This window comes from Saccopteryx bilineata, chromosome X (genome assembly GCF_036850765.1).
Source record: "Saccopteryx bilineata isolate mSacBil1 chromosome X, mSacBil1_pri_phased_curated, whole genome shotgun sequence".
NCBI lineage: Eukaryota > Metazoa > Chordata > Mammalia > Chiroptera > Emballonuridae > Saccopteryx > Saccopteryx bilineata.
In genome coordinates, this window is record NC_089502.1 from 99,713,980 (window position 1) to 99,853,824 (window position 139,845).

At 47.7% G+C, this 139,845-nt stretch overlaps 7 protein-coding genes and 1 non-coding gene across 14 annotated transcripts; 1 reads left to right on the plus strand and 7 right to left on the minus strand.

Annotated features, from left to right (window-relative positions):
* Positions 1–9,918: 9,918 nt before the first annotated feature.
* Positions 9,919–16,034, minus strand: TIMM17B (translocase of inner mitochondrial membrane 17B). The gene is made up of 6 exons (XM_066249623.1): positions 15,924–16,034; positions 14,956–15,055; positions 11,526–11,589; positions 10,596–10,724; positions 10,402–10,512; positions 9,919–10,297 (listed from the first exon to the last, which is right to left on the minus strand). Exons 1-6 carry the CDS (start codon positions 15,947–15,949, stop codon positions 10,209–10,211), a joined length of 519 nt encoding a protein of 172 aa, XP_066105720.1. The 5' UTR covers positions 15,950–16,034; the 3' UTR covers positions 9,919–10,208.
* Positions 16,035–16,121: 87 nt separating this feature from the next.
* Positions 16,122–20,646, plus strand: PQBP1 (polyglutamine binding protein 1). Of its 4 annotated transcripts, none has more exons than XM_066249621.1 (7): positions 16,122–16,271; positions 16,691–16,775; positions 19,098–19,209; positions 19,422–19,534; positions 19,733–20,005; positions 20,224–20,287; positions 20,447–20,646. In XM_066249621.1, the coding sequence occupies exons 2-7, from the start codon at positions 16,709–16,711 to the stop codon at positions 20,601–20,603; spliced, it is 786 nt and encodes a 261-aa protein (XP_066105718.1). In that variant the 5' UTR covers positions 16,122–16,271; positions 16,691–16,708; the 3' UTR covers positions 20,604–20,646. The 4 variants fall into 4 exon arrangements, with proteins under 4 accessions (XP_066105718.1, XP_066105716.1, XP_066105717.1 ...); XM_066249619.1 differs by having other exon boundaries at positions 16,137–16,310; XM_066249620.1 differs by lacking the exon at positions 16,122–16,271 and adding an exon at positions 16,413–16,565.
* Positions 20,647–20,704: 58 nt separating this feature from the next.
* Positions 20,705–29,290, minus strand: SLC35A2 (solute carrier family 35 member A2). Of its 2 annotated transcripts, none has more exons than XM_066249769.1 (5): positions 29,176–29,290; positions 27,514–27,696; positions 24,032–24,183; positions 22,381–22,527; positions 20,705–21,018 (listed from the first exon to the last, which is right to left on the minus strand). In XM_066249769.1, the coding sequence occupies exons 1-5, from the start codon at positions 29,264–29,266 to the stop codon at positions 20,908–20,910; spliced, it is 684 nt and encodes a 227-aa protein (XP_066105866.1). In that variant the 5' UTR covers positions 29,267–29,290; the 3' UTR covers positions 20,705–20,907. The 2 variants fall into 2 exon arrangements, with proteins under 2 accessions (XP_066105866.1, XP_066105865.1); XM_066249768.1 differs by having other exon boundaries at positions 22,381–23,117.
* A 1,222-nt stretch (positions 29,291–30,512) lies between these two features.
* On the minus strand, positions 30,513–35,349 carry PIM2 (Pim-2 proto-oncogene, serine/threonine kinase). The gene is made up of 6 exons (XM_066250093.1): positions 35,096–35,349; positions 34,853–34,962; positions 34,096–34,146; positions 32,327–32,699; positions 31,700–31,876; positions 30,513–31,602 (listed from the first exon to the last, which is right to left on the minus strand). Exons 1-6 carry the CDS (start codon positions 35,154–35,156, stop codon positions 31,439–31,441), a joined length of 936 nt encoding a protein of 311 aa, XP_066106190.1. The 5' UTR covers positions 35,157–35,349; the 3' UTR covers positions 30,513–31,438.
* Positions 35,350–38,222: 2,873 nt separating this feature from the next.
* On the minus strand, positions 38,223–70,390 carry OTUD5 (OTU deubiquitinase 5). 2 transcript variants are annotated; one of them, XM_066248948.1, is made up of 9 exons: positions 69,040–70,390; positions 56,313–56,406; positions 46,827–46,891; positions 46,583–46,739; positions 46,337–46,485; positions 41,580–41,783; positions 39,816–40,005; positions 39,613–39,726; positions 38,223–39,310 (listed from the first exon to the last, which is right to left on the minus strand). In XM_066248948.1, the coding sequence occupies exons 1-9, from the start codon at positions 69,631–69,633 to the stop codon at positions 39,186–39,188; spliced, it is 1,692 nt and encodes a 563-aa protein (XP_066105045.1). In that variant the 5' UTR covers positions 69,634–70,390; the 3' UTR covers positions 38,223–39,185. The 2 variants fall into 2 exon arrangements, with proteins under 2 accessions (XP_066105045.1, XP_066105046.1); XM_066248949.1 differs by having other exon boundaries at positions 38,223–39,307; positions 69,040–70,388.
* Positions 70,391–73,838: 3,448 nt separating this feature from the next.
* Positions 73,839–83,746, minus strand: KCND1 (potassium voltage-gated channel subfamily D member 1). Its single transcript, XM_066250155.1, has 7 exons — positions 83,732–83,746; positions 81,187–83,600; positions 78,957–79,119; positions 78,775–78,858; positions 78,589–78,687; positions 78,070–78,320; positions 73,839–75,247 (listed from the first exon to the last, which is right to left on the minus strand). Exons 2-7 carry the CDS (start codon positions 82,305–82,307, stop codon positions 75,016–75,018), a joined length of 1,950 nt encoding a protein of 649 aa, XP_066106252.1. The 5' UTR covers positions 82,308–83,600; positions 83,732–83,746; the 3' UTR covers positions 73,839–75,015.
* Positions 83,747–84,675: 929 nt separating this feature from the next.
* GRIPAP1 (GRIP1 associated protein 1) lies at positions 84,676–109,979 on the minus strand. 2 transcript variants are annotated; one of them, XM_066249345.1, is made up of 26 exons: positions 109,916–109,979; positions 107,803–107,869; positions 107,601–107,662; positions 105,266–105,292; positions 104,355–104,462; positions 101,076–101,226; positions 100,096–100,280; positions 99,856–99,903; positions 98,912–98,943; positions 98,760–98,807; positions 98,534–98,633; positions 97,906–97,983; positions 97,619–97,711; positions 96,372–96,506; positions 94,807–94,902; positions 94,327–94,539; positions 94,086–94,199; positions 92,878–92,955; positions 92,684–92,779; positions 92,504–92,560; positions 92,302–92,401; positions 89,661–89,791; positions 88,012–88,134; positions 87,794–87,887; positions 86,861–87,015; positions 84,676–85,981 (listed from the first exon to the last, which is right to left on the minus strand). In XM_066249345.1, exons 1-26 carry the CDS (start codon positions 109,955–109,957, stop codon positions 85,889–85,891), a joined length of 2,526 nt encoding a protein of 841 aa, XP_066105442.1. In that variant the 5' UTR covers positions 109,958–109,979; the 3' UTR covers positions 84,676–85,888. The 2 variants fall into 2 exon arrangements, with proteins under 2 accessions (XP_066105442.1, XP_066105443.1); XM_066249346.1 differs by lacking the exon at positions 104,355–104,462.
* A 16,769-nt stretch (positions 109,980–126,748) lies between these two features.
* On the minus strand, positions 126,749–126,855 carry LOC136317935 (U6 spliceosomal RNA). The gene has a single exon (XR_010727925.1). It is a non-coding gene; the product is annotated as a U6 spliceosomal RNA (small nuclear RNA).
* Between the last annotated feature and the right edge of the window lie 12,990 nt (positions 126,856–139,845).

Consider the following 139,845-nt stretch of genomic DNA (forward strand, 5'->3'; position numbering starts at 1 on the left):
CTTAGGTCACCAGTTCAAAACCCTGGGCACATACGAGAAACAACTACTATAAGCTGATGTTTCCACTCCTTCCCCCACCCCCTTTCTCTCTCTCACATTCTAAAATTAATAAAATCTTTTTTAAAAACTCATTTAGCCTGACCTGTGGTGACACAGTGGATAAAGTGTCAACCTAGAATGCTGAGGTTGCTGATTTGAAACCCTGGGCTTGCCTGGTCAAGGCATCAGGGTACATATGGGAGTTGATGCTACCTACTCCACCTCCCTCTCTAAAATGAATAAATAAAATCTAAAAAAAAAGCTTATTTTAAACAAGTATCATACTGTACATAGCAGTCTTCAACTTTCTTTCTTCTGTCTTAATATGGTAGCTTTGAGAATTAGCCATGTTGATACATGTGGCTGTAGTACATATTGAACTCATTAGTGAGATATGATACACATACAGAAAAGTACATGCAGAAGGGGACAGTCTGCTGGCCTGTGGTGGCGCAGTGAGTAAAGTGTTGACCTGGAATGCTGAGGTCATCAGTTCAAAACCCTGGGCTTGTCCAGTCAAGGCACATACGGGAAGCAACTACTGCGAGTTGATGCTTCCTGCTCCTCCCCGCTCTATCTTAAAAGAAAAAAAAAAAAAAAGAACAACAAGAAGAGTACAGTCTGATAAATGTCCACAAACTGAATACATAAGTAACCAGCTACCAGATCAAGAAACAGAATGTGACCTGCACCTCACCTCATGGGCCTTCCTTGTGTCCTCTTCCAGTCACTGTCCCCCACAGAGTAACCACCACCCTGACATATAACAGTATGGTTTAATTTAGGCTGAATTTTAAACTTTGTATAAAAACAATCATATGGTATGCATTCTATTATGTATAGCAGCTTCTTTTGCCAATGCTGGGAGATTCATCCATGTTACATATATAGAATTATAATTGTTCATTTTCATGGTAAGTCAGATCCTGAGGGTTTTTTTTTAAAAAAAAAAATCATTTATTGATTTGAGAGAGATCAATTTGCTGTTCCACTTATCTATGTATTTGTTAGTTGACTCATGTATGTGCCCTGACCAGGGATCAAACCTTGGCACATCGGGACAATGCTGTAACCAATTGAGCTACCTGGCCAGGGTCCAGAACCTGAGGTTTTACCCTATGCACAAGCCACAAGTTAGCCTGCCACGCTTTTACACACACACACACATACACAAAACACAAGACCTGTGTGTCAGAAAAACAGACCATTTATTATTCACATCAAAAAGCAGCAGCCGCCTGATCTGTGGTGGCGCAGTGGATAAAGCGTCGACCTGGAAATGCTGAGGTCGCCGGTTCGAAACCCTGGGCTTGCCTGGTCAAGGCACATATGGGAGTTGATGCTTCCTGCTCCTCCCCCACTTCTCTCTCTCTGTCTCTCTTCTCTCTCTCCTCTCTAAAAATGAATAAATAAAAAAATTTAAGACTGGTGGAAAAAAAAAAAAAAAGCAGCAGCCAAAGCAATACCTTGCCTTGGTTCCTCATGCCCCAGTTCACATGAGACCAGCTGTTTCCCTGCCGTGCAGTGGGTTGCACTACAGGAGAGGAACCTGAAATGAGGAGACTGAACTTTTTTTTTTTTTTGTATTTTTCTGAAGCTGGAAACGGGGAGAGACAGTCAGACAGACTCCCGCATGCGCTCGACCGGGATCCACCCGGCACGCCCACCAGGGGGCGATGCTCTGCCCCTGCGGGGCGTCGCTCTGCCGCAACCAGAGCCACTCTAGCGCCTGGGGCAGAGGCCACAGAGCCATCCCCAGCGCCCGGGCCATCTTTGCTCCAATGGAGCCTTGGCTGCGGGAGGGGAAGAGAGAGACAGAGAGGAAGGAGGGGAGGGGGTGGAGAAGCAAATGGGCGCTTCTCCTATGTGCCCTGGCCGGGAATTGAACCTGGGTCCCCCGGACGCCAGGCCGACGCTCTACCGCTGAGCCAACCGACCAGGGCCGAGGAGACTGAACTTTTATGAAACTGCTGACACATCTGGCTGGCCTCCCACCACAGGTGAAGATTACCTGAAATGTAAACAATCTCTTGGTTGTAGGGGGAGGAGCACTTCTAGGTTTATTATCTTAAATTGTCTCTAAATTTCTCCAGACACTATCTCTAACTTCCAATACCGTTTTTTTTTTTTTTTTTTTTTTTTTGCCCAGAAGGCCTGGCCCACGCAGGAACATAAGAAATTCACGGAGACTTGCTTCCAACACATTGCTCTGTAGTATTCCATTGTGTGAATTCACCACAATTTGTTCATCCATTTTTTGGCTAATGTGCATTTTGGTAGTTTTCAATTTGGGGCTGTTATAAAGAAAACTGCTATAAACATTCTTGTACATATTTGGTTAATATTTGTACACATTTCTGTTAGGTATATACCTAGAGATGGTATCACTGGGTGATAAATGTATATACATGCAGCTCTAGTAGATACTGCCAAATAATTTTCCAAAATGATTATTGTCCCCATTACCCTCCCCTAAACTGTGAACAAGACACCTTGTTTCTAGAATTCCTTAGCAACATTTGGTGTTATCAGATTTAAATTTTTTGCCCATCTGATTGATATGAAATAGTATTTTGTTGTCTTAATACACAGCTCCCTGACTTACTATAAGTATATTTTCATATATTATTGGCTATGTGGATTTCCTCTTTTGTAAAAAAAAAAAAAAAGTCCTCATCCTTTGCTTGTTTTCTATTGGGTTGCTTATCTTTTTCTTATTGTTTTGTAGGAGCTCTTTATATACTGTGGTTATTCATTCTTTGTCAATTTTATGTGTTTTTTTTTAAAGATTTTATTTGACTGATTTGAGAGAAAGAAGGGGGTAAAAGCAGGAGGCATCAACTCAGTAGTTGCTTCTTGTATGTGCCTTGACCTGGCAAGTCTGGGGTTTCAAACCAGCAACCTCAGCATCCCAGGTCAATACTTTATCCACTGCGCCACCACAGGCCAGGCAATTTTATGTGTTTTTAAGCTCTGTTTTTTGGGGTAGTTATGCCTGTATGATGATCTAGGCAGGTAGGCCTCCTGAAACCATCAAGCTCCCATTATGGCTATGGAGAGTGAGAAATATTTCCTATTGCCCTGGGGACACAGATTTAACCAAGAGAGAGGGTTAGATCTAGAGGTACCCTGTACCCAGTTTGAGTGATAAAGCAGGAACTTAAGGTGTGGGTCAGCACCTGAGGACCACAGGGGTCCTGGCACGTTTCAGATGATGCCTGTGGGAAGAAAGAACCTTCAAGGGCAGCCCATCTCCCCATGTTCTCTCTACGTCCCCAGAAGTTATATTCCCGCCTGGGGAAAATGAGGGCTGTGTCCAAACAGGCTTCCTGAAATTATTAAGGAAATGGGGTCCAGTGGAGCAGGTTCTAAAGGAACTGTGATTTCCTTTTGTAGAAGAAAAACACATGTTCAACCTGACCTGTGGTGGCGCAGTGGATAAAGCGTCGACCTGGAAATGCGGAGTTCGCCGGTTCGAAACCCTGGGCTTGCCTGGTCAGGGCACATATGGGAGTTGATGCTTCCTGCTCCTCCCCCCTTCTCTCTCTCTGTCTCTCTCCCTTTCTGTCTCTCTCTCTCCTCTCTAAAAATGAATAAATAAAATTAAAAAAAATAGTTAAAAAAAAAAAAAGAAAAACACATGTTCATTACTTCACTGAAATTTAAAAAGTCCTCTTTGGGCCTGACCAGATGGCGGTGCAGTAGATAGAGTGTTGGCCTGGGATGCTGAGGACCCAGGTTTGAAAGCCTTAGGTCATTGGCTTGAGCACGGGTTCACCAGCTTGAGTGCGGGCTTATCGGCCTTGAGCACAAGCTTGCTAGCATGAGTGTCGGGGCGTTGGCTTGAGTGCAGGATCATCGACATAATCCCATGGTCGCTGGTTTGAGCCTGAAGGTCGCTGGCTTGAAGCCCAAGGTCACTAGCTTGAGCAAGGAGTCACTGGCTCAGCTAAAGACCCCTGGTCAAGGCACATAGGAGAACGCAATCAATGAACAACTAAGGAGCCACAACTACAAGTTGATGTTTTTCATCTCCCCACCCTCTCTTTCTCAGGAAAAAATAAATTGTGGCTAGGGCTTATAAAAACCTTCCAGCCTGACCAGGCAGTGGTGCAGTGGATAGAGCGTCGAACTGGGATGCAAAGGACCCAGGTTCCAGAACCTGAGGTTGCCAGCTTGAGGGCGGGCTCATCTGGTGTGAGCAAAGCTCACCAACTTGGACCCAAGGTCGCTGGCTTGAGCAAGGGGTTACTCGGTCTGCTGAAGGCCCGCGGTCAAGGCATATATGAGAAAGCAATCAATGAACAACTAAGGTGTCACAACGAAAAACTGATGATTGATGCTTCTCATCTCTCTCCATTCCTGTCTGTCTGTCCCTATCTATCCCTCTCTCTGACTCTGTCTCTGTCCCTGTAAAAGAAACAAAAACAAAAACCTTCCAATGATAAATGACAACTGTAATCATGACTAATAATGTGTTGTCCTGGAAATTATGTTGCAAATAGCATCTCTGAACCTTTAAACACTATGAATAAGGATATCAAGCCCAGTGTTGTTACTTTCAGGCAGTATAACTGTGGGCAAGTTGCTTTCCTCCTATGTGTAATGAGGGTAACAAAAGCAAGATTTCTCTGTCACCTCAGTAGTGATCATTGCACTTGTGGTGGTAGGGCACACAATACAATACAGATGACTTATTATATAGAATTGTACACCGGAAACCTATATAATTTTTAAAATTTTTATTTATTTATTCACTTTTTTAGAGAAGAGAGAGAGAAGGGGGGAGGAGCAGGAAGCATCAACTCCCATATGTGCCTTGACCAGGCAAGTCCAGGGTTTCAAACCGGCGACCTCAGCGTAACCTATATACTTGTATCAACCAATGTCATCCCAAGAAATTCAACAAAGAAAGAAGTGAGCCTGACCTGTGGTGGTGCAGTAGATAAAAGTGTTGGTCTGTAACGCTGAGGTTGCTGGTTTTAAACCCTGGGTTGTGGGTCAAGGTACATGTGAGAGGCAACTGTGAGTTGATGCTTCCCACTCCCCCACCTTTCTTTCTCCCTGTCTCCTCTCTCTAAAATCAATAAATAAAATCTTTTTTAAAATTACTTTTTAAGACTTTATTTATTTATATTTGTATTTTTCCAAAATGAGAAGTAGGCGGTGGGGTGGGGGTGCAGTATGCAGACTCCCGCATGTGCCCAACTGGGATGCACCGGGGCCCATGCTCAGCCCATCTGGGGCGTTGCTCCACTGCAATCTGAGCCATTCTAGCACCTGAGGCGGAGGCCATGGAACCATCCTCAATGCCTGGGGCCAACTTTGCTCCAATGGAGCCTTGACTGCAGGAGGGGAATTAGAGATAGAAAGGAGAGGGGGAAGGGTGGAAAAGCAGATGGGCGCTTCTCCTGTGTGCCCTGGCCAGGAATCAAACCCGGGACCTCCACAGGTCGGGCTGACGCTCTACTGCTGAGCCAACTGACCAGGGCAAGACTTTATTCATTTTAGAGAGGAAATGGGGTGTGTGTGGAGGAGCAGGAAGCATCAAAGCATCAACTCCCATATGTGCCTTGACTGGCAAGCCCAGGGTTTTGAACTGGCGACCTTAGCATTCCAGGTCGATGCTTTATCCACTGCGCCACCACGGGTCAGTTTCTAACATCTTTTAAAAAAATAAAGAAAAAGTGATTATTGCATATCCTTTCTCTTCCACATGATTTCAGGCAGTCTGGCTAGGGCTGGGGATATACATTTAGAGATCTGTGCCCTAATGTTGGGAAATGGAAACCATTTCAATCAAGAAGCCCATTTAAAGCCCTGGCTGGATAGCTCAGTTGGTTGGAGCATCATCCTGAAGTGCAGAGGTTGCCAGTTCAATCCCCGGTCAGGGCACAAACGGGCACAGATCAATATTTCTGTTTGTCTGTCTGTCTGTCTCTCTCCCTTCCTCTTTCTCTAAAATCAATAAAATATTTTAAAAAATCAAACAAGAAATATATATATCCCCAGAGGCGGTGGCTTCCTACTCACCTCAATGATGGATGGTTGGGGTAGGGACATCAGAGCTGTCCTGCTCAGTCAGGCCCTGTTTTTTACCTGCCACTAAGAGGACAGAGGACATAAGAACACTCAGACCAGCAACTCACAGACTCAGGGTAAGGTGTGTGCACCCAACTCTCTTGTCTCTTACTTTTTCTCTCCGTCTCTGGGCTCACTTCTCTTTTTCAGTTGTCTTTTTCTGACACTATCTACCTCTGAACTTTTTTGTCTTTCTGACTCTCTCAATCTAGATCTCTATCTCTTCATTTTCTTTTTTCAAAAGATTTTATGTATTGATTTTAGAGAGAATTGGGGGGGGGCAGGAAGTATCAACTCATAGGCGTTGTTTCTCAGATGTACTCCGACCAGACAAGTGCAGAGTTTCGAACCAGCAACCTCAGCGTTCCAGGTCCACATTCTATCAGCTGCGCCACCACAGGTCAGCCTGTCTCCTCACTTTCATTCTCTTTGACTTTACTTGTTGCACTGCCTTTTCTCTTTCTTGATGTATCTCTTTCTCTGCATCTCTGTCTCTCCTTTGATTTCTCGTTAACTCTGACTTTTCTTTCTCTTGGTATCTTTGTTTCTTTCTGCCTGTCTTTCATTTCCCCACGTCTCTCTCCCATCCTCTTAGGGTCTCTGCCTGAGGAAGTGGATAGGGTGATTCCCCCACTTCACTGTCTACGTTGGACCCTCTGTTTTTCCCTGATTCTCTCCACCTCTGTAACCCACCCAATATCCCCCCCCCCACCATGCAGACTGGTGGATGGTAAACCCAGAGGCCACAGGGTGTGAAAGCCACCAGCGGGGAGATCAAAGGGGAAAAATGGTGAAGAAAGACTGAGTCAAGACAGAAGGTGATGAGGCCAGGAGGAAGGAAGAACCTAAGGGAGAGGAGCTGAAATCCTAATTGGAAACAGATGGAATTAAATTAGAGATGAGAGAGAGAGCGAGAGCGAGAAGAAGGCAAGGCTGACCAGGCAGTGGTGCAGTGGATAGTGTCGGACTGGGACATGGAGGACCCAGGTTCGAAACCCCAAGGTTGCTGGCTTGAGTGCAGGCTCATCCAGCTTGAGCCCAAAGGTCACTGGTTTGAGCCCAAGGCCGCTGGCTTGAGCAAGGGGTCACTTGGTCTGCTGTAGCCCCAGGGTCAAGGCACATATGAGAAGCAGTCAATGAACAACTAAGGTGCTGCAACAAAGAATCGATGCTTCTCATCTCTCTCCCTTCCTGTCTGTCCATCCCTATCTCTCTGTCTTTGTCACAAAATTAAAGAGAGAGAGAGAGAGAGAGAGAGAAAGAGAGAGGGAGAGAGAGAGAAGGCAAGAGTGCAGGGTGGTGTCTACCTCTGAGGCCCCTCGGCTAGAGGAAGTTAGAGGTAGACGGCCTGAGGAGGCCTGGCCTAATAGCCTCCTGGAGGTCCAGTCCCTCCATCCAGCCTACAGCCCTGCAATGCCATTTCGCCTTCACTGACCCTCACACAGTCTGTCTCTGCCCTTTCTCTTGTCTCTTTTATCTCTTGTATGTCTCTCTTTGCCGGCATCTCTTTGTGTGTTTCCATTGGTGTCTCTACCTCCCTATACGTATGTCTGTTTTTATTTCTCTCTTCGTTTATGCCTCACTCCCGCCCTCTCCTGTTCTCTGCAGTCCTTGGAAATCACCAGGGGCCTGAGCCCATATCCCCTTCTTTTGGGAAGTGAAACGGGCCAACCATCTGGTCAGGGGGCGGGGCCTAAGGACCTGGGTGCGTCCGAGGAGACCCCAGCTTTGACCAGGAGCTGGGAGATGCCTGGGACTCCAGGCTCCCACCAAGCCCCACCGTAGTCCCATGTCCCTCTCCATTTCTCATCATACGCCCAGAGCCTCCGGTTCTAAACCCGGTAGTGGTCCTGCCCTCCTCCCCGCTCCCCAACCAGCATCCCAAAGAGCCAATGAGAAAGGCCTTGCACGTCCTCATAAAACGCTCCACTGCTCCACGGGTTCAGCCGCCTTCCAAACCTGGGACTCCCAGTGAACCAGATCCCAGGGGTGGGAGAGGAAGGCGGAGCACCTGGGATTTGGACCTAAATGAATGGACAGGGCCTGAAGATGCAGAGGGCTAGAGGTTGAGAAACTGCACATCGAAGAGACTTAACATCCGAGCTAAATTTTGAGATACAGTAGGGGCTGGGCCTCAGAGGAGCCTGGGTCAATATATAAAGGAGGTAGGCTCTGCAGGAATCTTAGAGGGCAGGGCTGGAAGATAAGAAGGGGGTGCAGCCTTAAGACACTGGGGTCTGTGGGAACCACAGCAGCTTGTGGGTGGGTGGGTGGGTGGGGTGGGGGGTTGGCACCTGAGTTCCTGGAAGGAAAAGGCTCAGAAAAGCTAATGGAATGATGTTCCATAGGGTCAGGGTGGGGTCTGGAAATGCAGGGGGTATGTGGCCTGGAGCTGAGGAAGAGGGAAGGCCAAAGGAAACGGTCCAGAAATACAAAGGCCACTCACTGCCTTGGCTACCCCGGGTCTGACGTGGGCCTGTTCTGCACAGACCTGCCCGTGGAGCTGCGAGTTTGAACCTGGGCCCTGCTGAGCCCAGGAGGGCTGTCTACAGTGCCCTCTACGCTCACTCTGCCCCGCCAGGGTCTTCACTGACATGGCTGGACTCTGCCTTGCACGGAATCAAACAGGTAGTGTTGCAGTTGTTACCTCTGAGGACCACCAGGCCCCCGCTGAAGCCTTGGGAGGCCCTGGGACACCACATTCCCACCCCTGGGGGTGGCCGTATGAGCGGGCATTTCCACCACCGCGGCTTGGGCAAAAGGGACAGCTTTTATGTTTCCCATGAGCATGGGAGTGCTTGCGCCCCAGTCAAGATAATGTCTGCCTCACCCATGCAGGGGTTTACCCTGAAGTGTTTGGGGCTGATGCCCATCCAGAAAAATCTCTCTCCCATAACATCCCTGTCCCAAAATGAAAACCTATTTCTGTTTATTTCAGGGGTCTCAAACTCAACTCAGCATGTGGGCTGCAGAGCAAGATCACAGCCGTTCGGCGGGCCGCACTAGGTCTACAAAAGGCAACTGTTACGCAACACTTTTCTCACTGCAGTTGAAAACAAAAAAAAAAATCAGTACAAGCACAATCGTACATGCAGTTTACTCAGTGTCACAAAACGACCAGAAACTGTAGTTCGCATCACAACTGCTGTTAACTAAGCTAATATCTAGCTAGGATGCTAGAGAAATGAAAAATACAAGTAGGCCCCTAGGCTTACTTAATTTTATCCAAAATATTTTGAACTTCGTGGATTAGTCTGCCGGCCGCACAAAATTGTGCGGCGGGCCACGAGTTTGAGACCCCTGGTTTATTTTGTGGCTTCCCTTAACGAATACTGACAACACTGGGCACGGCACGGCAGAAGTTATCTCTGGTGCAGAAAAGACTGATGCAGGGCGCCTTCGTCAAGGAAGCCAGGACTCCCTGACCCTTACTTCTTCCCAGGACCATCTTTACACCAACGGGGTGAGTTCACTGTGAGGTCAGATTTCCCAGCCTTGGCAATGGGGGCCGAGGGGAGGGGTCAGGGGTGCAACATCCAGAACTGCCCCCTTCACTCCAGCAATCCTTGTGTCCCCTCACTTCTTTCCCAAGCCTATTCTTCTATGTCCTTAGGGCTCAGCACTTGGCCCCCTGACATGCTTATTCATGTACCTATCAACATCTTGACTCATCCCCCCTCCTGCTCATTCATCCCACAAACACCCTCTAAGATCCACTCTCTGTGGGACTCCAAATCCTACTAGGGCTTCCTCGTACCTTGAGGGGCTCCCGCAGGTAGCTTAACAAGTACATACATAGGCATTTCAAAACTGGCTTTAAATAATCATCAGGGCGCCAGGGTAAGGGGCTGGGGTGAGAACTTGTGACATATTGAGTGTGGGGCTGGGGTGCCCTGAGAGAAGGGGACCCATCCATCAGGGCAGCTGGGGCACCCCGCCCCCACCCTGGGACAAGGGAACAGAGAGAGGGGAGGCCCTCCCTGGAGGGTCCCAGGGCCAACTGGGAGCCAGCCCTCCCTTCGAGGTAGATCATCGGGGAGGGAATCGAGGAGGAGCTCCCACAATGGTGGTGACAGGCAGTCACTTCCTCAGTGGTACTGCTGATAGCTGGGATAGCCCGAGGCCGGGGTGCCATCCTTAGAGGGAAGCTGGCTGGGGTCCTCCAGGTACGGGGGTGCTGGAGAAGGGAGAATCAAATAGAGGGGAGGGGTGAGCAGTGAGCAGAGGAGGCTAGGCAGAGCGTCTCCCACCTCTCCCTGACCAGCTCCACCGGATACTCACCATTGCGGAACTGTTGGGCGGTGTAGCGAGTGAGGAGAATGCCAACACCCTCGATAAGGGCCAACAGGATGCCCCCCATCATTGCCGAGCCCACCATGGCCAATGGGCCACCTGGAGGAACAGGAGGCAGGGAGGGCGGTGAGGGCTGGCACAACAGGGTGGAAGAGGCTGAGGGCAGAGCTAGGGGCACTTACTGCGGGCAGCCAGAACAGCCCCGGTCAACGCCCCACTGGTGATGGAGTTCCAGGGGTCCTCCTTGCCCCGCAGGCGCACCAGGCCACAGTCAATGGTGGAGAACAGGCCCCCCCACACTGCAAAGCTACCTGCAGGGAGAGAGAGGCCTAATTAGTGTTCCTGGGGAACCCCAAGAACCCACAGCTTAGGGAATGGGGACTTCCAAGGGCTGAATGCTCTGGTGAAGAAAGGGGAGAATAACCCAGATGCAAAGATAGACATTAAACTTATGGGATATTCCCCACATCTGCCCCTAAGGTAGCTACTTCTTCAAGCTGTCTCTAATTGCAATCAACATTCCCTTCTTCATAGGGAGGGAATAACTGTTTACAAGCACATTTACCTTCTATATGGTTCTTAACAGAGCAACTTTGATCTTCATAAACCACAGAGAGTTGGAATTCTGATCTTGGTTTCAGTAAGGAAACAGGTTAGGAAAGCCAGTTAACAGTATGATAGTTAAAATGTTTACTGAGGCCTTATCATATCCCAGGACCTGATATAGGTACTGAGGGTTATTTGACTTCTAAATTAAAAAAAAAAAATTAAATTAGCTATTATTAAAGTGCTTAGCAGGGAAACCAACGCTTAGTAAATACTATGTAAATTATATAAATTTCAAAATGACTGGGTTGGTCATCCCATGTTACAGATGGGGTTCAGAGAGGTTAAATCACCATCCCAAGGTCACGTTATAAAGGAAGAGCCAGGGTCTGGACTTAAACTCCAGAACTCACCCATATTAAATAGTTGATAAACATTACTCCCTCAAGGAATTCCCAGGTAGAGCTGGGGCTCAAATGTGAACCTTCAACTTGAAGACTAGACCTAAAGCAACAACCACCACCAACTTTGCCACCACATCTCCTATGTCTCACCAAGCCTCTCACCTCCAATCTGAGGGGCTCGGATCCTCATGGCGTTGACACTACCTCTCAATCGGTGCCGAATTCCCTGGGGAAAGGGAGGAGGAGAGTCAGAGCAGGGCTGAGGCCACTGGCAAACAGGGTTTTAATTTTATTTTTTAAAATTTTTATTCAATTAGCCTGACCAGGCGGTGGCGCAGTGGATAGAGCGTCAGACAGGGATGCTGAGGACCCAGGTTCGAGACCCCAAGGTCGCCAGCTTGAGTGCGGGCTCATCTGGTTTGAGCAAAAGCTCACCAGCTTGGACCCAAGGTCTCTGGCTCGAGCAAGGGGTTACTCGGTCTGCTGAAGGCCCACAGTCAAGGTACATATGAGAAAGCAATCAATGAACAACTAAGGTGCTGCAATACGCAACAAAAAACTAATGATTGATGCTTCTCATCTCTCCGTTCCTGTCTGTCTATCCCTCTCTCTGACTCTCTCTCTGTCTCTGTAAAATAAATAAATAAATTAATTAATTAAATTAAAAATTTTATTGAATTTATTGGGGTGACATTGGTTAATATTATACAGGTTTCGGGTGCACAATTCTACAACACATCATCTGTATGTTGTATTGTGTGTTTACCACCCCAAGTCCAAATAGCGTTTTTAGCTTTTCAGAGAAGGAAAGGGGTGGGAATGCCGTCAGGGCTATGGAGGGGTAGAGGTGTGGAAAAGCAGCCAAGAACTAGGGGGCTGGGGAGTACCCCAACACAAGTATTCTCAAAGCTGGGTTGAGAAGTTCTCATCTATCCATCCATCCAGTCAATGATTACTGCGCACCTATGTGTCAGGCACCCTGCTGTACGTAGGGATAGAGCGGTGAACAAGGTAGCCCTGGACCCTGCCCTCTCATAGCTCACATTACAGTGGGACAGACAGATCCTGAGCAAGGGTACAGATAAGCAGGACAGCTTCATACAACAATATGTACCCTAGAGGAAATACGATAAACCCTCTAAGGAAGGGGCATTTGTTCTGAGACCTTAAGGATGAGAGGGAGAAACTTGGGTAAGAGTTACAGGAGTTGAGGGGAGGGGTGAGGAGAGATACATAAATTGCAGAGACCTTGGCAAATGTATGGCATTCAAAGTGTGACATCTGATGAGATCTCCAGGAGGGGTTTGTCAGAGAAAGAGTCAATTCACTATGTTAAATTAAAAACGTTTCCTTAACTTTTTTTAAAAAATATTTATTTTTATTTTATTTATTCATTTTAGAAAGGAGAGAGAGAGAGAAACAGAGAGAGAGAAGGGGGAGGAGCAGGAAGCATCAACTCCCATATGTGCCTTGACCAGGCAAGCCCAGGGCTTTGAACCAGCGACCTCAGCATTTCCAGATTGACGCTTTATCCACTGCGCCACCACAGGTCAGGCATCCTTAGCTTTTTTTAATCTTCTTTTAAAGTCTTTTAAATTTTATTTATTGATTTTAGAGAGGGGGAGGGGGAGAGGAGGAAGGGGAGAGGGAGAGAGAAGGAGAGAGATGGAGGGGGAGAGAGGGAGGAGAGGAAGAGGGAGAGAGAGGGAGGGAGAGAGGGAGAGAGGTAGAAAGGGAGAGGGAAAGGCAGGGGAGGAATAGGAAAAATCCATTCATAGTGGTTGTTTCTTGCATGTGCCTTGACCCGGCAAGCCCAGGGTTTCGAACTGGTGACTTCAGGGTTCCAGGTTGATGTTCTAACCATTGCACCACCACAGGTCAGGCAAAGACATTTCCTTAACTTTAAGGTTGTCTTCTCTCTACAAGTTAAATTCCTGTCATTTTCCTCTATCCAGGCTTCTGACCCAAAATCTGCCTCTAGGTAAAATCTGTCTGGCTCTGCATACACACATAGAATTTGGTGATGTGGATGAAAAAAGTGCTCTATAGCCTGACTGGTGGTGGTGCAGTGGAGAGAACACTGACCTGGAACACTGAGGCCCCTGGTTCAAAATCCCAAAGTTGTGGGCTTCAGCATGGGCTCATCTGGCCTGAGCGTGAGATTAACATGATCCCGTGGTCACTGGCTTGAAGTCCAAGGTTGCAGGTTTGAGCAAAGGGTCAGTGGCTTGGCTGGAGCCCTCCCTCCAATGCACATATGAGAAGCAATCAATGAACATTTTTTTTGGTATTTTTCTGAAGTGAGAAGCGAGGAGAAAGAGAGACAGACTCCTGCATGTGCTTGACCGGGATCCACCCTGTACTCCATGAGAAGGCCATGGAGCCATCCTCAGTGCCCGGGCCAACTTTGCTCCAATGGAGCCTTGGCTTCGGGAGGGGAAGAGACAGAGAGAGAGCAAGGAGAGGGGGAAGGGTGGGGAAGCGGATGGGTGCTTCTCCTGTGTGTCCTGGCTGGGAATTGAACTCAAGACTTCCACACGCTGGGCCGACACTCTACCACTGAGCCAACCGGCCAGGGCCAATCAATGAACAATTAAAGTGATCCGCCTGACCCGTGGTGGCGCAGTGGATAAAGCGTCGACCTGGAAATGCGGAGGTCGCCGGTTCGAAACCCTGGGCTTGCCTGGTCAAGGCACATATGGGAGTTGATGCTTCCAGCTCCTTCCCCCTTCTCTCTCTCTCTCTCTCTCTCTCTCTCTCTCCTCTCTCTCTCTGTCTCTCCCTCTCCTCTCTAAAATGAATAAATTAAAAAGAAAAAATTAAAAAAAAAAGTGATCCAACTACAAGTTGATGTTTCTCAGCCTCTCACTTAAAAAAAAAAGTGCTCTGTAATAAAAATCTAACTGAAAGTAATCACACAAGGTGATCTGATCTTAAATTCTTAACCTGAGGCCTGCAACTTCCCTAGTAAAAGGTTATCTTTGCCTTAAGCAAGTTCTGTTCATTGTTTCTGTGCATCTAAATTAACACACCTTTGAAAGATCTCATTTTCAGACCCCTCAGAAGGCTAACCACCCTCAAGAGAGCACATAATTTTAACTGTCCTGTAATCCATACAGATTTCCACACCTTTCTTTCTCCCACATTCATGTAATCTTCCCTACAATCATTCCTTAATTCCAAACGCATAAAACTGCAAACTGTTATTCTGGGAAGCATTTTTCTCTGTTGAGATCTTACTTCCAGGCACATCCTCTCTCTATTTGGCTCAAATAAACTCTCAATTTGTCTACAGGTTTGGATATTCTTATGTCAACATCGATGACTGTTTTCACAGCAAGGTACTTCCACAGAGAAGCTCCATTTGGGTTTGAGGTGAGGGAGAGAGGTCATGTGAGGTGAGGGACAGAGGTCATGTTTGCAGTTCCCCAAAACCCCAGATCCTGGAGTCAGGCCTGGCACAGAGTAGGCAAGCCAGCTCCAGAACGATGAAGGGCATGCATGTAACAGGCAGCTCCAAGCCATTTTCAGAGTAGTATCCCATGCTGGCAGGGCAGGACCCCTGCACCACCCAGGGAAGGCCAGGACTCACGACAGGGGCATTGCGAAAGCCCTTGATGGCCTGGAAGACTCCGCCACCGATGACACCCATAGTGAAGGCTCCACCGCAATCATCCACAATTCGCCATGGGCTGCAAGTGTAAAGGGGAGGATGGGGTTAATGTGAGCCCTCCCCCTATGGCCTATGCCATACCACATGGACTCTTGCCAACTAGGAGAAACCAAGTCACCCTAACGGGAAGTAGCATTTCAGATGAGATTATTTCCCCTCTCATTTAAGCAAGAAATAGTGCACTACAAAAAGAAAAAGATTAGTCTTTGCCCTCTCCACCCCTTCCTTTTCCAGCTAACCAAGGAATCAGTTAACCGCTTTAGTACTATCAAAAATGATATGAATTGGTATGTGCCAAGAGTTGGCACGTTTAGATAATCACTACATAAGTGATAAGTAGCTAGTATTGTTTTGAAGCAAGACAGTTCGCACTCCTTTTATAACCATGAGCTGGTCCAACCAAGCTCCGCCCCCTCCCTCTCTTCTAACCGCACACAACTGGGAAAAACCAAGAGCCGGCCGTGGGGAGGACAGAGCACCACCTCCTTGTTCATAATGGGTTCACCCAGGCCCCGCCCCCTGTCACTAAAGGAACCTGGGAAAAACCACGCGTGGTATTCCAGGGGATTTCCGCTCAACACCGCGCCACCCCTCGACAGGAATGGATTCGACCAGCGTGTCCCTTTTCATTAACAAAGACGGGCTGGGAGATACGGAGTCAGGGGAAACGTGGAATGGTTCGTCCTGTACCGCACCTTCTCCAGGCACATAGTTGTGACTCCTCTTAACGGAGCCGGAGTGGGAGGAACAAGTGGAGGGGAGCAGACAACTAAGCCTCTCTGGAGTCTGGGCCGTGGCTCTATGGGGCCAGAGCTTCCCCCGCCCACCTCCCACAACTGGCAGTGGTGCTGCAGGGACAGTCCCGAGGCCTGTGCCCATCGCCGTACCAGGGCTCCCGAGCGTACTCCTCCATGGCGCCGGCGTCTAGCGGCGCAGTTCGGCTAAGCCCTAGCTGGGCCACACCCCCACTGGAACCGCACACAGAGCGCCCACCTATCCCACGGCCAGGATTCAGTTGCTGCGTCTAACGTCAGGCCAACGGTGCACTCTCATTGGCTATCCAGGTTGTGTCATCTATTTTGCAGCCTGAGCGTGACCAGTTACTTCAAGTTTTGGGGAGAGAGGAGTTTTTTTGAGCTTCGGAAGGAAAGAGTTGTATGGTTCTGGGAATTCTAGCAGCGACCACAGCGAGGCGGCGAGTCTGACAGCCTTCCACTGCGCGCGTGATTCTATTGGTAATGTCGAGGAGCGTGTATTGTTTCGAACTGAAGGAGGTACTCCACTGTGCACCCCCATTCTAAGTCTTTGGTTCCTCCCACCCGGCAGTCTTTGGGGGCATTGGGTGAGCCCATTTTGGGGACGTGGGGGAGCTGCATTCGACGTTTTAGGCAGTGGGTGGAGTCTGGGCCTGGGAGAGAAACTGGGTTGTGGAGCGCCTGTTTTGGCGAGGGTTGGTGAGAGTTTTGGTGATATTCCCACCTACCTCTTCCACTTTTGAGCACAACTTTCGTCTTCCCAGCTACATACAGGTACAGGTGAGGTGGTGGGGGTCCAGATGAGCACGTGCTGGGTGGGGGTGGGGGGCGCTTGGTTACAGGATCCAGATTCAAATTTTTATCTGAGCTGGTTTTTTAGTCTGTCCATCCATCCGTAGGTCTACCTGCTACTCGCTATGCCGCTGCCTGTTGCGCTGCAGACACGCTTGGCCAAGAGAGGCATCCTCAAACATCTGGAGCCTGGTGAGAGCTAAGAGCAGATGGGCCTACCTCGTGCTAGACTTGACAGGCACTTTGTTGTTGATACTGCCACTTGATACAGAGCATGGACCTACTGTGTACCAAGACGTGGAGTGGCAGGCATTTTATTATTAACCATATGGATTCCTGACACCCATTCCTACTGGGTACCAAGCATGGGTTGGGGGAGGGGCCCAGGGATATAGGGTTTCATCCTTAATATTGACAGCTGATACCTATTTGGGCCTACTGTATACCGGATTCAGCCCATCCATCAATCCATGGATGTGATTTTGAAGTATCTAATAGGATAGCTGTCATCCACTGCAGTGTCCTGTGCACGAAGGACAGTGGCAGGATGCTGATACTGTGTTCTTTACCATACTGTTAGATAACATTTTTTTTTTCAGACCTGTGCCAGGCACTATGCTGGTGATATGTACATTATTGTTCACCATATCAGTACCTAACATGTATTTTGGTTGTACTGTACTAAGTGCCTGGATACACATAATGGTTTAATATAGTATAAAATAATAATAGGACCCAGGTTCGAAACCCTGAGGTCATTGGCTTGAGGGTGGGCTCACCCGCTTGAGCATGGGCTTGCTGGCTCCGCTGTGGCCCTGTGGTCAAGGCACTTATGAGAAAGCAATCAATGAACAACTAAGGTGCGGCAACGAAGAGTTGATGTTTCTCATCTCTCCCTGTCTGTCCCTCTCTGTCTCTCTCACTAAAATAATAATATAGTAATAATAATAAATGGGATCCTTATTTAGGCCTACTATGCTGGTAGCTGCTAATATTTACAGTTTAGTATCAGATAGCATCTATTTGGGGCTATAATGTGCCAGGCACTGGAAGATATTTTATTTTCACCTTGTTGATAAGTGACATTTATTACAAGCCTGATGGGTACCAGTTATAGATGTTATGGTTAATAATACTGATAACAGTCATTGATATTTATGTTGCCTACTAGTTGCCAGGTCCTGTGTACCTAATTTTTCTTTCTGCTGGTATATTTCTTATTAACAATACTGATGATTATAGCTGACATCTCTATTGGGTCTACATTATGCTGTTACTGACATATACATTTCATTGTTAGTTATAGGTCTACCGAGGGCCTGGTACAGAGCTGACAATACACACTCTTTTTTTTTTTTTTTTTTTTTTTTTTTTGTATTTTTCTGAAGCTGGGAACGGGGAGAGACAGTCAGACAGACTCCCGCATGCGCCTGACTGGGATCCACCCGGCACACCCACCAGGGGCGATGCTCTGCCCCTCCGGGGCATCGCTCTGCCATGACCAGAGCCACTCTAGCGCCTGGGGCAGAGGCCAAGGAGCCATCCCCAGCACCCGGGCCATCTTTGCTCCAATGGAGCCTTGGCTGCGGGAGGGGGAGAGAGAGACAGAGAGGAAGGAGGGGGGGGTGGAGAAGCAAATGGGCGCTTCTCCTATGTGCCCTGGCCGGGAATCAAACCCGGGTTCCCCGCACGCCAGGCCGACGCTCTACCGCTGAGCCAACCGGCCAGGGCAATACACACACTTTTTTTAGCGAGACACAGACAGGAGAGAGAAGCATCAGCTTGTTACAGCACTTTAGTCATTCGTTGATTGCTTCTCATACATGCCTTGAGCAGGGAGATCTAGTTGAGCCGATGACCCCGTACTTGAGCTGGTGAGCCTGCACTAAAGCTGGATGAGCTACACTTAAGCCGGTGACCTCAGAGTTCCAAACCTGGGACTTCAGTGTAGCAGGTCGATGCTCTATCCACTGTACCACCACTGGTCAGGCCACACCTTTTTTATTCTACTCATACTGACAACTGTATCCATAGGCTTCAGGAACTGAATGGATCCAGAGCAATGTTTGGGTAAATCACTTGCTATCCAAATTCTTGCTACTCAAACTAGTCAAGTAGCTCTCCCTGTTTGCCAATCTTGGGAGCTGAATATATTTGGACATTTTCAGATAAATCTCTTGTTTAAATTCATTTTATCCAAGTAGATTTTGGCACTGTGCTGTTACATATTCCCTGAACTCAGGCACTGAATGAATATGGATAAATGCCTATGTAAATTCCAAAACCAAATAGGCTTAGGTAACAGTATCTTAACAGAACAGATTTAGGTACTTGTTTTGGTAAGTTCGCTATTTAGATACTAGTGCTTGGAATGTGAGCGAGATGCGCCTTGGCTGGTGAGACCAGGCACACACACATCCACACGTGTCCCAGGGAATGTGCGCGTCTCTCTAGGCCCAAACTATAGGATGAGATCCCCTGATCTTTACTCTTCTCCTCTGCCTGTCCTGGCAGAACCAGAGGAAGAGATCATTGCCGAGGACTATGATGATGATCCCGTGGACTATGAGGCCACTCGATTGGAGGGCCTGCCACCGAGCTGGTACAAGGTGTTTGACCCTTCCTGGTAAGCATGGGGATCTGGAGGGCGAGGAGAAGCCGACTTCTGACTTAAACCTTCCTGTGCTATTCCTGGCCTTGGGGAAACAGGGGACACAAGGGAAGATATCTAGGCGTCCTGATATGGGTTAGGTATAGGCAGAGATTGGGGAGCAACTGAGGCTTCCAGGAGAGGACATCCGTACTGACACTGCTTTCCTTCTGGTCACTGCCCCACAGCGGGCTCCCTTACTACTGGAATGTGGACACAGACCTCGTGTCCTGGCTCTCCCCACATGACTCGAACTCCATTGTTACCAAATCTGCGAAGAAGCTCAGGAGCAGCAATGCAGGTGAGTTGGCACGTCCAAGGGTGCCTCAAGTTTTAGCAGTTCTCAGAACGGGTTCAATAAATGAGAGTGGATCCGGGAGGGGCAGGTGATACAGTCAGTAGTCAGCCTCAGCCCCAGGTAAGAGAGGCTGTCACAGGCAAAGGCTACTGGGTCCTGAGGTCGGAGGAGGAAGTTACTTCAAGGCTTTTGTGTCCCCAGATGTTGAGGAGAAGTTGGACCGCAGCCATGAGAAATCGGACCGCAGCCATGAGAAGGCCGAGCGGAACCATGAGAAGGCCGACCGGGCCCATGAGAAGGCTGACCGGAGCCATGAGAAGGCCGACAGAGACCGAGAGCGTGGCTACGACAAGGTGGACAGAGAGAGAGAGCGAGACCGCGACCGTGGCTATGACAAGGTGGACAGAGAAGAAGGCAAAGAACGCCGCCACCATCGCCGCGAGGAGCTGGCTCCCTACCCCAAGAGCAAGAAGGGTGAGCTGAGCAGGGCCAGGCTGGGGTGAGGCAGCACGGCCCGGCGTGCACCATGGACAGCAGCTCTCACTCCCTTCAGGCTAATGCCTGAATTCGCGGCCTGGGAGGAGCTGCCATGGCAGCTGTGGGCTTCATTTCTTCTTGAGGTGGGGGAGCTCCGTGATCAGAGGCCCCTTGTGCCTCCGTTGAAGACCTTGCTCTGCCATCTCCTTCCACAGTTGCAGCCCGAAAAGATGAAGAGTTAGACCCCATGGACCCCAGCTCATACTCAGATGCACCCCGGTAAGTGATACCCCTGCATGAGCCCTGCTCTTTCCTGACTCACTGGACCTGTGACCATTCCTTTTTGCGTATCTTCTCCCTCTACTTGTCAGCTGGTTGTTTGGGAGGGGGATGCTGCGACATCCCCCATTCCTAACCCGACTGACCTGTCACCCCCAGGGGCACATGGTCAACAGGACTCCCCAAGCGGAACGAGGCTAAGACGGGTGCAGACACAACAGCAGCTGGGCCCCTCTTCCAGCAGCGCCCCTACCCATCCCCAGGGGCTGTGCTCCGGGCCAACGCTGAGGCCTCTCGAACCAAGCAGCAGGACTGAACTCTTGCTGGTTTTTAATAAAAGCTTTTCAGTGGATCGTGCCCACCAGGCCAGAGTGCTGTCTTTCCTTGCATTTTTGAGGCTTTCCAACCAAAGGCAGCAAGATGCAAAACAGTTTATTTGTTAAAAACTCCCCTAAAAAACGACTGTGGGCATGGCGGGGAGATGTGGGTAGCAGGGGCTAGAGGCTAGAGGCTGAGGTGGGTCCTGTCCAGGCCCTCCTTACCAGTGAGTTTAGTCGTGTCAGCCCTGTGTGGGGGTAAGGCTGGTGGGGATGGGGGTTGGTGTCTGCCTCCTCCCACCTCTAACACTGATCTGAATTTAGCCCTGGCTGGCCCAGGGCATGAAGGGAGATCGATGCCAGGCCAGTGTCTTCAATCCCAGCGGCTATGAACCCTTCACCTTGGTGAGCAACCTGTGGTGGAAATGGGGAGGAAAGAAAAACAGAAAGCTGGGGTGGGCTGGCAGGCAGGTGTGGGTGGGCTGGCAGGCAGGTGTCCTGAGAAAGCGAGGGTGACAGAAGCGAGGTTGGTAATCCTGGGGTTAGTAACAGAGCCCCTGTGTAGAAAGCAGGTCCCTTGGTCAGAAAGCTACACGTGGACTAAATAAATACAACATCTTTATTTGGCATTTAGGTATCCTGACATTTGTTCATTACAGTTCCTTAGAAAACAAATGAAAAAAATCAGAACAAGTTAATCAAAAATAAAAATTCAACTGCCCTATTTACACATAGCAAAGACAGCCCAGGCATCTCCCATGCACACGTACACACACCCACACAGACAGACAGACACACGCACACCTCTGGGAGATGGTTAGGGGTTAATAAGCTTTGAAGAGTGCATGGGGCAGGTTCCATTATTTCATCAACTTTAAAATACCCCCTCTCAGGAAGTAAGGGTGCCTCATTCAGCCAGTGGGGTACCAAGTGTAGTTGGCAGCTTTATTTTCTCTCTCAGGATGTCCAGAAAATAACCCTGCATCTGGCAACCGAGTTCTTAGCTTCAATGAGATTCAGCCACCACTTCAAGGACCTCCCTGCTTGTTCAACACCCTGGATAAATTATCTGATTACACACATCCCCAAACCACTAAACACCAAATCGTCACTGTTTCTGAACCAGGCTGATCTCAGCTCTCACCCTTTCCCCCCCTGGGTGCTCACAAGAGTCCCATTTTCAGGGGTCTCGGTGTCAGGGTAGCTTCCTGAAGGCCAGAAAAAGACAGCTGCTAATGTGGTCCAGTGTGGTTTGGTTGTAAGGGGAAAGGCCTGGAGCTATGGGAAATTGAACCCCACAGGTAGGCCTCAGTCATTACTAAAAAGCTGCAGGACTTCTGTCCAATTTGTCCGTAACAAAGGTGGAAGGGTTGCTGGGAGGCATTCTCCCAGGCATGAGACAGGACGCCTGTGGCTGAGGTAGGGGGCAGGCAGAGAAAAAGGCCTTAAATGACAATACCCCCAACCTGATCCTCAAAGGGGTTAGACTGGGGCAGAGGCGGTAGCTCTAAAAACCCCTCTATAGGCGTGGGTGGTCATCAGACAAGTTGTCATGTAACACCTGCCCAGCCCCACACCTGTCCGAAGGGTTCATGTAATGACTGCTCAGCTCCACACCCCTCCAGAAGTCTCAGTGACCTGGGAGAAAGGACTTTCAACCCCAGAGGAGCTAGGCCCCAGTGGCACCTTGGGTCCTGCACATGCCCAACACCCTCCACCCTGTCCCCCTCCCCGTCTCCCCGCACCACTGCCAGCCCTCACTTCACCAGCACTGACTTTGGCAGAAAGGGCTCCGTGCTGAGGTCTCCACGGTGGGAAGACAGCTGTGGTGGTGGTGGCTGCCCAGGAGGTTGCTGGTGAGTGCAGGGCCCGGAGGCAGAGTTGGAAGTGGAAGCTATGGCTTTGGCTGTACCCCGGGGAAGGCTGTAGAGGTAGACGGCGCCGATGACCAGCCCAGCGCCAAGGGCAAATAACGGGTCCACGTGGAAGCCAAAGAGGCGGATGGAGGCAACAGTGGACAGCACAATGGACAGGGAGGTGGCAAAGCCCTTGAGGATGTTGTCAGCGTACTTGACAACAACAGCCACCAGTAACCCGCCAAAGGCCTGGTTGAGCACCACACCCCAGACAGCAGGCGTGTACCCGAAAAAGAAGCCACGGTGGGCCACAGCGGTGCCCTCAGCCCACCAGAGCCCCACCAGGCCCAGTGCCGTGCCAAAGAGGCCCAGCTGCAGGTTGCGTAGCCACACGGAGCCTGAGCTGCCTTTGAGGATCTTCTCAAAGTAGACACCTGCAAAGCCAGAGGAGAGACAGGAGGCCACAACAGCTGCTAGGCCCACCCCAGGGTTCTGATCCAGTGGCCGTGGGCCCCCACCACCGGCTTGCTGTGCCTGGACAATGGCGACACCCGTGAAGAGGAGCAGCAGGGAGGCCCACTGCAGCCGGGAAAGGCTGCGGTTCAGCATGAGCACGGAGAACAGGGCTGTAGTCAGGATCTTCAGCTGGTACGTCACCTGTGAGTGGCATGTGGAAGGCACCGAGGGTTGCCACTGACCCCAAACATGTGCACAGGGGGACACCACCCACTACGGGCTCCCAGGTACAATGGGGGAACAAGGTAGGGTAGAGGACAATAAAAACAGCAAAAATCTCCAGCCACTGGCCATTGACTGAGATGTAGCTAAATAGCTGTGTAGTACCTCCTAGGAGGAGGCCGACTATGCAAGGAAGTCCCGGGCCACACCCAAGCCCACATCCCGACCTCATTTCCTGGCTGTGTGATGACGGAGAGAGCACTTGTCCTGTCTGAGTCCTGACATTATCTGCTGTAAAATATGACAGGTGTATATCAAGCACCTTACCTCACACAGTAGGTAATGAATGAATGATAGACATCATGATGAGAGAGATCTTGATCAATACTTGTTTATACAAATGAGCCAGCCACACAGAATCAGCAAACTATGTGCTGAGTGTGGGTCTAAGCACTTCATATGAATTCTTTCATTTAACCCTAATGTATGAAATGCACACTACTGTAATGTCTAATTTGAAGATGAGAAATCTAAGGAATAGGGATGTTAAGTGATTCACCCAGTATCATATATCACACAGCTGGAAACTAGCAGAACTTGGATTTGAACCCAGACAGCCTGGCCCCACACTCCAGGCTCTTAACCATGTTCGTAAGGCTGCCCGCAGACACCCTAAAGCCAACCAAGGGCTCTTCCCAGGCATTACAATTTAATCATCCCAGCATCCCAGTGAGGAGCTATTACCACTTCCATTCCCATTCCTGACTCTCACAGATGAGGAAATAGAGGTCAAGGAATTCAAAGGATATCACAAAGTTGATACAGCCCCTGCTCTCTGTAGCCCCACCCCACCCCAGCCAGTTCCTCTGGGGCCCTGCTGGGCTTGGGCTCACCTGGAAAGTGGCAGCTGGTAGGTTGGAGATGGCAACATACTGGAGGTTATTCTGCAAGGTGTAGATGAGAGAGGGCACTGCGAGCTTGAATGTGTCCACGTACTGCACCAGGACCGCCTCGTGGAGGAAGAGGACCAGGTGCTTCACGTTACCTTGGTGGGTGGAGGAGAGCCCTTTTTAGCACTGACTACCAAAGGCAGGGATCCTCTGAGGCCTGGGCCTGGGCCTGGGCCTGTGTCTCCCCAACCCACTCTGACTCCCTGAGGGCTAGAGTAAGGTCTGTGCTCTCCATTTCCCTAGACTTGAAGTACACCTCAAGTAGGCCTTTAGGATACTCATTGGAATAAACACAGAAGTCCATTAACATTGGACTTAACACCGTATCTGAGAATCACAGACCAACATCTCACGCATCTCAGAGCCTACCTCCCTGGCACAGAATTCCAGGACAAGCACTCAATACACATTTATATAATGAACGAATCAGCATTAACTAAGATCTTGTGAAGCAGAAGCCCAAGGAGTGTAGGTAGAAGACTGTTTACCAAACAGGGGAAGTTTTAGACCCCACTCGTAGACTTAACCTCGCTTCTTGCTGGTCTGCAAGCTGCCTGAGGGGCCATCTCCCACTTGGCTGCATCTTTCTGTCAGCCCTATACACACCAAGCGGTTGCCCCTGCCACGTGGAAATATGCAGGCTTGACTATTAAGCAAAGAGTCTTGCTGGGACCTGCTCCAGTCAAGAGAATCCTTTCCTATATAATAAGGCCTTTGCAAAGCTCACCCCACTTTTTTTTTTTTTTTTTTTAACTTTTTTATTTTTTTAATTTTATTTATTCATTTTAGAAAGGAGAGAGAGAGGGAGAGAGAGAGAGAAACAGAGAGAGAGAAGGGAGGGGAGCAGGAAGCATCAACTCCCACATGTGCCTTGACCAGGGAAGCCCAGGGTTTCGAACCGGCGACCTCAGCATTTCCAGGTTAACACTTTATCCACTGCGCCACCACAGGTCAGGCCCCACTTTTTTCACAGTTCAGCGTCGCTCCTCGGGAAAAATCCAACCACTGTACAAGACTGTCGCAGGAACTGGTGATGCTTGCTCACATACACTAACTATCCTTGCATTTCATGGCATTAATCCCAGGGGTAATTATCAATGTCTAGCCCCTTACCCAAACTTCCTGGGCCCAGGTGTTTGACGTTCAAAAATTTCCAGGTGTTAGAAAGGTAACTTGGTATTTATACAATATATTTCACATAACACATCCCACATCATAATCCAGCACATTCATATTCCCATCAAATGAGCAAAATAAAAACACAAATATATAAATAGCCCCACATCAGGTCATGCCAAGTTTTACCACCAAACTAACTCAGGAAAAAAGGAAAATGGGTGTGTGTGAAATTGTAGGTAAGAGATGAAAGCCTGTGATTTAAGTATGCAGCTATTTGTTTCTCCCCATCTAAAGTATCAGCCCTGCGAGGGCTAGATGCACTCTCTACTGCTAACACGTCCACCTCCACAGCAAAAGCAGGGCCTGCTGTGCAGTGTTTACTGGAAGTATCTCAGAATAAATTCAGAACAGAGTAGGTAGGTCCCTAAACTGCTGCCTCCCAGAGCCCTGGAGCTAATGGATGGGTAATAATGTCTCATTCGCCTGACCTGTGGTGGCGCAGTGGATAAAGCCTTGACCTGGAAATGCTGAGGTCGCCAGTTCGAAACCCTGGGCTTGCCTGATTAAGGCATATATGGAGTTGATGCTTCCAGCTCCTCTCTCTCTCTCTCTCTCTCTCTCTCTCTCTCTCTCTCTCTCTCTCTCTCTCCCGCTCTCTCTCCTCTCTAAAATGAATAAAAAAAATTAAAAAAAAGAATGTCTCATTCATTGTAAGTGCCCAGGACATAGCCACGTGCAAGGCCTTTATAGAGAAACAACTGGGCTACATTTTAAAGAAGAAGGCCTTCAGGAGGTGTTTAAATTAGTAGATAAGCCCAACTTACAGGAAATACAAGAGAGAGAATGACACTATAGGGAGGCAGTCAGCAAAATCCAGGTTACCCGCCTGACCTGTGGTGGCGCAGTGGATAAAGCGTTGACCTGGAACACTGAGGTCACTGGTTCAAAACCCTGGGCTTGCCTGGTCAAGGCATATATGGGAAGTGATGCTTCCTGCTCCTCCCCCCTTTCTCTCTCTCTCTCTAATTCTCTCTCCTCTCTAAAATAAATAAATAAATAAATAAATAAATAAAATTTAAAATCCAGGTTACCCAAAGCCTACAAGACAAATGACCTGATTTCTTCAACAAATTAACTAGAGAGAAAAAAAAAGCTGGAGGAAAACCTAGAGGTTAACAAACTCAGAAGACATTAAACCAATTACAAATCAGATACTGATATAAACTTGATTCAAACACTCATAGATACAGGGAACAGACTGACAGCTGTTTGAGGGGAGGGGAGGAGGGAGGGGGTTAGGTGAAAAAGGGGAAGGGACTGAACGAGGTGGGGGAAAGAAAAGAAACCTCATAGAAAACAGTATGTTGATTACCAGAGGGAAAGGAGTGTGGGGGAGGTAGGAGAGTAATGGGGGGATAAATGGTGATAGAAGGAAACTTAATTTGGGGTGGTGAACACAATACAATTTACAGACGATAGATTATTGAATTGTACCCCTGAAACCTATATAATTTTGTTAACCAATGTCACTCTAATAAATTCAATTAAAAAAACTTGATTCAAACAATTTTTTTTTGAGGTAGACAGGAACATGGAGCTGCTCATAAATGTGCCCTGACCAGGGAATTGAACCAGCAACCTCCACACTCCAGGACTATACTCCTACCGACCAAGCTACCTGGCCAGGGCGATTCAAACAAACTCGTTTGTATCAATTAGCCTATAGTAAAATTGGTTTCATTTTGTTTGAAGTCGCTGAACCTATTGATGACATTGGATGAGAACTTACTGTACTTTAACATAATAAGGTCGGGGGTAGGTAGGCAGACACATAGATTGGCAGTGAGTGGATAATCACTGATGCTGTTTAATAGCAGAGTGACTATGATTTGATAATTGTTGAATCTGGGTGATGGGTACATGGATATTTCACTATTTTATCATTTTCTCTGATTTTGTGTTTGCAATTCTCCCAAATAAAAAGTTAAAGAGAAATAAATAAATCATCACGTAAGGGTCACCTGCTACTTATGGGCACAGGCTGGCTCACTTGTACAATTCCCTCAAGCCAGCTCCTGTGGGGGGGGGTATAAAAGCATGGATGCAGCACTTATAGCTGGAGGAACAAGGCAGCTTAGTTGCACTTACATACTCCCCACACAGTTTCACAGACACAGAGCTACTCCCCAGCAAACCCTCCATGTGAGTACAGGTGTGTACACAGACAGACAGACACACACAGACACACACACACACACACAGAGTCCTACCCACCAACTCCAGTGCAGCCCCTCCCTGGCTCATACCCCTCTTCTGTGCGAAGAGCAGCAGCAGGCAGGTGAGACCTTTGAGCACCTCAGCCATGACCACAGCAGTAGTGGCAAAGAAGCGGTCCCCAGGCAGCGTGCGGGTGTAGCGGATACTGAGGATGAGGGAGGCATTCTGGACCACCAGCACAGCCAGGGATATGTATTTGAGGCGCCGGTGAGCTGTGGGGAATGGAAGGAGCAGGGGGAAGAACGGGTCAGAAATTGCTTGGGGCATAGCCACGCCACCATCCTCCTCCCTCCTTTCTCAACCAGGATCCTCCTAGCTACCACTGCTTCCTCCTCCCTCTGCCTGCCCATTCTAACCCAATGAGGGCCTGACTCTTCCTGCTTCCCCAGCCTCAAACAGGAAGCAACAGAAATGTACAAGTGGGCAGGGCCCCACACCCGGAATCCTTCCTGAAGTTCCAGAAAATGGCTGGGAAAAGCCCAGTACACCCCACCCTTCCCCTGAGAAGCTACTCCCCCAGAAAATATACCAACTACATTCTCAACATTTATTGAGTGATTACTGTGTGCCTATCAATGGGCTAAGGGATTTATACGGATTACCTTAACAGACTCCAAAGGAACTACAAAATTTCCCATTCATAAATGAGAAAACCAAAGATTTATATGAAATGTTGCTTCTACTTAATGAGGGGTTTCTGATGTAAAGAATGATACCCGAATACAGGGAATGAGACCACTGTATAAAGCATCCTAAGAAACAGTCTTCCTCCCATCTAAGGAATTATTTCATTCCTTCACACTCAGAATAATCTCTCCAATCCTTTTCCCTGTGAGGACTGATTCCTTCTGACCCAAAATGATCTAACAAATAAATTCCCACACTGCCCCAAGGATTGAACCCCATATAATCAACGGGTACTTCACCAAGAATGACTTGGTTCCTTCAATGATATAAGGAAATTATTTCCCTATACTCCATATGGTCTAGTCCCTCCAACCAGCGCATCCACCTACCTTTAGACAGGGAATTATTCCTTGTTTCACTCACACAATGAACAATCCTGTCTGTAAGGAAGAGCCAGGTACCCTCAAAACGTCCTTTCTCTGCCATATAAGTAAGGACCCCTAATCCAACATATAATAAACTCTACCTCCATTAGAAGGGGACCTCTAGAAAGGTCTGCTCCCCATATAATAAAGGATATCCCCATCCTCAAAATGGACTCTAACTCACATAAAGACCCGCCCCAACCTAACTTACAATAACCTCTGTCTCTCTACAAGGAAAAACCCACCACCCTCAGAATAGCCTCTCCCTTCTATAAGGAAGAACTCTTTCACCCTCAAAATACTCTCATCCTTCTATAAAGAAAAATTCTACCCTCGGAATGGTCTCTCCCTTCCATAAGGACGGACCCCACACACACTCAGTGGTCTTAGCCCCCCCCCAAGAGGAAATATCCCCTTAAACTCAAAACAGTCTCTACTCTCTACGTAGGGAAGGAACCCCCCATCACCCTCAGAACTGGTCTCTTCCCTCCCCCATCCACTCATCCCCACCATACACACATAGGTCGGTCCATACGGGATGCTCCCGCACGGTTCAGTAAGGAACCTTACTGACACCCCCCCCCCCCGAGATCCTGCCCCCTGCCCCGCTGCCGACCGCTCGACCACAACCTGTCTCACCCGCACTCACGGTACCAGGCTCCAACAACCCCGCGGAGACCGCCCCTGGCCCGGCCACCGCGGTGGAACCAGCAGACCCAACCGCTGCCATGTTGGCATCTGCCTGGCCCGTCCCCTCGGCAACAGCAGGCCACTTCCGTGTTCGTCATTTCCGCTTCCGGGCCGCCAGGGTGAGGCGGGACAATGAAAAGGCTAGCCAGAGCAGTGGCTTTTCTTGTCTGCTTCTGAACACCAAATTTTAAGACGCTTCGGGACTTCCAAATTCCATCGGGATATGTAGACCAGGCGCAAAGCTGAGTCAGCTTCCTGCCAATTCTGTACAGCCTCTTCGGGCCATCCCGGTACTAGACCCGCCCTCTTCATTGATTGTTTCCCAGACCGTCCGCCTATCCCGTCTCCTTGTATCATTCGTTCAGTTGCCCCGCTTCTACCTGGGCTCTTTATTGGCACGGTTTTCTCATGGCACCACCCTTTTTCCATCAAAACTAGGTCTTTCCCAGTAGGACTCAAGTTCCGCCCCCCCCCTCCTTGCGAGGCCCCGCCCATGAAGAGCATGCGAGATTTTGGGAGGGAAATAAGACTGAGGCAGGGCAAGTGCGGGTCCTGCAGGTAAGTTGCAGATAAAATCAAAGCAATTTAGGATATACAAGTGAAAAGGCACAGGGAGTTGAGACTGAGAGGACAAGATAGCAATTGCGACAAGAGAACTGAGACATGGACTGGTAAGCCAGCAGGTGAGAGGCTTACAAGTTAGCTTGTTGAAAGCAGAGCAAGAGGGTATGGCTGAAGTTGGGACAAGTGAAACCAAGATAAAAAATAGGGAAGGTAAATCAAGAATTCAGTTATGAGGGGTGAGCAGTTAGGGAGACAAAGGAGATGTGAAAAGGTAAGGGCAAAACAGGTGACACACTCTGGTTATTACAAAGCAAGGAAGGGCTGGGAAGACTTCATACCCAAACCTAGCCTCACCCTTGCCAGTGCCCTAAAAGGGCTGTTCTCCCATGGGGAAAGGATTTACACTTCCTCTCTAGGGTAAGGGGAAAGGAGCATTTTTCTGCCCCAGGAACATGCCATCTTTAATTAGGGATGTATCCCAAACATCTTCAATGTCCATCTCTGGTGGAGCCCTTCTGTGTATATTGGTCATTACCTCAAAGCTCAGGAGGGGGTGCTGTCAAGTTTTCCTTTTTGGATCTACTTAAATGACTCTCTAGATCTTTAGGATGGCACCACAAACTGAGGCTTCTTGAGGGCAGGTGAGATCCAGTCCTTCTCCCTCTTGGCTCAGCATGCAGTAGATGCTCCACAAATGCCTCACTGCAACCACAACTGACCAGTCACTTGTGATTCTACTTTATTAAATAGTGGGTTTCCACACATGGCTTTTTAAATAATCCAGGCAGATGGAGAAGGGAGAAGATGACAAAGTTGGAGCTCCCTTCCTCCCAATACATAAGTATTTACATTTCAGCAACTGGACAATCCTGGCTCAGGAGGAGGCAGCGAGAATCCAAAAAAGGTGGAAGGGGAGGCCCCAGGAGAACAACGAGACTTACTTTTATTTCCCCCACCCCATCCCCCCCCCAAAAACCATCCACCCCATCCTAGTGGACTCTGGTGGTGTCCATCGCCCATTCCTTCCCAAATCTTGGAAGCAGGGTTTCTCCTCACCAGAATAAGAGCACTTGGAATAACAGAGTAGGGTCCCTTCACCAAAACCAAAACCAAAACCAAACAAACAAAAAAGCCCTGGGATAACAATAGGGCATTACCTCTCCCAGAATAAACAACCCTGGGCTGAGGTAGGCAAGCAGCTTGACTGAATATGGAACCCTAGGGTAGAAGAAAAGAGTCCCTTTACTAAAATAAGAGCTGCTAGGGTATTGAAAGAGAGCACCCTTGCCCAAATTAGAGCATTTTAAACTAAGTTTGTGTGGTGGTAGCAGGCAGGAGGTGCCAGTGTAAGGGTTGTTAACACATCAGAATAAGAGTCCTGGGGCTCAGAATGGAATTAACTTCAAATAAACATCCTTAGCAAAATGAGAAGCAAGGAAGTCCCCCCTCCAGAATAAAGAAACCGTAAATTCTGGGAGGAAGTTTCCTTAACAGGATTGGGATGGGGACTGGGCAGATTTGGCTTATGTTTTCTGATCCCGATCCCCAATCTCTGACCCTAGTAACACTGGATTTTTAATGACCTGTAAAACCAAGTCAACAGATATCCTTCTATCCCTGTGGCATGGCTGTGGGATGGCTATCCCAACTAGGGCAGCAGGGGCCAAGCCAAAGGGGTAGGATCCCCTTTAGGGGTATCGGGGGGTGCATCCTCGGCTGGTGTCTGCATCCAGGGATCCAGCAGGATCTCCTCCAGTGAGGGTCGGGCAGAAGGTTTGGGGGCCAGGCACCGGCGGATTAGAGCACAACAGTCTGCAGGTCAGAAACACACAGGAAATTAGCAGTTAGTTGTGGGCACCAGTTCCTGGAAGGTATGACTCTACTGGGCTAGGGTCAGTGAGGGCCTCACCTGGGGATACATGGGCAGGGAAGTGGAGCTCAGCCTCCAAAATCTCTTGGTCCCTCTCGAAAGGAATGTCCCCGCACACCATGTCATAGAGAAGAACACCCAGTGACCAGACAGTGGCCGGGAGTGCATGATACTGGTGACGAGAGATCCACTCCGGGGGGCTGTACACCCTTGTCCCTGCACACAAGCCAGAGGGTTAGACCACTGATAATGCCCTTCTGCCACCCCACCCTCCCCATAAGGATGGTCCTGTCACAACAATAGGAGCTCTTTAAATATAACAGTAGGGTTTCATTACAATAAGAGCAGTTATGAGAGCATAGCCCCCCCCCCTCACAGAACAAAAGCATTTAAAAGTAACAGCAGGCTACCCTTACCAGAAAACATTCAGGAAATAGGATTCCCTCACCAGAGTAAGAGCCCCAAACAAGGTCAAGGTACTGTGAGAAAACAGACTTTCACAGAGAGGACAAGGCATGAGAGCCCTCAATATTAAAAATGACCCTTATAAAGGTGCAATATAGATCAAAGTTACAGGACACCCCAGCACTGGAGATCAAAGGTCAAGAGTCCATAAAAATAAAAGGTAAAAAAAATTCTCCCCATTGAGATTTAGAGAAGCCTTACCATCAAAGTCAGTGTAGGGTTCATCATGAAGCAAGGCGCCAGAACCAAAATCAATGAGTTTGATACAGACTCTGCGGAGATCTATCAGAATGTTCTCATCCTTGATGTCACGATGGACAACTCCACGGGCATGGCAGTGCCGAACGGCTGCCACTACTTGGGCAAAGAGGCAGCGGCTTCGACCTTCACCCAATGGGCCCTGTTCTGTGATGTAGTCAAAGAGATCCTGGGCAGGCAAAGGCCGCTCAAGGACCAGCATGAAGCCCTCTGGTGTCTCAAACCAGTCAAGCAGGCGGATCACACCAGGGTGTCCACCACCTGCACCCACCTTCCATAGCAGTGCTACTTCCAGTGGGCATGTGACCGAGTCCGGCTGTCAGGGGAAAATAAGAAAGGAACAGTCATTAGGCCAGTAGCTCTGAGGCCGACTTCTTGTGTGAACTTAAAGCAGAGCCTCTCGGCCTCCTGACTATTTGGCCTTTAGCAAACCATTTCCTTCTCTGGACCTCAGTTTCCTCATCTTATTAAGGGCTCAAATTCTCACACAACCACTGGAAGGTAATTCAAACCAAAACCCTACGCACATCTGGCACGTAACAGCTCAGTAAATGTTTGAAGAAAAAATTAAAGTGGTTCTAATGAAAGCCTAATATGAATTTTGTTTTGTTCACTGACATCTCCAAAGAATTTATAACAGTAGGTGTTAATATAAATGCTGAATAGATGAAGGCACTCTATAGCACGGCATCTAGCACACAGTTAGCAGAAAATAAATACCATTACTGTGTAATGGTTTCTATTATATTCATTGACAACTCAAGATTTAGAACAGTGCCTGGTAATAGGGTAAAGCTCAATACATGCATTAAATAGGTGAAAGCAATTAGTAGAAAAGGACCTACCACAAACTGAACTTTCAAAAAAATATAGTATTTTCCCAAGTGCCTAGAATTGTGCCTGGCACATAGTAGGTGCTCAATTTACTCTTGTTAAATGGCTCAAAGTATGTAACTCTAAAGGAACTGGCACAAAGTACCTCAATATTATTGTTTTGTTACTGTTACCAAGCATTCTAGAACCATGTTGAATGAAAGTGATTAGTGCGACCTGGTATCCAGTAAGCTTTTTATGATGAAGCAAAGCCTGAGGTATACCGTTAATGTTTCCGGCCACAAAAGCCACCCCACTCTAGAAACCCCACGTGAGCACAAGGACTTCCAGAAGCAGCCCTCCTGCCTGAGGTGGGGCCCTCTCCTGGCCACTCCACTGACTTGCACAGCTGCAGACAGGTTTTCTCACGGTGATGAGAATTCCACTACGCAGGCGCACCTTCTCCCTCTCGGTCCCACCGCCTGCGCAAGCGCTGTCTTCCCAAATGCCACGAGGGGGCGCTCCCGCCTTTACAATGGACTAGACCCGCCCTGCCATCCGTTAGCGCGCTAACAGCAGAGAAGCAGCCGCCGTCACCATGGCAACCAATGACCTCTGCCCCCCTCCCCACCAGCATGCCCTGCGGGCAGCCCCTGAAGCAGGGTTTGGAAGAGGACGAGAAAGGGGGGCTGGAGGGTAGAATCCTGGGCTCTAGAGGAACTAGGGTGAGTCAGAACTGTGTGGAGGTGTGGATGTCACTGCAGGGGAGTAAATACCGGCTAGGAGGAGTGATCTCTTCGCCCGTTACATGGCCCGGGGAGGCACACAGCCATAGAAAGGCAAAGGGGCCAGTGAACCCATCGTCAGTCATGGCGCCACCAGGTCAGGAAGGTACTCACCAGAGAGGACCAGCCCAGCACGCGATTCCGGGGGATCACTTTGATGGCCACCTGGAGAAGCAGGCTGGGGTGAGGGGGCCGGCAGATGATCCCCAGAGCCCTCCCAGTCCTGAGCCTCATCCTACTCTTTGTGGCCCCAACCACGCCAGACTACATCACGACCCCCAACGAACCGGGGCTTCTCCCCGGCCCGCAAGTCCCCAGGACCAAGTTCACCTCTCCCACTACCCTCAGCCCCGGGACGGACCTCCCTTTCTCAACCTCAAAACCTCGCACTCCAGGTTCTGAGTTTCGAATTTCTTCACACCCCAAGCGCTCTATCTTCCCATTCAGTCCCAAGATGCCCCGACTGTCCCAGGGTCCTGTTCCTCAAGACTCCATAATGGACATACTGGACACCTTACCTCCAAAATCGCCCAAATCTCAGCTATGGGTCCCCACCTTCGCACACATTCCACACATCCTTTGGATCCCAGGTTGTAGAGTCCTCAGGACCGCCCGTTCCCCGGTCTCACTCCCTGGACCTCCCGAATCCCTGCCCCGCCCCCACACGCCCACCTGAGTCGCCCCCCCACACACACGCACGCACACGGGGGCGCGCGCGCTCGAACGCCCCCAGCAAGCCGGGTCGTGGTTCTCAGGTCCTTACCACACATACATTGTGTATTCATTCCCTTGTCAATCAGCAGCCCAGCCCCGGGCCTCTCGCCCCCGCCACACGCACACCTGACTCTCCCCAGACCCTCGTGGCGGATACCTGGAGTCGGTCTGTGACGCGATGTCCTGCGAAGACTGTGCCAAAGCCCCCCTTACCCAGCAGGGGGCCAAGTCGGTACTCGGCCTCGAACGCTTCCCGATCCTTGCCCCCTACGCAACCGGAGGCGAGGAAATCAGGGTGGCCGCGTGCGGAGCCCCGTCGCGACCCCTCCCCCCTTCCCCCGCGCCGCCCTCCACCATTTCAGCCCGCCCGGCCTGGTACCGGTAGGCAAGCCTCTCTCACCTGGCGGCGGTGTGGGGGTCACGGGGGCCACCGCGAGCCCCTGAAGAGGCTTGCTCAACATGGAGGAGGCGCTACGCAGATTGAGCCCGCTGAGCCCACAGGGCGTAGACGCCCGGGGCAGCGAGGCTGGGGAGCCAGGACTTGGAGGAGCCAGGGTGGCAGGCAGGGAAACTGGTGGCCCAGAAGCGCCCACAAACGGCGCAATGCTAAGATTCGCCGTGCTCTCCAGCCCCGACGATACTGAGCCGGGGCACGCGCCTCCCAAGAGAGTCGCCCCGGGCGACAACCCCGCCCACTTGGCTTTGATCAATCGGGACGCGGCACCTGCTGTACCCCAGCCAATCGGAGCCAGCCCCTATTTGCATACCACCGTTAACGTTTCAAGTACCCCCTTATGCAAATATGCGCCCGGATCTTCCGTAGGGGCGGGGCCTGCATGCAAACGAGGGGGCACGCGCGAAGAGGAAACCGGTTCTGGGAATCCCTTTGCAGCAACTGCATTTGTTTTGGTTGTTGCGCGGGGTTGTTTTTATATACGTGTGTATGTGTATATATAGATATGAACTTAAAAAAAATAACTGCACCCCCTCTTTCACTAGGAAGTTGGTTTGCTGTTGCCTCCAGATTAACGCAGAAATAACAGGCCTGGCTTCTGAGAATCTGAGCCTGTGGCTATCCAGGACCCTGTCTTTGAAGGGTGCTTCTCACCAAGGACAATGGCCCTCAGACGACCGATCGCCTCCGCCCTGAAACTGAAGCCAGGGATCCTGGAAGATCCTGTTCAGCTGCCAGGAAGGGATAACGCCCTGACCACTACCGTGAGGGATATGCTAGTCAAAGGCAGCATCCCAGAGACTGCGGCCTGTGAGGGTGTTTATGCAGCCCTTTACCTAGACAGACCCGGCTAAACCTGGCAGTAAGCCCAGCTAGCAGGTCTAAAATCTGGAAGGGCGGGGTGGGGATGGGGTTCTTGAGGAGTAGGAACAAGCCAGAGTGGTGATGGCTTGGGGGTGTGCTTCCAGATGGGAGACAGGGGCTAAGGAGGAGGTGGTAAAATACCCTTAGTCACCAACTTGGGAACAATAGACAGGCCTCATGCCGCAGGAAGGCAGACACGCACTCCAGAGACACACATAGCAGTACCACGTGATATACAAATACACACCATCACATACGTGTAAACTTGTCATAGACACACATGCAGACATGCACTATCACAAAGAGAGTGACATCCACTGTCAGGCAGGCATGCTGCCAGAGTCGTGTCCCAGAATGACACAGAGATTCACTGTTACAGAAGACAGGTACTCCAGAGAATTCACGTAGACCTACATTACCATGTGACAATGACACAAAAATGTCCCTGTCAGACACACTGCCAGAACCTGTCACAAAGACTCTGGCACTGTCAGATGTGCACCGTCACAGAAAGACTTGTGCTGTCCCAGAAATGAGAGTCCCAGAGTCTGTCACAGGAAGTCACACAGATGCTCAAGACACATTCACTGCTGCAAAGGCAGACACATACACGTGATAGAGCCATATAAGCAGTGTCACAAAAAACAGCTGCGATAGACCCTGTCACAGACACAAATACACAAGTAGGCATGCAGCAGTCAGTGACACTGCTCAGAAATAGCTACCCAGAATCCATCACCGGAACAAACGGACATCCATCCCATCAGAAAGAAATCAGATGCACTATCACAGACCCACACAAACATGGATTCGTCTCATAAATGGACCCAAACTGAGAGTCCCACACTCAGTCACCACACCTGGAAACAAGCCCTTGTTACATACACACAACTAGAAAGGCTCTGAGATGTGCATAAAGACTTGGACTCACCAGTCACATACACACAGACAACAATCAAAAAGCAAATATACACATGTACTCTCTCTTATTCATCTAACATTTATTAGGGATCTACTGTAAGCCTACCAGGCTCTGGTGGGAGTGCAGATATTAGAGATAAATCAGGCATCAGAGTCCTTGCCCAGGAAGTTGATAGTACAGTTAGTGGGGAAGGGGTAAAGACACAATTTATAAATAGACGGGAGAATGTGGATGAGGTCACACAGGGTTTCTCAGAAGGCAAACCTCTACACATCATAAAAGGCAAGGTTGGGGGTTCAGGACAAGGGAAGGGCTAATTCTAGGCAGAGGCCAAGGTAATTGAAGGGAAGAAGAGGTAGGCAGGGGCAAATAGTGCATAAATTTCAAAAGATAATAAATATTGACTAACATTTGAGCTCTTGGAATGTGCTGGACACTGTGCTGTCACTCCTTATGTTGACCATACGCATTCTCTCTCAATACTGAGAGAGTGTGAGGTAGACATTAATCACCCACGTCATACACATGGGCCACTTGAAACTCAGAGAGCCTGTAATTTGACCAAGGCCACATGGCAAGAAAAAGCCAAGGAAGGTTTCAAACCAACTAACATACACATGCTTGACCAGTGGATTCCAGACATCCCTACAACAGCCATTCAACCAGCCAATGCCCTCACCTGTAGAGCTGGACACACATCCTTCCATAGGGGCCCCATTATTGAGGCACAGGAAGACAACAAAACTTGGGGGCCAGCCATCTTTCTCTGTCTTGGCTTCACCCCTAGGAAGGTTGGGACACAGAAGTGGCAGAGAATTGGGGGACATAAAAAACAAAAAAGGGTTCATCCATCCCTCAGCTTCCAAAATAGTGTGGGTGGCCCATCTGGTACCTTCCCAAAGCATTTCCTCATTCAAGAATCACAAGGAAAAAACAAATGTTTATGGTGAGAGAGGAAGGCAGTAAAGTTGGAAGTTCAGTCCCTCCCCTCAAGCTCAGGCCTCTGCTCCCATCATACCCCAGGAAGTAAGGTGGGCAGGCTACACCCTGTGCCAGTACTGAGGCAGGGGCAGCAGAGAAAAATGGAGCTTTCTTGGTGTAACAGGTCCAGAAGATGGTTTGGTAAGCAGTGAATCAAATATGAACAAACTCTGGGCCCCAGAGAGACCCTACTGCAAAGCATGTAGTCCTCAGAGGTCAAGCCAAAGCTTGTACCCTTTGCCGCCTCTGCCCAGAGACCCTCCCGACACACACACTCTGCCCCACACAGAACAGAGGCGCTCCGGGGAAACCGACATTTGGTTTTATTGTGCCATGGATATTACAGATGGCAGATTTTGTCAACACCTGCAGGGCACAGGTGCCCCATCTGGCAAGGCTGCTCCCACTCCCCACACTCAAATCCTGGACGGTGGCCATAATCCTCCAAGATGCCTCCACCCCAAGATTCCAAAGAGACTGGTAGTGGTGGCGGTGGTGGAAGCAACAGGAATGCAGTGAGGTCAGAGTCTCATTGTCCGAAGCCCACGTGACACCTGCCACCCATGCCCCTTACTTTGCCCTGGCTCATACTCTAGACCCTGCCCATCTCCAAAGAGCTGGAGGCCAGAGACAGCAACCCTATCTTTGTGCCCCTCTGTGTCTCATGGCCTGCCTGCTCCCAAACCAGAGAGATGCCACCTTCATAGAGTCAATGCTGTTGTCTATGCCGTTTTTGATTAGTTAATTTTATAAGATAAAAGTACATTTTAATAAAGAAAAAATTCAACATTGAAGGCTCAGACATTCTTAGGGTACTGGGAAGGGGAACTCCCCACTTCTTCCTCCTACTTCCCTGGCAGAGTTGTGAAGGTAGGGTAACAAGGCTTTCTGAACCTGGAAAGAACGGGGGTCAGGGAGGCTTTCCTCTGTCTGAGTGTCTCCTTGGGGCTGCCTGGCTGCCAGTTGGCTTGTCTCTCTGTGCCTCTTGCCTACCTTCGGCACCCGTACCCGAGTCCCCTGTGGAATGCAGGGATAGTGCTGTGCAGGGGGCAACAGGGCACGTCAGCTGGCGAAGAGACAGGTGATGGTGGTGGTGGCAGCAATGAGAGGGGGCACAGGGGTGGGCCAGCAAGAGGGAAGTGGGGAAGACGAAAAGGAAGGGAGAAAGGGAAGGAGAAGGCAAGAGGAAGAAAGCCAAAGAAGGTGAGGTGGCACTGGAGGGCAGGAGTGGTGGGGGTTGGAAGATGGTCTTCAGTCTCTGGGTCTCCATCAACTCTTGTCTGGGGGTGGATCTCTGTGCACTTTGTTTTTCTTCATACTGTCTAGGTATTCTTGTTGGGATACTGCCAGCACCGAAGCTAAGATCTCATCATCATCCCAGTCATTCAGACCTGCTGGGCAAGAAGGAGAAAAGAATGATGGAGGACCCTCAGCCTGCCTTCCCTTCACCCTTCACTGATCTCTGGCTCCGGAAATCTCCCGCCCAGGCCTTCTCACTCCTATCTCAATGAAGTCTCCTCTGAGCCTATGAAACCGCACTCAGAACTCCTCTGTGACAAATTCCTTGAGCCTAAAAGAATCCATTTTCTTGGAGAGATGGCCAGAGGCTCCTGAGACACCCTCTCAGGACTTAATACTACTTCCATCTCTCCCTAGCTTCTGGCTGGCCCCTGGTCCCTAGACAGAAGAGGCTTACCAAAGGCGGAGGGGGACATCTGCTGAATGAGGGCCCGACACTCCAGAGCAGGGTAGAGGGACACAAGGGGGGAAGTCGCTGGGTCGGCCCCTGCTGAGAACTGGCTGCTTGTACCTGAGGCAGATGGGATAGTCAGAGGCAGGAACCAGTACCTAGGCAGCACCTTCTAAGCCCTGCATGCTCCCTGTCAGCAAGTCACTGACCTGGTGCACAGGGCGAAGGAGGTTTGGCAAGAGCTAAGACAGTGCCTGGGGAGGGGGGCTTGATGCCCAGCTCGGCATGCAGCTCAGGATGTTCGGGTGACCGCTGCCGTGGGGACCGGCTGGTCCACTCCTCCAGGCCACTGGAGGCGGCTGCCGTGGCGGACGTGCACGTGGCGCTGGCTTTCCGGGGCTGTGGTGGGGGAGGAGGAGGAGGTAAGAACCTACAACAGTCATGACCTTCCTCTGCTGTCATGCTGTGATACAGCTTCTACATAGGTCTCCATCACTCCCAGTCATACATCAAGACCACAGGACATAGGTAAGCTCGTTAACCCTCCGCACAGCCAATCTGACAGGAAACCTGTTATATTCACCTTCAAAATACATCCAGAACCTCCCCCAACTCTCCCCTTCCCTTGCTTGTGCCATTACCAGTGACCTGAACTACTGTAGCAGCCTCCTCCTCTCTGGTCACCTGTTCTATCCTTGCTACCCAGACTCCGTTCTGCACTCAGCAGTCAAGGGGATCCTGTTAAATCCTAAGTCAGATCCCGTCCCTCCTCTGCTCAAAACCTTCCACAGCTTCAGCATCAGAATAAAAACCAAAGTCCTCATCATGGTCCACAGGTCCCTTTCTATCTGGCCCCACTGTCTCTCTGACTTCTGTTCAGCCACACTGAATCCCACCAGGTGTGTGCTACCTTGGGCCTTTGCTCCAGCTGGTCCTCTTCCTGCCCCCACACAAGCACTTAGCTAACTCTCTCACCTGTGCTGGGGTAGGGGTCAGTAGGGGGAGGTAAAAGAGAGTAGAGGAGGGGATAAATGGTGATGGAAGGAAACTTGACTCGGGGTGGTGAACACATAATATACAGATGACGTATTAAAGAACCGTACAACTGAAACCTATATAACTTCATTAATCAATGTCACCCCAATGAATTAAATTTAAAAAATACAAATCTCATCTGTTCTCAGACCTACCCTGTCCAAACTAATACTGTGAACCCCCCAGCCCCACTCAGCCCTACTCATCCCCATTAACTTGCTCCATGTTTTTTCATCCATATCACCTCTCAACTAATTTATTCATTATGTTTATTTTGTTCCATTCTTCAAAAATGTAAGTATTACAAGGACAGGGATCTGGGCCTGCCTGGCTCACCAATGTACCTCTGTACACCTAAAACATTACAGGGCATAGACCTAAAATGAATATTTCTTAAATGATTTACTCAGCTCTTGCCAACATCTACAATCACTCTAAACTCCCTGTGATTCCTCAAATATCTGTATGTCCCATCCCCTCACAGCCCTAAAAATTTCGACCGTCCTTTATGAAGACTAACTAGAACCCCCCATCTCTACTGGTGCCCCAGCCAGGGTCAAGGGCCCCACTGATGTATCTGCCTCCCCCAAATGACAGGGGACCATTTAGGGTGAAGCGGGCTATACCTGATTTTACATTCTCAGCACAGACCTGGCATACAAGGACATTCAACAAAAGCTTGTTCCTCTGAAACTATCAATCCTGCATGTCACCACTAGTGACTGCTCTCCCTCCCCCCCTTAAGAGCCTGCTCTACACAGGTGTTGAGAATTTTAAGGAACAATGCCAGGATTAAGGCCAAGATGAGGTACACAGAGGTTGGGAGCTTCCTTCTCTCTCTTATGTCCAAAACTGCTTAACTTTTCCTACCTGTTTGGGGGCAGAGCATAGGAAATAATGGGTTCTTGGCCAGATCAGTGACAGAACCCAGGACCCACCTGACTGGGGCCGCGGACCTGGCGGGCCTGTTTTTCCTGATCTCGCAGCCATTGCAGGTATGATTCCCGAGCCACCTGCTCTTCAATAGCCTCATTTGTGGCCTCCCAGTCTGTGGCCCGCTTCTTGTCTTCCAGCATCTGCTGTTCGATCCATGATTCCTCTGATGTTTTTATGGCACTCTTCATCAGGGACTGCTCTGCAAACTGCAAAGGTGGGAGGAACAAGGATATGGGATGACACTCTGAACTCTGGCCAAGAGCCAGAAGGAGGTGGGCTCACAGGCCCAGAAGAGATGGAGACAAAAAGGTAGGTACTCTTACTAAGCGCTGGCCTGGGCAGGCTGCCTATTCGTCAGGGACTGGAGGAAAGCAGGTATGGGTGGTGGGACTAGTAGTTCCCAACTCCAATACTGAGAAGCCCTGCTCCCAACCCTAAGACAGCTCAACTGAAGTACTAAGTCTGGGTCAGCTAGGTGCCTTCCAGCCTAGGCCAGAGTTTAAAGAAGTCTCACACAGTGATAACTCTGACTCATAACACTTAGGCTTTCCTCATCTACGCTCAGATGGGGCAAGGAGAAAAGATCACCTGAGAACTTAGCTCTATGTGCGTAGGTTGGAGGGAGTACTATAGCCAGTATTTAAGGGGACAAAGGTTGTAACAGCATAATGTGAGGTATTATGAGTTGCGGGACACTGTATGAGTACTCTTTGTTAGACTGTGAGATGCAATTGCATTGTAAAAAACAAAATAGTAAAATATATTAGAGCATATCCCAGGGAGTAAATATAAGTACTGTTCAGCAAAATTCTAACATTATTTTAATGCACATATACTCACTGCACACCAAGTGTGTGTGCATGAAGTAATGATATCAAGTGTAATTTTTTACCTATGGATAACAGTCCAAAAAAAATGTAAAACTCTATGGTAGAACAGTACAATTTAGAAATGGGCAAAAAAATCTAAATACACAATTTCATCAAAGAAGATACAAGATGGAAAGTATACACATGCAAAGATATTCAACACCATTTGTCATTAGACAATTGAAAATTAAGACAAAGCAGTACCTATCAGTGGGTAGCTTCATACAGATAGAAACAGTAACATGTAGAAATATTTCTGGATATGTGTATACACACAGATTAGTATACATACATTTATCTCCTTACTCTGTCAGCAGAAAGGGCCTAGAAGGAAGGATACCCCATTATCAAGGAGCACTCTCAGCACCCAGATCATGTTTCTAATAACATTCCAATAAATGCAGCCAGGGCCCCTAAGAAAAATGGCTGGTTCTAAGACCAAGGAAGGAAATAAACAAGCTGAGCCTGGAGCACCTTTAGTACCAGAAAGGAAGTGCTAAAAGCAACAACACCATCATCATCAAACAAACAAAAATTCAAGAACAAAAATTAAAAAATACACTACAGCCTGACCAGGCGGTGGTGCAGTAGATAGAACGTCGGACTGGGATGCAGAGAACCCAGGTTTGAGACCCCAAGGTCGCCAGCTTGAGCATGGGTTCAAATGGTGTTGAGCATCTTTGCCTGTGTATATCTTCCATCTAGTATCTTCTCTGACAAAATTCTGTTTTAACATTTTTTTGTCCATTTCTAAATTGTGCTGTTCTAACAGAGTTTTACATACTTTTTGGACTGTTATCCATAAGTAAACAGACATTGCTTGGGGGAAAGGGAGATGGTGTTAATATTAAGTTGTACAATTGAAATCACCATGTCAACCCAATAAATTAAAAAATAAATAAAACCCTGTCAAATTTAAAAAAAGTCTTCACTGATGACTGAACAAAATTTCTGAAGCTTAAAAAATAGCGTTGGATTATAATAAGGTGACCAAGTGTCCTCCTTTAGAGAGGACAGTCCTTCTTTTGTAAGTTCTGTCCTCCCTCGAAAACTGTCCTCCTACACGTCCTCCTTTTTGACGTTGGAAGACTAATCTGTAAATGTCCGTATTTGATTGATGCAGAGTTGATCCATTGTGTGTGATGTGATGTATTTGTATCTAAATGAGTACTTTTTTCTTACAATTATTAAAAATTAATAGGCATGTAAGCATAATTACAGTATAAAATATTACAAATGTTTTTATTATGCATTTATCATATTATAGTGTATTATTGTTGCAATGAATAAAATGTTTCTTTTATTTACAACATTGTTTTCTTCGATTTATTTTTGTCCTCCTTTTCATTGTAAAAAAGTTGGTCACCTTAAATTTTAACCCAAAGTATAAAACAAGTATCTGTGAGTCCATATTGGTATTAACAAATGAATGAATGGGGAGAAAAGAGACAAATCTCCCTTAAAGGAAGAATTCTAAATAATTTATGTAGATATTCTGCCCTCAAGAAGATGGAGCACTTAATGCCCCTTTCCTCCCAAACAATACAGTGTGAAAAGGGGGTTGGGGAAGAGTCATTTAACAAAGGAGAAAACTTAACACTACTTCTGCCAAGTGATCAAGGTCAACAGCAACAGTCGTGAATCCGGTTCACAGTGCATACTGTTGATAATGATGTGATGAGAATGGCACTTCACCACTGTGAACTTGCTCCCTACAACCCATAACCCATCTAATTGTGAGAAAAATTTCAAACAAATTCCAAAAGAGAAACATCCTACAGTATACCTGACTAGTACTCCTCCAAAGTGTCAAGGTCATCAAAAACATGCAAGTGTGAGAAAATGTCACACACAAGGGGGAGTCTAAAGAGACATGACTTTAGTTAATAATGTATCAGTATTGTTTCATATATTGTAACAAATGAATCAGTAATCTGGTATGTTAATAATAAAGCTCTTGTACTACCTTCTTAGTTTTTCTGTAAACTTAAGGCATTTACATTTTTTTAAAAAGAAAAAAAATTGAGCAATCAAACCACAAAAAATCTTAAATGTATACTGCTATGTGAAAAAAGATGCTCTGAATAAAACTATATACTGTATGATTCCAATTATATAACATTCTGAGACAGAACAGTAAGAAACTAGGAAAATTACTTGGCAAGTAGAATGGGGAAACGAGACGCATAGCTGAACAAACTGGCCTAGCAATTTACAGCCAGATAGATAATGTCACCTCTCTAGAGATAACATCTAGGCCTCGGTTGTATTTTAGCTCCAGGCCCAGGTGGGCAAGGATGCTAGGACCAGCTACAATGACTAATCCCCTGCGCCTCGGGTCTAACCACAAAATGGGCGTACACCTGGAAAAGCAGATGAATATTCTATTGAAATCCTCCCCTAAACTCCCAGTCTTTAAAAACCCTCAAAACAAAGGACCCAACTAGCTCTCCCTCCAGGGAGCAAGCAGATGTTTTTCCCTTCCCCCCTCCATCCCCCACAGGCCTGTATGTCCTAAACTCTAAGGGTTTAGACTGGCAACCAGGGAGGCAATAAGCAGCAGCAGCAGCCCTCCCAGGCTCACCCCTTGAACCTGCCTCCAAGGCCCCCTATTCTCTGACTTCCCAGTGTAGGCTCATTTCTTTCCCATAAGGTTTCTAGAGAGCCAAGATGCTTCTCTATTCTAGGCCCTTCCTTGTTTCACTGTCTCCAACTTTAATAAACTTACTCTCAAAATCACCTGGACTTGTGTTGTGACATTCCTGCATAAAGTCAAGAACCCATACACTACCTGCTGGTCCTAGGCAGACCCAAAGGGCCAGGACCACTATTTGGTAACATTTCTAGAAAAAGCAAAACTATAGAGTGTAAGCAGATGAAAAACAAAAACAAGGAAATTCAGAGAAATTGTCGCAGCTAGGAGAAACCAAAGAAGACACAACAGTTAAAGGTAATATGGTCCTGGATGGAATCCTGGAACAGATAAGATCATTAGGGAAAACCTGAGGTAGTTTAAGTAAAGTATGGTCTTTAGTTAATATATCAATACTGGCTCATTAATTGTGACACATGTACTATGCTAATAAGGTGTGAAGCATAGTAGGGTATATGGGAATTCTCTAATCACAATAATTTTGCAAAATCTAAAACTGTACTTTATTTAAAAAACAAAACAAAATCCTGATGGAGGGTGTGTCAGTGTTAGGGTGTGTTTCCTAAAATGAGGCAGGAGCACTTACTGTTTGTAGGAAGTGAAACCTGAATAGAAGATATCAAAACCCCCAGTAAATGACTGTTTATGAAAGAGAATGACAATCTGCCAGTGTGTGCTGGGAAGATGTACTGTCACTTTTGAACACCTACTAGGCACCAGACCCAGGGCTAGGTGCTATCTGTATCAGCTGAGCTGCCAGCCCAGATTACATGTGAGTACTGCCGTAGGTCCGACAGCCAGTAAGTGTTGGGGCCAGTGCTAAGCTCCAAGTCTCTGTGATCACATATGTCTAACTTCTGAGTTTCAGAAGATCCACGTGGGTGCCAAGAAACCCAGACCAAGCACTTGCTCACAGTTCTCAAGTGTGATTCCACATCCCAAAATACCAACCTTCATAGGCACAAAAGATGCATGAACCAGCTCAAACAAACTGAGACCCTGGAACGAACGAACGAACCCTGAGATCACCTTGGGTGACTTTCTGTATCCCAGTCCGACACTCTATCCACTGCGCCACCGCCTGGTCAGGCGAATGGGTGACTTTCTGATTTCATAGAAGACCTCAAGGACAACTCAGAAAGGGGACAGGACATTTTTGTGGGCTAGGGATAGAACCCAAACAGAAGTTTCTGGCCTCTGAATCCAATAGCCGTCTTAGGCATGGTGACATGCTTACCCCTGGTTTGAATGATGGCAGGCCCAGACCCACACCAATGGTGGCCTTGTTGGGATTCACCACTGAATTGTAGTGGATATTCCGATGGTAGCTGACACGGATGGGTTCGTCCTCATTTTGATGGATCCCGTGGAATGTGTTGATGGGTTCTGCAGAAAAGAGAAGGCAGTAGCATCCACAGCGGGCCGCGTAGGGCAGGCTCAAACCAGGTGCGATCAGTTGCTCACCTACCCACCACAGAAGTACCTGTGCTGTACTGGTACACCTCCACAGGCCGGTTGTACATCTCTGCCATGGCCTGCATCTCAATGTGGTTGCCATGGCAGTTGTTTTTCCGTTTCCGGTTGATGTAGTTGGTGAAGTCCTCTGTGACATAGTTAGAGAAGTAGTCGGCATTCTTCATCTGCAGAACAGATCAGAGGGTCAAGGTCCATGTTGAGGGGAGATACTCCCACTCTGTCCCTACCCCAAGGTCTCTGCAAAGTCTCACCAAATAGTCCATGCAGTGCTTTCGTACAACTTCATGCATGTCCTGGTCTCCATACACCTGGTCAGCTGTGGAGGCAGAAGAAAGGAGAGGCTGGGATCAGAGCTGCCACCAGATAAGAGTTTCAAATCACAGAACACCCCTGGGGTAAAGAGCTGGGGGCCAGGGAAACCTCCTTTCCTACCGGAGGGCCTGGAGAGTCCTTGGCCTTGTGGGCTGGAATGAGATCATGAAAAAAGAGGCAGGCAGGGGCAGCCTTTAACAAGAGTACAGGTGAGAGAGACATAACCACAGGTCTCTCGTGCAGATGACTTTGTGCAGGCGTCCCCAAACTATGTCCTGCGGGCCGCATGCGCCCCCCTGAGGCCATTTATCTGGCCCCCGCCGCACTTCCGGAAGGGGCACCTCTTTCATTGGTGGTCAGTGAGAGGAGCACTGTATGTGGCGGCCTTCCAACGGTCTGAGGGACAGTGAACTGGCCTCCTGTGTAAAAAAGTTTGGGGACCCCTGGTCTAGGGCTTGCCTGGCTGCTCAGGCAGGTTAACAAACATCTTAAGTCCTATGAGTGGCCTCAAGCACTATTGCTCCTGTACCCCCCACCTTTACTTTTCACATGAGGAAACTGAGGCTCAAGGGGAGTTTGTGGCTTGACCAAGTTCACACTAAATTTTAGTCTGTGACAAATTCAACTCTAGAATTCAGTTTGTTTGACTTCCCAGAGTCAGCATGGCCTTTGTAGGTTGAAAAAAAAATGAAAGGGGCCTGACCTGTGGTGGCACAGTGGATAAAGCGTCGACCTGGAAATGCTGAGGTCGCCGGTTCGAAACCCTGGGCTTGCCTGGTCAAGGCACATATGGGAGTTGATGCTTCCAGCTCCTCCCCACCTTCTCTCTCTGTCTCTCTCTCCTCTCTCTCTCCCTCTCTGTGTCTCTCTCTCTAAAATGAATAAATAAAATAAAAAAAAATCCAAAAACCAAAAAATTAAAAAACTATTAAAAAAATTAAAAAAATATTAAAAAAGGAAAACAACTGGGCTCTAAGCCCAGTTCTTCTAGGTATTAGTAAGCTAAATGACCAGAGGCCAGTGACCCAAGTGTTCTGAGCCTCACCTGCCTCACAGGTAAAACAGAAACAAGCTGGATAACTCCCTGGCAGGCCTTCTTGTGAGATTGAGATAATGGGTATAACATGACCAATGCTGGGTTTGAGACAGAACAGTCACTCAGTAAATCAGAGTCCCCTTCCCCAGAGTGGGGCCTAAATGTGAGGTACTGTGAAGGTGACAGAGCTGAGTAAAGTCATGCCCCTGCCCACAAGAAGAACATAGTCTAGTAAGAGAGATAAAATACACATGCACCTAACTAGGCTTAACTCAGGAAGGGGTAGCCCAGGGGTCCCCAAACTGTGGCCCCCGCTGCACTTCCGGAAGGGGCACCTCTTTCATTGGTGGTCAATGACAGGAGCACATTGACCATCTCATTAGCCAAAAGCAGGCCCATAGTTCCCATTGAAATACTGGTCAGTTTCTTGATTTAAATTTACTTGTTCTTTATTTTAAATATTGTATTTGTTCCCGTTTTGTTTTTTTACTTTAAAATAAGATATGTGCAGTGTGCATAGGGATTTGTTCATAGTTTTTTTTATAGTCCGAACCTCCAACGGTCTGAGGGACAGTGAACTGGCCCCCTGTGTAAAAAGTTTGGGGACCCCTGGGGTAGCCTGTGGTCCAAAGCTTTCAGACATCACGGGGTTTTGGTCAAATTAAGCACAAGGCGCCCTCTGCCTTGTTTGAGGATCTTCACACATGCCTCCCCTCATTCCAGGATGTTCCTTCCATCCTGCCTGACTGCCTACTTGTCAAATACTAATGTATCCTTTAATAGTTCCCCTATCTCCTGGGTACCTCTATCACCAGATTTATCAAAGATATGCGCAGACTTGATCTTCCTGATCATACTGAGCTCCCACTGAGGGCAGAGGGAAGTTCACATCCAAGTCCACCCCTAGCTCAGGGGCCAATGCAGTGCAAGAAATCGGGAACAGTTTGCTGAGTGGATGGACAAGCTGGGGAGTCAGGGAATCTTCTCCTTGGGAAATAAAGGTGGGCTTGAAGATGAGGCACACCTGATGTCCCCCGGCTAAGATGAAGAGGGAATTTCCCTTTGTCCCTCCAGAAGACCGCTGCTCTGATGGGATCTCCCTGGGGCACTGGGGCAGGGGCAGGTCCCACAGGGAACACCACAGAATCCTTCCATGACAGCCAGTCTACTTCTGTAAAGAACTGCCAGAAGAACGCCTTAGCAGCCCTCCCCTTTCCTCCCTAGAAGGTTCTGTGAGATAAGGAGAGAAAGGCTGCTCAGAGATAGAATATGGGGCCCATGCCTGTTCTCAAGTCCTCTTGGAGATGTGCAGGGACCTGAGGGTGAAGAGGAGTATGGGTTGTGAAGGTGGGAAGGGGTAGCCCCATCACTGATGTAAACAAGGATGTGGGTTCTGTGGCTACACTCTCCCCCGCCCCCCAGCGGCACTTCCAGCAAGTCACATGCCCTGTGCACAGGCTGGGGCCCCCTGCTGCTGCCTTTCTTAGAAGCCAGTACCACAGAGCCCACTGTGGCTGCCAGCCTGCCAGAGCTGTTTGACAAGCTATTTCTGTAGAATGGGCTTAGGCGCTGAGGAGGCAGTGCTGTGGGCAGCTGCAGTAAACAGGAACTGAGATGGGAGCGAAGGGGTTAAATAGCAACTGGCCTGCCAGGCTCATAGAGGTGGCTGAGCTGTTTCTAGGGAAGAATCAACCAGCCTGGCCAGGACTAGGATATAGATCTACCTGAGCTAGATGCTAGATGCAGGAAAATGGAGGAAAGGAGACACTAGGATAGGGAAGGGAATTGGGGGAGAACCCCATGAGACTCCCCACATTTCCCCTGCTATTGACCCCCTTGCCTAACAGAAAGGCTCTACTGCCTCCTAGCTGTGTAGCACTGGAAAAGGCCCTTAAACTCTTTGGGCTGCAATGTCCTCAACCGTAAAGAGAGTAACTCCTCTTCCTCTCTTAAGGCACTGTAAAGACTACACAGGACGGTTTACCGAACATCTGAGGCATACTAGGTGTTCAAGAAACAGGGCGCCATTTGTCACGAGGAAGACAATGACTCTTTCAGGTTGCTAGCCACCCACAAGTCAGCCAGAATGTCACCGGAACCGCTTATTAAGCCCTTCCTCATTTCTGTTGTACTTCCTCAGCCAGAGGAAAACCCCAAACCTGGAGTCTAAGCTGTCTCTCGTGTAGGCAGGACTGGCTCTCTACTTTTACTGACATCAAAGGGCCACAGACTCATCTGTAATCATACTGCAAACCTTTAGCAACCAAGTTAATGTCAAATCAATAACACAGGCTTCACATAGCAGGGTCCTTAAGGGTGGGCAAGGTATGACCTTCCCTACTTATCAATAAAATGTAAAATATAACCTTTCTATCTCAATTCTAAGATGCACTGATAGGTGGGTATGATATATATATTTAATCACAGCTGGGGGTGGGGAGACGACCCACCTCATTGATTATAAGATACACCCTATTTTAGGGATCATTAGTGTGGAAAGAAGAAAATATACTCCTCAGAACCAAAAACACAAAGCAATTAGTAAGTACCTCCCCAGCGAAGGAGAGTAAAAGGATCTTTTCAATCACATAAAGCGGGAAAAATATTCCGCACAGGCTAAAGCACAGGAAATCTTCACTGAGGAGGCTCTTGCCCGACTTTGCTGGTCCAACCTCTGTCCTCCTCCTCAAAGCCCTCCTTCTCCAAGAAGGTTAGCACAGGGGGTAGGGGCTGGGCTGAACTTCCCTGTGGGGACCAAGGTGGGGGAAAGGGCTCAATGGACTTGCAGAGGTAGGGGAATTCAGAGAACTTGTTTTGATAGAAACTGAAACTCCTCCTCTTGCTGACGCTGCAATTGTAGGCAATCTGCACCTGCTCTCCACTCCAAGAGTCCAGCTGGAATAGGGTCCCCCACTCCCTCACCTGTCCCCAACCCAAACAGGGCTCAGAAATCCTTGGTACAACACTACAGCTGGTTCCCCCAAGGCCTTTTTACATTCCAACTCAATTTATTCTCACCCTCAAAACCCTGACTTTACACAGGAGGGATACAGAGGTACAGAATAGTGGCACAGTTGGTCCAAGGTCACATGTTTGGGAGGGTGAAGGGGAGGCCAGGCTCTCAAGGACTGACTTCAAGCACTGATGCCCAGATGACATTACTACCACTCCAATTAGCCTGACTCCTGGGGCCAGGCCCGATCTTGCCTTCCTTGGTTTCCCCATTAGCACAAGCAGGAATCAGCTGGAAAGGCCTGGGAGTGGGCTGAGATTGCAAATATCAGGGACAGTACCCCCCACTAGGGCCACAGGGGTTGCATGAACCTTACCTCCCCAGACCCCAATTCTATTCTTTCTCTGAGCATATAGAGACACAAGCGTAAAAATGCACATACACACAGCCAGCAGATCCTGCCAAAAATGCTCCCCAAGGCCAAATTCCGACACGATAACCCTTCACAACTACAGACAACTATCACATTCAACAAACAGATACCGCCTGACCAGTCAGTGGCATAGTGGATAGAGCGTCGGACTGGGATGCAGAGGACCCAGGTTCGAGACCTTGAGGTCACCAGCTTGAGTGCGGGCTCATCTGGATTGAGCAAAGCTCACCAGCTTCAGTCCAAGGTCGCTGGCTCCAGCAAGAGGTTATTCGGTCTGCTGAAGGCCCACGGTCAAGGCACGTATAAGAAAGCAATCAATGAACAACTAAGGTGTCGCAACGAAAAACTGATGATTGATGCTTCTCATCTCTGTTCCTGTCTGTCTGTCCCCATCTATCCCTCTCTCTGACTCTCTCTCTGTCTCTGTAAAAAAATAATTAAAAAATTTTAAAAATGTTTAAAAAGAACAAACAAACAAACAGATGCCCTTGTTATCAAGCAGGAATGACTGAAGACTGGACAAGATGCAAGGCTGTGCAAACTAAGAACCCTGCCCTCTCCTTTGCCAGAGGTTGGGGGGGAGAGCCAACAGCATTAACAGACTTGCCTCAACCTCCCTCCACTGCTGATGGGGGGTGTCTCTAAATCTTCTCAGGTTCCCAAAAATATAGTCACTATTTGCCAAGAAGTTACATGAAGAAGCAAAACAGGAAAGCCTGGATAATCTAAAGGAGTTTAGGTACAGGGCCTACCATTTGTTTTAGAGGTACCTGAGAACTGCCTCCCTGCCAGGTCACTGCCTGCCTGCCTGCCTGCTAAAAGAGCCACAGCAAGTTCCACTAAGGACAGAAAAGGAAGCTTGGTGTCCGCAGGAAATCTAAAAACAAACCACACAAATGTGTGTACATACAGCAACAGGGGGAGGCAGGGACCTGGTTTGGTCCCACTTCCCTCCTGACCCAGTGGGAACCCTGGCCCCACTAAGGAGATGAGCTAGGAGAAAGAGCCTCACCTGCCTGCCAAGCAGCTGTGGTACATACCTGGCCAGTGGCCCCAACTACCTCAAATGTCACAAGTTCAGTGGGGAGACAGCAGAACTCAGTCCTCTCAAAAGCCTGGTCTCTGACATGCCTGCTCCTCTATTCAAGGACTCCCATGGCACAGATGGAAAGCCTGATGGAGGCAAGGCAAAGGCCAATGGAAGCTTCCATACATGGTGGACCCTGAAGATCTCCTTCTGGTCTGGTTCAACCTCAAGCACTGATGTTCTGACACCAGCCTGTATTGATGTAGATAATAGGGTCCTAAGTTTCCCCATTTGTAAAACAGTCAAAACTTATCTAAGATCCATTCCTTCAATGCTGATGGTTTATGTTCCAAGACCAAAAGGCCCAGAGAAGTGGACCTAGCTAATGTTTCTGGGCCTTATCACTTTAACATGCAAGTCCTCAGTTGCTTCTCCATGGACCATGCAGACACACATACATGTGGCCTCCACTTTGCCGACAGAAGCCAGGGCCAGAGGTTTGTGCTGAGTCAAAGCATACGGGGAGAGGGAAGGAGTAGAGATGCAGACTCACATTTCCAGGAGGAGGTTATCTGAGCACAGCAGGAGCAGGGTGGACCACAGGATACCTCTGGGACTCAGGCTCCTACTTCCATTCCACCCAAGCCTTCGCTGATGCTCACAAGTCCCCAGTAGGGGGTGGTGGGAGAAAATTGGGCACAAGCAGTGCACAGTGATTCACACTGGGGACACTAGGACCTCAGAGGCAAAACAGAGGGTAGAAAGCCATCTGCCTCGATTCCCAACAGTAGAGGGCCACAGGCTCCTAGATGGAGGAAGTAAGGCCCAGAGAGGTCAAACAATACAGCTGAAGTCACCCAGCCAGTTGAAAGCTAAACTAAGAAGCTAGGGCTTGCCTGACCAGGCGGTGGCGCAGTGGATAGAGCATCGGACTGGGATGTGGAAGACCCAGGTTCAAGACCCCGAGGTCGCCAGCTTGAGCAAAAAGTTCACCAGCTTGACCCAAGGTCACTGGCTGGAGCAAGGGGTTACTCAGTCTGCTGAAGGCCCGCAGTCAAGGCACATATGAGAAAGCAATCAATGAACAACTAAGGTGTCGCAACAAAAAAACTGATGATTGATACTTCTCATCTCTCTCTGTTTCTGTCTGTCCCTATCTATCACTTCTATCACTCTCTTCGTCTCTGTTTAAAAAAAAAAAAAAAAAAAAAGCAGCAGCTAGGGCTTCCCTAGGGCCACGGAAAGAAAGAATGTGAAAGAATGTGTCCTTTGGCACCTCTGGGTTTCCATGCCAGCTCTGTCCCTAATGACCTAAGCATGTCATTTCCCTTTCTTGAGCTTCAATCTTCTCACCTGTCTCATGGGATAATGATCCCAATTTTGCAGGTGAACCTGAAGGATCCAGCTGAATGGATGTCTAGCAAAGGGTCAGGGTCAAGGAACAACAGTGTCCCCTATGTCTGCAACTCCCCCTCCAACTCCCACCCTCCGTTATGTGTTCCTTCCACTGTTCAATGCATGGCAGGAGGTTAGAACCTGTATCCCTTCTCACCAGAGCCTAGGGCAACTACCACTTACCCCTGTCTGAGCTAGGCTGGAAGCAGAGAGGTAGCAGAAAACCCTAGGACAAAGTCCCTGTTCCAGGCACATGTCCTGTGCACACTGCCCCAGGGAAGATTCCAGATGAGGCCTAGAGACTCAGGGGCCATGTACTTCTGGGGAGAGACCATGGGTTTCTAAGGTTTTATGGAGAAAAGCCAAGGGCAGCTCGGTTAGGGAAAATGTACAGCCATTGTGCTGATAAGGAATAGCCTTCATCCTATCATGGTCAGCTCTTCCTGTAAGCTCAGGCTTCTTACTGGAAGGCCCCAACGGGGGGAAGGGTCAGAGAATGTTTGGGGAAAATAGTTAAATGAACACATATTGCTCTTGAGATGGGTCACTGTACAACCCAGGTCTTCACTAGATCCAAGGTCTGTCCCGAAGACCACTCAAGACCCAGATTGGCTCAGCGGTAGAGCGTCGGCCTGGCGTGCGGGGGACCTGGGTTCGATTCCCGGCCAGGGCACACAGGAGAAGCGCCCATCTGCTTCTCCACCCCCCCTCCTTCCTCTCTGTCTCTCTCTTCCCCTCCCGCATCCAAGGCTCCGTTGGAGCAAAGATGGCCCAAGCGCTGGGGATGGCTCCTTGGCCTCTGCCCCAGGCGCTAGAGTGGCTCTGGTCACGGCAGAGTGATGCCCCGGAGGGGCAGAGCATCGCCCCCTGGTGGGCAGAGCTTCCGCTCCCGGTGGGCGTGCCGGGAGTCTGTCTGACTGTCTCTCCCCGTTTCCAGCTTCAGAAAAATACAAAAAAACAAACAAACAAAAAAAAAACAAAAAAAACCCCAGATGTCCAGTTGCATTCTCCAACCCTCACTCCACCAGCAGCCCTGCTTTCTCTACAAGCAGCTTGAGGTCTCAGCACAGGACCTAGCATCAAACAGGTCCCCACCTATCCCTCACTTTCCTTTGGTCCTCGAGGCCTCCAAACGTAACTCTTTTTCTAGGAAACATCCCAGGGAGAACACAGACTTGACCCACAGGGGTAGGAGGGCTGGGGTTTTCCCAACCCAGCAGAGTCCATTGCCAGAATCTCCTCTGTTTAGTAGAACGGGGGAGGCAACCCCTCACTCCACCTAACCTTTCCATCACCCATTTAACAAACATTTGTGACTCTGAGGCACCACTGAGAACAACATGCAGGCTTTACCAATGCTATTGTTACAAGAAGGGTTACTATGCCCTCAGGCACTAAAAAGATTTACTGCAGTTATTTAATTGTTACAACATTGGGTCTTTTAGCCTTCAGTTACAAACAAAAAACAGGCTCAGGATAAAAAAAGCTGCTAGTCCAAGGTCACACCAAGAATCAGTGGCACAGCTGGGAGTGCAGCCTGGGTTAGTCCAGCCCATCAGCAGGCAGGGTAGGGGGGAGAGGGAGAAGTACCCACAGACTGAGAATAACAGACCCAGAAGGGATTTCAGGAGCCCTTCAGAATCAATATTCTTCACCGATGGAACAGTGAAAATTATGAGGGAGGGCCAGAACAAGACAGGGCTTCTGACTCCCAGCTCAAAGCTCCTATCAGAGGGCATTTTTATGGAAGATTTCAGAGCCCAAAGGGAGGATCAGATCACACTCCCAGCTTCCCCTGGATGCTAGCACAGGACCTCTTGATTGCCTGCTGGGTTTAGACTGGAAAGTAAATAGTATTGAGGAATTATAAATTTTGTTAGGTATAATAATGGCAGAGAGACACACAGACAGACAGACACCAGGACCTTATCTGTCAGAGAAACATACAGAAATATTTACAAATGAGATGATCCTATGCTGGGGTTTTGCTTTAAAAATATGCATTTCAGGGGAGTGAGAAAGAGCGAGCAGGGTAGTGATGAAACAAGGCCATGTGTTAATGAGTATTTGGAAGATGAATGATGGGTACATGACAGCTCATTATTGTCTCTACTTTTCTGTAAATTAAAAAAAATGTCTATGATCCCAAGGTGAGAGTAGTATGCTATGGTTAAGAGCCCTCAGACTAACCTAACTTAGACTCCAACTCCACCTATTATCTGACCCTGGGCAAGCCATTCCCCATATCTGAGCTGTTCTTCTCATTTGACAAATGGAAGCAATAACCCTGACACTTACCCAGCTTGGGGAAGAATTAAAAGGGCATCCTGTAATACCAGACAGAGCAATCTGTCCCTAAGTAATGTTATTTTCCTTATCACTATTATTGCTGCTATTATTACTCATGCCACCACACTGCCTCATGATGAAGGGCTAGAGGCCAGATACTAACTTGAGGCTCGGGCCTGGGGTCCCTAAAAGACCAGCTAACTCTGCCCCCAATCCTGTCTCAGGGGCTACTCCTGATACTGGGACACTTCGGGGCAGCCCTAGGCCCTTGAAGACTGGGGCAGAGACTCACCCACAGCCCGGAAGAGACAGGCGCCGTCCTCCTTCATCTGCTTGATGATGAAGCCCTTCTTGTCTCGCAGGGCCTTTTCAAACCAGTGTTCCTGCTGCAGGGAAGAGGTGGGGGGTCAGCAACAGGAAAGGCCTGCACTCCCTCCCCAGAGCTCTGCCCTCGAGCTCCTGAGGGGCCCAGCTGAATGGCTAAGAGGACAACGGACAGGGTCAGGTTCTGAGCCCTATTTGACCATTCCATGCATGTGGAGCAGGAGACCCTTTCTTTTAAGGAACCAGTCATTGTTTGAGCAGAAGACTTGCTCCCAGAGGGGCCCCAGCTGCCCTGAGAGCAGAGGCCCCAGCTGCATTTTGCCTCCTGCTGACCATGCTGAGAATCAAATGCTGGACCTTCCCCCAGACATCCAGAGGCCCAGGGCTGGCAAGTACCTGGAGCAGGGGGAACCTGATTCTATCTCAAGGAGTTTCAACTGGGGACCCTCTAGTCACTTAGGGAAGATGTTGAGAAAGGGGTGATTGGTAAGATATTGAGTCCCACATATAGCTAGGAAATTCCAAGATCTTGTAGAATGCAAATGTATGCAAAATGATTTTGTGACTGAACACATTTAACATATATACGTATATGCATACAGACACCATGCACACAAAGTTGGGAAGGTTATGTAAAAAAATATTGTCCCTGCCTGACAAGGAGGTGGCGTAGTGGATAGAGCGTCGGACTGGGATGCGGAGGACCCAGGTTGGAGACCCCAAGGTCACCAGCTTGAGCGCAGGCTCATCTGATTTGAGCAAAAAGCTCACCAGCTTGGACTCAAGGTCACTAGCTCAAGCAAGGGGTTACTCGGTCTGCTGAAGGCCCACGGTCAAGGCACATATGAGAGAGCAATCAACGAACAACTAAGGTGTTGCAACAAAAAACTGATGATTGATGCTTCTCATCTCTCTCCGTTCCTGTCTGTCTGTCCCTATCTATCCCTCTCTCTGACTCTCTCTGTCCCTGTAAAAAAAAAAAAAAAGTGTGTGTGTGTGTGTGTGTATTGTCCCTAAGTTTTGGTATTGCAGGATTTTACTTTACCTCCTTTCTTTCTAAGAGGTATGCAATCCCTTGCCCAAAAGTCCAAAACTCAAAAAGTTTTTAAAACCGAAAGTCTTTATTTAATTCATTTGGCATCATTACCTGACCTGAGCTGATGAGAACCTATTTAACACCACTTGAAAGTGAATGTTCAAATATTTCCATGACAAAACATTCAGGTGTTTAATTATGAGATGCTGCCAAAGACCTCAGTGGAGGTGTTATGGATACACAGCACACATACCAGATGACTTCTCTAAATTCTGAAATTTTTCTGAATCCCAAAGCACATCTGGCCCCAAAAGTTCGGATTAAGTAAACCTGTAGTGATGTGTTTTTAAAAATAATGCAGAGATGAAAAAAAATACAGAGATGAGTAGACAGAACACAGAGGATTTTTAGGGCAGTGAAACTAATCTGTAGGATATTATAATGGTAGATACATGTCATCACACATTTGTCCAAACCCCTAGAATGTACACCTCATTGGGGTTAGAGTGAACCCCAATGTAAACTATGGATTTTAGATGATTGTAACGTGTCAATATAGGCTCATCAATTGTAATATAGTAAATGTATCACTTTGGTAGGGGACGTTGATAATGGGAGAGGTTACATATGTGTGGGGGCAGGGAGTATATGGTAATTCCTTATACTTTCTGTTCAATTTTTCTGTGAACCTAAAGCTGCTCTAAAAAAATAGTCTATTAAAAAATACAATGTACGCCTGACCTGTGGTGGTGCAGTGGATAAAGTGTCGACCTGGAAATGCTGAGGTCGTCGGTTCGAAACCCTGGGCTTGCCTGGTCAAGGCCCATATGGGAGTTGATGCTTCCAGCTCCTCCCCCCCTTCTCTCTCTCTGTCTCTCCTCTCTCTCTCTCTCTCTCTCTGTCTCTCCCTCTCCTCTCTAAAAAAAAAAAAGAATAAAAAAAATTAAAAAGTTTAAAAAAAAATAAAATACAATGTACACGTGTCACTTAAAACATACAGTATTTTCCATTTCAAAATCAACCAAAAGCAGACCTTTCCCAGGCCTCTTACGCCCTCTGCTGGCCATCAGAAGGAGCCAGCCTGATCCATCAATAGGGTTAGGGACCAAAAATCTCAAGCCTGTCCCTTGGTGATACTACCCTACCTAGAGTTAAAGGATCCAGTCAATTGCCAACCGGAGGGGATCACCTCTGTGTAGGCCAGGGGTAGTCAACCTTTTTACACCTACCGCCCACTTTTGTATCTCTGTTAGTAGTAAAATTTTCTAACTGCTCACCAGTTCCACAGTAATGGTGATTTATAAAATAGGGAATTAACTTTACTTTATAAAATTTATAAAGCAGAGTTACAGCAAGTTAAAGCATATAATAATAATTACTTACCAAGTACTTTATGTTGGATTTTCGCTAAATTTGGCAGAATAAATCTTTATAAAACAACTTACTATAGTTAAATCTATCTTTTTATTTATACTTTGGTTTCTCCGCTACCACCCACCATGAAAGCTAGAATGCCCACTAGTGGGCGGTAGGGACAATGTTGACTACCACTGGTGTAGGCCATTTTCCTCCAGCTCAGGTGAGAGAAATTCCTAGCGAAGTAGGAAGCACAAGGTTTGGAGGCCAAAAGCTCTGGGTTCCAAACCCAGCTCTGTCACCCACTTGCTGCATGATTTTAGATAAGCTACCTGAACTCTCCAAGCCTGTTTCCTCTTAAATGGGGGATACCTGGAAGGAGCTGTCAAGAGTATCAGAGGAGATTCAGGACCAAAAAAGGTTCTGTAAATAACATACCATATACTGATGAGGCAGTCACCAAAGACAGGGTGAGACGAGCACACAGAGAGATAATGAGGCCCTCAGAAAATCCCCAGTGAGTGACTGGACAGGAGGAGTGAAGAGAGGGGAACATGGGAATACCCAGCAGCCCCACCATCAGGACCACACCCCGGGAAGGTATGGCTGTCTGGCTGGATTGCCAGAGATGACAAAGGCACTAGGAAGCCCTTAATGGGCTTCCACGGGCAGCACATGCTCGTTTGTGTACAACATTCCTACAGTCCAGGTGTCCCTCCTGCCCAGAGGCTGTGGACTAGCACAATCCAACAAGTTCCCCCAAATCCAACCTTGGCCCACAGGGTCAGCCATCTCCCGGCACCATGATGGCACGTGTCCTAGCCAGGGGTCTCCAGTAGAGAAGCTACAACTATGGCTATAGCCTCAGAATGGACAGGAGTTCTATGAAATAGCATACAGCAACCTCCTGCTCTCAAGTGGGGGGTGAATCAAAGGGGAGAGAGGGGCTCCTATTTATTCATCCAACAAAGAATTACCAGGCAGCTACTAAATCAGACCTTGGGTTAACGATGAGGCCATAGAAATTAATCAACCTTGCCCTCTACCTTCCACAGGCTCATGAACTGCTAGAGGGATAGGGAAACAGGCAGTGACTACATACAAGTGCAAGTAGGGCTATGAAAAAATGAACACAGGGGTTCTGGGAAGCACAGAGGAAGGGACCTAGCCAGTCACTAAGACTGGCCCCTGAAAGGAGGTATCACCTGAGCAAAGGATTAAAACACCAAGACTTCCAGAAAAGCTTGTGAACTGGATAAGAAATCATTTCTGCCACAAAGCACCAGGGATGCCAGAGGCCAGCAGAGTTTAGCAGAGCCAAAGTCCTAGATAAGACTATGAAGGTAAAAGCAGGGAACAGCCAGGAAGAAAGATGAACTCATATCTGCCAAATGCCTGTCCCATGCCAAGTGCCAGATGCAAAAGGTGACCTCTTAATTTTCCTTACCACAGCCTGATGGTAGGAAGCATTATCCTCATTTTACGAAGGCAGATAACAGCCAGGGTTTTGGCACCAGCAAGCCCTGGTATGTAGAGGCAACAGGGGAGGCCTCATGAGCCATACCATGGATACATATTTGGCAGGCCATCCTGGGGAAAGCCTGGTTTGCCCCTAAAAATAAAGGAGGCTTGAGCATACCCTTCACACAAGCAGGGCTCTAGTTCTAGGGTAGCCAGAGTGGCATCTGGGCCTGGATCCTAGAGGCGAGGCCAGTCCACTAGTCACCCACTGGCTTTGGCACCAGCAGCCTTAAGATCCTGGGCTCTGGCTGAAACTCCTTCTTTCTGTCTCCCTGTGGGGAAGAGAAAACAGGAAGATCCTACTTCTGGGTTCCATAAAGAGTTTATACAGGCCTGACCAGGAGGTGGCGCAGTGGATAGAGTGTCGGACTGGGATGCGGAAGACTCAGGTTAGAGACCCCGAGGTTGCCAGCTTGAGCGAAGGCTCATCTGATTTGAGCAAAGCTCACCAGCTTGAGCCCAAGGTTGCTGGCTCGAGCAAGGGGTTACTCAGTCTGCTGAAGGCCCACGGTCAAGGCATGTATGAGAAAGCAATCAATGAACAACTAAGGTGTTGCAATGTGCAAGGAAAAACTAATGATTGATGCTTCTCATCTCTCCGTTCCTGTCTGTCTGTCCCTGTCTAGCCCTCTCTCTGACTCTCTCTCTGTCTCTGTAAAAAAAAAAAAAAGATGTTATGCCTGACCAGGAGGTGGCACAGTGCATAGAGCGTCGGACTGGGATGCAGAAGACCCAGGTTGGAGACCCCGAGGTCACCAGCTTGAGCGCGGGCTCATCTGGTTTGAGCAAAAGCTCACCAGCTTGGACCCAAGGTCGCTGGCTCGAGAAAGGGGTTACTTGGTCTGCTATAGCCCCACGGTCAAGGCACATATGAGAGAGCAATCAATGAACAACTAAGGTGTTGCAACGAAAAACTGATGATTGATGCTTCTCATCTCTCTCCGTTCCAGTCTGTTCCTATCTATCCCTCTCTCTGACTCTCTGTCTCTGTAAAAAAACAAAAAAAGAGTTTATACAGTCCCAGGAGCTTGTGGCACAGTCTTTTCCTTCCCCAAGCTGGACTGGAGCCTCCAAGAAAGGTGCCAACTTGGAAGTTGTTTAGGAAAATGGCAAAGGAAGGACAGGATGGTGGGAGTGAGGCTGATCCAACCATAGAGAAGTTTAAGCTACATCAATACCCTGGTCTGAGGAAGTCAAATCCAGACCGTCAATATTGCAAGCCCACTACTAAGCCTGTGGCCAAATCCATCTACAATGTCTGAGCCTCCATAAAAGGGCTGGGCAAAGTCCTCTGACACCAGGGGATCCCAAGTACAAGACTCTGCAACCTACTGTTCCGAAGGCCCAAGGAAACGCTCAAACCGACTGTGGGACCCAACTTGAGTTCCAATTCAGCTCCAATTATTAGCCATGTGATGACCTGCTCTGAGCCACAGTTTTCTAATCTGTAAAATAGGATAACAAACCACCCAATAATAGGGATACTGGACTCAAATATTACAGCACTCTGCCCAGCAGGAGAGCAATTAATGAGTTCCCTTCCCGTCCCGGGAAAGGAAATAAGAACATTTCTATAGTAGGCTGAATAATAATGACCACCAAAAAGTATCAGGCCCTAATCCCTGGAACCTGTATATGTAACTTTATAAGAAAAAATGGTCTTTGCAGGTGTGATTAAATTAAGGAATTTGAGATGCAGAGATTAGTATCTGGATGGTACCTAAATGCAACCACAAATGGCCTTAGAATAGTAGAGGAAGATCTGATACAGACAGAAGAGGAGACCACACATACACAGGTGGAGGTCAGAGTGATGCGCTCACACACCAAGGAATGTAGGCAGCCTGCAGAAAAGGACTGGGTTCTCCTCTAAAGCCTCTGAAAGGAGTGCAACACCTTGATTTTGGACCAGTGAAACTGATTTTGGGACTACTGGCCTCCAGAACTGAGACAATATTTGTCCATTTTTTTTTTGTTTGTTTGTTTTTTTCCCTTAAGTTGGAAACAGGGAGGCAGTCAGACAGACTCCCGCATGCGCCCGACCGGGATCCACCCGGCATGCCCACCAGGGGGCAATGCTCTGCCCATCCGGGCATTGCTCTGTTGCGAACAGAGCCATTCTAGCGCCTGGGGCAGAGGCCATGGAGCCATCCCCAGCGCCTGGGCCATCTTTGCTCCAGTGGAACCTTGGCTGCGGGAGGGGAAGAGAGAGACAGAGAGGAAGGAGAGGGGGAGGGGTGGAGAAGCAGATGGGCGCTTCTCCTGTGTGTCCTGGCTGGAAATCGAACCCGGGACTCCTGCACGCTAGGCCGACGCTCTACCACTGAGCCAACCGGCCAGGGCTTGTCCATTGTTTTAAACCAACTAGTTTGTGGTAATCTGTCACAAAAACCACAGGAAAATAATACAACCCCCTGGTACCACTTTTGGTATGAGCATGAGGCAATGTCATATGACTATCAACCACAAGGATCTACCTCACTAGCACCCCACTCCAGGGAGATGGTTAGAATAAAGGCAGCAGGGGCCTGGACTCCCCCACAGCCTGTGAAGCTGTGGACTCTGCCCATCAATAAATGATCTGCCGCCCTGGCCGGTTAGCTCAGTAGTAGAGTGTCGGCCTGGTGTGCAGGAGTCCCGGGTTCGATTCTATATTCTATATTCTCCTGGCCAGGGCACACAGGAGAAGCACCCATCTGCTTCTCCACCCCTCCCCCTCTCCTTCCTCTCTGTCTCTCTCTTCCCCTCCCGCAGCCAAGGCTCCACTGGAGCAAGAATGGCCCGGGCACTGAGGATGGCTCTATGGCCTCTGCCTCAGGCGCTAGAATGGCTCTGGTTGCAACAGAGTGATGCATCAGAGGGGCAGAGCATTACCCCCTGGTGGGCATGAGGGGTGGATCCCGGTCGGGCGCATGCGGGAGTCTGTCTGACTGCCTCCCTGTTTCCAGCTTCAGAAAAATATAAATAAATAAATAAATAAATAAATGATCCGCCACTGAAGGTGGGGGCAAGGATGGTAGCAGCAATGAAAGCTCATGAACAGATGTCTTCCCAGAGCTCACAGAAAGAAGCGTTTAGTATTCTGGGCTTCCCAGCTCTGTCCCAGCAAGCCTCCTGCTAAGACTACCCCTCTCTCCCCCAAAATACCCAGGAACACTGGCTCAGCAACCTAGCCAATGAGAAATGCAGACAGATGCACTGCCCTCTAAGGACCAACACCAGTCTACGGCCATACCATCCTGAACGCATCCGATCTCGTCTGCTCTTGGAAGCTAAGCAGGGTCAGGCCTGGTTAGTACTTTGATGGGAGGACCAACACCAGCTCTCCAGGGCAGAGGGATGGGAAAAGAACAAGGCACCTAAACCTAATGCCAAGACACTGTGTGTGTGTGTGGGTGGGGGGGAGATTATAAAAATGAAGATTCTATCATTATACAAAAGAAAAAAATGAGCCTGACTGGGCGGTGGCGCAGTGGATAGAGCATCGGACTGGGATGCGGAAGACCCAGGTTCGAGACCCCGAGGTCTCCAGCTGAAGGCCTATGATCAAGGCACATATGAGAAAGCAATCAATGAACAATTAAGGTGTTGCAATGTGCAATGAAAAACTAATGATTGATGCTTCTCATCTCTCCGTTCCTGTCTGTCTGTCCCTGTCTATCCCTCTCTCTGACTCTCTCTCTGTCTCTGAAAAAAAAAAAAGTACTGATCCATGCTACAACATGGATGAGCCCTAAAAACATTATGCTGAGCCTGACCTGTGGTGGCGCAGTGGATAAAGTGTCGACCTGGAAACGCTGAGGTTGCCAGTTCAAAACCCTGGGCTTGCCTGGTCAAGGCACATATGGGAGTTGATGCTTCCTGCTCCTCCCCTCCTTGTCTCTCTCTCTCTCTCTCTTCCCTCTCTATAATAAATAAATAAAATCTTTAAAAAAATTCTAACCCCCCCCCCAAAAAAAAACATTATGCTGAGTGAAAAAAGCAAGTCACAAAGGACTGCATATCATATGATTCCATGTCTATGAACTATCCAGAAGAGACAAATCAATCAAGACAAAAAGATTATGGTTGCCAGGGATGGGGGTGGGGGTGGGAATGGAGAGGAGTATGATGATGATTTCTTTTCGAGGTGATGAAACTATTCTAAACTTGATTGACTGTGGTGATAGATGCACAACTCTGTGAGTACACTAAAAGCCACTGAATTGTACACTTTAAATTGGTGAATTGCATGGTGTGTGAATTATGTCTCAATAAAGCTGTAAAAATCAAACAACAAGTTAAGAACCTATAGCACTGGTCAGGGAAAAGGAAGTGGAACACTGCTTGAAACTTCGCAGCAATCCCCAAAAAGCCAAGGGGCCTGACTCAAAACTTTTACATTGGGTAGTACTGGGAGCAGAGGGCAGGAAATTAAAGGAGAGATTACAACTAGCTTCAGAACACTGATTCCAACAACCCTCCTCACCACGTTTTATGGATAAACTGAGACCCAGAAAAAGGAACTGCCCAAAGATACAGGGCTCAAACCCAGACAGCCCAGGCAGGGACAACTTCCTGCCATATCACTCTGCCTCCCCACTAGAAGGATGAGTAGTTCCGAGATGCCAAATGAAAAGCCTTTGCTAACCAAGAGTGGTTGTTAGAAGGCTCCTAAGAAAAACCCAGATGATCCTGAGGAAACTGCAAGAGAATAATTAGCCGAGGTCTAAGGTGAGTCAGAACCTGTAATCACATACTCAATCATCAGGACATGGGTGGACTTTTCCCCCCAAAATTTAAAAGGCGGCTAGGAGTTTGTCTAAAGCTATGAAGTAGCTAAGGAGGAGACCATGGGATTTAAACTAAAGCCTGCCCAGTTCCAAAGCCCAAACTCTTTCTACAAACCCCTACTTCCACACCATCCAATAGGTCCCCTGAGAGGCAAACCCCAAGCTAAGTGGCCAAAGAATCACTGCCACCCAACTCTGAGCCTTACACCAAACAGGTTGCTTTTCCTGCCCATTAACCTTGGATAGCTGGAAAGAAACAGGGAGGGGGCATGGAAAAGAGGAGGAGAAACCCAGTTCTTTCTCAAAAGACACCCATCATTCTGTCACCTCCAAGTCCAGAGGGCTTTGGTGTAAGGTCTCTAAAATCCCACAGCTATTGGCCCTGGCCGGTTGGCTCAGCGGTAGAGCGTCGGCCTAGCGTGCGGAGGACCCGGGTTCGATTCCCGGCCAGGGCACATAGGAGAAGCGCCCATTTGCTTCTCCACCCCTCCGCCGCGCTTTCCCTCTCTGTCTCTCTTCCCCTCCCGCAGCCAAGGCTCCATTGGAGCAAAGATGGCCCGGGCGCTGGGGATGGCTCTGTGGCCTCTGCCCCAGGTGCTAGAGTGGCTCTGGTCGCAACATGGCGACCCCCAGGATGGGCAGAGCATCGCCCCCTGGTGGGCAGAGCGTCGCCCCTGGTGGGCGTGCCGGGTGGATCCCGGTCGGGCGCATGCGGGAGTCTGTCTGACTGTCTCTCCCTGTTTCCAGCTTCAGAAAAATGAAAAAAAAAAAAATCCCACAGCTAAATGACACTCCATCAGCTCCTTATCTGTCCAATGAGGAAAGAGGCCCAGCAAACAGAGGCAGAACTATTCTAGTTCATCCAGCAAAGTCCCAGCAGATTCTGAGAGGGCACCCTAGCTATAGGGCCAGGGCCAGCTTCTCCCACCACCTCAGCATGCATGCCCCATCCTCAAAATGCTCTGTAGGGTCCTCAAGCTAAGGATGCTTTCAAGCCACTCTTTTCATGTAAAAAAAAATCTTAGTAACACAGTGATGTCTGAGAAAGGAAACCCCTGATCCAGAGTTGCCAAGAGTTTCTAAAGGTAGTAGAGATACAGACATAGCATCAGGACAAACAGGAAGTCTGAACAGTCAGAACAAGGACCAGATTCATCATGTGGGCTCCCTCTCAACAACTCCCCTCTTTCCCAAGGGATCTAATTGGCCTTCAGGCTACAAATGCCCCAGTTCAGAACCAAGACTGGGGCAGCAGGAAGAATCTCCCCTCTTATCATGCCTGAAAAGTCCCAAACTGGACCAGGTATTGCAGGGAGAAACATCTTCCTCCTCTTGTCCCAAGAAGTAGGAGGATAGGAAGCCTCTTCTCTGTAGTTGGGAACGGAAAATATTATGCAACCACAGACCTTTACTTCATGTTCTTATGGGGACAAGTTTAAGGGAGGAAATTCCAGCCTAGGAGATACAAAGGGGGTGTAAGTAGGTATCATTCTCATCACCATGGCAGCACATGACTTTCTTCATCTCTGTCCCTGGGACCAGGGATGTATTGCTTCCTACTTCTGTGGAGGAGGAAAGGCAGACTTTACCCCAACTAGGGACAGAAGAAACAACGCCTGGTCCTGACTGTGTCCAGATGATTTATCCTGCCTGTAGTAGTAATGGGTGGAAAGGCAACAAGGAGAGGAGCTCAAAACAAGGCCTGGGCCCCTGTGAAATACATATTTATTTGAGCCAAGGGAAACAGGGATATGGGTGGAGAATTTCCCTGGAGTGCGGATATCCCAAACTCCTTTCCTGTCTCTGGGAGGAAAAAGGCTTGTTGAAAGCAATTCAGGAAGCTCAGAATATTTCCCTGATCCTGGAAATGAGAAGCAAGCAGAGCTGGGTCAGGGTGAGTCTCAGCATATTTCCTAGTTCTTGAGGGGAGGCCTATCCCCAGTAACTGACAACTTTCTCATAGCAAGTAAGGGGACCTTCCTGGCCTGAGAGTAAGGGTTTCATATGACTGTGGAGAGCACCCAGGTCTTTCCGTCCAATGTGAGAGGACTTAGGCCACACTGGGAAAGACTTCGTGTCCTTCTCCCTGGTGATAAACGATTGCCTGACTGGGGAAAGACTTCATATCCATGGGGGTAGGGTAGGGCTCAGGCCCCTAGATGAGGTGAAGGATCTCTTGTCTCTGAGGAGAAGCCTCTGGGAAGAGGCTCAGATTCTTTTCCTCAGATCCCACCTTACCTATGTCCTCAAGGGGAGTGGGCAGTTTTTCAAGACTTAGTTCACAGGTGGAGGGTGATCTTAGGCTCAAGCCCCCAAGGCAGAAAATCTTATGTCTCTAAAAGGCCCCTATGACTCAGGATATGTATGTTTTCTGAAGTGAGGTGATAATCAATATTCTCACAGCAGGTCCAGGTTTCAGGTCCTAAGATGGCGACCCTACTGCCTAGGAACTCTGTATACATCTACCAAAGGGAAGGATCTCAGGAATCAAGTCTGGTGGTAGGGAGTCCTATTCCTGAGTGGTGCTTTAAGTTCCTTAAGGGGGAAGCTCAGACCTCACCTACAGACCCAGCAATCACTGGGCTATGTAAGAGCCTCTTGTCCTTGAGGGAAAGCTCAAATGTCCTTGGCACAGCGGGTCTCAGGCCCCCGAGGGCAGGCTTAGATCCATGGGGAGGCCTCAGGCTCCATCTCTGGGACAGCATGTTGCCTAGATCTTAGGCTCAAGTTCCCAAGGCAAAAAAATCTTACATTCCTGACAAGAAGCTCAGGCACTTGGGGGAAGGAGGATGCTTAGATCCTTGGAGAGGGGGCTATTATGTCCCCAAGATGTGTTTTAGTCCTTTATAATTGAGTAGAAGGAGCTCATCTCTCTGTGTGGGTACATCTGGGAGGGGGGGGAAGGGTCTCAGGTCCCCAAGGGAACACTCAGACACGAGGCCCTGAGCAGAAAAGTCTCCTAAAGACTTCACCGTGCCTGGCACCTCTGTGGGGAGATAGCAGTCTCCTGATAGGGTTCAGACCCAAACTCTGAAGGTCTGAGTCCTTAAGCAAGGGGATCTTAGACTCCAGTATCCAAAACAATGAGTCATTTTCTTGAAGAAAGGCTAAGGCCTGGTGGGGGTGGGGGAGAGGGGCCAAAGCTCTATCACTTAAAAGAAGCTTAAGTTCCTGGAGAGATTCAGACTCCTGTCCCTAAGGTCGTCTCAGACTGACAGGAAGTATAGACCCTTGTCACTTAGAGAATGAATCTCATGCACCCTAGTAGAGTTTCTGGTCCCTGGGTATTAGTTTTGGCTCTTGTCCCCAAGGAGAAAGGAATCTTATCTCCTGGAGAGAAATCATATCCCTAGAGGAAACCTCAGAAGATCTCTCTCTCTAAAAGGAATGTATATGAGTGTGTCAGGCCATTGATTTTAGAAGAGAGTCTCAGGCCCTTGAGGGCAGGTGTAGGACCCCTGAGGAAATTTCAGATCCCACTGCTTAGAGTCCTGTGCTTTGTGGCTGTGTGCCCCTGAAAAGGAAGGGAAAAGGTTTCCTATACAGAGCCTCTCAGGCTCCTGAAAGGGTTTTGGTATCTTGGGGACACTCAGACATCTCTGAGGTCTCCACCTGACTTGTGTCCACTGGAGAGTCTTAGACTCTTATGTCAAAGGAAATCTCAAGCCAATGAGCACAGACCAAGGTTCCTTGGAGAGTCATGAGGCACCCCTCTCAGGAAGCATTTTATCCAGTCTCAGTTTCCTGGGAGTTCCTACCTATTGACCCTACAAGATGAGGTCCCAGGGCCCAGAAGAGACCACACACCCCATCTTTAAGTCCTCTACCTTATCTGGGGACTCAAACCTCCAGTCCTTGAGGAGAAGAGGCAGGGGAAGTGAGTGTCTCACAACCCTAACACCAGAGAACAGTGTCAGGCTCCGGGAGAAGACGTTTAAACCCTTTGGGTCCCTACCCAGTCTGGGGATTCCATGCACCACACCCGCTCACCTGTCATCCCCACCTCATACCTGTTCGACAGTGGCAGGGTCCATGGCCTCAATGCGTGCTGCAGCCGCCTCATACTCATCCTCACTGTTGTAACCTGCACCGACTTCCTCACGCTCAGGACTGGCCCCGCCAACCGAACCAACCCCGGGGGCTTGACGCCGCCGCTTGCTGTGTCCAGGCCCGGAGCAACAGCTGCCGACGCCCACCGGGCCGCCCACGCCCACCACCACGCCAGCCGCGCCCACACCTGTTGCCGCTGCACCCAGCGAGTCGCCCGGACCGCCTCCAGGACCGCCTGGGCCCCCACAAGGAGGAGGAGAACCCTGCTGAGGCCGTGGACCCGGCACAGCGCCAGGTGGCACGGCCAGGGCCCAGCGGTGAAGTGCACCCGGTGGCCCCGGCAGCGGGCCCTGAGGCGGCGGTGAGGCCCGCTGACGGGCCCCTACGACGCCCGACTCACGGTCACGGTCGCCACTGCCCACGCCCGTGCTGCCGCCGCCCACGCCCACACCCCCGCCGCGGCGCGGCGCCGGGGGCAGTGGTCCGGGCGGCGGCGGCTCGTTGGTGGGGTCGGCGTCGGGAGGCGGCGGCTTCTTTTTGGGGAGAATAGTCATGGCGGCACCGCCGAGTACCCCCCAGCAAACCCGGCGCGCAGCACGCCGGGAGAGAACCCGGATGAGGGGCTACTGTGGTGCGCGAAGCACGACGGGATCAGCGGGACCCGGATAAAGAAATTTGGGCACCGTCTCGAGGACTGTAGGCGGTGCGCAGGTCACGCGACTGGAAAAGCCGGATGTGAGGTCCAAGGTGAAGGCAAGGCAGCAAGTGTCGTCGCCTACTCTCCGAGTTCTACAAGCTGATTGTTACGCTCGTTCCGGCCTTCCGGGTCAAAGGAAACTGAACCAAAACAAGCACCTCTTCGCCCCGCCCTCTGACAGATTCTTGAACTACCGGGTGGGGCCCCGGGGCGCCGCGCAAGCGCACAAGAGCACGGCCCCGCCTCTTGCTGGGAAGTACGTAGACAAAACCTTCGCTGCCGCCACAACAATTGCGAGCACCAACCAATTGAAGCGTCTGCGTGGGTCCTTGCTGACGCCCAAGGACCAATCAGAGGCAAGCGATCGCCCTCCGTGCCCTCCGTCTCAGATTTCAGTCAAAGTCAGCACCCTGCTTCTTGGCCTTTCTTCTCGTCCGCGCTGTCCTGCTCTTGACTTCTCTTCCTGAGGCTTTGACTGGCAGGCAGAGGTGCTGCGACTGGACAGCTTGGCCTGCCTCGCGCACGACAGTTTTAAAAGCACCTTCCTTCCCGGATTCCAACTTGGCCGCTGTCAGTCGGACTGACGGGAAAATATCAACATTCCCAGAGCGTAGCAAGCCCCCAAAGCGTCAGTTCCGGTCCCACCCACTTGCAAATCCACACCAGTGGAAAGGCGGGTGCCGCTTCACCCTGGCAACAGAGTGAGTGCTGCGGTAATAGGTGATTGGTTAAGAGACGCAGTCACACGCGTTGGACAGGCCAACCTTGGGGCAGACATGCACCGTGGGGACAGTGGTGTTTGGGAAGCAGACACGCCCTCTTTGGCATCGGCGTGTTGACCTCCCCGCCCCTGTGGCTAGTGCGCAGGCGCAGTGCAGTTGTTGTTTCCCCTTGAAACTGAGTTTATCTGGATCAAGCAAAACTTCAGGTATTCATCTCTGTCAGCAGCAAGCATCTCACAGTAGGGTTGGTAAAACTCTGCTACTAGCTTTGTTCCTCCTGTCTGAGTGATCTCTGGCCAGTCACTTAACGTCCACCCCATCCTCAATTTCTACTTCTCTGTAAAACGGCAATAGTAATTCCAACTTATTTATTTAGATTTTTTGGGGGTATTTTTCTGCAGTTGGAAATGGGGAGGCAGTCAGACAGACTCCCGCATGCGCCCAACCGGGATCTACCCGGCGTGCCCACCAGGGGGCGATGCTCTGCCCATCTGGGGCGTTTCTCTGTTGCAGCCAGAGCCATTCTAGCGCCTGAGGCAGAGGCCATGGAGCCATCCTCAGCGCCTGGGCCATCTTTGCTCCAATGGAGCCTCGGCTGTGGGAGGGGAAGAGCGAGACAGAGCGGAAGGAGAGGGGGAGGGGTGGAGAAGCAGATGGGCGCTTCTCCTGTGTGCCCTGGCCGGGAATTGAACCAAGGACTCCTGCATGCCAGCCCGATGCTCTACCACTGAGCCAACCGGCCAGGGCCTTATTTAGATTTTATTTATTCATTTTTAGAGAGAGAAGGTGGGGAGTAGCAGAAAGCATCAACTCCCATATGTGCCTCTACCAGGAAAGCCCAGAGTTTTGAACCAGCAACCTCAGCGTTCCAGGTTGACATTTTATGCACTGTGCCACCAGAGGTCAGGCCAATAATTCCAATTTAAGGATCAGAGATTTATGCTTGTAAAGGGTCTGGCACATAGTAAGTGCTCAATAAATTAGTCGGCATGATGGTGCACCGGAAAGGATCCTAGGCTTTGGAGTCAGAAAGACCTCAGTTTCAGGCATGGACGCACCATGACTAACTATAGGACCTTGAACAAGTCATTGTGTCTCAAACATGTAAAATGGGAATGAGTAGTTATGGGGCTCCTAAGAAGCTGTTGTGAGAGGTGGAGGGCTTGCTATGTCTTAGAAGCCAAGCTATACAACAGATTGACTGAGAGACCATCAAAAAGCTCTTCTGAGTGCCACCTAACCTTCTTTCAGATGTCAACCCTAGTTGAAGTCTTCCCTGAAAGGTGTCATTAATAGATGTACTATTGTGTTTTTTGTTCGTGAGACTTAATGGGAAAGGACTCATATTTACTGGGCCTACTGTGCTCAGTACCTATGCATATTATCACATTGAATCTTTTCTTTATTTATTTATTTGAGAGAGAGGGGAAAAGACAGAGAGAGACAGAAACATTGATGTTTCTGTATGTGCCCTGACTGGGGATTGAAGCAGCAACCTCTACATTTCAGGACAATGCTCTCCAACCAAAGTATCCAGTGAATCTTTCCATGACCATCTCACTAAACTCATATATCCCACTCCCTATAGATATTTGTCAATCACCACACACCTAAAACTGTACTTATGATAATTGTAGCTAATCATCACCAAGCACTTATTGTGTGCCTGGCACTGTGTGGATGTTCCCTTTTTTTAAAAGTTTTTTTAAATTTATTCATTTTAGATAGGAGAGAGAGAGAGAGACAGAGAGAGAGAAGGGGGGAGGAGCAGGAAGCATCAACTCCCATATGTGCCTTGACCAGACAAGTGCAGGGTTTCGAACCAGCGACCTCAGTGTTCCAGGTCGACGCTTTATCCACTGCGCCACCACAGGTCAGGCGGATGTTCCCTTTGAAAGCGGATGGCACCCTTTGCCCAGACCAGAAACCTAGGTGTCAGCTTTGCCTCTTCCTCAGCTCCCAGATGCCTGTCAATCCCAAGCCCTGCCAATTCTAACTCTCAAATCTTTTGACTCTCCAACTCTTATTGCCACTACCTGATCTAAGCCACCATAACCTACCAATTAGACCACTGTAAAAACCTTCTCACTGTTTCTCTAGAATCCACTCTGTACAACCAGAATAATCATTCTGAAACACAAACCTCGTGATGATTTTCCTGTTTCTAAGCCTTCAGAGGTCCCCATTATCCTTTGGATGAAGTCTGAACTCTGTATCCTAGCTTCAAAGGCCTTTTGTGATCTGGCTTGCTTCTACATCCTTACCCTCATGGTAGCCTCACAATCCCTTTCCCAGCTCTACTCAACTAATTCCAGTTCCCCAAAGATGGGAAGCTCGCTATTGAACCTCTAGGTCTTTGCACATGCTGTTCCCTCTGCCTGGATATTTTTATTATTTTTTTTAATTTGAATTTATTAGGGTGACACTGTTTAACATACTTATACCGATTTCAGGTACTCAACTCTGTAATACATCTCTGCACACCATACTGTGTGTTCACCCCCACCCCATTTTTACTCTTTTGTCATTTCCTGGCTAACTCCACCTCATTTTTCATGTCAGCCAGGTTAGATTGTCCTGCTATTTACATGCTTCTGTAACCCATCAATTTTAGTTCTTCTGCACTATATTGTAATTGCTTAATTGTCTTTCATGCTCACCTCTGTAGAACCAAGGTGACATCTATGTTGCCCATCTTTGTACCCCTAGGGCTAGCACATGATATCCAGTTACTAAATATTTGCAGAATAAAATAATGATTATCTCAGTTTCACAGATTAGCAGCCTGAGGCAAGAGAAGGTAAGTAATTCTCTCTCCCCAGGGATTGGAACCCAGGTCAACCTGAATCCAAAGTCCTCTTTTCGGTGCTCCACAGAAGTCAGTCACACACTAGCCTAGTCTACCCAGCGGCCCGGAAGGGAAAATGTAGGGGACATCCACAAGGAAGGGAGATTTGCCACACTGAGAGATACTTTTCATCACGGTTCAACTCAGAGCTATTTGCCATCAGGAAACCTGGGTTTAAATCTCCCCTTAACCAAGCATGAGCTGCTCTGGGTCTCAGTTTCCGTGTCTGTGAGCAAGCTGGAGCAGATGATGTCCAAGAAGGCATGTCTCAGGACCTCCTAGCCTGCCATGCTGGCTAGAGAGCCAACAGTTCAAAACCCCTTTTTCATTTTTCCTAGATCCCCGTCTTCCAGAACATGTCACCACCCTACCTCCCATACCTTTAACCACACCAGCCCTTCTACTTGTTGAAAGGAAATGAAATCAGAGTATTTTCAACTCCCCAGCTCAACCCGACCCCCAAACCCACAGAGACAGGAGGTACTCATCCTCATCTCTCCTCTCCGGTTTTATTGACTGATGGAAACTACATCTTTGTCATCCACCAGCTCCACAGGGACAGTGCTGGGGACAGGGAACCTGAGATAATGCCAGATATCAGCCTGAGAGAAAACACAGAGTTCCGGAAGGTGACCCAAGAGAGAGAAGAGAGGGATATGTGAAAAGGTGTTGTTGGGGTGAGGAGGAGATAAAGGAATTCTTCCTGCCTCCTACAAATCCCAGAGTTCAAGAACAACCCAGGCCCCTGATGCTTCTGGAATTGGAATCCTGCCCAAAAACACGGAATCAGCTCTTGATCTCCAAACCCAGCCCAGCCCTTGCTGGTTGCTAGGTGCTTATCTCAGCCAGTCCAGACTCCAGCCCAACCCAGGAAGGAAGCAAACCAGAGGAGAGAGAAAGAGGAGTATGAGAAGTGGCCCCTCTGATTAGGGCAGATGTAAATACTGCAGCAAACTGGGCAGAGGCTTTGCATAATGTCAAGGCAAAAGCTGCTATTGCTAGAGTTTGCTGGGGGCCCGTGGAGGATGGGGTTACCAGTCCCTGTTTCCAGCAGCTAGGGAAGTAGGGTAGTGTTTGTGCTATCAGTGTGTGTTGGGAGAGGCAGCCTGACCCCTGAGCTAAGGCCTGCGGGTAGAAGGTCACTGCTGAGGCCACAGCCCTTAAAGCCTGTGGTTGCATTCCAAGCTTTGGAATTTGGGTGTTGTTGGGCCTTGTGGAGGGTGGGGACCTCTCTTAGAGGCCATTTCAGAGGTAATGGTTCCCTTCTCTGAACTCCCAAACCTCCAAAGCCCAGAAGAGAGAAGAGGAAATCTCACCTCTTCTCTCTCCAGAGCTCAGAGCTCAGATGGAAGCCTGAGGGCCCGAGGGGAGGAGGAGCATGCAGCAGGCCAAACAAGGTGAGAGGTCCGGTCCCAGTGTGCTTGGGCAAGGAGGCTGCGGGCCTGAGGGCAAGTCAGCTACCACCAAGAAAACTGGAGTGGGGGAAGTGTCCCGTTCCCTGGCTACATCCCCCACAAGGTGGGCCAATCCATGAAACTCCATTGCATAGTTCTCAGTGGGGGGCAGAAGGGGTCCCCAGGCTTGCTCCTGTCTGCTTCCCCACAATATGGCTTTAAAAAGGAGTCCCCAAGAATCAAGAGGGCCCTCTCTGGATGGGCAGGACCACCCCTCACAGGGAAGAGATCTCGACAGTCTCAGGGAGGAGGCAAGGGGTACCCAGGCTGGAGTTCCTGAGGGGGCTGCTAGCCCCACCGCCACCACCACCACCAGGGGAAGAAGGCTGGCTCTCATCTGGGGTGTTGGCAGGAGGAGTAGGGATACTGATGATGGCAGCCACGAAGTCCCGGCTGTCGCAATTCAGGTCAAGGCTGTCATGGGGCTTGGCGTTGAGGCTTGAGCGGCTGTGGATAAGGGTGGGAAGATGGAAGGTTCTTAAAAAGTCACCTAATTACTTGCAACAGCAATCATGACATTGACTGAGTGGCTACTGGATCTCTGGCACTATACTAAATGGGACCCCTCACCCCCAATTATTATGGTACATAATCCAGAGTGGGGCTTTAGAGTCAGCAGTCCTGGGTTCAAATCCTTGTCCTGCTTTTACCATTATAAACCCCTCTTTTCTCTCATCTGAAGCATGAGAATAATTATAAGTCCTCACTTAACATCATCAACAGGGTCTGGGACTAAGTGAAATGATGTGCAGCAAAACGAATTTTACCATAGGCTAATTGATAAAAACAAGGGTTATGGCCCTGGCCAGTTGACTCAGTGGTAGAGCGTCGGCCTGGTGTGCAAGAGTCCTGGGTTTGATTCCCAGCCAGGGCACACAGGAGAAGCACCCATCTGCTTCTCCACCCCTCCCCCTCTCCTTCCTCTCTGTCTCTCTCTTCCCCTCCCACAGCCGAGGCTCCATTGGAGCAAAGATGGCCCGGGCACTGAGGATGGCTCCATGGCCTCTGCCTCAGGTACTAGAATGGCTCTGGTTGCAACAGAGCAACGTCCCAGATGGGCAGAGCATCGACCCCTGGTGGGTGTGCTGGTTGGATCCCGGTCGGGCGCATGCGGGAGTCTGTCTGACTGCCTCCCCATTTCCAACTTCAGAAAAATACAAAAACAAAAACAAAAAAACAAGGGTTAGAGTTCTAGTCATCTCATCAATGTTATAACAAAATGATGTTGGGAATATTACTTGGCCATAAAAAAGAATGACAGCTTACCATTTTCTACAGCATGGATGAACCTAGAGAATATTATGCTAAGTGAAATAAGTCAGATAAAGACAAATGCCATATTATTTCACTTATGTGTAGAATCTAAAAATCAATATAAATGAACAAAACAGAAACAGACTCATAGATACAGAGAACAGGCTGATGGTTGCCAGAGGGGAAGAGGTTGGGGGACTGGGTGGAAAAGGTAAAGGTATTGAGAAGTACAGATTGGTAGTTACCAAATAGTCATGGGTGTGTAAAGTACAGCACAGGGAATGTAGTCAATTAATATTGTAATAACTATGCATGGTGTCAGGTGGGCATTCAAAATATTGGGGAGAACAGTTTGTAAAGTATATGATTGTTTAGCCATTATGCTATACACCTGAAACTAATACAAAATAATACTGAATGTAAACTGTAATTTAAAAAGGACAAAAACGCGCCTGACCTGTGGTGGCGCAGTGGATAAAGCGTCGACCTGGAAATGCTGAGGTTGCCGGTTCGAAACCCTGGGCTTGCCTGGTCAAGGCATGTATGGGAGTTGATGCTTCCAGCTCCTCCCCCCTTCTCTCTCTCTCTCTCTCTCTCTCTCTCTCTCCTCTCTATCCCTCTCTGTCTCTCTCTCTCTTCTCTAAAAATGAATAAATAAATAAAAAATAATTTTAAAAAAGGACAAAAACTAAAAAAACCCCACAAAAACCACTGAACAAAATTACATCATTCAAGGACCTGCTGTAATTTCCTACCTCATAGGGTTCTTGCGGAGATTAAATGAGGTAATAAATGATACAAAATGCTCAGAATAGTGCCTGGAATATAATAAGCGCGCGCGTGCACACACACACGCACAATGTTATCTATTATGATTACCCCTTACAATGCCTAAGTCCTTACAGTAGTCTACCGTAAGAGTTATACAGTCTGGTCCCTGTTCCTTTCTGATTTTACCTCCTACCACTCTCCCTTTCACTCACTCCACTCTAATCACGTAGCTTCTTGGCTGTGTCTTTTGTTAGAGACACACAGGCCCATTCCTGCCTCAGGGTCTTTGCACAGGCTTATTTGCTCTGCCTGGAAAGCTCTTCCACTAGAGATCTATGTGGCTTACTCCCTCACCTCCTTCCGATCTTGGCTCAGCTGTCACCTCAGCAAAGACTTCCCTGACCACATGGTTAAAATTACATCACACCCTGTTCTATACTCTCTACCCCCCATCCCTGACTTATTTTTCTCCTTGACACTTAACACAAGACATCATCTGTGTATCTGTTTGTTTATTAATGGTCACATCCCACCAGAATATAAGTTCCAGAAGGTCAGAGATTTCTGCCTGTTCTGATCATTGCCTAAAGTGAACTCAATTCTGGCCCTGGCCGGTTGGCTCAGTGGTAGAGCGTCGGCCTGGCGTGCAAGGGGTCCCAGGTTCAATTCCCGGCCAGGGCACACAGGAGAAGCGCCCATCTGCTTCTCCCCCCCTTCCCCCCTCCTTCCTCTCTGTCTCTCGCTTCCCCTCCCGCAGCGAGGCTCCATTGGAGCAAAGATGGCCCGGGCGCTGGGGATGGCTCCTTGGCCTCTGCCCCGGGCGCTGGAGTGGCTCTGGTCGCAGCAGAGTGACGCCCGGAGGGGCAGAGCATCGCCAGAGCGTCGCCCCCTGGTGGGCGTGCCGGGTGGATCCCGGTTGGGCGCATGCGGGAGTCTGTCTGTCTCTCCCTGTTTCCAGCTTCAGAAAAATACAAAAAAATAAAATAAAATAAAGTGAACTCAATTCCTAAACTTCTAAACTCCAAAGTACCTAAAACTGTGCCTGGCATATAGTAGGTGCTCAATAAATGTTTGTTGAAAGAATGAATAAAGAACAAGGAGTTCCAGACAAGATAAGCCCAAGCTCCCAGCATGGAGGAGTTTGGGTTCACACTTGACTTGCTAGGCTTGGAGTCATGAAATCTCAGACCCTCTATGCAAGCTCTGAGCCTCCTAGGAGTGGCCAGCTGGTGAGGGTTACTTACCTCTGAGGCGCAGGGCTTCTCCGCAGCCCTGCCAGAGTGTCCAGCTCCTGCATGCTGCCATGACTGACTGAGGCAGTAGAGTTGGCAAGGAGGATGGCACGGCGCTTGGCCCTGCGGGGGCAGCAAGAGGATAGCAAACTGCCAGGCCCCACTGGCTGGGAGGACACAGAGGTGCTGCGGCTGGTGCGGCCACCCAGCGAGACGGCACCCAGGGTCTCGTTGAAGGTTAGCTCATCTGTGAACTCATGGCACTGTGGGAAGAAGAGAGACATGGTCACAGGCACCACACAGGAACTGCCCCCACCACCAGGCCTTTGCTTAGGTTGTTGCTTCTTTTCTGAAAGTCACTCTCTCTTCCCTTCCCTTACCCACCCTTCAAGGCTTAGCTTTACCAGGCCTCTTCCAGGAAGCCCTGCATGACTTCCACAATTAGTAGTGAGCCTCCGATATAGAGAGGGAGTGGCTTGGTGGCAGAGAGATCCCCTTTATTCTGCCACACTACTTCTTGTTAGGCCTCACCGTTGTCTTCTCTAGACAATGTAGCAAGTGGTGATGTTGTTGCTCAAAAGCAGAACGGTTCCTGATACACAGCGCCTGTTCCTCCCTACTGCTGCTGTCCTGGAGCGGATGGAGCAGAGAAACGAGGTCAGCACCTTCACTGCTCCCATCACTGCTCACGCCCAAACCGATCTGGGACCTACCCACCTCAAGGCCCCCATTCTGCTTGTACTGCAGGAAGGCGTTGGTGGTACCACTCTTTGCCAACCGGATCCTTGCTGAACGCACCTTCTACAGAGAGGAAAGAGAGAGGCGTGTAAACACAAGAGGTGACTGACTGGTTTGGGGTGGGAGGGAATAGGAGATACTCAGATGGAAGGTGCAGCCACCTGCTGTGCTCGGCGCTTGTCAGCACGCTGGTTCTGGTGGTAGATGCGGCTGAAGTTGGAAACAATGACTGGCACAGGCAGAGCAATGACCAAGACACCACTGAGGGAGCAGATGGATCCGAAAATCTTGCCAGCAATGGTGCTGGGCACCATGTCTCCATATCTGGGGCCGAAGGAATTAAGCCAAGGTTAAGAAAAGTGCCCACCCACCCCTCAGTCCTCCACTGCATCCCATTCAACCCAACTGACTCTGTAATGCTGGCCAGGCCCTTGAACTCTCTGAGCCTGTTTCTTGCTCTGTAAAATGTGAAGGATGACTTTTCTGGCCAGTAGTAGGGGTACAATGAGAAATGGGCCCTCTGCCCCTACCATCTAAATGCTCCCATCTGAGCTATGCACCAGACATCTGACTCAGCTGGAAATCTATGAATACCAACCAAGCATAGGAGAAAAGAAGGAAGTCACAGGGAATAAACAGAGCCTCCTGGGGAGAGAGCTCTACCACCACAAGCCAGCTGGAGGGCTCCGAGTCGTGGCAGCAGCGCTGTTAGTTTTGCTTGCATCTGTCTTACCTTCTTGAGCTAGGACCCCTTCCTATTCCCCTAGGGGAAAGCTTGAAACTGTCCTCATATGAAAAAATAGGGGAGGCTTTAAAACTCTCCTTTCCTTTTCTACATGCCATCACCCCTCCCATGGAGATGGAGCAGAGTCAATCTTACCACCTTGTTTCACAGACAGGATGATAAGCAAAGTCAGCGAGGTTCCCTGACTTGCTCAAGATTACACAGCATACTTTTGTCTTAACCACAGGACCAATCAGATCCCCTCCACAAAAGTGCAGCCTCTGCAGTCTTAAGCCTCTAGGCTTTTAACTTAAGCCGTGCCCCCCCCATGCTGTTCCTTATTTCTTTATTTTGATTCATTTATTTATTTTTTATTTTGACTCATTTAAAAGTCTCTCCAACTTGGCCATTTCTGGCTCTGTGATGTGTCATCTCAGACTGTGTCCTCAACTAGGAGACACGGGCAGTTGCCCACCTTCTCAGGGTTGTTGTAAAGACAGAATAGGGTAAAAACCATCAACACACTCGGTTCCAATCCATTCTCAAGGCCCAGTATTTGTCAACCTCATCCTGAACTTCCAATCAGAATTAATTTCTACTCCTTAGAAACCTCAAATCAATTTTTCTGTACCTGTGTGAAAGCCCTGAGCAAGCCCAACTGCCGCATTCAACAGATACTGAGGAGCAACTGTATACGTAATTCCCGGTGATGGAAACTAGAAAAGCTCATGGTCTCTGCCCTAGACAGTGTCTCTAAGAACAACATGAGTTTGGTGTTCCAGTTGATATTTTTATCCCAACCATTTTCTTTCAAGGATTGGCAGTAAAAAAAATGATGCTAAAAATATCTTGTTCTGGCCCTGGCCGGTTGGCTCAGTGGTAGAGCGTCGGCCTGGCGTGCGGGGGACCCGGGTTCGATTCCTGGCCAGGGCACATAGGAGAAGCGCCCATTTGCTTCTCCACCCCCCTCCTTCCTCTCTGTCTCTCTCTTCCCCTCCCGCAGCCAAGGCTCCATTGGAGCAAAGATGGCCCGGGCGCTGGGGATGGCTCCTTGGCCTCTGCCCCAGGAGCTAGAGTGGCTCTGGTCGCGGCAGAGCAACGCCCCGGAGGGGCAGAGCATCGCCCCCTGGTGGGCAGAGCGTCGCCCCTGGTGGGCTTGCCGACATCCTGGTCGGGCGCATGCCGGAGTCTGTCTGACTGTCTCTCCCCGTTTCCAGCTTCAGAAGAATATAAAAAAAAATATCTTGTTCTGGTGAGCCACAGAGGTAGTGCCCCACAAGCCATGGGGCCTCAAGACAGTAAAGGGGGTGATAGAAAGCCAGTGACTATCTATCCTGCACCAGAAACTCTCAGAGAACTTTCACAACCACGATGTCACTGAAGCCCCTAGAAAGGGATCATTTCTCATTTTACAAGCGGAAAACAGGCCCAGAGAGCACAAGGTCAACAGAAAGTGCAGCTAAGACAATCCTTAAACTCAAAGTCTCTTGACCTGGAAAATCAAAGCATTGTCAGAGCTGGGCAGAATTTGAAGATTAGTCCAGCTACCTCAGTTTTTACAGATGAGCAAACTCAAATAGAGATCATTTACCTAACTTTTTTTTTTTACATAAAAGGTGAGGGTAATTGTCTGATCGGGCAGCTACCAACACAGGGTGTGCACTCACCCAAGTGTGGTCATGGTGACGATGGTATACCAGAAGGCCGCAGGGATGCTGGTAAAGTTGGTTTTGTTTGTGCCTTTCTCAGCATAAAACATGACAGTGGCAAAGATGATGATGGCCATGGTAAGGGAAAAGAGGAGAAAGCCCAGCTCAGAGGCACAGCTCTTGAGCGTGTAGCCCAGAATTCGCAAGCCCTGTGAGTGCCGGGAGAACTTGAAGATGCGGAACACCCGGAACACCCGAAGGGTGACAAAGGCGCCCGAGACGTCCTCGTTCTTGGGTACGAAAAGGCCGATGTAGTACGGCAGGATGGCCACCACGTCGATGAGGCTCATGACGCTGCGCAGAAAGCGGCAGCGGCTGGGGGCGGCGAACAGCCGCAGCAGGTATTCGCCCGTGAAGATGAGCACGCAGGCCGTGTCCATGCAGAAAAAGGCCAGCGGGAAGCGGTCGCCGCAGGGCAGCTCCCTGGACGGCCGGCGCGCGGGGCCGCGGCACGGGATGGTCTCCACTACGTTGGCTATGACCGACACGGCGATGAAGAAGCCGGTCACGTAGTAGAAGACGAGGGCCGCGGTGCTGGTGTGCGGGTTCTCAAAGGCCCGCCACAGCCTCTGGCGCAGCGAGCTGCCGGCCGGCAGGGTCGGCCCGTCCCCGGCCTGCTCGGCCTCCTCGTCCTCCGCCAGGCGCTCCGCGTTCTCCTTCTTGCGGTCCCGGTACTCCTCCAGGCAGCAGTCGCCGACGAGCTCAGGCACCAGGCCGTAGAAGGCCAGCTCCTCGTCGAAGGCCTGGATGCACTCCTGCCGCGGGCAGTGCAGGCGGCCCGTGCGGTAGAAGTTCAGCACGTGCCGGAACATGTCCGGGTCGCGATCGAAGAAGTACTCGCCCGAGTCGGCGTCGTAAAAGAATTCCTTCTCCGAACTGCCCAGCAGGGTGTCTGGGTAGCGGTCCAGGGTGTTCTTCCAGGTCTCAAAGCGCCTTCCGCTGACGTTCACCACCAGGACCTCATCCCCTCCGGACGCCTTCACGCCTGGCGCCGGGGGCAGCGGCTGCTGGGCCAGGGGCAGCCAGCCCACCGCGGCCGCCCGCGCAAAGGGCAGCCACGTGGCCACACCTGCCGCCATGCTGCCGCACCCCAGCCCTTGGAGTCTCGGGGCGTGGCCTTTAGGACAATGTGGCTATCTCCAGGGTGGTGGGGGCTTCGAGGGGCCCTGGGCCACTCGCACAAGGAAACTGGGGATGTCTAGAGAGGCCAAGAGGAACCTGGAGGAGGAACTAGAGACAGGGACAGGGGCTTGGGGGGCATTTAGAGGGTCTGGGAGGGACTTGGGAGGTGTCTTGAGGGGCTGAGAGGTGGCTAGGGGACATGGAAAGGAGCAGAGAGGGGGTGTCTAGAGAGACAGAGAAGGATCTGAGGGAGATTTTAGAGAGACTAAGATGATTCTAGAAGGGTCAGCATGTGCTTGAGAGATGTCTGGGAGTGTCTGGTAGAGACAAGAAACACTGGGGAGCTGTCCACACTCAGGAGTTCTGAGGGAATGAAGAAGGAACTGGAACTATTTAGCGGGGTTGGAGAGGGGATTGGGGCATCCAGAGGGGTAGAAATGGGACCCGAGTTCTTTGAAAGAGGCTGAGTTCTGGAGAGGTGTTCTAGGGAGGATGAGAAAGGTGAGGAGAGTGGTCCACACTCTGAAGACTTCTTGGGAAAGGTAAGGGGGTTGGAGTCACTTCTTGAATCTAAGAAAGCGGTTGGTGCATCTAAGGGATGTCTGTAGAGCCAGAGGTTGTAAAGAGGCTGAGGTGTCTTGGGAGTGCCTAGAGCGGCCAAGAAGAGCCTGTGGGGTGTCTACTTTCTACAAGAGTTTTGAGGAAGGAAGGAGAGATGGGGCCCCAGTGGGCTGGAGGAGGGAGTGGGGTATCTAATGGGGTAGATAAGGGGCTAGATGATTTCTAAGAGGGAGAGGTGTCTGGGGGAGAGTAGTATCTAGGGGGCTGAGAAAGCCTGCTCCACCCTCTCAAGAGTTCCAGGGACAGGAAAGGGGCCTGGGGAATCCTGTGGGGCTGCAGCTCAATTGGAAGTTGGGCCCAAACCCAGAGAATCCAAAAACACTAAGAGAAAGTGGGGGTTCTCCCAAAAATGAGTTGGAGATCAGAGTGGGATGTTGAAAGGGAGATGGGTGTGTCTCCAGGAAGGGGGGCTGCTGGACCTTGCAGGAGTCTGAAGACGGAGGCCAGATCACGCTGCTTCCCACTACTGGGGGCTGGTGTGGGGAAACCACACCCCGGGGGGCTGGGGGCGTGCGCTGGGCAGCAGCAGTAGCAGCAGCGGCAGCAGAAGTAAGAGAAGCAGCCACAGTCAGGCCTGGGAGAGAAGGCAGCACAGACTGGGGAGGGGGCTGGGTTCCTGGAAGGAGGCTCTGGAAGGACAAGGTCCAGCAGAAGCTTGGGAACTGTCCCAGGATGGGCTAGGGTGTAGGGGCTGGACCAGGGGAGGGTGAGGACAGCGCTGTCAGTGGCCCCCTCCCACTCCCTATAGGGCCGACCTCACCTGTGTCCCCACTGCAGCAGCGGCAACAGCGGAGGGGCTGGGGTACCGAACACCGGAGCTCCTGCCCCCCTCTGCGGAGCTGCCCGAGTTCTCCTCCTCCTCCGGCTCTCTCCCCGCCCCTTTGAGCTTGCCGGGAGATGGAGAGGCAGGGAGGGGCCTCGTGGCTTAGAGCCCCCTCCCCTAGGACTGCCTGAGAGGGACCCTGGGGAGACTCCGCCTCCTACAAAGCTGGTTGGGCCTCAGTCGCGTCATCTGGAAAATGGGGGTGGTAGGGAGCTTTGCCAGTTCTCCCCACCTCTTTCCTGGACTCCCCCTTCTTCCTGCCCAGCTCCTACCCCCCTGCCCCTAGGGGCCCCCACCCCCACCCGTCTGAATCAGCAGCTCTTAGCAGATGCGATCGATGGGGAGGCGTCTGTTAATGGCCCTAGTGCCCTAGTGCAGCGTGTCACGGGGAATGATGCAGCGATGTCCCCTCCCTGCCCCCCAAGGCTGGAGAAGTGATGGATGGAGGGGGACTAGTAGGGGGCATTTCTCTATATGGCCAGGACCCCAAAGAGGCTTGGGGGGTACATGGGTTAAAGCCCAGCTCTAACCAATACTTCTGGGACTGGCACCATCCTCCGGTTTTCACATGTGAACTGGGGGTAAGAGTGCAGATAGGGACAAATGAGGTCCCACCCCCTATACCAGGTTCTTTCCCAGGCAGTCCCCACTCCGTCCACATCCAGGAGCCTCGGATCATGCCTCCTCCCCTAGAGTGCTCTGCTCCTGTAGTGCTAGGTACCAAGTGCCTCTGGAATGGATGGGTTCAAACCCTGGTTTTGCTGACTTGCTGTGTCCTTGAGCAAGTGACTTGCATTGTCTTCTCGGTTGTCAGGCGTTACCCCAACCTGATGGTGTTATTGGGAACATTAAACGGAGTGATGTGAGACAGGATACACAGGGCATGGCGCACAGAGGCCTCATTTTTAGTAATTAAAGGTGTGTGGCACTGGGGAGCAGTAATGCAGGATCAATTTTAGCCTTTCAGTTTGCCTCCATTTGCTAGCTCATCACACCTGATTTGTCCCTTTCTCCATCCCTCCACCCGCCCACCCACTCATCCATTCGTATATTTACCCATTCACTTAACTATTCACCAGCCTATCTATATGTAACACTGTCCATCCATCCATAGCCCTGCCCATCATTTATTCAACTGTTCTCTACTCTTCCCATTCATTAGCTCATCCATCTGCCCACTTGTCCTAGCCATTCATCTGTCCACTTACATCCCTGCCTGCCCATCCTCTGCCTATCTACCTACCAATCCATCTAGTCATTCACTAATCCATCCATTTGTCCATTTATTTCCCAATCTATCCATCATCAATCTATACAACTTTCTATTTATTTATCCATAAGTCCATCCAAACACTTATCCATCCTCCCATTTGTCCACTCATCCATACCCATACCCCATACACATCCACCCACATATATATCCGCAGATTTTTCTGTACTACTCAGTATGAGGACCTAGTCAACAGTAACTGGAGACAGGCTGGGTGAGAATGGGGGAAGGAGAGTGAAGTTGTGGCCAGAGACCTCCCATCGCATTCTGATAGTATGACCTCACCACCCCCAATACACCCCTACTGATTCAAAGAATGAGAGCAGACAGTCAGTGGGTGGGCCCATATGGCCAGATGGTATTTTGGCTATACAGCCTTTACGCACGCACGCACGCACACACGCACACACACACGCACGCACGCACACTGCTAGAATGCTGAACACAGACTGCACCCCACCCAACATCCCCAATCCCAAATGCAGAGTAGCCAGGCTTCTAGACATAAATTAAAAATAAAATAAAATAAAAAAGAGTTGGTCTTTGGGAGGGAGAGCTCATGCAGAGGTGAAGGCAAATGCCCTTGGGAACCAGGGCCCAAGAGGACAAGAAATCCCTGCCCCCCCCTTCAAGATCCTCACTCCCCAGGGACCACTGCCCTAAGACAGGGTCACTAACAACCAGCCATCAGGCCTCCAACCCCTTTAATGTCCAGTCTCAAAATCTATTTGATTTTGCCTCTGGCCCCCATTTCCCCACTTCAGCCCAAGGGAATGGTGTTCTGGGGATGGGGAAGAGAGGGGATGAGGGCAGCCTGCAGGTCTTTAGCTGGCTTCTCCTGGTTGTAGGTCTGGGTCAGGGGACCCCACGCACTCCTTGCTGAGCCGCACAATTTCCTGGGACAGAACTTCCATGTCCTAAGAAACAAACAAGCCATCAGGGGCCAGAGAAGGCGGCAGGATGAGCTCCCCACCAAGGCTGGGGTGTCATCCCTCTCATCTCATTCATCAGTGCCCAACTAAGTCTAGCTTGGGACAGGAAGGTGTTTGGAGAAGTTCACAGAGCCCTCAGCAGGGTGTTGGGCTCAGGAAAGGCGCACGTGTAAGGGTGTGCGAGCTTCCGGAGCTAGGGATACGGATATGGCAGTGGACCGCCTGCTGTGCATAGTGAACTGGAGGATAGGACCCCTACCCTTACCACCTTCTTCCTAGTAAGTGGTGAGCTTGCTTCTCAGAGGCCCGTCTGCATTCCTTTTTACTCCCCCAGAGATAGGGGAAATATTTGGGTGGTAAGATGGGCAAGTAGACGTGTGGGTACACATGTAGGGGATCCATGGTAGGGAAACAGGTAGACAAATGAGCTGTTCAGAGGACAGATGGAAGCCTGCCAGACAAGGCAGGCAGATCTCTGGGTGGGTGGATAAAAGCTAAGACTAGGAATGACTGATGAGTAGGTAAGAAAGAGAGCAGTAGGTCAGGAAATGGATGGAAAGACATTAGGCAGATGATTAGATGCATTGGGGCAGATGGACAAATGGTAGGGTGGGTCAATGGAAGTGTTGAGTGAGCATGTGTATGAATGGATGAGTGGATGGATGCAAGGCCAGAAGGAAGAGTGAACACTTAAACTGACAATCGTAAGCTGAATGGAAGATGGGGAGACAGGATGAAGAAAGAGTCCATGAATAGGGTGGGTGAATAGAGAGAACTGGCAGATGGCCTAAGGGCTGTGTGGAAGATGACCTGGGAGCTAGGGGGCTGGATGGACAGATGGGCAGGCTGGTAGGTCACACTCGCCTTATGCAGGTGCATATTCTTAGTAAGCTGCTCCTCCAACATGTTCTGGAGCTTTTTGTTCATCTCCCGAAGGTTCTCGTCGCCTGGCTTCACTAGGTCTCTCAGGACACTGCCCAGCCCGCTGCGGTCTGTGTGGCCCGCTGCCACGGACACATCTGCAAGGGCCCAGGCTGAGAGCCACCCCCTCAGCAGAGTGGGAGGAGGGATGGCCAGAGACAGAGCAGAAAGGAGGGAGACAGAGAGCAGGGGAGGAAAGCGGGGGACAGGCCATGTCATGCAGGGGGAAGAGGCTTAGCCATGTGGACCCTGGCTGTTACTAGCTGCACAGCTCTGAGAAATGGGGATACTAACTAACTCATGGGGCTGGAAAAACGTCTCTGACTGCCTGTGAAGTGCAGAGCGCAGTCAGCTCTCAGCACATGTCAGTCGGTATTGTTCCGATTCATAAGGAAAGAAATGCGAGAAGAGAAGGTTCGAAAGAAAGGAGCAAAAGAAACAAAGATGGGGAAGGAGAACAAAGAGGAGAGAGGAAAGGGGACAAAGAAGAGAAAGGAAGGACTCCTTGGAGAAAGAAAAGTTCTAGAGGGAACAGTGTGACAAGATGAAGGAGGGATGAGGCAGAAAGAAGAGACAGAGAGAAGAGGAGAAAGGGGAGAGAGAAGAAAATAGACACAAAGAGAAGAAAGGGAAAGAGGGCGTAGAAACACACTAAAGGAAGAGAGTGGAAAGATGACAGACCCAGCGAAGAGGGAGGAGCCGAGATAAGAGACAGGCAGAAAAAGACACACAGGTACAGGCCTTCTCTGCTCTCCCCTCCACCAGCTGTGACCTTGTTAATAAGTGCTGAGAAGCCTCAGCACTGGACAGTGGGGAAGGAGGGAGCGGGCGAGAGACTGGATGCACGGTGAAAGCCAAGGGAGTAGGGGCACTGACCGATACGGCTGTCCATGACGTAGGTCTCAATGATGGCGCTCTTCCGGCAGAGGTCCTCTGCCATGGAGGCACAGCTCACCTCCAGATGCTTCACCTGTGGGGTGGTCCAGCCCACCTCAGACCCCTTGAGTGCATATGTTCGCACATGAAGAGGGGCCGAACATCAACCACCCATCCCCAGCCTCCTTGCCACATAGGGACAAGCAGGCAGACAGCACCTTCTCCTCCAGCATCCATTTCTCTTGCTGGGTCTCTGCCAGACGCTGAAAGAGCTCAGCCACTTCTTCATCTGATAGCTCTGCTGGCCTCGGGGGCTGGGCCTGCGGACTGCTGGATAAGGACTGTAGGGAAGAAAAAGGGAAAGCCCAGCCCAGGCTCAGTGCTGTGGCTCCAGACAGGATCAGGGCTGAGAAGGAGAGAGAATTAAGCCAGGTGTGCGGGGGAGGGTGGGCTCAGTACCCAGGGCTGTAGGTAAGTCTCGGCACCCTCAGAAACTCTGGATCCCCACCCTCCCTGCGTAAAGGCGGAGACAGGAGCCGCCACATCATAGCCTTACAGAGAGGATGAAGGAAGAACCTGTAGCACATGTGACCAAAATTCAAGTTGATAGGAAAACTAGGGGACAGAGAAACCAGCTAAATGATATGACCAGAAAGCCAGCAGGAAAATCCAAAAGGCGGAATACTCTACGGGTCAATTGGGCAGGTCTCTTTTATCGGTTGGTGTCATGAAAAAGGGACCACACTAGATTCAAGAGACTGAAGGGACATTAAGCAACCAGATGCAACATGTGCTCTGGAACTGAATGCTGGTTTACAGAAAACCAGCAATTAAAAGACATTTTGGGGCCCTGGCTGGTTGGCTCAGTGGTAGAGCATCGTCCTGGCGTGCGGGGGACCCGGGTTCAATTCCCGGCCAGGGCACATAGGAGAAGCGCCCATTTGCTTCTCCACCCCCCCTCCTTCCTCTCTGTCTCTCTCTTCCGCTCCCACAGCCAAGGCTCCATTGGAGCAAAGATGGTCCGGGCGCTGGGGATGGCTCCTTGGCCTCTGCCCCAGGCGCTAGAGTGGCTCTGGTCGTGGCAGAGCGACACCCCGGAGGGGCAGAGCATCGCCCCCTGGTGGGCAGAGCGTCACCCCTGGTGGGCGTGCTGGGTGGATCCCGGTCGGGTGCATGCCGGAGTCTGTCTGACTGTCTCTCCCCGTTTCCAGCTTCAGAAAAATACAAAAAAAAAAAAAAGGACATTTTGGGGCCAACTACAGAAATCTGATTAAGGTTCAAATATTAGATGAGAAGAAAGTTTATCAAATGGGGAGGGTAGAGGCCAGCTGAAGTAAAACAGCTTACTTATGATCTCACTTAGGCTTAAAAAAAGAGGCCTGCAAGGGTATGAACTAAGGATTTATAGTGGTGATCTCTGGGTGCAGATGTGATTGTTTTGGATTAAAAAAAATAGTTTTGCTTGTGTGTTTTTAAACAGGGCACACATATGTAATAATAAAAAATTATTTGCAAATAAACATATCTGGCGAGGAAGCTGACATAATAGACAACAATAACACGTGGTAATTATGAGTTGGTAAAAAGGACTTCCTTCATGGATGATGCACCTACTATGAACCACTTATTTTATGGCACCAGGAAAGACAGAAATAGCCCACAGATGATGAAACAGAAGGTTAGACAGAATAATTTGCCCACCCCTCACCTAGCAATCTGAATCTAAGTTGGTGAGCTTGGGGAAAAGTTGACAATGAAATGTGTGTGCTGGGCCCAGAGTAAGAGATGGTTGCAGGGGAGGGGGAAAGGGGAGCCCCAGAGTTGGGGCAGGAGAAGCTGAAGCTGGAGGCCCTTCCTTGCCCCTTACCCTGGCGGGAATAGTTGCACTCTCCTTCTCCCGCAAGATCTCCCGGTAGCTGAAGGAGGAGACGCTACTGCTATCCCCAGTCTGGGTCCGGCTTGGTGAGTTTACCTCTGAGAGGACCAGCTCCTCAAGGCCTGGGCAGAAAGGGAAGAGAAACCTGAGACCTAATCCCCCAGGGTCCCAGAGCAGCCACTGGCAGGAAGAGGCAGAAATAGATTTGACAGAGATGGAAAGAGGCAAAATGACACTCGGGCAGACAAGAGGATAGGAAGAGGCAAAATTAGAATAAGGAACTGCTTCTCTAGGCAAACCCACACACATCAGAAGAAAAATAAAGGTGAAGAAACGGGGAGGAAGATGACGATGTGGACACACACAGGTACTCAGACTCAGGTTATAGACAGCACAAGGGAACGCCCACATACAGAGAGAAAACCCCAGAGAAACAGCAAGCTGGAGCAGATAACAGAGGCAAAGACCTTGGATAAGAATACAAGTCAGGCCCTGGCCAGTTGGCTCAGCGGTAGAGCGTCGGCCTGGCGTGCGGGGGACCTGGGTTCGATTCCCGGCGCCCATTTGCTTCTCCACCCCCCCTCCTTCCTCTCTGTCTCTCTCTTCCCCTCCCGCAGCCAAGGCTCCGTTGGAGCAAAGATGGCCCGGGCGCTGGGGATGGCTCCTTGGCCTCTGCCCCAGGCGCTAGAGTGGCTCTGGTCTCCGCAGAGCAACGCCCCGGAGGGGCAGAGCATCGCCCCCTGGTGGGCAGAGCATCGCCCCTGGTGGGCAGAGCATCGCCCCTGGTGGGCGTGCCGGGTGGATCCCGGTCGGGCGCGTGCGGGAGTCTGTCTGACTGTCTCTCCCCATTTCCAGCTTCAGAAAAATACAAAAAAAAAAAAAAAAGAATACAACTCAGAGCAGACAGAGACAGGAAAAGATGGAGCTAACTCTCATAGGCAGGCACCTAAATCTGAATTTCACCTAACAAACAAAGAGAAGGAATAGCACACAATTTGAATGTTTGTTGATTCATCCATTAATATGTAACAAAAGAGAAACTAAACTCCTCCTTTATAAAAAGAGGTTACTTCAGGAGACAGAGTGCTTTGGAGAGACATTGATTTAGCGAGAGATGCATTAGCTTTTGCCATGTTGCTTAAAACATGGCCACTGTGGCTCTGGCCGGATGACTCAGGTGGTTAGAGTGTTGTCCCGATAAACAAACTTTGTGGGTTTGATCCCGGGTCAGGGCACACACAGGAACAGATAGATATTTCTGTTTTTCTCTCCCTCCCTTCTTGTCTTTCTAAACTCAATCAATAAAAATAGAAACAAAAACAAAAATCATGGGGCCCTGGCCGGTTGGCTCAGTGGTAGAGCGTCAGCCTGGCGTGTAGAGGTCCCAGGTTTGATTCCCGGCAAGGGCACACAGGAGAAGCGCCCATCTGCTTCTCCATCCCCCCTCCTTCCTCTCTGTCTCTCTCTTCCCCTCCCGCAGCCGAGGCTCCATTGGAGCAAAGATGGCCCGGGCGCTGGGGATGGCTCCTTGGCCTCTGCCCCAGGCGCTAGAGTGGCTCTGGTCACGGCAGAGCGTCGCCCCCTGGTGGGCGTGCCGGGTGCACATGCGGGAGTCTGTCTGACTGTCTCTCCCCGTTTCCAGCTTCAGAAAAATACAAAAAAAAAAATCATGGCCACTGTGCTTAGGCCTCTGCTACTGCAGCTGCTTTGGAGTTTCAGGATCTCCAGCAAGAGCAGGATGGCTGTGGGTGGACAGGGAGCAAGTTTCCTCTAAGCCTGTGATATGGGAGAGATACACCAGAGCCTTTACTGCATCCTATTTACTTATTTAAACATATTTATAGGCCATTTCTTTCTAAAAAAACAAAACAAAAAAAAAGTCTGAAGCAAGTCAAAATTTTTTTTGTCATTGTTGAATCTTCTGGCTTAAATGGCAGAAATAAGATGGACTTCAGCTGCATAATGATCACAGCACAATGTTGCTGCCTGATCGTAAGTCTGTCTACCTAGCTCAACTTGGGAGCTCTTGGAGGAGCAAGACTTAGGGGCTTTCCTGTCAGGGACCCTGGACATGAACATGAGGACTCAATCCATATTTATACCTGTGCTTGAGCTTAGCCAAAAGGCTGAGAATTGATGCTCAGACCATATTTATAGATGAGAGAATGGATATGAGATATAGAGACACTGGGTGAGGTGTGGGAATGTGCATATGGAGGTAATGGGGTGACAGGCAGAGAGACAAACAAAAACAGAGAGAGAGGAAAGGCAGAGATAGAGGCAAAGCGATAAAGGGAGAGAAAAGAAAAAGGTGTGAGAAAAAAAAAACTAGAAAAAGAAAGCAGGGAGAGAAAGGCAGATAGAGAGATGACACAAGGAGGCAAACGGAGACAGAAGCAGAGAAGAAGACACCGCAAAAAGAAGAGAGATAGAGACACAGAAAGAGATAATGCAGAGAGAGGTGAAAACAGAGGAGAGACAGACACAGAGAAAAGGGAAAAAGATACACTAAGGTCAAGAGGGACAGACAACAAGTGAGCCGGTTAAGTGAGGTACAGGAAGCAGCTCTGGCCTTCCGGCCCAAGCCCTACTTCCCTGGGCCCCAGCCTCCCCCGAGGTCCAGGCCCCTCACCTGAGCGGTTCTTGCTGTTGGTGAGGATGTCCTGTAGCCGCTCCTGCAGCTTATCTGCCCGTTTCCTCTCCAGGTGCAGCTGTCGCTTGAGGTCCTTGAGCTTTGAGGGAATAGGGGAAAGGGTGGGGGCTGAGGCCCAGGGGGGCCACAGGTGGAGGATGCAGGGCGGGAGGGGCTGTGTCGGGACACTTCCCCGTCCTACCGCGGCACTGCCCTTCTTCTCCAGGATGCGCTGCCCGTCCACTGTGTCCTTCACCTCCTGTGGGATAGAGAAAGCATGGCTGGGGGGCGCTGGAATGGCTGCATGCACTGTGCTCCGTCTGCCCCGTTACTGCAAGCGGAGGCCTGGGGTGTATCTGGGGACCATGGAGGAAACAAGGACCTGCTTCAGGTTGCTGATGGTCTTTAGGTGGCAATCCCGCTCCTCCTGGGCCTGCTGGAGCTGATCCAGAACACCCTGTAGCTCCTCCTCCTTGGTCTGCAAAGCAGAAGGCAGCTCAGGCCTCAACTCGGGAAAGCACCCTTCTACCAGAGCCTCCCCCTCCCTGGAGAGGGATGCCACCATGCAACGGGCACCTTCAGTTCCCTAGCATGCTGCTCCCAACACTGCTTCAAGGCTTCCTCTTGCTCCTGCTGCTGGTGCTGCAGAGATTCCTACAAGACAAGTCCCGGGTCTGGCCACAGCCCTCCAGAGGACATCGTGCCCAGTGAGAGTGTGAGGGACTGCAGCAGGGAGCCCCGGGGTGTGCCGAAAACACACTCCTGTGGGGGCCACTGTGTGCCGTTAGGCAATACACGGAAGTGTCACATCTAGGGCTGTGGTGTTCATATCCAAGACCAACATTTGCATTTACATTTTGTTTAATAAAACATAATACAGCATTTACTGCAGACCAGCAATGTTGTAAGGATTTTACACACACACACACACACACACACACACACACACACATATTTGTGACAGAGACAGAGATAGGGACAGACAGACAGACAGGAAAGGAGAAAGATGAGAAGCATCAATTTTTTGTTGTAGCACCTTAGTTGTTCATTGCTTGCTTTCTCATATGTGCCTTGACCAGAGGGGGGGGCTACAGCAGACAGAGTGAACCCTTGCTCAAGCCAGCGACCTTGGGCTCAAGCTGGTGACCCTTTCTCAAACCAGATGAGCCCGCACTCAAACTGGCGACCTCGGGGTTTCGAACCTGGGTCCTCTGCGTCCCAGTCCAACTGTCTATCCACTGTGCCACTGCCCGGTCACACAGGACTTTACATATATTAACTCATCTTACGTACCCCTCATAATATCTAGAAAGTAGGTATTATCATTGTCCCTTTTTTACTGATGACAAAAATGAGCCACAGAAAGGTCAGGAAACTTGGCCAAGGTCACAGCTAGCAAGCGGCCCGGCCGAGACTCACACCAGGCAAATGACTGGCTCCAGCACCCATGCTCCTCACAGCTGGGTGGCATGCCCCTTGTGCATTATCCTGAGTTTTCCAGAAAGAGGTTTTGTTTAAACAAAGTTAGTATATGTATTACAATAACTTCCTGACAGACGTACAGTTGCAGAAGGAAGAGGTGCTTTTTCAAATGTGCAGATCTGACATTCTGCCCTGTAGATGGCCATCCCTGATCCCTCCATGGGGCTGCTATTGAGCCAGGGAGGCTGCAGGGATACCCAAGTCCAGGGCATCTCAGAAAGTTTCAGGGCCCGACCACTTTTTGTCCCCTGGTCTGACATGCTCCCCGACTAGCCTCTGCATCCCAGCAGGCACCAACTCACCTCAGCCTCCTTCAAGCGTCGTTCAAACCAGCCCTTGGCTCCATCCATAGAGTGTACCTGAGCTTGAAGTTCTTCCACGGTCTGCTGGAGATTCTCCAGCTCCCGTGTTCGGGCCTGGGAGAGGACAGACTGATGGGCCAGGCAGGTGGAGGAGCGGGCACCTCACCATGCCATTCCCCGGCGCACGGCAGTGCTGTGCTCCTCTGTTTTAGAGGTGGAAGAGCATCATCGACCCACCCACCTTCTCCTCGCGGATCTGGCCACGGAGCTCCTCCTCCTGCCGCTTCTTATCTTCGTGCAGCTCGCGCAGCTCGCGCTCATAGCGAGCACGCACCCCCAGCACCTCCTTCTCGTGCCGAAGTCGGAGGGCTCCTAGCTCCTCCTTGTGTTGGGACTTCTCCTGCAGCGTCTCCATTGCTAACTCATCCAGCATGGCCTTCCGCTTCTCAGCACTCTGGGGGCCAGGAAGGTGGGGCAGGAAGATGTTAGTCAGCATCCTTCCCCAACGTCAAAGAAGGCCCACACCCCTCTCTCCAGCCCCATGGAATGAGCCAAACTCCATTTCTTCCCCATTCTCATAGAACTGGCTGCTACTCACCCATTCTCATGGGACTGGTCACTTTGCATCCCTTCTCTTTCCTGCCAGTTGGGCCACATCACCTGCCCCATCCCTGTGACCCAGGCCACTCCCTCCCCTCACAGCCTTCCCAGAGCTGCCCACCTTCCGAGCCTCCTGTAGTTCCTGAGTCAGTTGTTCCTTCTCCTGCCCAATTTCTTGAAGTTGTTCCAGTAGCCGACTATTGGCCCGTAATGACTCCTAATGCGGGGACAAAGGGGGTGAGTTTGATAAAGAGCCCCCAAGAGGTGCAGGTCACCCAGAACACTTCCAATAGACCATCTCCTTACACCCTGTAAAGTGGGTACTATCCTCTCCATTTCTACATGAGAAACATGGCAGAGACTGCTAGCTGCTCTACAATGTTCGTTCTCCCTTCCTCTCCCAGCAGTAGACTTTGTGTTTGGGCACATAGTGGTCTAGCTGATGTTTCCCTGCCTCCCTCACAGTCAGGTACAGCCACGGAATTAAAAGTGGTGAGTATAGGCCCTGGCCATTTGGCTCAGTGGTAGAGCGTCGGCCTGGCGTGCAGAAGTCCCGGGTTTGATTCCCAGCCAGGGCGCACAGGAGAGGCGCCCATCTGCTTCTCCACCCCTCCCCCTCTCCTTCCTCTCTCTCTCTCTCTTCCTCTCCCGCAGCTGAGGCTCCATTGGAGCAGAGATGGCCCGGGCGCTGGGGATGGCTCCTTGGCCTCTGCCCCAGGCGCTAGAGTGGCTCTGGTCGTGCCGGAGGGGCAGAGCATTGCCCCCTGGTGGGCAGAGCGTGGCCCCCTGGTGGGCGTGCCGGGTGGATCCCGGTTGGGCAAATGCGGGAGTCTGTCTGACTGACTCTCCCCGTTTCCAGCTTCAGAGAAATACAAAGAAACAAAAAAAAGTGGTGAGTATATAATATAGGTTGTAAAGGAAGGGGACATGCTGGGCCTTTGCTGCTTCTTCCTTCCTTTCAGATGAAATATAAACATGATAGTAGGGCAGCTTATGCAAGCATCTTGGATGCCAAGATAGCCTTGTGTTGAAGGTGGCAGAACAGCAATGTGGAAAGAACCTGGGTCACTGGTGATAGATCAGAAGCTATCATTCCATCCCTAGGAAACCTGTGTGGACTCTTACGTGAGAGAGAACTAAACTTCTATATTATTCAGTAGAAACCTTATTATTCTAGGATGTGTTATAGAATCAGAACGGCTTCTCCCAACTAACTGAAGATGCTTAGTCTCAGAGAAGAGAAACAAGTTGGTCTAGGACACACACGTGCTAATACGCTGGGGAAAAACAGATGGCTCCCGGGCCATCTCTGCTCCAATGGAGCCTCGGCTGCGGGAGAGGAAGAGAGAGACAGAGAGGAAGGAGGGGGGGGATGGGTGGAGAAGCAGATGGGCGCTTCTCCTGTGTGCCCTGGCTGGGAATCAAACCCGGGACTTCTGCACAGGCCGACGCTCTACCACTGAGCCAAATGGCCAGGGCCTATACTCACCACTTTTAATTCCGTGGCTGTACCTGACTGTGAGGGAGGCAGGGAAACATCAGCTAGACCACTATGTGCCCAAACACAAAGTCTACTGCTGGGAGAGGAAGGGAGAACGAACAGTCTTCCCACTGCACCTCATCGCTAACTCCACTGAGCCAGCACTAGGGAACTAGGAGAAGACAGCTCACAGCCAGAGGTGTCACCTGAAGCTGAGAGTTGAGGTCATCTTTCTGTCCCATAAGGTCCTCATACTGAGTCTGCCGCTGCTGCAACTCCGCTGTCAGCTCAGCGTTCTGTTCTCGGAGCATGTTCAGTTCTTGAGTCTTTGCTGTTTGGATCTAGAGAAAGTAGTAGTGACGAGAAGTGGAGTGAAAGGGGGCCCCAGGGGCCAGTCACAGGGTGTGAGCCTCCCAGTTCCAGAGAGCCAGGAGGAGAGAGGAAGAACTTCAAAGAACTGTGGAAGAAAGATCAACAGGGGAACGGATAAACGTGGTATATTCATATAATGGGACACTACACAGAGATAAAAGAACAAACCAGTACTACATGTGAATAACCCTCATAGATATAATGCCACAGGAAGGAAGCCAGACACAAAAATGGGTGTCTGATTCCATTTACATGAAGTTAAAAGGACAAACTAATCTGTGTTGCTAGACGTCAGAGGGATGGTTACTTCAGGGGAAGTATGGATTGGGAAGAGATAGAAGGGACTTCTAGGGTATAGAAAATACTATGTGTTTGATCTGGGTAGTGGCTACATGGAGATAGATACATAGATATATAGATACATAGATAAGCAGACAGACATGATTCATTGAGTGTACACTTAAGACTAGTCTACTTCTTGCACTTTACTGGAAAGAAACTAGAATGCAAGAGAAGCAGGAATGGAGAGCCAAAGAGAAAAGGGGTGGAAGCCAACAGAAAGAAGTTGAGAATCAAACAGAAACAGAAGTGGGAGGACAGCACGAGGTAAGGACTACACTGCCCCAATATGGATCAGAAGCAGAGACGGGGCCTGACCGGGCGGTGGCGCAATAGATAGAGCATCAGACTGAGATGTGGAGGACCCAGGTTTGAGACCCCAAGTTTGCCAGCTTGAGTGTGGGCTCATCTGGTTTGAGCAAAGCTCACCAGCTGGACCCAAGGTCGCTGGCTTGAGCAAGGGGTTACTCGGTCTGCTGTAGCCCCCAGGTCAAGGCACATGTGAGAAAGCGATCAATGGACAACTAAGGTGCCGCAATGAAGAATTGATGCTTCTCATCTCTCTCCCTTCCTGTCTGTCCCTATCTGTCCTTCTCTCTGACTTTCTCTTTCTGTATCTGAAAAAAAAAAGAAAGAAAGAAAGAAAGAAAGAAAGAAAGAAAGAAAGAAAGAAAGAAAGAAAGAAAAAGGCAGAGATGGGGAATTGGGCAGGGATCAGCAAGGGCTCCCAAGTGTCCTGTACCTGTTCCAGGGCAGCCAGGTTAGTCCTCAAAGCATTGTTCTCAGCCAAGAGCACTTCTACTTGTTCTTGTGCGTCTGCACTCTGGATGGACACCTAGCCCACCCACAACAGGTGAGAGTGGGTCCAAAACAAGGGAACAGCCAAGAAAGGACACACACACACACACACACACACACATACCACAACTAGGGAGAGAAGGACCCCTGGGGCCCTGTCTGCCTGTAACAATGCCCACTGGGCTGCCCTGCCCCGGCCCCCCATCGCCCAAGCGCACCAGGATGATGTACCTGATCCTGTAGAGCTTGCAGAGCAGCTGCGTGCTCTAGGCGCTCCCCCTGTCGCTGATCTCTCAGTTCTGCCAAACTCTGTGGGGACCAGGTCAGGGGAGGCCGTTTTAGACCTCAGCCTCCCCTGGGGTACAGAGAACTATACAGACTCCCTCTTTGACCACCTGATAGCATGTCTCCAGGCCTTGGGGGGGGTAGGATACCCAGTCATCAGAGATCTCAGGTTCACCCAGACCAGATCATTATACCCGGGGTCTCAGACACCCCTACATCCCAGTTCCAAGTATCTTAGAAAACACCTAGGTTCCTGGTGACTTCAAACTCAGCCCCCATTTGTAAGAGGTCTTACACTCACCCAGATTTCAGTTTGGAGGCCCCAGGACTCTAAGACACATGCAGCCTCCAGGGACTATAGCTTCACCCAGACCCCAATCTCCAGGGGTTTCAGACACACTCAGCCCCCATAGCCCTAGCTCCCAAGAGTCTCAGACCCACCTACACTGATAGGCCCAGAGCCTAGAGATCTCAATCTCATACAAACTCCCCAACTAGTCTCCACAGACCTCAGAGCTCCCTGACCTTCCAGCCCTGATCCCTATCCCAGTGATCTCAGAATTCAGCCCGTCACCTGATTGGCAGCCTCGAGCTCCTGCTGCAGCTTCTCAGTTCTAGCCAACTGGGCTTTGAGATCAGCTTCTTTTCGCTGTTGTAGCTCTTCAATCTTGTTCCTAAGGGTTATGGGAAGGTATAATGACCATGACTTAAGTCCCAATCTCCCAGCTCTGCCCCTGTGGTCTTTAGTAAATTTTGTTGGGCACTGTCTCTATTGTCCACAAATACTGCCTGGTAGTTACCGGCTGTCGTTAAATAGCGTCTCCTTTTCTGTCTGCAGACGGCAAAAACTGGGCAAAGACAGACAGACAGACAGGGATGAGTGAGTTCTGTGTCAGTCCTCTCTCTAGTCCCATCAAATTCCTTCCCCCACCTCTGGAAAAAAGAAATTTACCTTTCTTGTTTCTTTTTCAGCTTCTCAGAGAGCTGGGGTGGGAGAGGGGTACAGACAAGCGATAACGATCACAATATCAGTAAAGACAAATATGAACTTAATATTTCCAGCTACTTCTTACTAAGTGCTTTTCGGAAGCTGAATTTACTTATGTTATCTCATAGAATCCTGGAAAACAGTCCTGAGGAGTAATACTGGTTTTACAATTGGGGAAATTGAGTCTCAGAAGGGTTCAGTCATTTGGTTGCCCAGCTGGTCCAGCAGCAACAATATGATCTCCATCCAGCTCCCTCAGGCTCCAAAGTCCAGCATTTATGTCCCCAACATATCGACCAATGGCTACATAATAGAATGGCTAGGCTGGGAGGCGTGGAAAGCAGGGTAACGGTTGGTTCCACAACACTAGGTCCCCAATTCCTTTTATTAATTTTTTTTTAGAGATAAGAGAGAATGAGAGAGAGAGAGAGAGAGAGAGAGAGAGAGAGAGAGAAGGGGGAGGGAGGAGCAGGAAGCATCAACTCCCATATGTGCCTTGACCAGGCAAGCCCAGGGTTTTTTTTGAACCGGCGACCTCTCAGCATTTCCAGGTTGACGCTTTATCCACTGCGCCACCACAGGTCAGGCATAGGTCCCCAATTCCTAAGATAAGAGCCTGAAGTCTATACATTCTAGGATGGATGGATGGATGGATGGATGGATGAACAAGTACAGCTGGGAGGACCCAGAAGAAATGAATGAGGCCCACCACATACAAGTCATAGTAAGACCACATTAGCCCATTTCATATTGAAAGCAACTAAGACATAAGTGTAAGTCTCTCAATTTCACAGATGACAAAACTGAGGCTATGAGAGGTCGCTCAGCCAGGTCTTCCCTTGCTGGGGGAAGCGTGGCAGGTGAGAAATGGGGTAAAGCAAAGGCCCAGGAAAGCAGAGCAGTCTCACCTTAGCAAGTTCTTCCTGTAGCCTGGACGTCTCAGCTTGTTTCAAGCTCTGCAGGGAAGGGAACGGAGGGAGCTGTTATAAGCAAGTGGGGAAGTAAGCTCTCTGCCCTCCCCTGACCTCCTGCCTCCCTAATCTCTGTCCACAAGACGATGATGTCACAAACATCTCCGTGGCTTCACAGGCAGAGCTAGGGCATCTGTCCGCCACCTGGCAGCCCAGCCCCAACAAACCCAGATTCACCTCCAAGCCTTGTAGTTGTTCCCAGAGCAATTTCTTTTCTTCCTTCTCCATTTCCCACTTCAGTTCCACCTCTTCCAGTGGCATGGGGGACAAGACAGTGGGATCTTGGACCTCTGGGTGGTCCCCTTGGCCTTCACTGGCAGTTGGGGACTTTGCGGCCTCTTTCCCATAGCGCTCCTGCAGGGCTAGTGAGTAGAACAGAGATAACTGATGGATGAGGTAGTCTCCAAAGCCCCTTGTTATGTGTCCAGTAGAGGAATAATTGATCTTCAACCCCTCAGGTAGCAGAAACCCTGCCCCAATGATTACAAGCCTACAAAAGAAAGGTTCAGCCCCATCCACACAAATCATAAATCCTTTAAGCCATACAAAACACTGAAATCCTATCTACCATCAGATTGCACCAAGTTGATTTCCCAAGTCTTGCCCACAGCTTTTCAAGGTTATGCCCACCACCCTCCACTGTCTACACAGCTGAATCCTTCCTATAACCTCCTGATCCCTAGCCACATTCTACAGCCTCCCTCCTGATCACCCAACTGCCACCCACTACCCCACAAGCCCCAGATGCTCTCCAAAGGTCCACACATCAGGACCCCCCAACACTCTATCGGGTTTTCTCTCAGCTTTCGTCTCAGACCCTACTGACAATGTAGGTTCAGAATCTTCACAACGTTCCTTCATTCTACTTCGCCGTTTAGCCAACAGCTTATTTCTGATGTTCAATCTGCTAATCTGTCAAATCTGCTAGGTACCAGACACTGAACTAAACTCAGAAAGATACCACCTCTCATCCCTACTGTAGTCTCCCAGGTGACAGCTATCACTACACATGCTTTGCAAATGTGGAAGCTTTGGTTCAGAGAGGTGAAATGGCTTGTCTAAAGTCACCCATTGGGGTTCACGGGAGGGCCAAGCTTGATTCTGAAGCCTTTCTACCTTTCCCCAGGCCCCACGACATCTCCAGGACCTCCATGCACCTGCCACATTCTTCTGCAAGGCTGTGTTTTCCGCCTGCAGTCTCAGCAGCTCCCCATCCACAACGCTCCCGGCCTGGGCAGCCCCTGCTGTGGAAGCCCCATCCTTCAGTTGTTGGTTCTCCAGCTCCAGTTTTTCCATCTGGCTGCAGAGCTGAGCAAGGGAAGAGTAAGAGAGCACAAAGGCAGAGTATCAGAATATTTGCTGAAATATACAAAGCACTTGGCCCATGCACTTTACAATTTATTTAATTCCCATAACACTCCTGTGACACAGATGCTATCATTATTCATTAGCCCACTTCACAGATAAGAACACCGAAGCACAGATGTTAAACAATTTCAAATTCGCACATCTGTTAAGCGGCAGTCACAGAAGTTGGAGAATACTGAGAGTCATTTTCTGCTTGCCAACTCCAACCTCACAGTTGAAATCCAAGACCTCAGGCTCCTCTGCAAGTTGCTGGTCCAAGATGTCAGCAGCACAGAGAGCCCCACCGCCATCCCTCTTCTGTGGAGGGGTCTGTGTCTGGGAGCCTAAGCACCGCAGAGTCTTAAGGGCACTTGCAGGGCCAGCACTGCCTACCACCCCACGTCATCAGCCCCTGGCCTTGGAGAGATGTACAATGCCAGTAAAACTAAGCCACCCCTTGATCAACTCCTGGCTCAAATACAGTTCTCACAGCAGACCTGACAAGAGCCCTTGTCCCATTTTCAGATGAGAATACCGAAACCTACCAAATATTTTTATTTTATTGCCAGGGATATTTTCTACCAAGAACATCATTCCTTTAATCCAGTTCTCCATATGGCAGGTTTTCATCCTTCAGAGCTCGGCTCAAAAGTCACCTTTCAAGTAGTATCTCTCAATACAGAAATTCCAATACTCTCTAGCATAGAACTCTGCCTCTTTCTTATCCAGCACTAATTATAATTAAATTTAACTAATATATTTTTAATTTCTTAAAGCTCTGAAAAATTCTGGATCATAATCCTGGTTGACAATTAAATTTTGTAACATAGAGTCTTAAGCACAGATTCGGAAACCAGACTGCTTGGATGTGACTTTCTACTCTGCCATTTATTAGCCATGTGACCTTGGGACAAACTACTTCATCTCTTCAGGGATCAGTTTTTCTCATCTGTTAATAGGGATACTGATAACATATCATCTGCTTGCTGCAAGAATTAAAAGAGTGAATAATGTAAAACACATCAAACAGGACCTGACACACAGTAAACACTGATTACTGCCAGTTATCAGTACTACTATTTGTTTGCTATGCCCTGGCCGGTTTGCTCAGTGGTAGAGCGTCGGCCTGGCGTGCAGAAGTCCTGGGTTCAATTCCCGGCCAGGGCACACAGGAGAAGCGCCCATCTGCTTCTCTACCCCTCCCCCTCTCCTTCCTCTCTGTCTCTCTCTTCCTCTCCCGCAGCCAAGGCTCCATTGGAGCAAAGATGGCCCGGGCACTGGGGATGGCTCCTTGGCCTCTGCCCCAGGCGCTAGAGTGGCTCTGGTCATGGCAGAGCGACACCCCGGAGGGGGCATAGCATCGCCCCCTGGTGGGCAGAGCATCGTTCCTGGTGGGCGTGCCGGGTGGATCCCGGTTGGGCGCATGCGGGAGTCTGTCTGACTGTCTCCCCGTTTCTAGCTTCAGAAAAATACAAAAAACACCCCTATTTGTTTGCTACGTTATCACCGTCTTCCCCATCCTACCTCTCAAGAGTGGGGACTGTTTTGTGCCTCTCACAACTTATTTTCTGTAACACAGAGCACAAAGCAGGTGCTCAATAACTATTTGTTGAAGGAACAACTGAACTGAAATATTTTGGCAAATAAGTGGTGAGGGGAGGCAGGCCTTGAACTCAGATCTCTCTGAGCACTTTCAGTTCCCAAAAGGAGGAAGAAAGTGTAAAGGAGGTTCTATGCATGGCCCAGGGCCTAGCTTAAAGCAGGTGCTGGGGAACATGAGCAGGATTTATGGAGGAACGCCTGCCCCTGTCTCACCCCCTAAGAACCACACTACCATTGAGGCTGAAGGCAGGAAGCAGTGAGATGTGAGGTGATGATGTTAGCTGTTATGTGAGCACAAGAGGCTCTGAACTGTAGGGGCCAAGGACCCACTGGGAGGTGTTGTTTAAAGGAGTGAGGCAGTAAGACCTGCTGGTCAGGACACCAATTTAGGGCTTGGTCTAGTAGAAGAAGCTAGAAGTGAAGAGACCAGTGAGGAGGCCACAGGAATATAGCAGGTGAGAGGGGGAAAGGGCTGAGGCAGGGCAGGGCCACAGGATGGATATAGAACTCTTCAATAGTCAAGAAATATTTTAGAGGGAAAATAAATTAATAAAAGGATACTATTAGGAGCTAATATCTACATAGCTGATACTATGTGCAAGGCTGTGTTTTAAGTAGTTTAAAGATATTTACCCATTCAATCCTCACAAAAGCCCTGAAAGGCAGGTACCGGTACTATCATTATCATCATTTCCATTTTAAACATTTGGAAACTAAGAACTAGGCAGATCAAGTGACATGTTCAAGGTTGCAGGTAGTAAAAGGCAGAGCCAACAGTTTAATTGAGGCCTCCTGGCTCTTAACTACTACTTGCTAAATCGCCTCTCCTGGTATTGTACCTGCTTAAAGGTTGTTTATGTTTTATTTTGTTTTATAAGCACTACATTCTCATGTGAAGCTTTGAAAATGCCATTTTGTTGCCATGAGACTTTTTTTTTTTAAACAGACTAGAAACTTTGAAAATCACTCAGCATGAATAAAGAATGGAGACAGGGAACAAAAGACAATGTCTCTAACTGCCCAGTAGGTTTAGATATAGCCAGAACACTAAAATTAGTGTGAAGATAGAATTATCCAATCCAGGATCAATTATGTAGAACTAGAACCCCAGGCTCATGTCAGGAAGAAAGAGAAAAGGAAAACAGCTTGAACATCTGTTCATCTCATGTTAAATATAAGAACTTCGCCAACATCCTGGGGCTCCATAGTATCAGCTCCAAAATATATATAAGATTAAAGCTCAGGAAAAAATGAACGACTTGTTCAGGAACCAGGTGACCTCAAGACTTGGAGCCTTCTAATCCCAACACAGTGGGTAGCCTCATCTGTTAAACCACAGCCCCCCAGTAGAAATCCAGGTCCCGTTTCAGCACCATGGACAGTGATCCAGGGCCTGCCTCTGTTCAACCACCCTCTGCTGTCCTGCAGCTTCAGCCCAGATGGCCCCTACCCCGCAGGTCCCCTTTGACTATCCCAGGCAGCAGCACCTTGCTGAACTCGGCCATAAGTGTGCTGTTCTGCAAACGGAAGTCCTCCTCTTGGCTGTGCAGCTTTGCCTGCAGCATCTCATTTTCACTCAGCAGCCCCTCGACTTCCTGCAGTGGCAGACACGGGCCAGGTCTCCAACAGGGGCAGAAAGACGGGGAGGTGGGGCAAAGGAACAGAGAGAGGAAGAGTATGACACGAGCAGAAAGAAAATAGAGTACAGAGAATGAGATGGGTGAAATCAGGAGATACAGGGAGGAAGATAGGCAGACATGGAGGTTAGAGAGAAGGGAAAATGGGGAGGGAGAGAGAAACATGAGGGGGCGAGAGTTGGAGGAAAGAGAGAAGTAGCAGAAATAGAGGAGAGAGGGGGGAGAGAGAGATGAGGAAGAAGGGAATAGATCGGGAAGAAGAGAAGGATGGAAAGGGAGAGAGGAAAAAAAGAAAAGGTGGGAAGACAGGATCAGAGAGACCAACAGAAGAAAAACAGAACAGAGAGGATAGAGGGGGTTGGGGAAAGAAGTGAGGAAAAGAGGAAAAGATAGAGGAATGGGGGAGAGTGAAACAAGTCAGAAAGAGAGATAAAGAAAAGAGAAATGATTGCAAAGATGGGGGTTGACAGAGAAGGTTGAAGAGAGAAAGAACAGGAAGACAGAGACAGAAAGAACAGGAAGACAGAGCCAGAGTCAGAGAGAAAAAGAAAGAGAAAGGGAGGAGGAAAGACACACAGAGAGAGGCTCAGAGAGATGAATGAATACAGGAAAACAAAGACAGACACCGAAACATATGGCAGCGAGACAGTCACAGATGCGAGTGCACACAGAGAAAGGCCAGCACTAGGAGATCCCAGCATCCAGAAATCTCCCCACTAAGACAGTCTCCCAGACACAGTCATCCACCATGGTCCCCTTACCTGAGCTTTCTTGCTCTTGCTCAGTGCCTATAGGTGAGACAGAGAGAGAGAAAAGGTAAACAGAGAGGGACAAGTGTCAAGGGGGCGCCCATAATAACAGGGGTTGGGGGATGGGAGCATCGTTAACCACAGAACCTGTATGATAATTTGTAGCCCACAGGAACAATGCAGTGAATGAGTGGCATCCTTACATCCTCTCCTCTAAACTGTTGAGGCTATTCATGGGTCTTACTGTTTAACTGTTCATGGGTTAGGTCTCCGCACTCAAATACCGTGGCTGTTTCACTACACCTGTCCAAACACATCTATGTGTATCCCTCCCATGCACCATGGAAACTGCTGTTCCTCTGCTGAGCGGCGCAGGGCATTGTCAGGTGGGGGCAATTAGTGTCCTATTAAAGAGAAGCCCAGCTTCCCAACTGCTAGACCAGGGGTCCCCAAACTTTTTACACAGGGGGCCAGTTCACTGTCCCTCAGACTGTTGGAGGGCCGGACTATAAAAAAAAAAACTATGAACAAATCCCTATGCACACTGCACATATCTTATTTTAAAGTAAAAAAACAAAACGGGAACAAATACAATATTTAAAATAAAAGAACAAGTAAATTTCAATCAACAAACTGACCAGTATTTCAATGGGAACTATGCTCCTCTCACTGACCACCAATGAAACAGGTGCCCCTTCCGGAAGTGCGGCGGGGGCCACATGTGGCCCGCGGGCCATAGTTTGGGGACTCTTGTGCTAGACTTTCTGCATTCTGTATTCCTTTATCCAACAAGTATTTATAGAGTACACATTATATATAACATTGTGCTATGCATGGGGACAGAACAGTAAAGAAAGACACAAAGGAGGGCCTTGAATGCCTTGAGGGGCCACAGCAGCTTATGTTATCTTATCTTCAGAAGACTGGAGAGGTAGGTTCAGTCTCACTTTACCAACAGGAATAGGACACGGACGGGAAATAGGAGCAAAGGCAGGAGAGTGAGTGGAGGAGAGGAGGCAGATTCAAGGCAGATTTACCACTAGATTTGACTCTTTAGTTAGATGTTAGTGAATTAGATGTTAATAAATAAGTACTTGAGATTAAAAATGAATTAATTAGTACACAGACACATGCACTCCCATGTTCATCGCAGCATTTTTTACAGTGGCCAAGACACGGAAAACCAGTGTCCCTCAATAGAGGATTGGATAAAGAAGATGTGGTACATATATACAGAGCAATACTATCTCAGCCATAAGAAATGATGACGTATTGCCATTTACAACAACATGGATGGACCTTGGTAACATTATACTAAGTGAAATAAGTAAATCAGAAAAATCTAAGAATTATATGATGTCACACATAGGTGGGATATAAAACTGAGACTCATAAACATAGATAAAAGTGAAGTGGTTACCAGGGGGAGGGGGTGTATGAGGAGGAAGTGGTGGAAAGGGAGTAAAGAGGGACAAATATATGGTGACTGAAAATTATTTGATTTGGGGTGATGGGCACACAACGCAATCAACAGTTCAAATGCTATAGAAATATTTACCTGAAACCTATGTACTCTTATTGATCAATGTCATCTCATTAAATTTAATTTCTAAATTAAAAAATATGAGCTAAGCCTGACCAGGCGGTGGCGCAGTGGATAGAGCGTCAGACTGGGATGCTGGGGACACAGGTTCAAGACCCCGATGTCACCAGCTTGAGCGCAGGCTTATCTGGTTTGAGCATAAAGCTCACCAGCTTGGACCCAAGGTTGCTGGCTCCAGCAAGGGGTTACTCGGTCTACTGAAGGCCCGCAGTCAAGGCACATATGAGAAAGCAATCAATGAACAACTAAGGTGTCGCAATGAGAAACTGATGATTGATTGCTCCTCATCTCTCCGTTCCTGTCTGTCTGTCCCTGTCTATACCTCTCTCTGTCTCTGTAAAAAAAAAATGAGCTAAGGCCCTGGCCATGTAGCTCAATTATTAGAGTGTCATCCCAATATGTCAAGGTTGTGGGTTTGATCCCTGGCCAGGGCACATACAAGAATCAACCAATGAATGCATAAATAAGCAGAGCAGCAAGTTGATGTCTGTCTTTCCCACTTCCCCTCTCTCTAAAATCAATAAAATTAATTGAAAAATAAATTAAGATTAAATTAAAATTAATCAATACATTAAGCAGAATTAGATAAAATTAGCAAACTAAAGAGACTCCCATGAGCATTTTTTGAATGACTAATGACAGAATGTAACATTAGGTCTGGTTCACAGGTAGGTGCTCACTGGACCAATGAATGAGTCAGATGGCTACAGGAAAGTATGGGTGGGTGATTGGTAGAAGAACTACCTTCTGAGCTTTGTTGAATTCCTTATCCAGGTAGGCAACCTTCTGTCGAAGACTGGTGAGTTCTGGTGTAAGGAAAGCAGGAAGTTCAGCCTTAGCCAGTGGCCAGGAGCTGAAAAATCTTCCCTCCAGGGCCCCTGAGGTGCTTTCCCTTGGCCTCTGTCCCCCAAAGCCACCCTCATTTAATAAGACCCTTTTGTCTCACCAACACCATTCTTGCGTAGTTCATCTGAGAGCTGGTAGTTGTCTGTCCGAAGTTCCAGGAGCTGAGCCTTTGGGAGGAGCAGGGAAGGAAATGATTTGGTCAGGAGTGTGCCCCTATCCTCACCATGAGGATGCCAATCCCCCGAGCCCCGCCGACCCTGCAGCCCTCCACGTGCCTCTTCAGTCACTCCTTAAGACCTGTGCTTATTGCATACTAAATGAGCTTCCAGACTCTCAGCCCTTTCCCCACCTTCTCGAGCTCTACTTAGAACCTCTCCATCTCCCTGCTGCCTCCATCTCTCCTCTTCCAATCCTCTCTGCACTGACCTAGTCAGGCTTTTGCTTATGTGTGTTCCACGGCTCTCCACACCCACAGGATAAAGTTCCTCCTCCTCCTCCTGACTGACCTTGTCACACACTAAACACTGTTTTGTTTTTCTGTCAGGGGTGAGTGTTACCTATCCTCTTGGCCAGAGCAGGTGACAGGGGCTTGTCTTCCTCTTTTCCAAGGGAAAAGGGCCTAGCAGTCTCCTGACCAATCTGAGTGAAAGGCGACTTCCCAAGGTCTCTACCCCCAAGGCTCTTAAAATATGTCCAGTGCCCCTTCAAGAATTGAGGGAAAGTGAAGTATGGACCATGTCAAACAACATACACCTACCTACCAGCCCTGTAGGGCACTGATGCCAGCTCTTCCCAGAACCACTGTCCCTTACTCCACCAAGACTTTTCCCTCCCATGGCAACAGCTTCCACCCCTTTGGTGCTGTACTAAAGGTTAGAGGGTTTGGCCTTTACAGAATGTTTCCTGCATCTGTCCTGTCCCATACTCAGTGATCTGTCTCCCACAGTCCTAATCCAATAGGTACATCCTCAGCACCCCCCAAGAGTTCCTATCTCTCAGAGCCCAATGGTTTTTCCTTCACTCATAGCCCAATGCAATAAATCTCCCTCACTCAAGTGTCCTCACCCCCCCCTTAGGATCTCCCCAATTATGATCCAGTGGGATAGCCCTACATCTTTCAGAGTCTTTCCTCAACAAGGTTTTGGGTGGGTCAGCTGAATTACTCTTACTCACTCAGGACCCCCTGCACAAGTTACAAGGGTCTTCCCCTTTCATGGTCCAATGATCTCAACCTTCCACCTTCAGTGTCTCTCACATAGAAACAACTGGTTTCCCTCATTCAAAGACCAGTGGATTACCTACTCTCACTCAGAGTTCCTCCTCTCCTCCCACAGGACCCTACTCAGGGTTTTCTCCTTTTAGAGTCTCCCCCACACACAGAAAATCCAATGGTCTTTTCCAGTAAGGAACACTCTCAAACTAGGGCTCACTTTGACCTTTCATCCCATTTCAGAGTCTGCTTCCTAAAAAAAAGTATCAAGTTGTCAGAGTACCCAGTCAAGGGTACTGTCCCAAAGCTCAGTGATCTTCACTCCATACAGTAAGGTATCACTTATCTGGTCCTCTCTCTAACAGGGATTAATGGTATTACCCATTCAGGTGCTTCTTTATCCCAGGTCTAATGACCCCTAATCATCCAATGGTACCACCCCTTCTTGGGATCCACTACCACTACTCGCACAGGATCTACCCCTTCCAGAAACAATGTCAACATGTGGGGTCTTTCCCCAAGCCCTAGGCACAATGGTATCTCCCACAAAAATGTCCACCTCCCCCCAGGTTATGGTATTGCCCTCTCAAGGGCTTCCCCCACCATGACGTAAATGACCTAATGCCTACTTCCTTCCTCTCCAGACAAAATGGTTTCTCCCTCTTAAGATCTCCTTCCCTCAAAGTCTAACGTTATGATCATCCACCCATGGTATCCCCTACACAGGCCCAAGTGTCTCATCCCCTCCATGTCTGAGTGAGGTATCCCCTACTCTAGGATTCTCTCCTCTGCCCACAAGGCTCACAGAATTCAACCCCTTAGAGCCCAATAGCATCTAGGAATTCAACAGTCTCACCACTCAGCCTCAGTTTCCCTTCTCTGGACCAACCTCTTAGACTCAAGGACTATCCCAACCAACCCCGTCTCAGAGCCGGTGGCACGATTTCTCTCTATCCCGCCCCCAGTAGCCCAGCCGGGTGGTCTTTTTTCCGGCGAGCGGCACCTGCATCCGCTGAAACTCCTCCTCAGACAGAGCTTGCGCCATGTTCCTCCCCCCACCCCCCACCCCCGACAGCTTTCTGCGCAGACGCAGCTCATTCTCCTGTCATTATGAGGGTCGGCCCAAACCACTGGCCAGGAATCGAAGGGGAGAAATCCATCTATTCCGGAAATTCACTGTTTTAAAGACGGAGGGAAAAGAATAAAACTGACAGGTGAAATAAATTGAAATAAAATGTTTTATCATAATCTAGGTCATCTGGTCTGGCTTTTGAGCTCTCATAAAGTATACACTCTGATGTGACACTATGGCATCCCTATGTCATGGGTGGACTCGTCGGGAAGGAAGTTTTTTGCCGACAGAAAACCGCCCTTCCACGGTTCTCCTTTAATGAAAATGATTGACTTAATAATCAGAGAAATGAAAGCGGAAGCTCTGCGCTGGTCTTGTTCCCGCCCTCCCCGGGTGACTCCAAAGGGGAATCCTGCCTCCAGTGAAGTCTTAGACCTCTTTTTTTTCCTTTCTCTCTCTCTCTCTCTCTCTCTCTCTCTCTCTCTCTCTCTCTCTCTCTCCCCCCCCCTCCTCCCTCCCTCCCTCCCTCCCTCTCCCTCCCTTCCTCCCTTCCTTCTTTTCTTCTTTCTCCCCCCCCCTTTTTTAGATTTGACGCTGATTTTTACCTTGCCACCAATAAACTTCAAATACCTGAGAGGAAAGAATGGCAGTGAACCAAACAAAAAAAAAATCTTCATTAAAAGACAAAACAGCCTGACCTGTGGTAGCACAGTGGATAAAGCATCGACCTGGAAATGTTGAGGTCGCTGGTTTGAAACCCTGGGCTTGCCTGGTCAAGGCACATATGGGAGTTGATGCTTCCAGCTCCTCTCTCTCTGTCTCTCTCTGTCCCTCTCTGTCTCCTCTCTAAAATGAATAAATAAAAATAAATAAAAATAAAATAAAAAAATAAAAAACAACAACAACAACAAAAAAAACAAAACAGCCTGACCAGGCGGTGGCGCAGTGGATAGAGCGTCGGATTGGGATGCGGAGGACCCAGGTTCGAGACCCCGAAGTCGCCAGCTTGAGCGCGGGCTCATCTGGTGTGAGCAAAGCTCACCAGCTTGGACCCAAGGTCGCTGGCTTGAACAGGGGTCACTCCGTCTGCTGAAGCCCCACGGTCAAGGCACATATGAGAAAGCAATCAATGAACAACTAAGGTGTCGCAATGAAAAACTGATTATTGATGCTTCTCATCTCTCCATTCCTGACTGTCCCTATCTATCCCTCTCTGACTCTCTGTCTCTGTAAAACACACACACACACACACACACACACACACACACAGAATGGTGAAACACCAGGAACCTTCAAATTTAAGTATTAAAATGCATTATAAGTCTCTCTTGTGCTTTCCGCCCTCCCTCCTCTGCAAACCCCGCTAGCCAAACAGTAATTTGTATTTGGGAAATAAAAAAAGTTAGCATAGTTAGCGACAACATATCAGTATTAGGATGCTTCTTATTTTCTTTATTTTTTCGGAAGGGGTAATTTTGATATAATTCTAAACAAACGTTTAGAAAAGCAAGAATGGTACAAGGAAATTCCATGTACCCTTTCCTCGCCCATTGTTGACATTTTGCCAACTTTGTTTTATCATTCTCTATATAAAATTTTTGAACCGTTGACTTCAGCATCCGTTGATTTCCTAACACCAACATTCTTTTGATATTTATGAATTGCTATTCTATTATTAATATAAGGAAGAGCGTTCTCTTCTCCCCTGATTATGTGTGTTTTTATGTCTGTACAATCATTCTTTTTATTAGCAAGGGAGACAGAAAGACAGACAGGAAGGGAAAGAGATGAGAAGCCTCAACTTGTAGTTGTGCCTCTTTAGTTGTTCATTGATGTGCCTTGGTGGGAGGGAGGGCTCCAGCCAGCCACTGACCCCTTGCCCAAGCCAGCAACCTTGGGCTTCAAGCCAGCGACTATGGGATCATGTCTAGGATCCCAAGCCAGTGACCCACGCTCAAGCTGGTGAACGTGCACTCAAGCTGGCAACTTCAGAGTTTCAAATCTGGGTCCTCAGTGTCCCAGGTTGATACTCTATCCACTGTGCCACCACTGGTCAGGCTGTACAGTCATATTCTTATTTTATGCATGAATTATATTCAACCACTATTATTATTTCCTTTGATGCTAAAATTGTCCCAGATCTGAGCCAGTGGGAGCTGCTTCAAGTTGAGTTCTGTGTCCCTTTGACTTGCCCCTATCATTTTTTTATTCTATCACTACAAGATGCTTCGTACACACATTATTTTTCAGCCCTCATGGCTACTAGAGTATAACTGTTTCTAGGCCCTCTCAGTGTAGAGCTAGAAAATATATGTGTGTATTCTAATCCACACATCTATATCTATTTGTATATTTTGTTATAGGTGTCCATATATTTATTTTTAGAGAGGAGAGAGAAAGGCAGAGAGAGAGACAGAGAGGGAGAGAGAGAGGAGAGAGAGAGAGAGAGAAGAGAAGGTGGGGAGGAGCTGGAAGCATCAACTCCCATATGTGCCCTGACCAGGCAAGCCCAGGGTTTCGAACCGGCGACCTCAGCATTTCCAGGTCGACGCTTTATCCACTGTGCCACCATAGGTGTCCATATTTTTAAAACATAAATTCAGTATTAATACCTCCCATTTCACTCCAACAAGACATTCTACTTTTCTCACTTTCCATGGTATTATAAAACTCTTTACCAACAGAAACCTGTGTCCCATGAGCCACATAGTAAATTTACTTATTTGTGTCATCATATAGTATACATTAAATAACCGATGTGCTAGCCCCATAAGACTGTGAAAAACAAATCTACCAGCTAGAGGGCAGTGCAGTTTCTTTTTAGGCTGATGGTGGTCTCTTCTGTGTTTACAAGCCTATTGTAGCTTCAATATTTGATGCAGTTCCCTTTTGTTCTTAATCTGATGGTAGTCAAAATAATGTATTCAAAAATTACCTGAGTGAGTTTTCACCCTCCCTATCCCCTTCAATGAGGCTGTGTGATTCATTTGAAATATAGTTGGGATCCATTGTTTCTATTTGAATTCAATTTTGCACTTCCAACCCTTTTTGAGGTAACCAATCTACCTTTCGGTGTTTCTTTTTGTACAAATGAGCAGAATTATGTATATTATCGTTTTATTTATTTATTTATTTATTTATTTATTTATTTATTTTGTATTTTTCTGAGGTTGGAAACGGGGAGGCAGTCAGACAGACTCCTGCATGCGCCCTACAGGGAGCCACCCGGCATACCCACCAGGGGGTGATGCTCTGCCCATCTGGGGCGTTGCTCTGCTGCAATCAGAGCCATTCTAGCGCCTGAGGCAGAGGCCATGGAGCCATCCTCAGTGCCCGGGCAAACTTTGCTCCATTGGAGCCTTAGCTGCAGGAGGGGAAAAGAGAGGCAGAGAGGAAGGAGAGGGGGAGGGGTGGAGAAGCAGATGAGCGCTTCTCCTGTGTGTCCTGGCTGGGAATCGAACCCAGGACTCCCGCACGCCAGGCCAACGCTCTATCACTGAGCCAACCGGCCAGGTCTTTGTATATATTTATCCTACATGAAGAATAGCATACTTTGTATTTTCCATTTGATAATATGTCTCTCTTTCTCTCAGCTACATAGTACTCTATTTTGTAGATGTATCATGATTTAACCACGCTCCTATATTTTCCCATGTAGGTAGTTTCCAAAATTTTGCAATTATAAACAATGCCAAAAGTATATCCTTGTACATATATGTATTTTCATTTTATATGAGCTATATTTTCAGGGTAAATTCATACAACTAGGATTAGTGCATCAAATAATGCAGATTTTCCCTGGCCATATGGCTCAATTGGTTAGAGCATTATCCTGAAGCACAGAGGTTGCTGGTTCGATCCCTGGTCAGGGCACATACCAGAACAGATCTATGTTCCTCTCTCACTCTCTCTGTCCCTTTCTTTCTCACTAAAATTGATACATAAAAAAATTTTTTTAAAGTGCAGATTTAATTTTGTTAGGTATTTCCAAATTCCTTTACAAAAGGGCTGTTCCAACTTCATTCCCACTAGCTATGTATTTGAGTACCTGTTTCCCCTCAGCTTCTCCACAGACTGTGTTGTCATATTTAAAAATTTTTTTTTAAATTCTCATTTGAGGTGTAAGAAATGGTATTGCATTGTAGTTTTCTCATTTTCATAGGTGTAAATGATTTGCCTGTTGTATATGTAAATTTTCCTTCTACCCTGCTAGGTTCTTTTGCTGATCTAATAATTAAATTGACATAAGACAGATTAACAGGAGGAAAAAAATTACATATATCTGGGAACCCCATAAAAATATGAGACCCAAAAGCAGTCAAGCAATTGAGGCTTATATGTCATCCTGAGCTAAGGAATGGGACAGAGGCCTGGGGCTTCAAAGGCAAGAAGGGTTCTGTACACCTGAAATCAATACAAAATAATATTGAATAAAAACTGCAATGAAAAAATTAAAGGACAAATGCAAAATAAAAACTTTTTCAGAAAAATAAAACAAAAGAGAGGATGGAAATTCACAGGAAAATGAGAAGAGCAGATGTTTGATAATCATATGTTTGCCCTGTCATGAAGGTAAGTCTTTCAGATAAAATGTTATCTCTGGTAACAGCTATCCTTCAGGCACCTTATCTAAGTTATTTTAGGCAGTTAAGGGAGATGTAAAAGTTTTTCTTGAGTCTGTTGGGTCTTGCTGGCTCTTAGCTCAAAATAATCCACCTGCCAAAGTGGCATATTTTGCGGTGGCATAGTCTGCTTCTTTTCAATATACCTATTTTAAGGTTACGCTTCAACTACGTTTTTAAATAAGATTTTATTTATTGAATTTAAAAAGGCAGGGGGGAGGGAGGAATGGGAAGCACCAGCTAACATTTGCTTCTTGTATGTGCCTCAACCCGGCAAGCCCGGGGTTTCAAACTGGCCACCTCAGCATTCCAGGTCAACGCCTTATCCACTGCACCACCACAGGTCAGGCGTTTTCTCTCCCTTTTTTTATTTAATTAATTGTGTTTACATAGATTCTAGGGTCACCCCGAATGCATCCCCCTCCCCCCTATTCCCCTCAAAATCTTCCTTGCCCCCCTCCCTACAGCGCCCTCCACCCTTCCCTTCAGGTTTATCCCATCCTATCATCCCCTTTCCCTCTGTCCTCTTTCCCTCTGGTCCCTTTAATGATAATCCGTCCTCTGTCTCAATTTCGTTCCTCAGTTCACATTGTTCCTTGGATTCCTCAAATGAGTGAGGTCATATGATAGTTTTCTTTCTCTGCCTGGCTTATTTCACTCAACATAATAGTTTCCAGGTTCCTCCATATTGTTGAAAAAGGTAATATTTCCTTCTTTTTCATAGCCCCATAGAGTTCCATTGTGTATATGTACCACTGCTTTTTAATCCACTCGTCCACTGACGGACACTTGGGCTTTCCAATTCTTCGCTATTGTGAACAATGCTGCCATAAACATGGGGATGCATTTCTTTTTTTCCAGTCGCTGATATGGTGTCCTTGGGATATATTCCTATAAGCGGAATGGCTGGGTCAAAGGTCAGTTTGATTTTTAATTTTTTGAGGAATCTCCATACTGTTTTCCACAGTGGCTGCACCAGTCTGCATCCCACCAGCAGTGCAGGAGGGTTCCCCTTTCTCCACATCCTCGCCAGCACCAATCGTGTGTTGTTTTATTAATGAGCGCCATTCTGACTGGTGTGAGGTGGTATCTCATTGTGGTTTTAATTTGCATTTCTCTAATGATTAGTGATGTTGCACATTTTTTCATCTGTCTATTGGCCATCTGTATGTCCTCTTTGGAGAAGTGTCTATTCATTTCTCTTTTTTTAAATTATTTACTTATTTATTCATTTTAGAGAGGAGAGAGAGAGAGAGAGAGAGAGAGAGAGAGAGAGAGAGAGAGAAGAGACAGAGAGGGAGGAGGAGCTGGAAGCATCAACTCCCATATGTGCTTTGACCAGGCAAGCCCAGGGTTTTGAACTAGCGACCTCAGCATTTCCAGGTCGACCCTTTATCCACTGCGCCACCATAGGTCAGGCTCTATTCATTTCTTGTGCCCATTTTTTTAAATTTTATTTATTTTTTACAGAGACAGAGAGAGAGTCAGAGAGAGGGATAGACAGGGACAGACAGATGGGAACGGAGAGATAAGAAGCATCAATCATTAGTTTTTCATTGCGCGTTGCAACACCTTAGTTGTTCATTGATTGCTTTCTCATATGTGCCTTGACCGCGGGCCTTCAGTAGACCGAGTAACCCCTTGCTGGAGCCAGCGACTTTGGGTTCAAGCTGGTGGGCTTTTTGCTCATACCAGATGAGCCCGCGCACAAGCTGGCAACCTCAAGGTCTCGAACCTGGGTCCTCTGCATCCCAGTCCAATGCTCTATCCACTGCACCACCGCCTGGTCAGGCCCCATTTTTTTATTGTATTGTTGGTTTTCCTGGTGTTGAGTTTTACAAGTTCTTTATAAATTTTGGTTATTAATCCCTTATCAGATGTATTGTCGAATATATTCTCCCATTGTGTGGTTTGTCTTTTTATTCTGTTCATATTGTCTTTAGCTGTGCAAAAGCTTTTTACTTTGATATAGTCCCATTTGTTTATCCTGTCTTTTATTTCATTTGCCTGTGGAGATAAATCAGCAAATATATTGCTGTGATAGATGTCGGTGAGCTTACTGCCTAAGTTTTCTTTTGGGATACTTATGGTTTCACAATTTACATTTAAGTCCTTTATCCATTTTGAGTTTATTTTTGTGCATGGTATAAATTGGTGGTCTAGTTTCATTTTTTTGCAGGTAGCTGTCCAATTTTCCCAACACCATTTGTTAAAGAGGCAGTCTTTACTACATTGTATGCTCTTACCTCCTTTGTCTAATATCAATTGTCCATAAAGATGTGGGTTTATTTCTGGGTTCTCTGTTCTATTCCATTGATCTATATGCCTGTTCTTATGCCAGTACCAGGCTGTTTTGAGTACAATGGCCTTGTAGTATAACTTGATATCAGGAAGTGTGATACCTCCCACTTTATTCTTCTTTTTCAAGATTGCTGAGGCTATTCGTGTTCTTTTTTGGTTCCATATAAATTTTTGGAATATGTGTTCTATATCTTTGAAGTATGTCATTGGTATTTTAATTGGTATTGCATTGAATTTATAAATTGCTTTGGGTAATATAGACATTTAATTGTTTATTCTTCCTAACCATGAGCACGGTATATGCTTCCACTTGTTTGTGTCTTCCTTGATTTCTTTTATCAATGTTTTATAATTTTCTGAGTACAAGTCTTTAACCTCCTTGGTTAAATTTACTCCTAGGTACTTTATTTTTTTGTTGTTGCAATAGTGAAGGGGATTGTTTCCTTAATTTCTCTTTCTGACAGTTCATTGTTCGTGTATAAAAATGCCTCTGATTTCTGTGTATTAATTTTATATCCTGCCACCTTGCTGAATTCATTTATTAGGTTCAGTAGTTTTTTAACTGAGATTTTAGGATTTTCTATATACAGTATCATATCAACTGCAAATAAGGATACTTTTACTTCTGCTTTTTCAATTTGGATGCCTTTTATTTCTTCTTCTTGTCTGATTGCTGTAGCTAGGACTTCCAGTACTATGTTGAATAAGAGTGGTGAAAAGGGGCACCCCTGCCTTGTTCCTGATTTTAGAGGAATTGCTTTTAATTTTTGTCCATTAATTATAATGTTGGCTGTGGGTTTGTCATAGATGGCCTTTATTATGTTGAGGTATGCTCCCTGTATTCCCACTTTGCTAAGAGTTTTGATCATAAATGGGTGCTGCTGAATTTTATCAAATGCTTTTTCTGCATCTATTGAAATTATCATGTGGTTTTTCTCCTTCTTTTTGTTTATGTGATGAATCACATTGATTGATTTGCAAATATTGTACCATTCTTGCCTTCCCAGAATAAATCCCACTTGATAATGATGTATGATTTTTTTTTTCATGTATTGCTGAATCCAGTTTGCTAATATTTTGTTGAGGATTTTAGCATCTAAATTCATCAGGGATATTCGCCTATAATTTTCTTTTTTTCTGTTGTCTTTGCCTGGTTTTGGAATCAGAACTATGCTCGCCTCATAAAAGGAACTTGGAAGTGTTCCTTCCTCCTGAATTTTTTGAAATAGTTTGAGAAGGATAGTAGTTCTTTGAATATTTGGTAGAATTCATCAGTGAAGCCATCGGGCCCAAGAGGTTTTTTTGGGGGGAACTTTTTGATAACTGTTTCGATCTCTTTTGTTGTAATCGGTATGTTTAGGTTTTCTGATCCTTCCAGATTGATTTTTGGAAGATTATATTATTCAAGGAATTTGTCCATTTCACCTAGGTTGTTTAGTTTTTTGGCATACAGTTCTTCATTTCATAGTATTTTCTTACAATATTTTGTATTTCTGTTGTGTCGGTTGTTATTTCTCCACTCTCACGTTTTTAGGATTTTATTTATTTATTTACTTATTACAGAGTCAAAGAGAGGGATAGATATGGACAGACAGACAGGAACAGAGAGAGATGAGAAGCATCAATCATCAGTTTTTCATTGCGACACCTTGGTTGTTTATTGATTGCTTTTTCATATGTGCCTTGACTGTGGGCTTTCAGCAGACTGAGTAACCCCTTGCTCAAGCCACTGACCTTGGGTTCAAGCTGGTGAGTTTTTGCTCAAACCAGATGAGCCCGTGCTCTAGCTGGCGACCTTGGTGTCTCGAACCTAGGTCCTCCACATCCCAGTCCGACGCTCTGTCCACTGTGCCACCGCCTGGTCAGGCTCCACTCTCATTTCTTTTTTTTTTTTTTTTTTTTTTTTTTACAGAGACAGAGAGAGAGTCAGTGAGAGGGATAGACAGGGACAGACAGACAGTAACGGAGAGATGAGAAGCATCAATCATTAGTTTTTCGTTGCACATTGCGACACCTTAGTTGTTCATTGATTGCTTTCTCATATGTGCCTTGACCGCGGGCCTTCAGCAGACCGAGTAACCCTTTGCTCGAACCAGCGACCTTGGGTCCAAGCTGGTGAGCTTTGCTCAAACCAGATGTGCCCATGCTCTAGCTGGCGACCTCAGGGTCTCGAACCTGGGTCCTTGGCATCCCAGTCCGACGCTCTATCCACTGTGCCACCTCCTGGTCAGGCTCCACTCTCATTTCTAATTTTATTTGAGTCTTCTCTCTTCTTTTCTTGGTGAGTCTTGTTAAAGGTTCATCGATCTTGTTTACCCTTTCAAAGAACCAGCTCTTGATTTCATTGATCCTCCATTTCTTTAGCTTCTATGTCATTTATTTCCACTCTGATCTTTATTATTTCCTCCCTTCTACCACCTCTGGGCCTTACTTGCTGTTCTTTTACTAGTTCTTTTATATGAAGGGTTAGGTTGTTTCTTTGAGCTTTTTCAAGCTTCTTAAGGACTGCCTGTAGTGCTATGAACTTCCCTCTCAGGACTGCTTTTGCTATGTCCCATAAATTTTGAGTTGATGTATGCTTACTATCGTTTGTTTCTACGAATTTTTTAATTTCTTCTTTAATCTCAATGTTAACCCAATCATTATTTAATAACATGCTATTTAATTTCCATGTGTTTGAGTATTTTTCAGTTTTTCTGTTGTTTGATTTCTAGTTTCATGCCATTGTGATCAGAGAAAGTGCTTGATATGATTTCAATCTTCTTAAATTTGTTGAGACTGCTTTTGTGTCCTAACATGTGGTCTATCTTAGAGAATGTACCATAAGCACTTGAAAAGAATGTATATTCTGCTGCCTTAGGGTGAAAGGTTCTAAAGATATCTATTAAATCAAGTTGATTTAGTATGTCCTTTAAGTCTGCTGTTTCTTTGTTAATTTTCTTTCTTGAAGATCTATCTAGTGATGTTAGTGGGGTATTGAAATCTCCTACTATTATAGTATTGCTGTTGATCTCGCCCTTTATATCCATTAAAGCAGGGATCCCCAAATTTTTTACACAGGGGGCCAGTTCACTGTCCCTCAGACCGTTGGAGGGCCGGACTATAAAAAAAACTATGAACAAATCCCTATGCACACTGCACATATCTTATTTTAAAGTAAAAAAACAAAACAGAAACAAATCCAATATTTAAAATAAAGAACAAGTAAATTTAAATCAACAAACTGACCAGTATTTCAATGAGAACTATGCTCCTCTCACTGACCACCAATGAAAGAGGTGCCCCTTCCGGAAGTGCGGCGGGGGCTGGATAAATGGCCTCAGTGGGCCGCATGCGGCCCACGGGGCGTAGTTTGGGGACCCCTGCATTAAAGTCTGCTTTATATATTTAGGTGCTCCTATATTAGGTGCATAGATATTTATAATGGTTATATCTTCTTGTTTGCTCCCTTTATCATTATGTAGTGACCTTCTTTATCTCTTACTATAGTCTTTGTGGGTTTTTTTTTGTTTTTTTTTTCTGAAGCTGGAAACGGGGAGGCAGTCAGACAGACCCCCACATGCGCCCGACCAGGATCCACCTGGCACGCCCACCAGGGCATCGCTCTGCCGTGACCAGAGCCACTCTAGCACCTGGGGCAGAGGCCAAGGAGCCATCCCCAGCGCCTGGGCCTTCTCTTTGCTCCAATGGAGCCTCGGCTGCAGAAGGGGAAGAGAGAGACAGAGAGGAAGGGGGGGTGGAGAAGCAGATGGGCGCTTCTCCTGTGTGCCCTGCCCGGGAATCGGACCCAGGACTCCTGCATGCCAGGCTGACGCTCTACCACTGAACCAACCAGCCAGGGCCTATAGTCTTTGTTTTAAAGTCCATTTTGTCTGATATAAGTATTGCTACCCCAGCTTTTTTATCATTTCCACTTGCATGAAATATTTTTTCCATCCTTTTACCTTCTGTCTATGTGTATCTTTTGTTTTAAGGTGTGTCTCTTGTAGACAGCATATATACGAGTCCTGTTTTCTTATCCAAGCAGCTACCCTATGTCTTTTAATTGGATCATTTAATCCATTTACATTTAAGGTTATTATTGATATGTAGTTGTTTATTGCCATTTTATTCTTTTTAATATTAATATTTTTTTATTAAATTTAATGCAGTGACATTGATAAATCAGGGTACATATGTTGAGAGAAAATATCTCTAGATTATTTTGACATTTGATTGTGCTGTATACCCCTCCCGCAAAGTTAAATTGTCTTCTGTCACCTTCTATCTGGTTTTCTTTGTGCCCCTCCCCTCCCCTAACCCCTCTCTCCTTCTTCACCCCCTCCCCCCCTCCCCCAACCCCCCTGCCCCTGTTGCCATCACATTCTTGTTCATGTCTCTGAGTCTCATTTTTATGTCCCTTCTATGTATGGATTCATCTCAGTTTTTTTTCTAATTTACTTATTTCACTCCGTATAATGTTATCAAGGTCCATCCATGTTATTGTAAATGATCCGATGTCATCATTTCTTATGGCTGAGTAGTATTCCATAGTATATATGTACCAAAGTTTTTTAATCCACTCGTCCTCTGACAGACACTTGGGCTGTTTCCAGATCTTCGCTATTGTGAACAATGCTGCCACAAACATGCGGGTGCATTTCTCCTTTTCGAGCCGTTCTATGGTGTCCTTGGGGTATATTCCTAAAAGTGGGATAGCTGGGTCAAAAGGCGGTTCGATTTTCAGTTTTTTGAGGAATCTCCATACTGTTTTCCACAGTGGCTGCACCAGTTTGCATTCCCACCAGCAGTGCAGGAGGGTCCCCTTTCTCCACATCCTCACCAGCACTTATTCTGTGTTGTTTTGTTGATAAGCGCCATTCTGACTGGTGTAAGGTGATATCTCATTGTGGTTTTAATTTGCATTTCTCTAATGATTAGTGATGTTGAGCATTTTTTCATATGCCTATTGGCCATCTGTATGTCCTCTTTGGAGAAGTGTCTATTCATCTCTTTTGCCCATTTTTGGATTGGGTTGTTTGTCTTCCTGGTGTTGAGTTTTACAAGTTCTTTATAAATTTTGGTTATTAACCCCTTATCAGACGTATTGTCAAATATGTTCTCCCATTGTGTAGTTTGTCTTTTTATTCTGTTCTTGTTGTCTTTAGCTGTGCAAAAGCTTTTTAGTTTGATATAGTCCCATTTGTTTATCCTGTCTTTTATTTCACTTCCCCGTGGAGATAAATCAGCAAATACATTGCTCCGAGAGATGTCGGAGAGCTTACTGCCTATGTTTTCTTCTAAGATGCTTATGGTTTCACGGCCTACATTCAAGTCTTTTATCCATTTTGAGTTTATTTTTGTGAGTGGTGTAAGCTGGTGATCTAGTTTCATTTTTTTGCAGGTAGCTGTCCAATTTTCCCAACACCATTTGTTAAAGAGGCTGTCTTTACTCCATTGTATTTCCTTACCTCCTTTGTCAAATATCAGTTGTCCATAGAACTGTGGGTTTATTTCTGGGTTCTCTGTTCTATTCCATTGATCTATATGCCTGTTCTTATGCCAGTACCAGGCTGTTTTGAGTACAATGGCCTTGTAGTATAACTTGATATCAGGAAGTGTGATACCTCCCACTTTATTCTTCTTTTTTAAGATTGCTGAGGCTATTCGTGTCCTTTTTTGGTTCCATATAAATTTTTGGAATATGTGTTCTATATCTTTGAAGTATGTCATTGGTATTTTAATTGGTATTGCATTGAATTTATAAATTGCTTTGGGTAATATAGACATTTTAATGATGTTTATTCTTCCTAACCATGAGCATGTATATGCTTCCACTTGTTAGTATCTTCCTTGATTTCTTTTATCAATGTTTTGTAATTTTCCGAGTACAAGTCTTTAGTCTCCTTGGTTAAGTTTACTCCTAGGTACTTTATTTTTTTGGTTGTAATTGTGAAGGGGATTGTTTCCTTAATTTCTCTTTCTGACTGTTCATTGTTGGTGTATAAAAATGCTTCTGATTTCTGAGTATTGATTTTATATCCTGCCACTTTGCTGAATTTATTTATCAGGTCCAGTAGTTTTTTGACTGAGACTTTAGGGTTTTCTATATACAATATCATATCATCTGCAAATAATGATAGTTTTACTTCTTCTTTTCCAACTTGAATGCCTTTTATTTCTTCTTCTTTTCTGATTGCTGTGGCTAGGACTTCCAGGACTATGTTAAATAAGAGTGGTGAAAGGGGGCACCCCTGCCTTGTTCCTGATCTTAAGGGTATTGCTTTTAATTTTTGCCCATTGAGTATGATGTTGGCTGTGGGTTTCTCATAGATAGCTTTTATCATGTTGAGGTATGTTCCCTGTATTCCCACTTTGCTGAGAGTTTTGATCATGAATGGGTGCTGGATTTTATCAAATGCTTTTTCTGCATCTATTGAAATTATCATATGGTTTTTCTCCTTCTTTTTGTTTATGTGATGAATCACATTGATTGATTTACGAATATTGTACCAGCCTTGCCTCCCCAGAATAAATCCCACTTGATCATGGTGTATGATTTTTTCCATATATTGTTGGATCCGGTTCGCTAATATTTTGTTGAGGATTTTAGCATCTATATTCATCAGAGATATTGGCCTATAATTTTCTTTCTTTGTGTGGTCTTTGCCTGGTTTTGGAATCAGAATTATGCTCGCCTCATAAAAGGAGTTTGGAAGTCTTCCTTCCTCTTGAATTTTTTGAAATAGTTTGAGAAGGATAGGAGTTAGTTCTTCTTTGAATATTTGGTAGAATTCCGTTGTGAAGCCATCGGGCCCCGGACTTTTCTTTGTTGGGAGTTTTTTGATAACTGTTTCGATCTCCTTTGGTGTAATTGGTCTGTTTAAGTTTTCTGATTCTTCCAGATTGATTTTTGGAAGATTGTACGTTTCAAGGAATTTGTCCATTTCATCTAGGTTGTCTAATTTTTTGGCATACAGTTCTTCATAGTATTTTCTTACAATATTTTGTATTTCTGTTGTGTCAGTTGTTATTTCTCCTCTCTCATTTCTAATTTTATTTATTTGAGTCCTCTCTCTTTTTATTGGTGAGTCTACTTAAAGGTGCATCAATCTTGTTTACCTTTTCAAAGAACCAGCTCCTAGTTTCATTGATCCTCTGTATTGTTTCTTTAGCCTCTATGTCATTTATTTCTGCTCTGATCTTTATTATTTCCTTCCTTCTACTACATTTGGGCTTTACTTGCGTTCTTTTTCTAATTCTTTTAGATGCAGGGTTAAGTTGTTTATCTGAGCTTTTTCTAGCTTCTGAAAGTGTGCCTGTAGTGCTATGAACTTCCCTCTCAGCACTGCTTTCGCTGTGTCCCATAAATTTTGAGTTGTTGTATGCTCATTGTCATTCGTTTCTAGGAATTTCTTTATTTCTTCTTTGATCTCATTCTTAATCCATTCATTATTTAACACCCTGCTATTTAGTTTCCATGTGTTTGAGAATTTTTGAGCTTTTCTGCTGTGATTCATTTCTAGTTTCATGCCGTTGTGATCGGAGAAAGTGCTTGATATGATTTCAGTCTTCTTAAATTTGTTGAGAGCACTTTTGTGCCCTAACATGTGGTCTATCCTAGAGAATGTACCATGAGCACTTGAAAAGAATGTATATTCTGCTGCTTTAGGGTGAAAGGTTCTGAAGATATCTATTAAATCGAGTTGATCTAGTGTTTCCAATAAGTCTGCTGTTTCTTTGTTAATTTTCTTTCTTGAGGATCTATCTAGTGATGTTAGTGGGGTATTGAGATCCCCTACTATTATAGTATTGCTGTTGATCTCGCCCTTTAAATCCATCAAAATCTGTTTTATATATTTGGGTGCTCCTATATTAGGTGCATAGATATTTATAATAGTTATATCTTCCTGTTGGATTACTCCCTTTATCATTATGTAGTGGCCTTCTTTATCTCTTACTATATCCTTTGTTTTAAAGTCCAATTTGTCTGATATAAGTATTGCTACCCCAGCTTTTTTTTCATTTCCGTTTGCATGAAACATTTTTTTCCATCCTTTTACCTTCAATCTGTGTGTGTCTTTTGTTCTAAGGTGTGTCTCTTGTAGACAACATATGTATGGGTCCTGTTTTCTTATCCACGCAGCTACCCTATGTCTTTTGATTGGATCATTTAATCCATTTACATTTAAGGTTATTATTGATATGTAGTTGTTTATTGCCATTTTCTTCTTTAAAGGTGTATTCCTTTTTCTTTTTTTTTTTTCTGTATTCTTTTCCCACTTTATCTGTTTACACCAGGCCCCTTAATATTTCCTGCAGCATTGGTTTGGTTGTAATGAATTCCTTGAGTTGTTTTTTGTCTGGGAAGCTTTTTATTTCTCCTTCAATTTTAAACGATAGCCTTGCTGGATAAAGTAGTCTTGGTTGTAGGTTCTTGTTCTGCATTACTTTGAATATTTCTTGCCATTCCCTTCTGGCCTCAAGTGTTTCTGTTGAGAAGTCAGATGTCATCCTTATGGGGGCTCCTTTGTAGGTGATAACTTTTTTTTCTCTTGCAGCTTTTAATATTTTCTCTTTATCGCTTAGCTTTGGTATTTTAATTATGATGTGTCTTGGTGTAGGTCTTTTTGAGTTTCTCTTTAATGGAGTTCTCTGTGCTTCTTGGATTTGTGAGACCCTTCCTTGCATCAATTTAGGGACGTTTTCAGCTATGATTTGATTGAATAAAGTTTCTATCCCTTGTTCTTTCTCTTCTTCTTCAGGAACCCCTATGATGCGGATGTTATTTCTCTTCATGTTGTCACAGAGCTCTCAGATTTTCCTCAGACTTTTGAGTCTCTTTTATTTTTTCTGCTCTGCTTCCATGCCTTTGTTCATCTTGTCCTCCAACTTGCTGATTCGATCCTCAGCTTCATCCATCCTGCTTTTAATTCCTTCCATTGTGATCTTCATTTCTGATATTGTATTTGTCACCTCCGACTGACTCATTTTTAATATTTCAATGTCCTTTTTTATACTTGCTATCTCTTTATTTAAGTGTTCGTAATGACCATTCATTGTTTTTCTAAGATCCCTAAGCATCCTAACAATTATTATTCTAAACTCTGCATCCGGTAGTTTTGTTATTTCCATATCACTCAGTTCCTTTTCTGGAGATTTCTCTTGTGGTTTCATTTGGATTGCACTTCTCTGTCTTCTCATTATGTCTTTGTGTTTGGATGTATTGTTTGTAGGGCTGGTTGAGTCTAGGTTTGGTGTTGTCTGACTCCAATTTTCAGTTGTGTTATTTCTAGGTCTTCTTGGGTTGGCATCAGCTGTTTGTTTGTTTTGAGGAAGAGAGAGAGAGACAGGAAGGGAGGAAGATGAAAAGCATCAACTCATAGTTGCATCACTTTAGTTGTTCATTGATTGCTTCTCATATGTGCCTTGACTGGAGGTGGAGACTCAAGCTCAGCCAGTGACCCCCTTGCTCAAACCAGTGACCTTTGGGCTCAATCCAGGGACCATGGGATCATGTTGATGATCCCATGCTTAAGCTAGCAACCCTGTACTCAAGCTGGTGAGCCTGGCTCAAGCTGGATGAACCTGCACTCAAGCCAGTGACCTCGGGGTTTCGAACCTGGGACCCCAGCATCCCAGGTTGATGCTCTATCCACTGTGCCAGCACCAGTCACCACCAGTCAGGCATGACTTTTATCAAATATACACAACCTTGAAACTATCACCACAATTAATATATAGGACATTTCCATCAGCCCCAAAAGTTTCTTTTTTTTTTTTTTTATAGTAAAGAGTTGCAATTTTGCAGTTCAATGCAATACACGGTGTTCTGCCTCAGTTTCCCCTTTGGGCAAAAGCACAAAATATGGAATGCTTCACGAATTTGCGTGTCATCCTTGCGCAGGGGCCATGCTAATCTTCTCTGTATCGTTCCAATTTTAGTATATGTGCTGCCGAAGTGAGCACTCTTTTTTTTTTTAATTTTTATTTTTTTACAGAGACAGAGCAAGAGTCAGAGAGAGGGATAGATAGGGACAGACAGACAGGAATGCAGAGAGATGAGAAGCATCAATCATCAGTTTTTTGTTGTGGCACTTTAGTTGTTCATTGATTGCTTTCTCATATGTGCCTTGATCGTGGGGCTATAGCAGACTGAGTAACTAGCCAGCGACCTTGGGTCCAAGCTGGTGAGCTTTGCTAAAACCAGATGAGCCCATGCTCAAGCTGGTGACCTAGGGGTCTTGAACTTGGGTCCTCCGCATCGCAGTCTGATGCTCTATCCACTGCGCCACCACCTGGACAGGCCCAAAAGTTTATTTTATGCTTCATCTCTACCTTTCCCCACTTCAGCCAACCACTGATTGTCTATCACTGTATATTAAATTTGTCTTTCACAGAGCTTCATACAAATAAAATCAGACAATTTGTACTCTTTCACTCAGCATAATGCTTTTTTTTCAAATTTTATTTATTTTATTTTATTTTTTTACAGAGACAGAGAGTGAGTCAGAAAGAGGGATAGACAGGGACAGACAGACAGGAACGGAGAGAGATGAGAAGCATCAATCATTTGTTTTTCATGGCGCATTGCAACACCTTAGTTGTTCATTGATTGCTTTCTCACATGTGCCTTGACCACGGGCCTTCAGCAGACTGAGCAACCCCTTGCTGGAGCCAGCAACCTTGGGTTCAAGCTGGTGAGCCTTGCTTAAACCAGATGAGCCCGCACTCAAGCTGGCGACCTTGGGGTCTCGAACCTGGGTCCTTCCGCATCCCAGTCCGAAGCTCTATCCATTGTGCCACCACCTGGTCAGGCAGCATAATGCTTTTGAGATTCATCAAAGTTGTGTGTGTATCAGAGTTTTTCCTTTTTATTGATGAGTACAATTCCACAGTATGGATACACCACAATTTTTAAATCCATTCTCTTAGTGTAGTTCTAATCTATGTGTCTCTAAGTAAGAGTGAAATTGTGCTTTTTACATATTTAAAGTCCATTTTATTTTATTTCATTTTTTAAGTAAGAAGAGGGGGTATAGTGAAACAGACTCCCACATGTGCCTCAATGGGGATCCACCCAGCAACCCTGGTCTGGGGCTGATGCTTGAATCAACTGAGCTCTTTTCAGTGCCTGAGGCTGACACTCAAACCAACAAGCTATTCTCAGTTCTGGGGCCGATGCTTGAACCAATCGAGCCACTGGCTGCAGGAGACGAAGATGGAGAGAAGGGGGGAGATGGAGGGGGAGAAAAGCAGATGTTCACTTCTCCTGTGTGCCCTGACTGGAATTGTACCCAGGACGTACATATTTGGGCCAAGGCTCTATCCACTGAGCCAACCAACCAGGACTTTAAGGGCCATTTTAATATATTTTTTTATTATTAATGTGTGAATTGTCTGTTCACATCTTCTGACTATTTTTTTCTATTGGCTTTTTGAACTTTTCCCCCTTGATTTTAAAAATTCTTTGTATACAGGGGGTCCTTAGGTTACAAAAGTCTTGACATATGATGTTTTGAGTTTACAATGCTCATTGCCATAAAAACTTTTAAAAAATTGAGACGTGAGAGTCAAGGCAGATTTTGGAACAGAAGAAGTCATCAACCTTCTAGACTAGCCTGGAACAATTCTTTAAGAAGGTAGAGTCTGACCAGGTGGTGGCGCAATAGATAGATCATCGATCTGAGATGTAGGGAACCAAGGTTTGAAACCCCAAGGTCTCTGGCTTGAGCCGGGGGTCGCTGGCTTGTGTGTGGAATCATAGACACGACTCCATGTTCGCTGGATTGAAGCCTAAAGTTGCAGGCTTGAGCAAGGGGTCACTCAGTCTGCTGTAGCCCCTGGTCAAGACACATACATATGAGAAAGCAATCAGTGAACAACTAAGGTGCCACAATGAAGAATTAATGCTTCTCATCTCTCTCCCTTCCTGTCTGTCTGTCCCTATCCCTCTCTCTTCCCTCTCTCTCTAAAAATATTAATAAATAAAGAAGGTAGAGAGGCCTGCAACAGATCCTGTACCCGCTACATCAGCTGGCTCTTGAAATGTTTCATCTTGAGAATCATCTCCAGTGTCTCCTGCATGTTCCTTGGCAATCCTGATTCACCTGACCCAGTATCTCCAGCACCTTCTGCAGGTTCTCCTGCCTCTCCAGCTTCTTCCTCCCAATGGGTCACTCTCTCCCACCTTGCAATGCCCCTTCCAGTGTGCAAGCACAGGAATAAAGGTAAGGAATTTTTTTTATACTCTTTTTGTCTTTTTTCTGTTAAAACAATACAGTATATTTATGTTATTTTCCTTTCTCTGTGGCTTAGTTGTGTTTTTATGTTCTCGATTATGATTTTACAACTGGGTTAGCATAGGTAAGTGACTTAGGCTAGGGTGTGTTTTTGACTTACACCAAAATTTGGGTTATGTCACTGTCGTAGGGATGGAACTGTGGCATAACTCGAGGAACCCCTGTATTGAGGATATTAACACTTTACTGTAAAATATGTTGCATGTATTTTCTCCCAGTGTGTCAGTTATTTATTTTATTTTAAGCGAGAGTAGGGGAAATATAGAAACAGACTCCCACATGTGCCATGACCAAGATTTACCCAGTGACCCACGTCTGGGGCTGATGCTCGCAACCAAGGTATTTTTAGCACCTGAGGCAGAACCTCTACAAAGCCATCCTCAGTGGCCGGGGCCGAAGTGCTTGAATCAATTGAGCTATAGCTGCAAGAAGGTAAGAGAGAGAGTGAGAGAGAAGGGGGAGGGGGAAGGGGAAGGGTGGAGAAGCAGGTGGATACTTCTCCTGTGTGCCCTAACCTGGAATCAAACCCAGGACATCCACATGCTAGGCTGATGCTCTACCACTGAGCCAACTGGCCAGGATTTTTTTTTTAAGATTTTACTGCCTGACCTGTGGTGGCGCTGTGGATAAAGCGTTGACCTGGAAATGCTGAGGTCACCGGTTCGAAACCCTGGGCTTGCGTGGTCAAGGCACATATGGGAGTTGATGCTTCCAGCTCCTCCCCCCCTTCTGTCTCTCCTCTGTCTCTCCCTCTCCTCTCTAAAATGAATAAAAAACAATTTTTAAAGATTTTACTGAAAGATTAGGGTTGGGTGGAGTGAGAAGTATTAACTCATAGTTGCTTCACTTTAGTTGTTTTGAACCAGTGACCTCGGCATTACAGGTCAACTCTTGATCCACTGCGTCACCACAAGACAGGCAATTTTTTGAACATGTTTATGATCCTAGGAGCTAGTAAATAGATGTATGTATACTAATTCATAATACATACATATCTCTATTTCCATATATATTAATCTGTATATAGTTTTTTTTTAAAAAAAAGATTTTAGTTATTGATTTTAGAGAAAGGAAAGAGAGAAAAACAATGTGAGAGGAGCAGGTATGTGCCTTGACTGGACAAGCCCAGGGTTTTCATCAGGTGACCTCAGCATTCCAGGGCAACACTTTATCTACTGTGCCACCACAGGTCAGCCAAGTCTGATATACTTTAAGATAAACATGAATTCATACTGATTTTCCAGCATCACATGGTTCATTCCAGCCTTCCTTTCTAGCTGATCTGTAGCCTCCCACTCCAATCATGAGAAACCTGACTCCAGTTGCCCACCACTCATTTACTTAATAGTTCAATCCCAGTATACATGTATAGCAATATCAGAATTATTAACAAATACGCTGTGGGAAACAACATTATCAAAACTAAATTTCAATGCTTTTCTAAGGTTTCTTTTGTCTTTAGTCATGGAGTTTCCAGCAAAATATTATTTTCCAAGGTTACTAAGGTCATCATGTCTTCTCCCCCACACCCTTCAGTGAGATATGCCACACAGTTGTATGTTCTGTAAAGATGTTCTCTATGTTCATTTTCTATTTTTTCCACATTGCTGAATACTTTCCTTGTGAGAGTTAGTTTTCTCATTGATTCTTTAGGGGTTTCCAGGAATAATATCATATCATCTGAAAATAGAGATATTTCTATTCTAATTCACATTCCTCTAATTGATTTCTCTTGTCTAATTACCAGTTTTCACTAACGGGAACCATAGCTTCTTGTTGACATCTGATTCTGGGGCTGGGGCAGGGAAAGTACAAATGAGCCCGGGGCATCTTGTTTTACCATCCATTGAATGAATTTGATTTTAAAAAGAATCTGCCCTGGCCAGATAGTTCAGTTGGTTAGAGAATTGTTTTGAAGCATAGAGATTGCCGATTTGATCCCTGGTCAGGACACATACAGGAACAGATCAATGTTTTTGTCTCTCTTTCTTCCTCTTTCTCTAAAATCAATAAGTAAGTAAGAAAAGAAAATCACTGTTTAGCAACCACTTCAGTAATAATTATTTTAGGCAAGAATCATCAATGGATGCTTACACTAGTGGGTAAAAGTGTGATGAAGAACAATATATTGTATTTAGCCTGACCTTCAGTGGCGCAGTGGATAGTGTTGACCTGGAACACTGAGGTCACCAGTTCAAAACTCTGGGCTTGCCCGGTCAAGGCACCTATGGGAAGCAACAACTACGAGTTGATGCTTCCTGCTCCTGCTTCCCCCCACCCCCGCTTTCTCTCTCTTTCTCTCCTCTCTCTAAAAAAGCCCAGTAAATAAAATCTTTTTTTTTTTTAATAAAGAAGGCCCCCGGCTGGTTGGCTCAGCAGTAGAGCATCAGCCCACGTGTAGAAGTCCTGGGTTCAATTCTCAGGGCACACAGAAGTGACCACTTGCTCCCCCACCCACCCCACTTCTCTTCCCACAACCATGGCTCAAATGAGCAAGTTGGCTCCAAGCACTGAGGATGGCTCCATGGCCTAGGCCTAGCCTCAGGTGCTAAAATAGCTTGGTTGCTGAGCAATGGAGCAGTGGCCCCAGAGGGGCAGAACATCATCAGCCCCAGGCAGGGGTTGCCAGGTGGATCCTGGTCGGGGCACATGTGGGAGTCTGTCTCTCTGCCTTTCTGCCTCTAGCTTGATAAAAGAAAGAAAGAAAGAAAGAAGAACACTGTGTTTACATAGTATCAAAAGATCTCCCCACAAATTACCTCTTAATTATAATGAAAAAAAAGGGTAACTTGACAGTGGAGAAACCCAGTGGACACCACCTTAACCAAGTGAACATTAGCACAACAATATGGGAACAGACTGTTCTTTCCTGCTTCCTGATGTGATGTACTGACAAATACACATCACTTCTGTGGGTTTTCTGCCCAAAATTCATAACCTGAATCTAATCACGAGAAAATATCAGTCAAACCCAACTGAGGGACATTTTACAAAATAAAAGGTTTGTGCTCTTCAAAAACTCTAAGTCATTAAAAAACCCAAAGAAAAAGTGAGGAAGTGATCTGATAGATACGTGAATTTACCAGGAATTTCAAACCACCCTCTTGATGTTCTGCTTATCTGTCAGACCTCATCCTTACTTACTGGACTATCGCCCCTGAGACAGAGGAATTCCAAGAAGCTGGGAAGCCCCCCAAGGAGGAGTATTCCAGACATACCAGGACTTTGATTGAACACCCACTTGCTTTGAGACTCCTTTTACCCTATAAATTCATCCCCCTAGCTTGTACTGGTGCCCTTCTCCCCGAGAAGTGCCCAGCAGGGTTCCTTTTCTTCCTTCCAATAAAGCCTGTTACTCTGGTCTTTTCGGACTCCCATGGATTCCAACAATAAAGCCTGTTACTCTGGTCTTTTTGGACTCCCATGGATTCCAACATGATCCAGTTTCAAGAGACTAAAGGAACATGTGATCCTGGATTTAATCTTATACAAGAAATAAAGTTTTTTTCTGGGACAATTGGAAAACTTTGAATAAAGTCTGTAAAATAGGTAATAGTATTGTATCAGTATTAATTTCCTGATTTTAATAATGATACTGTCATTATATAAGGGAATGCCTTTCTCTTATATGTCTTTGTACAGGAAAGAGTTAACACAGTAGGCCTGAGACTGCTTAGCCTTATAGAGACCTGATTGAAGGTTGGCCCTTGACTAGCATCTGGAAATTTGGCTGGTAAACAATTCTTTTTTTTTTTTTTTTTTTTTTTTGTATTTTTCTGAAGCTGGAAATGGGGAGAGACAGCCAGACAGACTGCCGCATATGCCCGACCGGGATCCACCCGGCACGCCCACCAGGGGACGATGCTCTGCCTCTCCGGGGCGTCGCTCTGCTGCGACCAGAGTCACTCTAGCGCCTGGGGCAGAGGCCAAGGAGCCATCCCCAGCGCCCAGGCCATCTTTGCTCCAATGGAGCCTTGGCTGCGGGAGGGGAAGAGAGAGACAGAGAGGAAGGAGGGGGGGTGGAGAAGCAAATTGGCGCTTCTCCTATGTGCCCTGGCCAGGAATCGAACCTGGGTCCCCCGCATGCCAGGCCAACGCTCTACCGCTGAGCCAACCGGCCAGGGCCTAAACAATTCTTTATCCTGATAGAAAACCTTTTCTAAATTATAATAATGGTTCACTGGGCCTAACTTATTAGTATAAACAATGTGATTTATGCTGAGCACCACATTCCTTTAAGGAGTCTGGAATTTTGGTTGTCTTTTTTTTTTTTTTTATCAACTTGTAGTTGCTTTCACTTTAATTCTGTATTGAGCTTCTCATACATGCCTTGACTGGGGCTATGCCAATGTCCCCTTGCTCAAGCCAGCGACCTTGGACTTTTCAAGCCAGCAACCTTTGGGATCAAGCTGGCAAGCTCTGGGATTATGTGCAAAATTCCCCTGCTCAAACCAGAGACCCCAGCATTCTGGGTCAACCAGTGCCATCACTGATCAGGCGGAAGTCTGGAATTTTGGTACATGCTAGGTAGACGGTGATCATGATCAGCTCCCAGTGAAAACTTTGGGCACTGAGTCTCCAATGAGCTTCCCTGATAGAAAACACATCACATACATTGTCGCAACTCTTTCTGGACGAATTAAAGGTATTTTGTGTGACTACACCAGGAAAAGCTAATGCCTGGTTTCCTCCAGACTTTGTCCCATGTGTATGCTCCCTTTGCTCAAGGGAGATGGATAGCACAAGGAAATCTATGCATGGATTCTCCAGATCCCACCCATGTCCTTTTTCTCCCTTGTTGATCCTATCATGTATCTAGCCTTTCACTGATGAATTTTAGCTTAGTATAACTATATGCTGAATCCTGTGAATCCTTCTACTGAATCACTAAACCAGGGCATGGTCTTGTGGACCCCTAACATGAATACAGAGAGACAGAGAGAGAGAGAGAGAGAGAGAGAGAGAGAGAGAGAATGATAAAGGAAAGGTGGCAAGGAGCATCTGAATGAAGGGTGTATAGGAATTACTTTGCAACTTTTCTGTAAATCTGAAATTATTTCCAAATAAAAAATTTTAAATGGAAATTGAAACCAAATCAGTACCCTATGTGGGCTCATTGAACATCATTAGAGGTCTGCCTGCTTCTAGGCATTCTCAGAGAACAAAGAGAAAAGGCATGCATGCACATACACACTCACACAGAGTTCTCTTTCTCTGTCTTATCTAAAACCATGAAAACATCTTGTTACTTCCAGTTTCAATTCAACACTGCAGGAGTACATTCCTGTGTTCCTCCACCTATATTTGTAACTTTGTTTTTGTATTGATAACTCTTTTAGTAAATAAACTTGCTCTAATAATTCCTAATTCATTTACTTGTTTCTTCAAGCCTAGATTAGGGAATTTCAGAATTGTTAATCCATACCTCTCCAAAAGCAAACCTGTTTACTAGAGTTCAATATTCCTTTACAGGCACTTTAAAGGTAAAATTTATCCTGACCTGTGGTGGTGCAGTGGGTACAATGTTGACCTGGACTGCTGAGTTCTTTGGTTTAAAGCTTTGGGCTTGCCGGGTCAAGGCACATATGAGAAACAATCAATGAGCAACTAAAGTGAAGCAACTATATGAGTTGATGCTTCTTGTGCTCTCCCTTCCAAGATCTTAGGGGGAAAGGCATTCAAGTCTTCCACCATTAGGTTTGATGTTTCTATAGGTTTTTTTTTTCTATAGGCTTTTGTAAATGCTCTTTATCATGGCGAGGAGAATTCACCTTTTTAAATTTTTATTTATTCATTTTTAGAGAGAGAGGAGGAAAAGAGAGAGAGAGAGAGACAGAAGGGGGGAAGAGCAGGAAGCATCAACTCTCATATGTGCCTTGACCAGGCAAGCCCAGCATTTTGAACCAGCGACCTCATTCCAGGTTGACACTCTATCCACTGAGCCACCACAGGTCAGGCAAGATCATTTAAAGTAAAAAGAGCATGATAAGATTTGCAGGAGTTCGAGGGTATAACTCCCCCTTTTTCATTTTTTCTAATTGACTTTTTTTGATTAATTTTAATGGGGTGACATTGATAAATCAGGGTACATATGTTCAGAGAAAACAGCTCTAGGTTATTTTGCCATTTGCTTATGCTGCATTCCCATCACCCAAAGTCCAATTGTCTTTGTCACCTTCTAACTGGTTTTCTTTGTGCCCCTCCCCTCTCCCATCCCCCCCTCTCCTCCCCCCACCCTGTAACCCCCACACTCTTGTCCATGTCTCTGAGTCTCATTTTTATGTCCCACCTATGTATGGAATCATATAGTTCTTAGTTTTTTCTGATTTACTTATTTCGCTCAGTATAATGTTATCAAGGTTCATCCATGTTGTTGTAAACGATCCGATGTCATCATTTCTTATGGCTGAGTAGTATTTCATAGTATATATGTACCAAAGCCTTTTAATCCACTCGTCCTCTGACAGACACTTGGGCTGTTTCCAGATCTTCGCTATTGTGAACAATGCTGCCATAAACATGGGGGAGGTAAGAGCATACATTGGAGTAAAGACAGCCTCTTCAACAAATGGTGTTGGGAAAATTGGACAGCTACCTGAAAAAAAAATGAAACTAGACCACCAAGTTACACCATTCACAAAAATCAACTCAAAATGGATAAACGACTTAAATATAAGCTGTGAAACCATAATAAGCATCTTAGAAGAAAACATAGGCAGTAAGCTCTGACATTTCTCGCAGCAATGTATTTGCTGATTTGTCTCCACAGGCAAGTGAAATAAAAGACAAGATAAACAAATGGGACTATATCAAACTAAAAAGCTTCTGCACAGCTCAAGACAATAAGAACAGAATAAAAAGACAAACTACACAATGGGAGAATATATTTGACAATGCGTCTAATTGACTTTTAAGTGTTTGCTGGGCATGCTTTATAATGCCTTGACCCTGAGGATTGTAAGGAAATACCTGTCCTCAGGTTAATTGCAAAAGTCTGACAAAATATAGTAAATACTTTTCCAAAGAACACTCCCATATTTTTCAAAACATTTCTATTCCATTGATTAACAGGCAATCTAGAGAGAACATAAGGCTGAAAAAATCTAGTATGACCTTCATTATCTTCCTATTGTTAAAAAAAAAATTAGACCTTTGTTAGGGAAATTTACCTTCCCCCAAGCCTCACAACTCGCCCCTAGATGACCGCTTCAGGAGTGAGTCAAGAGAAAAAAACACCAGTGTTGCTTAGCAATAACAGATGCATCAGCTCAACCAAATTAGCAAGTCTTTAGGATCCACATTCTATTCTATTTAAATTTAAATGAGCGCTCCTCACAAGGGGGCCCACTTACCAGCGTGGCTAGGAATTCCAGGTCCTGAGTGGGAACTGTGGAATTAAGAAAATAGGCTTAAAGAGAAAAAGGATGGAATCGGGAGGCCTCTGCAATGCAAGAGATAGCTTGCAAAAAGTAAAGCTCCATTCCCCAACTTGCTTTATTTATAGGGCAAAGTGAGGCCATTAGCAAATCAAAGAGATTATTAAAGCAAAGTCATGTTTCCAAGGCATCCTGAGAATTCTCCCAAGTGCAGAAAACCCCCACCATACTGTAAAGCCTGTAGCTATGGCCACCATCACAGCCGCCTGGCCCATGCAGGTTCAGGTTTGATTCAGACAGATGGTAATGAAACAACAGAGCTTGCACTCGGCGGGCAAGAAATACACATAGTGGGAAAACACTTCCCTTTCTATTCAGGGCTCCCAAAGCCACTGACTTATCCAAGTTTCCTAGAATCAAAGGTTTCTAGCTCACCAGCCTTATTCACCTCTGTTTCCCATCTCCTTCTCTCTGCACAAACTCTGCACAAACTGGCTTCTCCTTCAGCACTCTGCCATCTTGGCTGCTTCTCCTCTCCTCCACGTGTCCTTTCTCTGCTCTCTTCCAGCATGGGCTCCTCTGCCCCATTTTATAGTGTAGAAATCAAAACCTTTAATCCAATATACAAACAAGGAAGTCTCTGATACAAGGTCACTTATCTGAGGCATAATGGGATTCCTCATGAGGGTGCACCACCCCACATCATCCAACAGTCAAGGGTGTGGGGAAAAGCTTAGTTTTGAAAAGATCTTAGTATTAAAAAGGTGGGGAAGGCTTAGTCTTAAAACTAAGCCTTAGGCTATAACGACCCTGCCAGTTTACAGCTTGTCCCCCACACCCAATGCAAACTATAAGCGAGCAAACATATATACCATATTTACAAACTTATTTGACCAACAACAATACATAACATCTTAACTTCACATGACAAAGTGTAAGGTATTTTCCCCGCCGAGGAAGAAAGAAGGGTGTATCCACGAAGTGTGGAACAGCAAAAGCTTTATTTATTAGAGCGCTTTCCGGACAAGGTTCTCTGGTCTGCAAGACAGGGGCCAGAGAAATCGTGCAGATTCTTCTGCTGGGGGGTAATTTATAGGGTCAGTAGGGTGATGGCGAGTTGATATGACGTGGCGAAATTTCATTGGCTGACAGACAGTCGTTCTTTTTCAAATGGCTCCTGGGAAGTTTTTTTTTGGCGTGCATGGGTGTGGGCAGTTCCAGACAACGTTCCTGGGCCTGGTTCCTCACGTGACCTTCCTCCATTGCCAACCGACTTCACACAAAGGATAAAAGAAACTTGCCTCCAGTCTTTCCGAGGGACATGGGAGATAGGACAAGTATATACAATCCAGCACCATAGCTAACATAAATGTGTGGGAAAAAATAGCCTTTAGCAACTTCACAGAACAAGTGAGGTGGGGGGTTGGGCAGACTGTCAGCTTACTGCCAGTTCCCCACACCTCTGTCCCCCAAAAATCTAAGCTGCAAAGACCCTGTTGGCTTTCAGTCCCCAACAGATACTACCTTTTATTTCTAATTTTCTGCCCTGGCTGGGTAGCTCAGTTGATTAGAGTGTTTCCTAATATGCCAAGGTTGAAGGTTCAATCCCCAGTCAGGGCACATACAAGAATCAACCAATGAGCCTGACCAGTGCAGGTGCAATGGACAGAGCATCTACCTGATATGCTGAGGTCCCAGGTTCAAAAGCCTGAGGTCGCCGGCTTGAGCACAAGCTCACCAGCTTGAGGTGGGATCATAGACATGATTCTATGGTCGCTGGCTTGAGCCCAAGGTCGCTGGCTTGGCTAGAGCCCCTCAGTCAAAGCACATATAAGAAGCAATAAAAAAAAAAGAAGCAATCAATGGCCTGACCTGGGGTGATGCAGCAGATAAAGCATCGACCTGGAATGCTGAGGTCACTGGTTTAAAACCTCAGGCTTGGCCCTGGCCGTTTGGCTCAGTGGTAGAGTGTCGGCCTGGCATGCAGGAGTCCTGGGTTCGATTCCCATCCAGGGCACACAGGAGAAGCGCCCATCTGCTTCTCCACTTCTCCCCCTCTCCTTCCTCTCTATCTCTCTCTTCTCCTCCCGCAATGGAGGCTCCATTGGACCGAAGTTGGCCCGGGTGCTGAGGATGGCACCATGGCTTCTGCCTCAGGCGCTAGAGTGGCTCTGGTTGCAACAGAGCAATGCCCCTGGTGGGCATGCTGGGTGGATCCCAGTTGGGCGCATGCAGGAGTCTGTCTGACTGCCTCCCTGTTTCCAACTTCAGAAAAATACAAAACAAACAAACAAACAAACAAAAAAACCCAGGCTTGCCCCATCAAGGCACATTCGAGAAGCAACTATTAATCAGTTGATGCTTCCTGCTCTTCCTCCCCCTTTCTCTCTCTCTCAAAACAATAAATTTTTAAAAAATTATAGTTAAAAAAGAGAGGATCTCTTGCCACTCTAGGCCTGAGGTGGCTGCACTCAGGCTTTTCTGGTGTGTCTATTTCTCATAGGCTACTGGGTGAGGGCTCTCCCCTCGAACTAATCAAAATGCCCTTGTTTCTCAGAATTGTGCAAGCATCCATTTCATTGACTGAAGCCCAAGACTGATCTCTGCTTGGCCTCACAGTGTCTCACTCTAAAACCTGCACAGGCTAGTATTTAGCCAAAGACCTAAAACAACAACTATGGTGATTTATTTTTTTATTTTTATTTTTTTTATTATTATTTTTTTACAGAGACAGAGAGGGAGTCAGAGTGAGGGATAGACAGAGACAGACAGGAACGGAGAGATGAGAAGCATCAATCATTAGTTTTTCATTGCGATTGCAACACCTTAGTTGTTCATTGATTGCTTTCTCATATGTGCCTTGAGCGCAGGCCTTCAGCAGACTGAGTAACCCCTTGCTTGAGCCAGGGACCTTGGGTCCAAGCTGGTGCGCTTTGCTCAAACCAGATGAGCTCACGCTCAAGCTGGCGAGCTCCGGGTCTCGAACCTGGGTCTTCCGCATCCCAGTCCAACACTCTATCCACTGCGCCACTGCCTGGTCAGGCAACTATGGTGATTTCTAGAAGCCCATTTCCACAAAGCTCTCATGATTGCTGTGCTCAATCCTGAAATCTGATCCACCCCACCCCCGTCACTCTCTCACCTCCACTTAGCTGTATCTATTCTCTGCCTAGGCTCCAATTCCCTAGGACCCTAAGACGGGATCCTGAAACTGACCCAGGCAGAAAAAGGTACCAGCAGGGCTCACTATATTCTTCCCTTCTCTCATCCAACACACATCC

Bases quoted from the DNA above. Each gene is read 5' to 3' on its own strand.
- PIM2 (XM_066250093.1), bottom strand. From the start codon at position 35,156: ATGTTGAGCAAGCCTCTTCAGGGGCTCGCGGTGGCCCCCGTGACCCCC. The intron at 34,963-35,095 runs GTGAGAGAGGCT...CCGGTTGCGTAG, and splicing joins GACCCCCACACCGCCGCCAG to GGGGCAAGGATCGGGAAGCG. The intron at 31,877-32,326 runs GTAAGGCTTCTC...GCTTGTGTGCAG, and splicing joins ACCCTACACTGACTTTGATG to GGACAAGGGTGTACAGCCCC.
- TIMM17B (XM_066249623.1), bottom strand. From the start codon at position 15,949: ATGGAGGAGTACGCTCGGGAGCCCTG. The intron at 11,590-14,955 runs GTGAGTCCTGGC...CCCTTTCCCCAG, and splicing joins GCTTTCGCAATGCCCCTGTC to GGAATTCGGCACCGATTGAG. The intron at 10,513-10,595 runs GTAAGTGCCCCT...CTGTTCCTCCAG, and splicing joins GGCTGTTCTGGCTGCCCGCA to GTGGCCCATTGGCCATGGTG.
- OTUD5 (XM_066248948.1), bottom strand. From the start codon at position 69,633: ATGACTATTCTCCCCAAAAAGAAGCCGCCGCCTCCCGACGCCGACCCC. The intron at 46,892-56,312 runs GTGAGTCTCTGC...CTGCCTCCACAG, and splicing joins CTGTCTCTTCCGGGCTGTGG to CTGACCAGGTGTATGGAGAC. The intron at 41,784-46,336 runs GTAAGCATGTCA...CCACCTTTGCAG, and splicing joins TGCCATCATTCAAACCAGGG to TTTGCAGAGCAGTCCCTGAT.
- GRIPAP1 (XM_066249345.1), bottom strand. From the start codon at position 109,957: ATGGCGCAAGCTCTGTCTGAGGAGGAGTTTCAGCGGATGCAG. The intron at 101,227-104,354 runs GTGCTGCTGCCT...TCCCTTGCTCAG, and splicing joins TTATGGCCGAGTTCAGCAAG to CTCTGCAGCCAGATGGAAAA. The intron at 94,200-94,326 runs GTGGGTGGGTCG...GTCCTCTCCCAG, and splicing joins GCCAGATCCGCGAGGAGAAG to GCCCGAACACGGGAGCTGGA.
- KCND1 (XM_066250155.1), bottom strand. From the start codon at position 82,307: ATGGCGGCAGGTGTGGCCACGTGGCTGCCCTTTGCGCGGGCGGCCGCG. The intron at 78,859-78,956 runs GTGGCTGCACCT...TCCTCTCTGTAG, and splicing joins ACAAGCGCCGAGCACAGCAG to AAGGTGCGTTCAGCAAGGAT. The intron at 78,321-78,588 runs GTGAGGCCTAAC...TTCTTCCCACAG, and splicing joins ATTGTCTAGAGAAGACAACG to TGCCATGAGTTCACAGATGA.
- PQBP1 (XM_066249619.1), top strand. From the start codon at position 16,275: ATGTCGAGGAGCGTGTATTGTTTCGAACTGAAGGAG. The intron at 16,776-19,097 runs GTGAGAGCTAAG...CTGTCCTGGCAG, and splicing joins CCTCAAACATCTGGAGCCTG to AACCAGAGGAAGAGATCATT. The intron at 19,210-19,421 runs GTAAGCATGGGG...ACTGCCCCACAG, and splicing joins AAGGTGTTTGACCCTTCCTG to CGGGCTCCCTTACTACTGGA.
- SLC35A2 (XM_066249768.1), bottom strand. From the start codon at position 29,266: ATGGCAGCGGTTGGGTCTGCTGGTTCCACCGCGGTGGCCGGGCCAGGG. The intron at 23,118-24,031 runs GTGAGCCCAAGC...TGCCACTCACAG, and splicing joins TACCAGCTGCCACTTTCCAG to GTGACGTACCAGCTGAAGAT. The intron at 21,019-22,380 runs GTCAGTGCTGGT...TTTCCACCACAG, and splicing joins ACGGAGCCCTTTCTGCCAAA to GTTGCTCACCAAGGTGAAGG.